General features: G+C 41.3%; 2 long non-coding RNA genes and 1 other non-coding gene across 6 annotated transcripts; 1 reads left to right on the top strand and 2 right to left on the bottom strand.

Moving 5' to 3' along the window:
• Window positions 1-32,958: 32,958 nt before the first annotated feature.
• LOC118913922 (uncharacterized) lies at window positions 32,959-92,182 on the top strand. The gene is made up of 3 exons (XR_005025411.2): window positions 32,959-33,231; window positions 54,557-54,723; window positions 91,074-92,182. It is a non-coding gene; the product is annotated as an uncharacterized LOC118913922 (long non-coding RNA).
• LOC130682897 (uncharacterized) lies at window positions 51,324-119,908 on the bottom strand. Of its 4 annotated transcripts, XR_008996330.1 has the most exons (7): window positions 119,461-119,908; window positions 94,185-94,284; window positions 72,022-72,112; window positions 61,392-61,576; window positions 60,187-60,405; window positions 53,776-53,957; window positions 51,324-53,743 (listed from the first exon to the last, which is right to left on the bottom strand). It is a non-coding gene; the product is annotated as an uncharacterized LOC130682897 (long non-coding RNA). The 4 variants fall into 4 exon arrangements; XR_008996332.1 differs by lacking the exons at window positions 72,022-72,112; window positions 94,185-94,284; window positions 119,461-119,908 and adding an exon at window positions 66,823-71,843; XR_008996331.1 differs by lacking the exons at window positions 72,022-72,112; window positions 94,185-94,284; window positions 119,461-119,908 and adding an exon at window positions 64,318-64,737.
• A 22,023-nt stretch (window positions 119,909-141,931) lies between these two features.
• On the bottom strand, window positions 141,932-142,037 carry LOC118913924 (U6 spliceosomal RNA). The gene has a single exon (XR_008996828.1). It is a non-coding gene; the product is annotated as a U6 spliceosomal RNA (small nuclear RNA).
• Window positions 142,038-144,179: the final 2,142 nt, after the last annotated feature.

Below are 144,179 nucleotides of genomic sequence, written 5' to 3'. Positions count from 1 at the left end.
GTAGGGATTATTCTGAATTCTATAGCCAACCAAAATACCATTTACGCATGTGTAAGGAGAAACAAATACTTGTCAGAAACGCAGTGACTCAGGAAATGGATATATCACATACCATGTTTGAAAAATTTGCCTGCAGATATTCAAATAGGAAACAGGACCCAAGAAAGAGTGATGTTGGGTTGAATTAGCACTGAGACCAGAAGTGATGAGCATTTTGAAGGAATTCCATGTAGAATAGCAGAACAGCAGGAAATCTGATCTCCAAGAGTTGGGGAGGGAGAGTGTTTTAGAAGGTTTTCAGGCGGCTGATGCGAACAGGCTCAGGGGGTGGCTGTCGGGACAACAACCCTGTGTTTAAGAACTGACGGCAGCAGACCATGCATTGCAACCTGGTCTGATGCACTTGAATGTGAGGAATGTGGCAACAGTGACGTCCATGTGTTTGACTCAGGGAAGACGATGGGCTGTGTGCCCAAGTCTTTGCCCTGCTCGAATCCCGCCCTTTGCCCTTTCTGCACTTACTCACTGAGCCTCATGAGCCGCGAGGAGTCACAAGTGCATGGCTTTATGGATAAACAGAACTGGGCTTCCAACACAATATTACATTTATGCCATATAGCTATAGCAGGGAATAATAACATCCCTGTGAAGAGTACTACATTTTTAAGTCTTTAAAAAAAACTCCTTCAAAACAAAAAAATTATATGTCCCACTTGCTAATACAATTCCAACACATAATTGCATCATCATAAATATAAGCAATGTTACACCAAGGGTTTTTTTCTATGTGAAATAATTCACATATTATTTATAATTTACTCTAGATAAGGCTCTTTTGTGTAAAATTTAAATGCCTCATTTTTAGCTAAGGAACATAAGAAACCAGAAAATGGATTAGTAAGTCATTTAGTGTTGGGGGGAGGGGGACAAGAAAATCCATCTCATTATTGCTCATATTTGTACTCATTTTCTCAGCTGCTTTTAATCAAGAGCAGTTCCAGGAGGAAACTGGGAACACCCCCATCCCCTAAATTTAAGAGCATCAGCAGGACCTGACTCACACCTTCCAGGGGACACAACTAGAGGGATTCGTCCACCCAGCAGGCTAGAGCCAGGCTGAGTCTATCCAGGCAAAAAGCCAAACAGTAACAATACTGAAATAATTATTTTACCTTTAGAATATATTTTTTTAAAATCTTGGGGTGAACTAAGAAACTGACACATAGCAACCGGTTACTATGCCAAGCACTAGCTGTGCTCAGGCATCTCCTGTGCATCAGCAATAAGGGAAAAGGCAAGACTTGAAGGCGTTCCACTTCTTCCACACTACAACATGTCTCAGTTTACTATAAAAATTCATACTGACAAGTAACACAATATTTTAATAAAAGAACACACAACACTTTTAGACCTTTATGCTAATGCTTTTCTTTGTTTTTTTTGGGTAACTTTTCTAAAAGTGCTAAGGACTCTAAGCCTCCTGAACCTCAAATATTTTCTTCTTCAGTTCTCATATCAAATTGAATAAAATTAAAAGAGCTCACTATTTAAAACAAAATTATTCTCATCATTAAAAAATAATACAGTTTTTTCAGTAAGTACAATTACCTCTTTAGCAAAATTTTAGGTTTCATTTTGAATATATTAAGCATTTAGTGCAATGCTTCTTTAATATGCCACAAGAGAATTTTTAATTGTGATGATCAAGAGATTGAAGCCATTGCTTTATCCCTTTAGCTTTTTTCAAAGTGCATCCATAACTATGAAGCCCACAGGTGGACCACCATCTTGGGAAAGAGAAGAAAAACTGGGTTGTAGGAGAAATTTCCCTGCATGGTCTTGTCCCTAATAAATCTTACTGTTACCATCTAAATGCAAGTTCGGGTGTCATATTGAGGGGTGTTCCACAGCCTCAGCCATAATAATATCAGAACTGGTTGGAGAGGCACTGTTTATAGAGCAGGCATGCAGTTAAATGTAAAACTCATCTGAAATCAAAGGAATTCTTCATTAAGACAAAAACAGAAAAAAAAAATCACTCAAAAATAATGTCCCATTCTAGAACAGCAGGGTGTCGCTGTGATTCTAAGAGAGGCTTTTTAGGGTAATATAATGTGGAGTTCCTCAAATGCATCCAGACAGCAGCTAACTGTATAATTAATCTTTGTTCATTGTACATGTGTGATATCATCAAATTTGGGGATAATATGAAACTATAGAACTGCAAGTCTTGTCACATTAAATTGATGAGAAAAATTATTGCTTAAAGAGACCTATGACATATTAATAAATGAGTAAGTCTGTAAGGAATAGTAACAAGCCTGTCTGAATGAGATGATCAATCTCCAATGAATTTCTAAATTACTCATGCCTCCAGGACCCAGAAACACAAGCTACTGGATTGTAGTCATGTCAGTTTATAGCTACAAGGCTTTACAAAAAATAAAAGGCAATGCTTAATTAAATGTGTTTACAGATAAATTCCAGGTGTGGTTAATTTTGTGCCGGTGTAATGCAAGGGCACCGCAAAATGGCATTGGCTCAATCCCAAACCATAAGAAAGCCCCAAGGGTGCCCCCAAAGAGTGTACTTTAAGAACAAATGCAGCTAGTATTTATTTAATATCTTATTGGACATATAAAGGAAGGGCAAATGTGCAGGGATGCTTTGTAATTTAGGTTAGAAACTATTTTCTCAGGCACTTTGTGGATCCTTCAAACTCCAATCACACTGAACATATTTAGAGCAAACACTAGATGCTGGGCTTGGCTCCACATACCTTAGATTCATTAAATCACAGATGATAAAGCTCAAGCCCTTGGACCAAATCACATATGTGGTAAATACTTCTTGGACCACAGGTTTGAACCCAAGCAGGGCCCTGGCTCTCACTCAGTTTTGCAGGCATAACCATGCTAATGTTTCCAGCCTCCCACAGTTCCTAAGAAAACCAGCTCTGTTGAACCACAAGCAGTTTGAATAAGCAGAAGATAGGCAATGACAACTTCAGCACCTTATCTAAGAATGTGAGAGGTGACTTTGCACCTGCATGTTTTAAATAGTTCACCGTATCATTTGGGTTGCCCCTGCTGAAAAATGTAAGACTAGCTTCACATATATGAACAAGATTCACGAGAAAACATCTGTTCTTCTCAACTTCTGTTACCTAAGGATGGTGATGTTAGGAGTAAATGCTATTGAAAATAAGCAGATGAGGGAAGTTGACAGCTGTGTCAGGCGGTATCTCTAGAAAATTCTACTGACGCCTGCGAATCCATTCTTACTGGGAAAGCAACGCTGCTTTACCTTTCATAGTTGTTCTGGTTTTGGTGACCATTTAGGTGTTGTAAGTTACCTTGATGGTGTTTTGTAAATGTGTTTGCTGAGGCACAATGGTGGCAATCTGGCTCCCATCCTCTAGGACAAAGGTTTGAATTCCCTGGGAGGGAGTGGGCCGCATCACCGTGTGTCACAGACGAATGCTCCCAGAGGTAAACCCAACCTGAAAATCAGACTGTTGGTCTCAGACTTCAAAAACCTCATGACAAAGATAACGTTCAAAGACAGAAATGTCAACTCAGATTTTCATTCATGTGGATTTGTTTAAGGGACCAAAAAAGATGCCAGAAAGATTCCCTCCCTCCCTTCCTTCCTTCTGAGTTGGCACTATTTGGAGAAAGGTTTCATATGCTTCTTCTAAAATGTGCAACAGACTGGAGGCCCTCCAGTTTACAACCACCTTATCTTACAATAGATGCAGTAGATGGGTAAGGCTCTTAATCTCCAGGCAGGGCTCCCATTTCCGTTTCATTGATGTTTTATGTCATGCCACTGTTTGAAGGAGCAAGGACAGGATCCCTTTGCTTAAATAAAAGTTTCTGCTTTTGTGCTTCAAACAGTTGACCTAGATTCTTCTAATATCAAATCCAGGCTTAAGCATGGTAGTACCAAATTGATATAAATGAGCATGAAGTTGACAATATCATTAAAAATATTAGTGTAATTTTTTTAAGAAGTATCTAACTTTGAGTATTACTTAAAATTATTTGCTTCTGTTTTATTTCCCTTGGAGACCTATTGTACATTATTTTGTCATATCTAATCACTCCTGTTTTATTTACATTTTAATTTAGTTAATAACAGTCAAAATTGAAGCAATTAAAATTATTTAAAGTCATTAATTAGTTTTATTATTTTAAAAAACTGCCAATATTTTTCTCCAGGAAATATCAGGGGAAAGAATTGGTGAAGGAGTTGAATACAGTGGTATAGAGTTTGTATGTTTGAAAAGAGCAAAAGGAAAGAATTTGCTCATGCTTCAAAAATAATTAAAATAGGAAAAATGTCTAGCACTAATCATTTTCAACCTGGGTAGAAGTGCCTACCTCCTTTGCTCAATAAATATTTATGAAATGCTATCCATCGTATTATTTTGAGTTACTTTCCCAGTTTAACTCTCCCCTCCTCCATCCCACATTGTCTCCTCACCTTAAGTGTTTTCTTCCTAGACCAGCTGTATAACTTCAGAGCATCATCAAGGTCCCACAGCCAAGAGCAAGTAAGAATAAATTACCTAGATGGGCTATGGAGACTGATAAGGATAAAATTCAGTTATTTAGGTCCCAACGCATTCCTTCAGAAACATGTTCTTTCAGTACTTTACTACCTGTACCAATGCTCTCTTCTTATGAAAAAGTCTACTTTTCTAAGTATTCCTGTTGTCTACATAATTTCAACACTTACTTTCCCTTGTGCTGAGAATTTATGGGATAACATCTCCCTATATTGTGACACCAGGGTTCTCTGCACCTTAGTTGTAAGAGGATTTCTGAACAAGGTAGTGAGGGACCTACCTAATCAAGACTAAATTTCTTAGGTTCAAGAAGTTAATTAGCCAGAAACCAATGTCCACTGTCCTTTACAACCAAAGCAGGTAAATATGCACTTACTTGTGCATCTGTTTATTTTCTGTCTTTCCTTATTAGAACATAAAGTCCACGAGAGCAAAAACTTTGTTATTTCATTCACTAACATACATAGAACAGTACCTGGCACATAGTAGCTGCTAATAAACTGCTGGATGGATGGAGGGATGAATGGAAGGATGGATAGAAGATGAATGGATGATGGGTAGGGTGTGTAGATGAATGGGTGGATAGGAAGGTGGATGGAGAGATGGTTGGACGGGTGGGTAGGAGGGTAGATGGATGAATGGCATAGCCTATTTCATTCTCTTTGGACCTCAATTTGATGGATTCAATTGACTGTCTTTGAAGACTTTATTTTGATGGGAGAGTCACTTAATAGCGAAAATAGATGTGATTCTTCTAAAACTAAACTCTGCTTAATTTAAGAATGATATATCTATATATTGATCCTAAAATGAAACAGCTTTTGTTTTAATTTTTGATGTGACAAAAATAAGCTATGACCTAAATAACACCACTGATAGCCTTTCAAGCTGAGGTAGCCCAACATGATTGTCATTTTCTCTTCATATCATTTAAAATTAATATTCAGCCTTATGGTCTATTATAGGCCTATATAGGTCTTGAGCTGTACTCTTATGCCTTAATTTTACTTTCCAAACATCTTCCTGGAAATCATCCTAATTCATCAGAGATCTTTATAATTCTTACTTAAAAATCATTGCCTAATCAAGTTAGTATTTGCCTCTACTTTGTAACATAATTGCAAATACTCTTATAAGATGTCTTTGGACAACTGGACCCTGAAAATAAATGCATCTACAGTCTTTCAAAAGACTCTGACTTTTGCATTTGGATTATGATGGAAGTTTAGTTAAATGATGATTTATTACTCTACATTTTCTATTCTTTACTCTAAATTATTACTCTAAATTATTTATTACTCTAAAGTATCATGTGTTGAAAAAGTAAGAGAGAAAGTTACAGAGAGAGTGAAAAAACAAGTCTTAGATGTTAAACTCAAATTGGATCTTTGATTAAAATCATGGCTGCTTTATCTGATTTTCTCAGAAAGGTATATTAAAATTTTTCATTATATTTGTTTCTTTTTTTCACCTTGTCACTTTCATTCTTTTCATTTTTGCTTGATGTGTATATTTATACGTATATACTTTCAAGAGCTATACATCTACCTTGTAAATTATGCCTTTGATCAATAAATAATTACTCTCTCTTAACTAATTATTTCCATAATTTTAAATATTTTTATTGGAACAATACATGTAACTGTTTATTAGAGTCCTCCAGAGAAATGATCCAATAGGAGATATATATATAAAACAAGGAATGGCTGACACAATTATTGAGGCTGGCAGCAAGCCCAGACTTGCAGGTTGGGCAGTAGGCTAGAGATCTAGAGCTGATATCCCAGTCTGAAAGCAATCTTCTGGAGAATTCTCCCTTACTCAGGGAAGGGTCAGGCTTTTGGTCTATCCAGGCCTTCAACTGATTGAATGAGGCCCACCAACATTATAGAGGGCAATCTGCTTTACTCTCCATATTGAACTGTTAATTCCATCCAGAAACACCCAGAATAATATTTGGTCAAATATCTGGGCACCCCATGGACCTATCAAGGTACACAAAAAATTAACCATTACTGTTGTTTTTAGCTATTCTAAGAACTTCTGTCCTTCAAGAAACTGTTTTAATTTTTTACATTATGATTAGTGGTTTATTGATGAGACATATGTTAATGGTTTATTAATAGTTTATCAGTTTATTTCTGTCATCTTATGAATATTATATTTTATTCATTTTATCTTCTCTTTTTATGTTTTCTTTCCTTGCCTCCATTTGGATTCTTCAGATTCCTTTACTTGCCATCTATCTTCTTTACAGTTTTAGCACAATCAGTTCCCTTTGTGGTTGTCTACCATAAGTTTTTATATCTATTTTTTTTAAGTATCTTTTGTATTTACCCTTATATATCATCATGCAAACTTGTCTAAAAACATGGTTAAAGTTAGATAATATATGCATCATAATCCTGAGTTGTAAAAAAATATTTAGACCGCTTTCATATCAATCATTACAATTTCATTTTACATGTTATTTTATTCAGATATTTTAATTCCATTTCTTTATAAGGACATCCAATTATATTCATTGCTGTTATTATTGAATTTCATAGTTAGTGTTTATTCAGAATTATTCACGTATTTACTAAATTATTTGCTCTCTTTTGCTTCTTAGTGATATATCAGTCTCAATATATTCATCACACCTTTTGTCTATAGATATTTTTGTTTCTTTGAATCTCTGTGCTATATTTTAGCTGGGGATCAGTAAATTTCTTCCATAAAGGACCAAATAGTAAATATTTTAAGAGTTTTGGCCACATGGGTCTCTGCCATTATAGAGTAAAAACAATAGACAATGCATAAATGAATGAAAGTTCATGTCCCAATAAACTTTATTTATAAAAACCACAGGTGATGGGCTGAATGTGGCTTATGAGCCTGTGGGTTTTAGTTCCTCAAATTGTTCTAGATTAATTTCTTAATTTTCTTCCAATTTACTATTTCTGTTTAACCATGTCCTTTTGACGTTTTGATGGTTTTACATTTGAGAGGTCATCCCATAAATATTGTTTTGCATGACAGAATTTTTCATATCCAATACCATTAAATGAAAATAATATGAAATACTGAGGTCTCTTCCATTAAATGGTATGGTGTATACATGATATTTATGTCACACCCATGGTAACATCTCCATGAACAGTTGCCATGTTAATGAAAATACTGATGTTTCCTTCTGGTTTAAAATGAGGGATTAGATAGATTCCATAATTTAGTGTTTTTTATAAAACACCTTTTGTCCTTGGAATTTTGAGGAATATCGGGAAATCTAACATGTTTTTATTTGTACCTTCTTTTTTTTTCTGGTACATTCTAACAGTGAAATGACATTTTATTGTTGTTCAAAGCCAAATGAGGGCTCACGCTGATGATAATACATTTAAAACCTCAGAGCATAATTGGGGGGTGAGTCTCTTTAAAAAGAAATAAAATCAATAATCTTAGACATTATTGAAAACACCAGGAGTTATGAAATTGAACACTGTTGAGAATAAGATAAATGTTAGTATGATTTAAACCAGCTTCAGTTCAACCAACTTTTTTTCTTTATGTTGTGGTTCCAACACATGTTTTCTTGGTAATTGAATCCTTACTCTCAACTTTCTAGGGCCAAGAATAGATCTTGATTGCCCAAAGTGTCTCCTCTAAAAACATCATATATGTCTGTCAACCTTACTAGAGCATATGTGTACCCTTACTTTCATCTTGGACAACTTTGCCCAATTCCTGCATAATTTCTTACAGTAATAATCCCATTTGCTGAAAACCCACCTTAAAAAGTGGAACTTGGTAATGACATAAACCACCCAGTTATTAGGGTGCCTCTAGTGGCAGTGTTTTGTAATTTAAAGGAATGCTCTCTTTGCTTTAGAGTTGTTTTCTGTAGCTTAGTCAAATTATTAATGATTAAGAAAAGGTTTGGCCTTCACAGGAAATGTTTTCTACAGACACACTCAGGCAGAAAGCTCAGAACCAATCAGCAGATCATGATAATATGTGTTCATTCATTTATTAATTTAGTCCTTTAAAAATATTTATTGAGCTTCTACTATGTACCAGGTACCATTCTAGGCACTGAGAATAGATCCCTCAACAAATCAGGTTTTCTTGCTCTCATGGAATTTTGGATTTTTTCTTTTTGTTTTGCATTGATTCTACAATAATTACATATCCTGAGCAAGTAGTTACCACATGGATTTTTTCCTGAGTACCTCATTTTTTTTCAGGAAATAAAGAAGAAAATGGGACAGAGTAAAGTGAGCATTTTTATTCATTTCAACCACAGACTAAGTATATTTTCTTATATGTATATTTGATCAGTTGATATTTGATCCAGGCATGAATGCATAAAATGTTCTTAATACTCTCTGAAAGTTGAATTAAAACAAAGATATAATTGCATAAGAAAAGGCAGTCTCAGTGCTTTTAGAAGAAATGAATATCTGCTCTACAAAGGTTCATTTGTAAGAACAGAACCAAGTTATTATTTTCTAGGGGAAAGAAAATCTTTTCTGAGGACAACTGATAAAATTTTATTCCTTTTGGATTTTCCAATCTTGTCCAGTTCCTTTTGAAATCCACTTTAAACTTAGAACCGAATTTTCAGTTTCACAGATAAGTAATACCTAGTAAATGTATTTGCATCAGAGTACATGTTTTTGCTAGCTTTGACAAAAAAAAAAGGAAATCTGTATTTGAACCAGATAAAACACTTCCCTTTTATTTAGGTTTCAATGTGATATGCTTCATAGGTGAAGCTGTGGGCCCACTGCCACCAGGGTTTGAATTACTCTCATCATTAGTCATGGTGGATGTACACCTGTCCCTCCTCGTCACCTGATTCCAAGAAGATGTAGAATGTTTCTGGCAAAAAGTGTCTTTGATTAAGAAACAAAACAGCTTGCTGCATGAGTAAACTATCAAAAATCATCTTGTTGGGGCCTTTGCTAAGAGTTCTTTAACTCAGTTAATCAGCCAGAGTTCGTTTTAGTTGTGCGTTTAGAAATATAAACTGAATTTTTGACAAATGAAGAAAGAGGGTTTGTGATCAAATACGCCCTGGTCACTCCACTGGGTGAGGTGGGACCAGCCTGGGTGTGAATGTGATGTTGTCACCAGTCTCCACCAAGCCTGCACTCCTGGGTCTTAAATGCATGTTTTTCACTACTGCTCAACATTTTCCACCCTTTGCCTACAGCTTTTGGCTTTGTAACTTTCTCACTCAGGGAGTGTATGTTTACTTGCTGCTTCAATTATTTTCAATTGAGCAAAATCTCTAATCCTGACCAACCATCCACACCTGAGTTTTGATATTTTACTGCCAATTTTGTATTTCTGTGAGACTCTGCCACTTTCATGTCTCTACATCAAAATCCTGCACAGCATTTTTCTCAACTAAATTAGAGACCCCTTTCGCTTTCTTTTTGGCACAAACATTATCATAGTTGCCCACTGGGTGCTTTCCCTCCTTCCCTGCTTCTCTCCCTTCCTTCTTTACCTTCTTTCTCTCAATTGTTCTGTTAACCTGTCACAGTCTGTGTTAATCCTCTATCATTTTAACTTGGCCACTGGATTCCTACATCTCTCCCAATAACCAGAACGTGGAATCCTTAATTTCAGAGACTTATTTCTGTTTGTTTTCAGGACCTACCACTGTGCAAGAATAAAGTAACTACTCAATAATTGTTTTCTGAAGGGACTAATGAATAGATAAAGAAGGAAATAAATGCAATCACCCAAATTTGTTCACTCTTCCTTCACAGTATGATTTTTCTTCATTTCTTGGCCTTCTCTGCTCACATCTCTCTAAAACAACTCCTGTTTGGATCACTACAAGTAACATCGTTATGTCTCCTTCCTACCCAAATGAGTGCTTTGCTGTCTATTGAGAAAAATCCTATTCTGCGTTTTATTTTATAACCAATGACAGCTATTGTATCTGGAGACATCAGCATTAGGGGTGCAAGAGTTATTTGTTATATTAAAACTGAAGCTTCTAAGCAAGCAGTATTTCACCTGAATGTTCATTGCTAGTGTGCTTTAATTAAGACATTCCATGGGGCCAAGTGGAGGAAGGGAGAAACCAGTGTCATACATTGCTTCTGATTTAATCACTGAAGAATACTTAAATCCATCGCATTTTGAAAAAATTCTCCCAGGAAAGCACACAGCTTGTCTGAGCCTCTCTCCTCTTCATGAAGTCTAGAAAGCTGCCCTCATGAAAGACAGATGGAATTAGAGTTGGCTGTTAATGCTTCCAACAAACACATATGGAAGCTTCTGTCCTGCGTTGGATCACAGCAAAGCCGTAGGAGGAGGAAGGCCCAAGAACCCAGGCTCACGCAGCTCCGGTAGGCGTCTGTCAAGTATGAATTGAAAACACATTAAAGATAATCATACACAGTAATTGAGGCATGCTTGACACTTAAAATGATCTGTTTATCTTTAAAGATCTTTTCAAATATTAACTAATTCATTCTTGCAATATTGGCGCTATGATTAAACGTCAGTGGCCTCTGTATTATGTTTCAGTAAAGAATGGATCAATATAAGAAGTAATACTCTCGCAGAGAGGGAGGAAAAAAAGAGGTTTTGAGAAGAATTTAAAAAGGAAAGTCTAAGTCAAGGTGGACTTGAAGGCTTAGAGATATTAACTCATTGCCTCCAGCCCCTTTGGGGGTTATCAAGATTGAACAAACAAAACTGGTTTCCTTTCATATCTGATAAAATTCAGCCTCAATCTCTGCTCAAGATGAAAGCAATAAAGCTCCTTTCAGAAGCAGCCAAGTAGACAAGGGCCTTGAACAGAACTAAAGCTATTGGAGGCCCCTCATACCAAAGGACAAATGACTTCTGTCCCACAGAAGCCAGCTACTCTGCAGCGGGACCCTGACCGGGCCAGACCTGGATGGAGAATGTGCAGGAAGGCCAGATGACCTGAGGACCAAGCACCCCCAGTCCTTCTCTGTTCCTTTTTTTAAAGGCAGAAACCATATGTATATTTTTTCTTTCAGTGTCATTGAGATGTGATGACATGCATCACTGTGTAAGTTTAAGGTGTACTGCATGATGACTTGAATTACATTTATTGTGAAATGATCACCACAATAAGCTTAGTTAGCATTATCATCTCCTGTAGATACAAACCAAGAAAAGAAAAAATGTAATTTTCCGTGTGATGAGGAATTTTAGGATTGCTTTAAATCTTAACTCTTATACTGATCGTGTATGTGGGGGCTTTGAAGAAAGCGAGGCAGGGCCCCTCCCATTCTCACCTTCCGTCTGAGGTTGGGCGGTGCTGGCGCTCACTCTGAACCTGATGGGCCTCAGATCAAGGCCAGCTCCAACTCCAGACCTTGGCCTTTGATTTACAAATGTATTCAGCATGAACCCACAGATACCATCAGTGCAAGGCCTCAACCTCACAAACAAAACCATCAGACTTAAACAGAATTCTTAAAAATCCAAAGCTTAACAAGGAAGCGATCATTTCTCTTGACGCAGAGGACACTAAATAAATCACCTGATATTGGTAACAAAGCTCCCATCCATCACAGTCACACAGACTCACAGGTCAAGGGTCAGAAAATAATGACCCAGGAAAGTTGTAATGATAGAGCACAGTTGAAAGGGACCCATCTCTGATGGCCAAGGTTCTTCCAAGGCAGTGAGATGGGTTTGACCTAGAAAAGCTAATAGAAAAATGTCATGCTGGCTACATCAAGGAGAGTAGCTTTTTTAATTGCCTGCAAGGTAAACCACGGTTCTGTGAATGAAGACTACTCCTGATGGTGGGAACTGTATAAGGGTGAGGATTGCAGCAGTTTGTGTATCAGAAAGACATGCTTTTAAGCATTAATTTCTCTTTAAGACATTTAAAAAAGTGTTTGGGTAAAGATTCAATCTTGCAATCGTGCATTTATGTTGGTTTGCTGGATAATATTGCAAATTGCCTTCCTTGCCTTATGATTGTCTCCCTGTGTTAACCATGAAGAGCAGTGCAGGATTCAGGCATTCCCACACTCACAACACGAGAGTAAAATTCTAGGAAATAATAAGTGAATCTTAATGCAGTTTCTAATTCTAAAATTTGACCAAATCATGCATTACAATTTTTTTCAATCTTTGCTATCACTCCTGTTTAGAAGATGGTTATTTTGGTTGTGAAACGTCATGTATGAAACAGCATGAAAACTTGTCTTATGCCTACTTGGTTCTTTTTGGGAGAATCAAATACTAAATCACAGAAAGATTCACTTAGGGAGAGAGGGAGGTGAATGGGAATTTCCTTTGCAGATGCTGACCATTTTGTCAACATGAAAGAAAACAGAATGCATATTTAAAGATCAGGCAAAACTGTAAACTTAAGGGTGGCTCTAATGCTTTTTCTTCCTTCTTCCATTTCCAATGCCAGCCAGTCATCAATCAGCTGGGAAGGAGTGTTTGGAGCAGCTGGACTTCCCGCTCCCACACCCCCCTTCCAGGATGGTTTTTCCTGTTTTTGTGGATGCACAGAAGTAGGCTGGAGAAGAGTCATGGGTACAACGTTTCCTTTGATTTTGAGGGTTGGGTGCCCTAGTTTTAGAAGATTTTCATGACATTTTCTAGTGGAACTGACCATTCAATTGACTCTGACTCTCGGGGTGTGTTCTTGACTGTCTTGGAGCAAGTCAGCTAACCCATGTATTTGCATATCTAAAATGGGATGCACTAAAAAATGTATGTTAATGAGTAACATCATTAGCATGCAATTTTACATTCTAATTGATGCTATTTAGAGGCCTACCAGTAGCAAAGGACAGGCACAGTTTACATCTTATTCAAGAAAAGAACGTTGGATTATTAATTCTGATCATCACAGCTGCCTGTAACTTTTAGGGGTAGTGTTAGAATAACCATGCTTAACAAGATTAGTAGTTAAGGACTTGCAGTTAGATCTCTTTTGTATCCAGTGAACCAATATTAAATATTTCAACATTTTTATTAATAAATCCACTATTATAATAATACCTTAAAATAATGCTACTTCACATCTATATAAAGTCTCTATTTTGGTGAGTCATTGTGATTAGATCAGTAATTGAAATAAGATGGTTGCTCCCATCAGAAAGAGATTGTACCTCAGAATAAATCAACTGCCCCTAAGTCCTGCTAGAGCATGTTGGATCCACTTTGCTCTCTGGCCCTACTCTGCAAGTGATGAAGATATGTGTGAACATGGGAAATTCTGTTGAATAATTTAATTGCATGTAATCAGAAACAATTAAGAAGAAAGCACGAGGACAGGGAAGTGACCAGGGTGAGCATGTGATGTGGATACGCTCAAGGTGAAAGCTACAATTGTAGGTGGGCAGGTCAGTGCTGTCTCTTCACTCGGGCGACTTACGTGAAACCTACTAATAGAGCCTCAGAGCAGAGAACCTGGCTAGGACACAGGCTCACAGCTCCAATGGCAAGTTTACTCGAGCCCATCATATCGATGTCTGACCTCACTTTGGAGAACTATGAGCAAGAGAACCTGTTGATTGTGGAAATATTTCTCGTCCCCCAGAGGCTGAGAAGACGAAGGAGCTGGAAGCAGGTCAGCAAGCACAGTCTGGGATGGGTCAGAAGCCTGCCCTCCTGCATGGGGCTCCCAGTGCCTCTCAGGCTGATCCTGAGACTGTTTCACATCCCTCAAAATAGCTCTGCAGTTTGTCTCTGCTTCTAATAGAGACTGAGTGGGTGACTCTCAAGAGAGTCTAAAAATAGGATCTTCCATTTGGGAGAGAATAAAAAAGAAGGCAGCCCAGGTATTCAGTTTATTTGCAAAACAAAGCCTGCTCACTATCTCAGACAAAGCTCTGCAGTATTTAGGAAGAATAGCCCGGAGTGGGTAAGATGTGCTTAAAATGCAGTGACAGCTAAGGTTTCTCGGAAAAGGGGAAATGGAACCACTCTCAGGACTGGCAGAAGGTCCATTTCTTCTTGAGGCTGTGGACCAACTGCAGATTCCTGAATGACACTCAGAGCAACATTCAAAAAATTAAAAACTCGGAAAGAATTGGTATGCTCCCTGCCCCCTGGGAGTCATGGACAGGGCGGGAAAACTTTCCTAAGTATTCCTAACATAAATTATCTGAAAGGCACTCAGAGCTACAGCTACTCTTGCACGACTATGTTAAAAAATTCCCCAGAGTTTCTTATTATTTCGCTTTTTTCCCCTGTGTCTACCCCATGTTGGTGTAAATGAATCAGTAAATCAATTTGCAACTTTGCGCATCTGTTCATTATGCCTAATCACAGAATTAGAATATATGAACTTGGCCAGACTCTTATATTTTAAAATGTTCTACAAGAAACAGAGAGAGGAGACAGGGAGGGAGAGAGAGAGAGAGAGGAAGGCTCTATTTACAATGATGATGATGGCACTGTCAATTGAATCAGAAATTTCAGGTCATATGCAAACCCTGAATAGAAGTCCATGTTGAAATGCGATTATGTTAAAGTAGTTACAATGGAGGACAGTAGGAGAGTATTCCTCAGAATGGACCCTCAGTTGGAGACAGGATTTTTACAGAAGTAATCAAGTTGAAATGAGGTCATTAGGATGGGCTCTGCTCCAATACTGTTACGGGTTGTGGGTTCTCCTCCCCATAACAAAGAACTGCAAGGCAGAGACACAGTAGCAAAGCAGAGTGAAAATTTTATATGAATACACTCCAAGGGGAGCGTGCCAGAGCCAAGGCAGACAAGGCCTCCATCCCTTAGGCAGGAGACCTATATATTGCATTCTGGCTGGGAGGTGCCTCTTTGATTGACAATGTGGGTTTATTTGATTGCCAGTTCCATCTATATAGCCATCCCTCTCAGCGCCCGTGTCCTTACCATGGTGAGGCGTGTTTTGGGCAATTCTTAGTTTTGTTTGGTTGCATACACTTTGGGATCAGGTTGGCCTGGTCCCAGTAGGCAAAGAAGTTATCTCCGTGCAAAGTCCTTGTTGTCTTCATGTGGGACTCCCTACAGAGTCTGGGCAGTTTTTTTTTTTCCTGCAACCTTACCTTCCCCTTCCCCAGCTGCTCACATCCATCTTTCTACCTAACAATACGATTGGTGCTCTCGAGTCAGTTGGCTTCTCAGGTGGCTCCTGCCAACTTGTTGGATAGATGGTTGACACAACTGGCAGGTGGACTGACTTGATGAGGAGAGATATGCAGAGCCTTTCACCATGGCCTAGCCCCATGATCTGTGTGGGCAGCACCTGGGGGCCAGGCTTCCCCCATCACTGGCACGCACTGGAAGGCACCACCCACCACTCCTTACACATAGGTGCAAACACTTGCACTCAAGCCTGCCTTCACACCACGTAGATAAAGCCAAAGTACTCCCCTTCTTTTCAATGCAGTAAGACCAAAAGTGGAAGCAAAATAAAGCAGAGAAGAAAAGTAGTTTGTATACCCCACTACACAAGAGTTGTACAATTCCGGGGTAGAACAGGGTCTCACCCAGTATTTTTCTCTCTCAGCCACACAGCATGAGTGGGGAGGCTTATTTCTAGACATGCCCCGAATGGAGGGTGCTTTGGAAAGGCTGTTCCACACTCCATGGTCCCAGTGACACACTCCCCATTGGCTCTGAGTCCTGGGATATTCTGTGGCTTCCTACCTCCATCAAGGGTTCAGACCTGTCCTTAATAGGTATAAGCCACTATTTCTGAGTCACTTCCTGATACTCATCTGTGAATATTTGCATGCCAAATACTTGTCTCAAAATCTTGGACCAAATTGTTTTGTGTTAGGTATTCTCTCTTCTCACCTCTCCCTGATTTTAATGATTTGCAGATGAACTGTCTGTGGCTAGCAGCTGACACATGGCACACGTCTTCCTCAGGAGTAAATGGACCAAGCAGGAATTCTGCACAGCAAGGCATTTCTAGTGCTCACCCTTTCATGTCCCTGCCCAAATGTCAGAACGACATTCCTGAAGAGGACAGGGATGGGGCTCAGTGGGTTCTGTTGTGCTGAAGGGTCATCTGCGGTGCTTGGAGGGAGTATCTAACTTCCCAAATTCTTGAGTGCCTTGTTTAAAACTTTCCTGAGTGCTTTTTAAAAAATGCATGTTTAGTCAAAATGCAGTCTTCACATTCCTTAGCTTGTTTAACAGATACCCAAATAATCTGTTGGCTTTCCTGGAATTTCATCCTTATACACTGGCAAATGTGAGAGAGTTATTTATTTACACATATTACTAGAAGATTGGACTATGCAATTATTGTGACCAGTCTTATGGAATCCCCTCAAATACACTGAAATTAGTAAGTGACATGGAAGACTATTACATTTGCATGTTTCAGAGTGTAAGTCACCTTTCGGCTTTTTAATATTGATATCAATATCAAATGGGATAGATAGATATAGACATATACATACATACATATATATATATATATATATGTGTGTGTGTGTATGTGTTTAAAGACATTGTCAAATAGTGTTTCAAGAGATACAGAAAATTTCCTTTGCTACTAAACAAAGGAGAGCATTTCAGTGACAGCCAAATAACCCTCAGGCTGTCCTAGATTAAGCTGATTCCCAAATATGCAAACGTTGTTCAGATTATCATGGTACACATCAAACATACATTGAGCATCACTGTATGCCAGGCCTTCTGAAGATTAAAAAGTGAATAAAATAGCCATTGCCTTTATGAAGTTCAGAAATATAGAAAATATGTAGCATTATATAATGACTATTTTATGAATGTTATCAAATGAATTTAAAACAGGTTACACAGTCAGAGACAATTGGAAATTTTTCAGGAACATTCCTACTTAATGTATAAAGAAAGTTATGTGCTAAGGTTGGTACCGAGGGAAACAAGGGTGTACAAGTTTATCAAGGCTTCATGAATTTTACCTATTAAATAGCTATGCTAATATTATGCTTTATTTAGTACCTTTCCTAAACATACAAAATTTAACTTATAATTGTAAGTGAATATTTACCATATGATCATTGCTGTAAAAGAAATATTTGCAAAATATTAAAAGCAGAAAAAAGATGAATAATTTTGCTTGCAGATGGAGAGAAAGACTTTTCAGACAAGGTGGCTTTTGGGCATCTTGAAGAATAAGGAGACTATAATATGTAAAGTTTAGGGGACCATAGAAGGGCACATAGAGGAAGAACAGTGGGCAGGCAGAGAATTGTAAATATTATGTGACACAATCAAAGAAAGGTGAGCATTTTCACATGGGTGCTGACAATGGAGGCAGGTTTCCATCCTTCTGCCTCTGGCAGTTAAGTGTTTCTCTTTTAGGTTCTACTTACCTACCTGCCTGCCCGCCTATCTACTTACCTACCCATCTAGCTCTCTCTCATTTCCTTATCTAGTAAAAAGAGTCTGATCATACATGAAGGGTTAGTGGTTCAGGGCATGTCGATAGCACATTCAGTGAAGTTCACTGAGCTTTGTTGGGCCTGACTGGGCTGGGCATTGTGAACACAAATAAGCACTCAATATCCAGGGATCTTTTAGAGAAAGAGAGCATGGCTTGCTGATACATACGGGCTTCACTCATTCATGAAAAGTAAAAAAGAAGGAATCAAGTACTTTTAGGTGCTCCCTGCCTCTTCTATTTCCACTTAAAATATTGGAATGAGATCAAACAGATTGACTACAATGTCCTTGGATATAAGAATAAAAGTAAAAAAGTTACAAATAAAGTTAAAAAACTTCAACATTTGATAAGATATTGGCAGATGGTGTCAGTCACTAATTAGACGCTGTGTCATATCTACCTTATTACTCAACACCCCACGTATAAGGCAGAGCCACAATCCTGAAATTCCAGAGGTTGGGCCAGTCCCGTCTGACTGATAAATGAAATGGTGCTCTACCGACAGCCTGGCCCCAGGGGCAGGCACACATACACTTGCTGTCTGCAGTAGTCAGAGTCTTGCTTTTCACTCTGATAATTTGTAGTTCCGTTTTTGTTGTCTCTTTTTTCTTTTGGTATCATTTTTTTTGATAAATCTAGTAATTTTTTATTGAAGAATGGGCATTTTGTATGAAAAGAAATTATAGAGGCTCTGGAGGACTTTATCTTTCTCTGGAGGGGAGGCATCCTATTTTCTGGAAGACAGCAGAATAGGGGCCAGCATCTCAATGCAATGATGGGCTTCTCTAACCTGAGGCCAGTTTCAGTTTTGATATGATGCCTACACCCCATTCTAGGTAGTATCCATGGGGTTCCCATTGACAGTCTAGGCACGTTAAGGCCACGGAGCCTTCATGGATCTGAGCACCACCAGAATGCCAAAATGTCCGTTCAACTTCCAAAATCTTTCAGTGCAGATCCTTAGCCTCTACACAGTGCAAATACTAGCAAATCCTTTGAGAAAATACTGGAGTAGAATTCTGCATGGTTCTTCACATTCTGACAACCTCAGCAGGCCCAAACTCTGGTTTTATTTTTGTCGTTTGTTTGCTTGCTCCCAACTCATCTGTGAAGTCCCAAAGCTCTGCTTTTGGATTGCTTCTTGGTTTTGCTGGGCTTCTTAGACTCCAGGCATGAGCCACATAAAAGCCAGCAAATATCTTAGAGAAATAGAAGCACACAGATGACAGACCCATCTCCATAAGCATTCGGGTTCTGTCTCTCTCCCTCTTGGTTTGTCAAGTCCTAGCTGCTTTGGAAATTTCTAATGCCTTCAGATTTTATTTATTTATAAATTTACTTTTGTATGATTTACTTACTGACTTGGGAATTTGTCCAGCTTTTCCAGCTTGCTGCTGAGATCTTGTTCCAGCTCCTCTACCTTAGCCACAAGTGGGGTTCACCTTTGGCTAGAATTGAGCAGAGCCATGGGAGGCTGCCCACGGAGGCCAGGCATAGAAGATGAGGTGCACTCCAGGCCCACCTTTCCCTCAATTCCTTTAGATGCGTGCGAACAAAGCATCATGAACTGTTTCCTAAAAGCCTCTCCAAAGTTGTATAATCTCCTAAGGACTCAGTTTGCCAGTGATCTGGTAGCTGTGCTGGAATATTAAATCATAAATAATATGAAGTAAATATTTTGCAGCATTCCTAAAGATGAGTGACTTCAGAATCAGCTCAGCTGTTTGCGGTCTCGAGCAATGTATGTGGCAACTTTAGTTACCTGTGTGCTGGTGCACCGTGCCCAAAGCATGGTAAGCAGTTGGCGCCTCACCCTGTTCTGACATTTCCCTCAACGTAAGGGTGTGGCCACGCACAAAATAGGTCTCACCAAATCACGTCTTTCATGGGATTTTAAATGGTTGAATTTAATTGAGAGATGAGATTTGCTCCTTTTGAACTATAATTCAGTGAAGGTGGATTGGAGACTTGACTTTCTTAATGCTGGTTCAAGTTTATGTAGGTTTGGTTTATGTAGGAGACAGGTCCCCATGGGGTGTGGAGTCGGGTGAGTGGAGGGCAGGAGGGGTGAGCACATGCAACTTTCACCAAAACGATCTATGCCAAAGCACAAGCTATGTGTGAGCTGCATCCTTCCCTGAGCTGGCCGAGTTTCTCCATTTTAACTTTGTACATAGGAACTGTGTCTGGTCTCCGACATTGCCTGCAGCCTTCCTGCAGCACACTGGTGTGCACTGCACCCGGTCACTGCTACAGGGCCGTGTCGCCTCATGGTTGCCTGAGCCTCACCCTCTCTTTAGAACATCCGAGTTTCCTCTAGCCATGTGAGGGTGCCACAGCTATTCCATGAGGAGGGCAGGTCTGGGCGGACACACTGCTCCTTCTCCTGTATTCGAGGCAGCAGCACCTTAAGATATGAATGTATTTAAAGCTTATAAAATGCAGCCATGCACTGAAGAGTGATCCAGAATCCTGCCTGACAGGAGGAATCTGTAATTGGCTGTCCCTTCTCCGCCAGGCAAGCTCCCACCATGCAGGTAAATGAATGTAACTGCACTCAACAGTATCCATTCAGAAGCTTTCCCCAGTTTTCTGCAATTTGTACCTTTTCACAGCTGGCATTTACTTTAAAAGATAATAATCAGTTGTACTATTTTAAGCATATGGTATCTGTACTTCTTGTTTCTTTAAAATGAGTTTCACAGTGTTTTCAATTCTGAATTTTTTAGAGGATGCATGGGTTAACAAGCATTTTGAATCATTTATACTCCCTAACCCAGCCCTGTCTCATGGTGTATTCTAATAGTACCCTGGCTTAATAATAAATGAACTTTGTTAATCTAATCCTGGGTAATTCAGGAAACAGAATGTCCTCCTCTTAATGTCTTTTTCTGGTAATGATGGAGATTTATACTGATAAAATTGCTTCCACAGAAGATGAAGTTTGGAGGGCTGTTTTCAGTCTTGGAAGGGGCCAAGGGAGCGTGTGAGGTTCCTCCGGGGGTGGATGAAGCAGGGATGCTGTTGGCCAAACAGGAAAAAGGACCAGCCTGTGTCCGTTCACGTGGAGGCTGCTCCACAGGGGGAACCCAAGGGAAACAGGCAGGGTCTGGAGAGCTGGCATAGGAGATGGGTGGGGAGCTTGGGCTGCTGTGCCCTTTCATTCAGCTGCTCATTAACATATACTCACTGAATTCCTGTCAGGTGTCACATAATTTCCTGGCAGTGGGGATGAAGCAATGCATGACAGCTGAAATCCTTGCCATTCTGGAGTTTACATTTTGGTAAACACAGTCAGAAAGGATGCAGATGAATGGAAGGTATAGTTCATCGGGAGACAGAGGTTCCTGTGAGAGGAAAATGTGGATGGAGGATAGAGGCTGCTAGGCAGAGAAGCTGGCGTTGGATAAGGGGACAGAGAAGGACTCCAAGAGAAAGTAAGTATGGAGCAAAGTCTTAAAAAGTGACTGCAAGAAGAAAGCATCCCAGATGGAAAGAGGGGAGGGCAAAGCCAGAGGGTGGGGCGCAGACACTGGGGCAGGCTCAGGTGAAGCATGGTCCTGCAGTCTGGACAACCTCTGGGAGGCGCCCTCTGTGTTTGGGTAGAAAACCGCACATCTACAGATGTCACTTAGACAGCTGGGGATCATGGCTCACCTGGGGCCCTCAGGAGGCTGTGCACTACGATCCTGGCAAGACTGTGACCCTGTGGCTTATACCAGCGTGGTAACAGCAGGGATGGTGAGAAGGCCAGGGGGTGGATATACTGATGATTGGCTTATGAGTGGGTGGGGGTTCATGGGGGAAGGTGAGTGTACCTTCAGCACAGGCACCAGGCAACTAGGGGTTGGAGCAGGGACTGATGGAGGACCTTGGGGGCCGCTGGTGGCTGGACCTCAAGTTGAAGCCAGGCTCCAGAGCACTGCGGCTGGACTCTGCCACCAGACACCATGTGCCTGTCCCTTTCTCGCAGTGATGAGGGTATCCAGAGGAAGGCTGCTGGGCTGCGGAAGCAGAACCCTCCCCTGGCAGCTCCCAGGGAGCCGCTAAGGAGGAAAGTCTCCCTTCCACACTTCCAGGCCCAGGCACCTCTTACATAAGACAAAGCAGCCCGAGGAATGTCAGGTGCCACAGAGCCGACGGCGGGAGGAAGACCCAGAGGCTGCAGGCCTGCATGACCAGCACGGGAAGAAGGAGCAGCCGGCCTGCCCGGGAGGTGGGGTGCCCAGGATATCTGGCCGCTGTTCCTGCCCTGAGGCCTCCTGGCAACAGGGTTTCTCCTACCCCAGGCAGGAGAGAGGTCAGATGGCCCTTTCCACCGCTGCCTTCCTTCAGGTGATTTTAGCCCAAGGAAACCCTGCTGCTGCTTGGTACCCCACCACTGGGGCAGGACCAGACCTGGGGACCATGCTTGCCTTGTGGCTTTGCAGGTCACAGAGATCAGTACCTTGTGGGGACTTGCCATTGGGATGCTCCAAGGGTAGGGCTCCTTTCCCACGGGTGCCAGGGCCGCCCTCCAGAAGGCACAGACCGCACAGGCCCAGTGGCTGGCTGCTCTGGGCACCGGAATTTGGAGGGGGAACCCAGACACTCTGCATTGTGGAACACAGTGTCTGGTTTGTGGTGTGGACCTGGACTGGGGGTGAAACTCTAGCCCTGCAGATTTATCCCTTTGCAGGTCTCAAAGACTGGTTTGGGGAAGCTTCCTATGAGAATGAAAACTGCTTTGGGAGGAGGAACTCACTAAACACAGCTCAGCTAGCCCTCCATCTGGGACTGACTTCCAGCCTCCTTTGAGGTGTCCTTGGAATTGGGAAAAGGCCGCACACCTGCAGAAGGACAGGTAACACAGGTAACAGAGAAATGGGCAGCTGATGGGCAGCAGTGGGCCCAGGGAAGTGCTTGATTACTTTGTTTGGACGACCTGCTTCCTGGCTGCAGGAGGGGAAAGACCCCAGCACAGCTGGACGCTCAGCCCTGCCTGGTTTGCCTGTCTCCAAAGTTGACCCAAGGAACTCTCTTTAAAATGGAATCTGTTCCCTCTTAGAATCTAGGAGTAAGAGTCCTTTGTAACAGAACTGGAAGGAGCAAAGATAGGAAAGGCAAAAGGAAACCAATCAGCTATTGTACTTCTGCAGCTGGGCTTACAGCAGCTCTGCACTGGAAGCAAAATACCTGTTAGGGAATATGAGGCACCCTTCATCTGTGTTCCACAATATGCCCCTGGCTACCTATTAACATCTGGGCCAATTAAACCTTTGATTTTATTCTCAAATCCTCATGCAAAATAGAGTTTCTGATTATCTTGTAGTTTACCTCCCCTAATTCCTCAGCATGAGCCTTTGCTTTTCATTGAAATTCTTTGAGAAGTTGTGTTTTTTTCTAAATAGGTCAGACTATTTGGTTTCAATTTTTTTGTTGATGAACTTCAGATTTTCATTTTCACCTACCAGCTACTGTGGCCAGGTTCTAGCAGTACACAGCTCATCCCAGAGCAGCAGAAGGCCTGCCAGTCCCCTGCAGAGGGCCCAGTGTCCCTTTGTGGAGAAGTCCTGGGACAGACGTGTGCTTTCGCCTCTCAGAGGGTCAGTGCTTGCTCCCCCGATTCTGCCCTTGCAGAAATGCCTCGCACCTCAAGCGTTACTTTTTAAATAGACACTCAGAGAAGATGAAAGAGAAACTGATATCCCTGTATTTCTTAATGACTTGTACCTATCTAGGGTGGGAGCAGGCACACTGGCCCAAGCACTTCACAGCAGACACAACTCTAGCCTCAGTTTCCCCATCTGAGAGTATAAGTATGGAAGAAGTCAGTGTTTCCACATGAACTTGTGCTGCAGCTCCTCTTTGTGGCCTCTGTGTGTGGAAGCCACTCTGTCCCATAGATAAGTGGAGACTGAGGGTTCAGGGGCTGCAGCTTGAGAACCTCAGGCCTGGGTGATATTCTCCACCCCAGCCCAGCCTCTGGGTCCAGTAAGTGCCTCCACATCTCCAGAGAAGCACCTTCTCCCCTGGAGACTGGCCTCCCAGCTTGTTTGCTGGGTCACATTTTGGAGCCCCTGTATTCTCCTCTGTGAAATGGGTGCCCTGCAAAGCAGCTGGGAGAACTAGTGTAGTAAAATGTGCACACCTCTTAGTGCCTGGGCTGCGGGGACCCAGACGTGCACAGGGCGCACCTTTATTTTTGCAACCCGATTTGTCAAGGGACATTATATTGTGTAAGACTGACTTTAAGAAACCCTTCAGGCAAATTGTTTTGGTCACCAATGGACTTAAATCAGAGGGAGTTTTTCTCATCATGGTTTTGCATTTTTTAGAGCCTTTTATGCAACAAATGTAATCTTAAAATATTATTTTTAAGTATAACTATTTTGGAAATTTCTTACTGGAAGCAGTTTTCTACTTCAAGTCAAAGGATTAAAGAAAAAAAAAGGTCAGTCCGCAGCAGCAGCACACACTGTATGTGCTCCCTAGAAATATGTCTTTAAGAAAGCAGGAAGTCTCAGCTAAGGGCAGAATTTAAATTTGAAGCATCCATTCAGCAGCTATCTTTATAAGGAGGTAAGATTGAATTGTGTCCAAACTGAGCATCAGATTTCCAGGGAAAGCGGATGAAAAATTAGAAAGTGTGCAGAAAACAGCAGAAAGGGCCGTTAAAAGGTTATAGCCTTTTAAAATTGACAGGACTTTATGGCCCGATAACAGACCCCTGAGCTGGAGGTCTTAATTCAGGCATGAAGATGGGGAAGAGGCGGCAGCAGGCTTGCAGAAAAAATGGGTCAGGGCCAAGGGGCACCAGAGCCTATTTGGAGTTCCCCAACATGTAGTTTAGGTAAAAGATTAGAAGTCAGAAAAGAAATGTATGTATATATATCTCAGCAGAGCAGTTAGGGCCATTCTGGGAGCTCCTTGGAGAGCAAGTCCCTCATGCAGCAGTATTATCAAAGACTCACATTCTGGCGACCTTTCAGACTTTCAAGTATCACAAAGGCAGCCTGAGAGCTCAGGCTTAGTCTGTTTAAGTTTAGTGAGACTCCCTCCACCCTTGACACGTGGTCATCTGCTCTATCTGATCAAATTCCTCATCCCCCACTCTTAATGCCTGACCACTCTGGCCTGCCCTCAGCAAGAATCCCCTTGAGCTGGCTTAGCACGGTCCCCTACCCTTGGTGTCTTCTTTTGGTAATTTCCCTGCACTGACGCCTCCTTCCACCTGTGGGCACTAAACATCCCAGTGTCCTTGCTGCATTTCCTGCATTGCATAGCCTGAGTACTTGGCATTTTGCTGTGGCAGCCTGAGCTGACTAACATCCCACAGCCTGTAGCCCAAACCTCAATGAATATGTAGTTTGGTGAGAATTAAACCTTTGGGCTTTTGTTGTTTGTTAATTTGCTTTTATTGCAGCATGGCGATTTTAGGCTTTGGACTGTAAAACAGACTGTAGACCAGAATACTTATTCCTTCATCAAAAACCATGAACTCATCTAACTGCAGTTACATACTACAAACATCTGTGGCTCTCTTGAGGCATGCTACATCTTATCTTGACCAAAAATTTAAAAAAATATATGACTTTCGGGAGTGTTTTTAAGACTTTCTATTTAGAGTGACATTCATCATTTAATCAATCTCTTTCTGTCAGTTTGAGGCAAATGTATTTCATGCTTTTTACAACCATCTCACATGATACAGTTAATAAAACATTCAGACCTTTATTTCATCGGATCATTACATGACCTTTTTAGGTTTGTATTACTGCTTCTGAACCTCCCCAGCTGTCATTGCGATCACTCTCAGTGCAGTTAAGCTTCCCTGGAGTGCTCCACCACCACGGCCCTGGAGCGGCAGTTCCTGCTCCCAGAATATGCCCGGTCTCCTCAACTATCTCCTTTCACCATCCAGGACTTGCAGCAGCTAGGAATTGACAATCCATGTAAAAGGGTTCAGTATATGCCACTCCAAAATACGCAGAATTGGCACCTTGATTATTTTGCATTGAAGGCATTTGCAGGTACAGGAAAGGCTTCCTGCCCTCCCTCTTTCTATCTAAAAGCTGGTCATCAAGTTTCACACGAGGAAGTGCCCTCCTTGCACCAGGAAGAGCAGGACATTGTTGTCCATGCCAATGTGGACCAGTACACACACATCTGTTAAAAGCACCCTGGTCTCTCTTTGGTCCCCACCCCATACACCTCCTAGTCCCTGTCCCTCAGTGTACTGTCCCAGCCCAAGACCACACTGATAAGGAAAAGTCAGGTTTACAATCCATATATCTGATTGTCTTGGGCTTGGGTAATACATTTAGTTCCTTTGTCTTTAAAATAAGGAGCTGTATTAAGCCATCTCTATAGTTCCCCCTGGCTCAAAAGGTGTATTATTGCATGATCTATGACCAAAATTTTAAAGCAGTATGTACCAAAGCTTGTTGGAAAAATTATTTCCAAGAGATGTTAATACAATTTGAAAAACAGGGTTGCTTGGTCAAATAACTTAGAGAAACAATGAATACTTTTCCTTCCCTTTAAAAGATTCATGATACAATTTAACATCTGAAGAACTCTGAGAAATCTTGCCATAAGGAAAATGGTTAAACTTTGCTTTATCCAGTATTTCCTAAATAATTTATAATATAACTTTTTAAAAGTGATGCTTATTTATTCTTTTGCATGTTCCATAGAATGTATTTTCCAATACTGGTGTCAAACATTCTTTTGCTTCATAATATGAAATAAACGAGTTAAAGAAATAAGGTTAAGAGATCCAAAAATATAGGTATTTGACCAGTCTTCATATTTCCTCTACTTGAACACAGTAATCAAGTTCTAATGGGGACATGGTTCAGGCTTTAGTGGTCCATGTTAGAGTGTTCTTTCAGACCAGATTCCACAGTCTTGGTGGCTGCTGACAAAGAGATATAATGAGGTTAACTCTAGGATTATTCACTGCTCCAGGTTCAAATATGCTACCTGAACTGTCAAACTGAGCCACAGTTAATGATACACTTCCTATCATTTTCACTTTCCGCATCGCCTTTTCATATCTTTTGTGCGTTAGATTGTCCCTTCAAATGGATTACAAGTTTCTTCCATGACTTTAGCTCCCCTGCAATGTTCACTTGTGGACTGTCCCCATGAATACAATCTCAACCACTGGGTAACTTAATGCAACCATTTACACTAAAGGTACAGAAGTGCATGGTTGAGGAAACAAATCATCAACTCTCCTAATCTGGAGGACCAGCGACATTATTTTCCTGTATGTTATGCTTCAAAAGACAGAGGCAGAGACTTCTCTGTCTTTCCTGTGACTGATACTAAGGATGGGAAGTGGTGTGAGTGAGGTTGAGTGAACCAGCACATGAAAGGGAACCTCTCTGGAATCCCCAAGATTCCCTTGATTTGGGGAGTAAACTTCATTGTACAGATGAAGAGGGATCATCAGAGAGACTTGGGCATAGAACCCTGAAACATCACACCCTGTTTTTGCTGGGGGTCTAAACTAAATTTTAGCATGAACAAATATACTGATATATAAGCATCATGCTTTAGAGGACATCTAAAATATCATCGGAGATACGTATTGTCTTCCTGTTTCCTTCATTTCGAATTAGATCCCTCAGACTTTTATGTATTTGAGCATGTGTGTGACATTGTGTGTAAGATCTTAATTAGAATTGTGGGGTGTTTGCTTTACTCTGATCATTGGACAGACATGGGAGAATGAACAATACATAATATATAATAAGTGTATATAAATCTATCTATGTAACATATCTACTTATCTGTCTGCCTATCATCTATCTATCTATCTATCTATCTATATCTATCTATCTATCTATCTATCTACCTACCTACCTTGCCTAAGTATCATCTATTTCCACCTATCCTTTCTTTCTTTCTCTCTTTCTGTTATTTCAGAAAAATCTTTAAAAGGCCAGAGTGCCTCCCCCATGATCTCCATTTTCATGTATTAAGGTTTGTACTGTTTTGTTTTGCCTTTTCCTGTTTTGTAATTTTGGGAATGACATATGGTCGAAGTATAATGACCCCAAAGAAAGTTGTTATGGCCAGGAGTCTGATTATTCTTCCATTCTACTTAAACTCGATCATCTCTATAAGTTAAAAGAAAAAAAAAGGATTCAGAATTATTTCAGTTCAATTTCAATAGTAAGATCATTTTACATAGCAAATATCACTAGCATTTTATTATATCACTGAATATATTAGTACTGATATGTTAATAAGTGTATCTATATATTAATAAGTATATTAATAGTAATACATTAATACTATAATAATATAAAGAATAAAAATAAATAATATTCATATGTATTTATAGTAATATAAATATATTATTTTATATTATTTATATCACCAGCATTTTATTTATTAATTACAGCACTATATGTTTCATACTGATTTAAGATAAAAATATGTATTGCACAGGTATCAAATCTTATTTTTAAAAGTGGGTGGTGATATTTGAACAATGGAAAATAAGGTTTCGAGAGAGAGAACTGTAGAAAGTATAAAGAATGTATGCCATAATGGCGTAATGTTAGAGCCAAAAATCTGACTAGAAATTTCTAATGAAGGCAGATAAGAAATACAATTAGTTAAATAAGTCAGCGATTACATGAGGGAAAAGATACTACTTACTTAGGAGAGACACATCTATTTCTAGTTCATTCAGAACTGTTTCCCATTTGGTCTCCCTGAAGAGGATAGGGTGCAATATGGAGAGCATCATTCAAAAGAGCACCATCCCCAGAAACACAGCAGAGATTTCCGTCGGCCCTCCAGCTCGGCTAGGGCACAGTGCCAAAGCACAATTTTAGAGGAAAAGCCTTGCTGGGGTGTCAGAGTTGCATCAGGCTGCAGGGTACTGCCCACGATGCAGATCCTTGACTGATGTGGAGCATCCTGATTTCAGGAGGGACTACATGCCCCTCAGCCATCTTCCACTTATTTCTTTCAATGAGTCTTTCTTAGAAGAACCTTTTAGTAAGTAATGTGCATCAGTCAGTTATAGGTTAGAGTCCATGAAAATACCTGGACTGAAGCTCTTCTGTCTTTCTGGCTTAATGTAGAATCAAGGTTTTAATGGGATTTATAAACTTTTAGGAAAGCAGAGGCACCAGACACAAGTATGTCACTATGTGCATAGCTAAATGCCCAGCTTGCAGCAGAGGACAAAGAGAAGGGGGTCCTACGCTCTGGGCAGTAGCATGAGATTCTTCTTTCTTGCTAATTAATAGACCTGCAAGGATGCAGTTCTATTACAGCAAAGCAGTAGTAATGTTCCTAAGGGGTGTGACTAAGAGTCAGCGTCAGTTTTACAAAACAAATAGAAAGTGACAATGAAGACCACAAGAGCCACCACAGACACGAGTTTTAAGAGTTCCTGTCTCCCACGGTCAAAGTAACTGAAAGTATAAACTCTTATATAAAGCTGCTAACTTGCCTTTTGTTAAATGTTGGGGAACATGGCCCAAGAGTCATAAAGATACTTAGAATAATTAATCTAGTGCCTTTCTTGGTGAAAATGGTTAAGATTTCAGAGGCTAAGCCCCTCCTTGTCTCTGTAAATACAACCATCAGGTCTACATATATGAATGTCTGAAGCTCTTTTTCTGGTCCATGCAAAGGAGAGACCAGGAAAAGTTCTCCTCACCCCAAAGGAACATCAAGTCACCTATTCCTGTTAATATTAGGAAACATTCACAGAAGGGGAAGGGATTAAGTGCTGGTCTTTGGCCCCCTGGAAGTCGCTATGAGGTCGATCCGTGAGCATCCCTATGGGTACCAGCTAATGATTGCCATGTGGTTCAGCAGCAGGCCTATCTGCACATAAGGAACAGTCACTGGGGTAGTAACACCTAAATTCCTGAAAAGTCTGATTTCAATGGCCATTATTTTATATCTGCAGCTTCATCTCCAAATTCTCTTACATTTGTACTCTGATAACCTGAAAGCATTTTTAGTTCCCAGAATTCAGTGAGTTGCTTCCCTCATCCGTGCAACACACGTGCCATCCCCTCCCACGTGGAGCAGCCGCCCTTTCTTTGCTCAACTCACAAACTCACCTTCCACGCTTCAAGCCACATTCAGACACTGCCTGTTACGGGATTATCCTTCCCACCCCCTCTGCACCCTCTAAAGAAGTATCAATTCTGTGTTCTAAGGAAAAATTGTAAAAGACCTGTTTAATATTCCTAACAAGAAAAATCAATAGCTTTCTTGTGGCAAGGAGCTTTTCCATTCAGATTGAGAGCCTCTCTGATTATAATTACACCAGAATGTATCATTTCAGTTAGAGTCACATTTAAATCAAAGCATGCTTTCTCCATGCAGTACAAACCAATCCTAAATTAGGACCAAAACCTCATCATATTATATCAAGATAATGTAAAGTTCTCAAGGTTTAAATGTGGCAATTTTAAGTATAAGGAACAATGCAAATTAAAGAAAGGCTTGTTTATCCTGTCTTTTGGTAATCTGCTACTCTTTTTGGTGCCATCATTTTTTGCATAGTCAGACAGACTGGTAATATTCAACAATTTATTGTATAATTCAATCTCTTCATGTTTCAACTGTATTCATCCTGAAGGTTCATTTCCTTGAGTGTCCTCCAGCTGGAATTCAGAATTTTAAATGAAAGTTTAGCAAAGTGACTCAAGAGGTACTGAAGAAAAAAGTGTCACTTTTTTTTTTTCTTTTCACTGAAAGGAGGACTATTCTTCAAATTCAGAGGGTACAGTCACTCAGGCATTGGTTGTTAATGCTGGTTTGGCACTAAGTCTTTTGCATGTTGTCTATCACACATGGACTTTGATTGATGGGGTACACAATCCCTAAGATGATGTGTATTGAACGTGTCCCTTAAAGGACTGGAACACTGACCTCTGGCAAGTGAAAACCAGCTTTATATTCCACTCAGGATGTCTCCACTGTCGGCATTATAGATAAAGCATCATTTTCATAAGAGCAAAAGTAAAACTAGACACATTCTGTATTTAATATTCTATCACTTCTACTGCCTTCACAGTATTTGTATATAAGCATATCCTGAGTTTTTATTAAAACAAATAATTATTTGAGGCCAGATATACCCAGTGACCAATGATTATTTTGAAAATATGCCTGTGAGCATTTCTGCACAGCAAAAATCATTCCATCAATGGTGATGTCTCCTTTGGAAATAAATGGCTGTAAGCTGACTCATTCAGTTCTGGGGAAATTAGGTGTCTGGAAAAAAAATCTGTCATGATTAGTATGCACTTAGTTCACCACAAAAGATAATAGGCAGAAATATAAAATAGGCCCCCAGTTTTAGTAAATTCCGGGATGACAGGTCTATTACACCAATGCAGTCAGACTCACAGTCCTAATATAGAGTAACAGGAAGGGAAACTTCCTCAGAAGCACAAGGAAATACTTCCATTTTTGGTTAACCCTTTTCAAGTTACTGGAGGAGGACTGTGTTCCTGTTTTGGATCATTTGACTTAAAGAGAATGAGAAATATTTGGGAAAGTATCAGAGGAGAACTATGATCATGAGTAAAAGTTTAAAAATAGTGCAGTGCTAGGCATATAGGCAGAGTTAAATCCCCTAAACTGTTAAAGCCACAAGTGAAATTAGAAATAATCTTATCCCAGTTTTTTTCTATTTCATGGCTGAAGGAATTACAGCCAGAAAAATCCAGTTGCTTATTTACTGCCATACAACTAGCTGAATTCAGAAATGGAAGGAATGCATTGTCTTACACTAGTGCTGTGCTTTTCATACAGTGACAAGGATCCATCTGCAAATGCTAATAGGTGTGGAAACAGACTGGAGGGAAACAATACCTAGTTACCAAATGCCTTTTAAGTGCAAGGAACTTCATAATGAGGCTAACAAAAAGTCAGTAATTGTGACTAATAGAAGTCATTATACACAGCTGGTCTGACCAATTTCCAGAAGGAAAAATTTTTAGGAAACCACCATATGGCTTTGTTTTGTGCTCATTTACTTAACCCAGGTTGACTGGATTTGTTCTATGAAAACACAGAAGTATAGGGGTGGGCCTTTTGAAGGTGGGTATAAACTCCAGTGCGGCTCATGGAGTAAAGCATCTTTCTGTCATCGCATGAGGCAGTTACAGTGCATCCACACCCTGCATGAGACGAACACCACTGTGCAAAGATTCGCTCTTGAAAAGCCTTGGCTACCAACTCATTCGGTCAGCAGCTGGCTCTGACTGCCAGGAAACCCAGATGTGCACCCCCTGCTACCACCACTGTTGGGCTGCTGTGTAGGATGCTGTGACAGGGAGGCTCAAGGAAGGCACAGGATGGCTAGCAGGTGCCTGGGTGATGCAGGAGGACATCCAAACAGGTCCCACAGAGAGCAGCAGCTCCCAGACTGGACCCGCACCACGCCTGACCTGGTCATCTGTGCAGGCTGGTGTCCCCGCCATGTGCCCTTAGGGCTGGGTGTGCCCTTACATGCATGCCTTGGTCTGCTCCGGGGGCTCTAATAGGCACCACTGACAGCGGACTGCAAACCATAGTCCCTGAGCTCTCTTGGCTCTGGAGTCTGGAGCCCAGCGTCCAGGTGCCAGCAAATCCTGTCGGGTGAGAGCCCATCTCCTGGTTCACAGACGTGTCTCCTCACAGTGTCCTTACCCAGAGGCAGAGGTGGGGAGCTCCAGCAATGTCTCTTACAAGGCCACTGATCCCATCATGCAGGCCCCATCCTATGAGTAGGTCACCTCCATCACCCTGGAATTTGCTGGGGGCACATTCAGTCTATAGCAAAGTAACTGAGTATATTCCTCAGAATCCGGTTTAATTTGCCATGAATATGCCTTCTGGGGACAGTTTTACTCCTGGCCACTCAATACCCTACACTTTTTATCTCTGCTCTCGGTTCAGGGCAGAGTGCTGCCTTGCGGTGGGGACATGAGACTGCCCGGCCTCACCCTTCCGCCGCTCAGCAGGGACACGAGGCAGGAAGCAGAGAGTCTCTCTCATCGGCTGGCTGTTGCCTATGGTCCGCAGGATCGGCTCCGTGTCCGGGCAGCCTGGGGCCGGCCAGCTCTCAGACCGGCGGCGGAGCAGGCATGCTTCTGCATGACGGTGCCACCATACTAGAAGCTGTTACCACTCCATGTATGCTCTGTGGTGAGACAGCAACATACGAGCTGTTAGTGAGGATTCTCGGCCTAGTTATTAGCTGTAACATTGGAGTACAGAATGCAGGCCTTCCTTTGGGGATTGGGTACAGACAGAACTGGTAAATATGGATGGGGCATGGGGTGTGAGATGGGCTCAGGGCACTGGGTGCCGCAGAACTGAAGGTGTGAATGAAAAAGGGGCGACTTTCATCCCACTGAGAACGACTCTTTCTGGAAACCTCTGTGCTCCAGTCTGCATGAGCTCTCACTCTCAGCATCCTCCAAATGTGCTTGGTATTCATCACCCTTGTCTCATATAGATGGGGTCAGTGAAGGCGTGTCTGGAGAAGCACCTATTGAGCAAATCCTGAATAATAAGAAAAAAGGTAGACACATGAAAATATGGAGTAATATCAGCCAATTCAGAGAAAACAATGCCAAGGTACAGAGGTGGGAGTGAGCTTGATAGCCTCTGAAAATATGAAAGCACAAGAACAAACGAAAGCAGAGAGGCAGGTGGAGCCTGGTCCGGTAGGGGGCTGTGGGCCCAGAAAGGAACTTGGGTTTTATTCTCAGCGTCTGTGAAACCATGAGGGAATTTTAAATCAGAATGGAATAATCTGGTTCATGTTCTAAAAGAACTCTGGTGGCTTGTGCAGAGCATTGCGAGAGGGAAGCAGGGAGGCAAAACAGGAGGGACTGCTACCATCCTGACAAAAGAGTGGGGGGTATACTCAAATACATATGGATATATGCATATATATAGTATATGTGCTATATATGCACTATATAATATATTTTGAGGGGCATATTCTAATATCCATGACTATATATGTATAGTACATGTACTATATATGTACTATATAATAATATACATGGGGTTATATATTCAAATATATATAAATATATATAAACACCCATATAGTATATGTGCTATATATGCACTATATAATATACATTGAGGATTATTCAAATACATATGAATGTATACACACATAGTATGGACTATAATGCACTATAAGATAATATAAATTGGGAAATATATTCAAATACATATGAATAGATAAACGTATAGTCTATGAACCATAATGCACTGTATAATAATATTCATTGGGGGATATATTCAAATACATATTTTAGATGAGGGAAAAGAATTGCTGACGTGAGGATGAGAATGCGGAGAATGAAGAAGAGAGAACTCATGGATTAGCGCAGGGTTTGAGGCTGAGGAGCTGGGTGAGTGGTTGTAATTTTCGCTCTCCTCTCTCTCTCTCTCTCTGGTGTACAGTTCTGTTTTATTTTGGAGGCTCTGCCAGTGCCCATGCTGTGAAGTTATCCAGATCTTTCCTACCTCCCCACTTAGCCCAGCAGATGTGGTCCACCTGTACCTGCCAGGGGCCCACATGGTGGTTCATGTACATGCTAATAGCCAGGCATCTGCATGGCCCACAGGACACCTGCCTTGGATGGAATGTGCCCCTGAAGTTCATGCTGAATCTTCACCCCCAGGTGATGGTGTCAGGAGGTGGGGCCTCTGGGGGTGATGAGCTCATGAGGGTGGGTTAGTGGCATCCTAAAGGAGACCCCAGAGGCCTAAGCCCCTGTCATGGTGTCTCTTCCAGTAGCTTTCTGAGACTAGGAAAACAGTCAGATTATCTTTTCTACTGACTTATCAGAATTCTGGTCCCATGGACACTGTACCCACCTTCTCCCCAGGGCCCAGGGGTGGCAGTGTGGAGGGCAGTGTGGGCACTGTGCCAGCATAGAGGGGTGGCATGGTTTGGGCAGAAGGGAGGCAGAATGGATCTGATACCTCAAAATTGCCTCCCCTGATTGACACAGAAAGGGGAAGGGAGGTGTTCAGGCAGCTGGTCTTGTTAGAACTCCTCCTCTCAGGAACACATGCAATACAATGGCTGGCACCCTGGTGAGAAACTTCAAATCCTAAAAGCTGAGCTCTAGAGCTTTTGCTCTGGCTGTGGGCACCTTACACCTTTCATCACAAGCTGGGGAAGGGACAGGAGTGGGTGTGGAAGGGCCTTTCCCAGCAACCCTGAAAGACTGCACCCTCACCGTTTCCCTCCTGATAAGCCACCTTGTTGCATTCTCTTCTTGGTGTTTTCATGAAACGCTGCTTTCTCTCAGTCACGAAATTGGCAAATGAAGAACTGCTACCCTTTTCTGCCCCATAATCCACTTTTAAGACTGCTTATCACGGCTGCCATCAGTTCTCCTAATGGAACAGCCATCAGGGGGACCCACTGTGTCTGAGCTCTGCAGCAAATGGGCCTGTTTGGCAGCCCTCCTGCTTTGGTACGTAAATTTCCACATGTATAAATTACGGCACTCCTGCTGGTTCACTTGAGGAAGGTTATTGTGTTTCACATGCTGTTAAAAACCCAGGGTGTCAAAATCATGCTTTATGCTATCACCCCAGGCAAATATATCATTGTCAGAAGGCTTACTCCAATAAAACCTCTTTATGGGTGATAGATTTTATTTGTGAGTTTATGACAAATATCTGAAACATCAGGTATTCGTGTTGTAATCACCCTTTATGGGATTTAGTTTTCTCCCATGCTCAGAAGGAACACGCACACCTCTGCCCAGGGTTTGGAGAGGCTGAGACTTAGATGCTAATTCCCTGGTAGCCTTAGGCGAGTTGCTCAATTTCTTTGCATTGCATCTTTATAAAAACTACGTTGCATGAATGTGATGGTAATTAATTGGGCATTAATGCTAATATTCTTTGAAGATTTGAAAGTGCTCTGTGTGGCCATCATTTCAGCAGGCTTATGGGTTTGGGTCGTTTTTATTGATTTTCAAGGATTATTTTATTATTTTTATTAATCCATTAAAATTAACCCCTAAATGTAAATGTTCCTATTGCACTCTACAGTTTTGAAGAGTAGTGGAAATTGATGTGAAAGCATGCCAGCATTCTCTGTAGTAGGATTTGCTATATTTCTTTTTCTATAATGTTAGAGGGTGAGAAGTCGGTCCTGCACAGAGAGGCTTAGCACATGTTCTACAAATGGTGTGCTCCAAGGAACACTGATTGACAGGTGTGACTGGGTGGTCATGATGCTCGTGCACAGTCTGTTGAGGAACAGGTCCGTTTCCATAGGGATGCTTGGAGGACTAGCCAGTCAACTCTTACATTACGGTGCAGTCTCTGAGGAGGGGGTGTTCTGGCATGGCCATCCTGTGCTGGGGTGTCAGACAGCAAGCAATGCAGTGGCCATGCTCTTCCCTCACTGCTCCGGAAGTGCAGGCCTGTGCACAGACAACCAGACACGGTCATGCGTGCCAGGGGTTTCTCTAAAGCAGACTCTAGTTAATGAGGAAAGCAGGTCTCCCTGGTGGCCCATGGCATGGAGCAAGCCAGGCTTGTGTACAGGACAGAACGCTCTCTAGAAAACGTCACAATGGTTCTGGAATTTAGTTCTGCCTCCACACCTGCTACATAATCTTGAGTACATTTTATAAATTATCTCACCATGTGTCCTTACCGGTGAATGAAGAAAACAATGTCTCTTCCGGCTCTAAAATGAGAATGAAGCACACATTTCAAATTATGTCTTATTAAGTAGAGGCAGGTAGAAAGTTAATTTTTTAAAGGTTGAAGCATGTAATTTGAGAAAGGGTATTTAAAAGGCATAGACACTATAGGTAAGTTAATCATTAAATTAGATGTAGCTTAAAATACAGAATCTCAGGAAAATAACCTCATGCTTTTATTCATTGTAATGGCCTGTTTGCTCAGCACGTTTACTCCATCGGCTAACAAGCTTCTTGATTTCATTCCACTAAAAGCATGCTTCCACCTAGTCAATTATGCCCTCCATTCTGAACCATTCATTTCTGAATTTGATATTAAAGGTGTATCTTTAGTCCAAATGTGACAACACAAGAAGCAATAATGACAAATAACCACTCTTACATTTCACACACATTCAAAGGCAAACCTCATTTGGTTGAACTCATGCCAACAGTAAAACTCAGGTGGATTTTCAGTTTATTTTGGAAACTGCAGCCATTTGTAAAACCTGTCATCATTGGTAAAATTAAAGGTGCTGCATATTCAGACAGCAGGTAAAAAAGGTATCTAGTGATGGGCTCAGCAATGGGATACAATATGTGCAAAAAATGAAAATTCACCTCAGCTATTTAGTTTCCCTAACACCTTGGCCACACATTAGGAATCAAATTAACATTTTTAAAGCCCAATAACATTTTCATTATATTTTGCCTCTACCTTTTCCCTTGCTGGTGTTACAGCAAATGCAACTTTGTTACTCATTTTGTAAGTTTTTACTCTGCATATGGATTTTACTAAGTGAAATGTACATGTTGGCACTATTAGTCAATTAATTTCGTAAGACCTATTATTTACACTCAACATGTAAAACAGATTCAAAATGTGATGTAGCTTACAAAGAGCTCTACAATGCATTTTAGGGAATGAAAGTAAGCATATATGGTTACTGGTAAGTGGACAGCAATACATATACTACCAACTTAGGTATGCAGATAAACAAGGTACTCGAGTGTGAAGACCACCGCTGAATGGAAACAAATACAATAAAACCGAAAGTGGGGTAAGGTACGGCTGAAGCGAGAAAGTCGGGTCTCAACTCGCCGTGAGGTTCGGACTGATGCGGTGACCTGAGCGAAGCCTGAGGCCGGAGACGGTGCTCCCTGTGCTACAATCCTGTTACTGAGCCAGGGTCCTAGCTCGGTGGAAAAGAAGAGAATTCACAGTGAGGAAAGAAATCATGGGCAAGGGCAGAGAACCCAAGAGCGTGTGCCCCGCCTTGCTCATCACCATGATGTTCACAGGACGCTTTGGGACTTCAGGCGTTTTCGAATCCAAGCCCAGGAAACTGATTCTGTGGACTCTAATGCTAACCTTTGTCCCTTAGCCAGCCCAGCCCCTTCCCTCTGAGCCCGTGCCCTTTGCTTTGTCCCAGGAGCTCTCCTTCTGCCCTCCTGCCCATCATCAATTCTTGCCTGCGCCCCGTTTCCCACTGAAACATCAGCCCAAGTGTCAGCAAGTACCGCATCCCCTTGGTGGTCTTCACGGGGTTCTGCAGTCCACGCACACCTTCCCGTCATGTGCTCACGGCATGGTCTGCCGGCGTCAGCGTCACCTGGGAGCTTGTTAGATGTCTGGCATCTAGGGCCCAGCCCCAGACATACTGAGTTAGAATCTGCATTCCAACAAGATCCCCCAAGTAACTACGTTTACCTTCAAGTTTGGGAGGCCCTGGACTCCTCCCCACAACATTGATGATTATTAGCAGTTAGCAAGGCGAGGAGGACTAGGCCGTCTCACCAGGGCATGCTCAGAGCCTGTGGCTGAATCAAAGGTGTCTCTCTGGTGCTCAGACCGCATGCTCCATGAAGGAGGGAGCCGTGTTTGCCCTCATTGTCTCCGTAGTGCCAGGCATAGCGCCTCCTGAGCAGGCTGTTCAATGGATGAGCGAATGATTTGGGTGAGATTAAATCCCTTCATTTCTGAAGCAGTGGAGAACAGACGCGGTGAGCGTGACAACACCGGGAAAGCAGCCGCTGCCTCAAGCCCAGCAGAGACAGACAGACAGCCACAGGGGCACCCAGAAGTCCTCGGGATTGTCAGGAAAGGAAGCATCGGGAGTCATAGGCCCTTGACTGTTTCCCAGAGAAATGAACCCAAGTTTGAGATGGATTATGCCACAGTGAAACCTTGAGACTTCAGTCATGCAACTAATATAAAGGAAAACTAACCTCATGTGAACAAGACCAAGGAAGACTTTTAAAAATCATGACAAAGTATATGCACTTGAAAGACAATTAAAATTCGAGTATAAATATGCCTCATACTGGCCTTACATGTGTCTGCTTCTCTCCTGAGTCATTCTCCAGGCAACCATTTTCATTTCATCCAGTACTCCTGGGAACTGTTCCCTGTCCATGATAGAAATTTTTCTCCTTCCTGCTTGAGGAACTGGGGGCTATCCTCAATGCCTTGGACCATCCAAACAGTTAGAAGTAAAGTGTATTGGATCAAGTAATTCTCAGTGGTGTTTTGAGAAGACAGTATAAATAGAGAATACAGAAGAATCAATAAGGATGAAATCCCTTAACAGAAAACAGTGTTTGCATTCACAGGGCTTATTAATGAATGCTCAATTTCAGAGGCACAGTAAGACAAAGAAAAAGGCACAAAGCCTGATTGAAAGAAAACTTTCTAGACCATTAAGATACCTGAGGTAAGGAAATAAGGAAGTCTACCTTCCTGGGCTGTAGGTTTTCAAAATCATTGTTTTACCAAAACTTTTCAATAATTTTTTAAACACTTTCAAAAAGGTCAATTCTTGCTAACCCAAATAACATTGGAAATGCCGTCTGGAATTTAGAAATATTACTGATGAAGCAAAATCCTTTCTTTTACATCCTGGGGACGTTAAATGTGAAAAATCTAGTATAATCTGTTTTAAAGTGGAAATTAGACCAGGTTTGCTAAACAAATTCACATCTGCTTGGTGATATTTCACTGTCTAAACGGCTAACAGTTGCTTTGCTTCTGAACTCTGTGAGACCATCTTGCACACTACTCTGTTTTTATCTTTCGTCTGGTCCCTTCAGGACCATAATAGCTCTTGAGGGCATGGCCAGATCACATCTGCTGATGTGTGTTTGGTTAAATGGATTCCTGATCTTCCAAAAAAGCAAATACCGAAAACATGCTGTTGTAACCAGACCTCTGCGGTTTCCCCTGAGTTTTCATCTCTCATCTCACGCTGTGTCTCTAACACTAAAAGATGCACATGGTGCCAGAGAGCAGGGGTGTGGTGGAGCCACGAGAGCCGCATGGGGCCACCACAGAAAGATCTTCAAAGTTTATTTTCTCAGCTTTCTAGAGTTAGAGAGTCCAATGGTGTCATCATGAAAGAGGAAATTCAATTCCCTCCATAAAATTTTTTAAAAATTCTAAAAGAACTAAAATGCAAGGTCTGTATTTATAGGAAATGTTGACAGCAAAACTCATTGGGCAGGTGCGCAGTTGGGGAGCATCTGCACTGGGAAAGATCATTGGAGGGAAAAATGTTAAAGAGATGGGTCATAAACAAAGGCCCTTTTGTTTGGTGAGATTTTCAGATGCTGGAAGCTAAGGCAATTTCAGATTTTTTTTCTTTGCTCCAATGGACATGAGAAATTTCAGGAGAAAACCTAACACAATTTAATCCTGTTTTTCTCCAGAATCCCACATTCTATCAGTTTGCACTTGAAGCCACTCTCTCTCTCCTGGGGAGTCCCCTGAAAGGGAGCTTTAGTGGGATATGGTTGTACACACTTGAATACATGTTAGACCCAGTAGGACAGCGGTGGGTCTGTCTTTCATCCCAGGGAGAAAGGGGACAACCCAAGAGCTTTGGTGGGGAAGTATGACTTCTCTTCAGGAGTACTGGATTGAAAAATAAAGAGCTATTAGGGCAGGTAAATAAATGAGTTGTCTTAGAAATTACACTGTAAAGCATTTGGTCTCACCAGCATTTTGTCTTTAAAAACACTATAAGTTTTTGCCAGATAATGCAGTCCACATGCAACATACACCTTTCTCTGCTATGCTGATGTCAAATGCCCCGCTTCATTTTTTTTGAGAGGTCAGCATGAGTATCAACTGTGGCTGTGGCTTGAAGTATGGGTGTGAAAGTTCTAACCTGTTCATGAAGTACCAAGATACTCAGTTTATGCATGCAAAGAAGCAACACAGGGTATCCACTTGGTTCCTGAACATGGACGTCTGCAAATAGACTGCCAAGGTCTTTAAGAGGCCAAGTGTTGCCTCAGAAAGAACAGGGGATTTAGAATCAAAAACCACTTGTGTTGTTCCAGGGCCGACTCCACTGGGAAACCAAAGTCGTGATCTCTGTGAAGGTAGAGCTGTATTGCCACTCCTCACCTGCAATAGTGCTTCTGTTCCAGCCTCTGCCTTTGCCTACAGGCTCTGCTTTGCCCCAAGCACTAGGTGGAGCTCTTTATATAGCAACCCAGGCAATAATGGCTTATTGATGATGGGTGTGTAAGCATTTGCCTACATAGTAGGCCAATTGCATCACCAAGTAGATTAAAGTCAGGGGAGGATCCTGGCCATGGAATTTCTATTTTCCCTACAGTGGATAACCTCATTCAGTCAAAAGATATTTACTGTAGTACATATAGCATATACTCAGATACCATAGAGAAAAAATAGTTTTATTTGCAAAACTCCAAGCTCCAAAGCCAGTTCTGCTCTATGGTTTAATATTATACGTGAAATTAATATGGGTTAATACTGACACAAACTTCCAGTGGAATCTTATGTGGAAGTTCTTACTTCCAAAGTATAATCAGGAATTTACAGCCATTCTGCAATTCCCTAACCATTTCGTTTGGAAAAACATATAACCTGGTGTGACTGGGCAATGGGACGGTGGTAACAGTAGCAGCATCTTGGATGTGGCATCACTTCTAATTTACCAGTTTACTTGGATAGTTGAGTATTTCCTACTTACATATTTCTGCATACAGAAACGATATGGCACAATTCATCTTTTAGTGAGTAGTAGAAAGCAAGAACAAGAAAGGAGCTAAAATAAATATATTAATATATTATCTTACTAGTTTATTATGTTATATTATTAATTACATAAATATATTATTAATGTCTTAACCACATAAGAAAACAACAAATCATCTGTATATATGCATAGGACTGAAGACCATCATTGCAAAAAAAATTTCAGTATTATAAGTTGCTCTGTTTTTAATAAAAAGTGTAAAGTAAAATATTTGAATCATTAATATGTTATCAAAGTAGAATAGGAACATAAAGTTGGATTTGAGTGGTTAAGTAAAATCTCAGGAACAAGATACAAATGACTCAAATTGTTAAAATTCTCTGAATGAAATGATTATAGAAATGTCCATAGTGATTTAGTGATTCATAGTGATTCAGCAGTATTTTCATTAACCAATAACTTGGAAAAGCTATTTGGCTTGACAAAAGCTTTTTATATCCCATTTAAGAAAAGATTTATTTAACATGTACAGAAGGTAACATCATAACTTTTACAATTTCAGGAACATTCAAAACCAAAGTTGGAAGAAAAAAATGGAAAGAACTAATTTATTTTGGTGGCATCAATTAAGAAAAAATTAGTTACAAGTTAATCCAAAAAGGCATTTTGTAGTTAGTGAATTTTTTGCATGTTATTAGAATTAGAGTGATCTCGCTGATCCCTGACATGGTCCCGGTTTGGGGCCCTATTTGGGCCCCACGATCTGGAGTTGTTTCTCAGACAAACAGGAAAGGGAGGAGAGTGGAACTGAAAATCCCATCTGGTTTTAATTCAACATCCCCAAAAAACTCTGATGCACCAACTCCAAAAAAATACAAGCCAGATTAAAATGGAGCTAATTTGAAGGACTGGCCTTGAAAGGTAAGCACTGCTTTCTCATCATTCTAGACATCCTGTTGTGTGCAGCTAGTGTGGCAATGGATCTGGGGACTGTTTTTAAATTGAACACTGCAGTTCTTCTGAGAAATATTTCATTCACAATAACCTGTTAACTTTGTATCTAACCTGGAATGCAGTGCCTCCTCACTCGGAGTCCCACAAGGACTTTCCACCCCATTAAGTGTACTAGGCACCTCTCACCCCTGGGGGTGAGCCACCCTCACTGGGGCCCCTGCCTGGTCCTGTCTTCACGGTGAGGTGGTTCCATTCCAGGCCCTAAGGGGTGCCTACGTCTCTCTGTATGCTCAGGCTCTGAGCTGCCGTTGGACATGTCTTGTTTCCGAATTTTCTGGGGGTTCGGGGGAAATAAGAGTAACTCAGAAAATTTAGTTGCTGCTGCTCTGCTCCCATCCCTTGGACATTTGGGTTTTCATAGCACCTGCTGAGCACTGGGAGAAGAAAGCGTGGTGTTTCATGCAACAGCCTGAGAGCTCCTTGGCATAATGGAATCAGTGTGGGTCCCCAGCAGATCGATGGGATTCTAAAGGACATGTGTCCCAGCATCCACGACATCTATATATCTATGTGTAATATAAGTTTTATATATATATACTCTCTAGTGAATCCTCAGGGATTTGTATCAAAACAGAGAAAACAGTCAAGGCTTAAGGTAAGCAAGCAGGATTTTGGAAAAACCAAAAATTTGAATTTCATTAGCACAAGGGGACTGAATTTCTTAGATGCTAGTATCTGAAGTGGCAAGGTGAAGGGAGTTGAGTGATATTATAGACCTCCATCCAGTTTGTCAATGAATTGAAGAGTAATTGTGCTTTCAGTTATCACTGGAAAATGAATATTTAGGCTATGTTTTTGAAGAGCATAAATGCATATAAAGGGCAAAGGCAGCCATGAACAGAACCTGACACAGACTGGCCCTCTGGTGTCAAGGCCATTTGGTGTCACTGCCTACATGGTGGTATTGGGGAAGCTCAGTTCTAATGTGGGCCATCACTGATAGGTTCCAAATGCCACCTTCTAGGGCCAGGGGTACCAGAACTACATCCATGAAGACCCTGACAGAGCAGGACATGATTAAAAAGGTCTAGCTAGACTTCCCAACACTTCTTAAGTTTAATGTAACTTAAGATAATATTCTAGTATTTTTCTGATTGTAAGAAAAAGATGTTTATTATAAAAAAAATGTAAGAAGAAAGAAAATAGCATAAAGAGGAAAATAAAAGTTACCCATAATTTTTTTACCATAACTACCACTCATATTTAGATATAATTCCTCCAATTTTTGTGTCTATTTCTAAAAACATATATACACACACACACACACACACACACACACATATATATATATATACACACACACACAGATATATTTTAAAGAAAACTCTATACTGTCTCACATTTTGGTTTTCTACTTTATTTTTATTTTTATTTTATAGTGTATCATAAATTTTCCACATTGTTTTCTTTTAAAACAATGGTTATAATATATCATTATTATTATACTGTAAATTCTGTAATAAAATCACTGTTTCTAAATGTTTACAGTATTTCATTTTTGTCAGTATAAACTGTTTTACAATGAATATCCTTTTAAGTATAAGTATAGGTGTATAGACAGACGATAGATAGATGGTAGATTGATGGCAGGTAGATATGGGTGTAGAGAGAGATACAAATGTAGATGATACGGACATATCTGTAGTACATGTCGAAAGAGAAGTTGACAGAAATAAGCCAGGAGGAAGGCACAGCAAGTTTGATATGATTTGAATGGCATGCCATGTGCAATGAGGATTCAATTATAAATGATGGGAGGCACAAGAAAAATAGCTTAAGGATAAAGGAGATTAGCAGTTAAAGAAAAAATAATTCATTGCCTGACTGCTCTGACAGTACTCTTAAGTTATTTAAGCCCATTTGTGGCCCAGGTGGCAATGTTAACACAGGACAGCTCTGTATGAATGCTTTTTGACAGTGAAATGAAATACCAGTGATCATGTTTTAGAAATTAAGCCAGGGATTAGAAGTTGTTTACACATGCCTAAGAAAATCAGTAAGAATGTAAAATGTCAGTACACCAGGTTCTTTATCCTTCTCACTTAGTGTACATCAAATTGGTACCATTTTTGAAATTTATAAAATATAATTTAAACACAGTCCAAATTCCTTCAAGAATTGGACACCAATTCCTCAATGTCTAAACTCCTATTCACATGGTCAAATGATGGTAAGTGTCACTTTATGTTATCTTGTTTTTAAATTTTTCAGAATGAAATTAGTTTTTTGCTTTACCTTCTGAATTATTTTTAAATTAGCACAAAGCAACGAATAGCTTTGAATCAAGACTGACTCTATTTCCACTTCCAATTTTGTATTGTAGGGTGCATTATGTACTGTTAGCACAAAACATGAGTAAACTATAGAATTTCATTTCTGTATGATACAAAAATGTTTCTATAACACAAATAATGTCATGCCAAACAGCATCCTTACACAAGAATGCCAAAACTGGCAATGTGTTATGAAGATTTCTGGCATTCACGTCTTTGTGAGAGATATTGCTGAATACTGTATTTTATTGTTGTTCTTTCTAAAATTTAAATAACATATAGTCTTATTTCCAAAACAAACCTCGTATTTTTTTTTTCCTTAGTAAAGTAGTACTCAGCTTTTAAGGAATTGGACTTTAGTTAAAGTCATCAAATTATTATTATTTCAATATACACTTAAAGAATCTAAGAAAAACCATTCCTTCTACTTCAAGAAAGGTAAGACATAGAGATTTTCTTTCTTTTTTAAAAATCTGTACATATTTGAAAGCAATTCATAGACTGAGTGGTTTTTTTGGAAAGTACTTTTAGGATTGTGTAAGAAAATGTTCTATCTGTCATCATAGCAGTCATGGCACTTGGCAGCAAATGTCTCAGCTGTCCTCATCAAATGGACTGCTCCTCCATGTAGATCACCCGCGGTATGCTGCGTTACCGCAGAGTGAGAATAGAATTCCTCTTGAGGGTCTGACTGTATGAAGTCTTGTATCCATCCTAAAATATTAAACGGTGAGTGATAAGACAGCATTAAAAACAAGGCTTCAGAAAGTGTCTTCAAAGAAAAGTACAGTTGTAGCTGCAACAGCTTTTTAACAAATTCCCTTATTTCAAGCCCAGCTCTGCTTACCGTCTCAGGACAACTGTTTTCACAGTAGACCTGGAGACACTTGGTTTTAAACGTCAACATTTGGGATGATTTACCATAGATATGGGGCAAATTCTTCCTAAAAAACAAAATAACACACCCAATAGACACAAGCATAAACACATGATTAATATGCAATAATTCTGAAGATTTTTTTTTTAAAGAGACTAATTTTGCTGGGCCAAAGAATGCTGAAATGTGCTTCTAGCCACTTGGCATTGTGCATGCTTTCAGTCCAACCTGGATCAGGCCCTGACCTTACAGGAGCATTTTCCATTGCCTGCTTGGCTCCAGCCCACAGTTGGGTGACTCGGGTGCTGGCTACATGGCTCAGGAGGAGATGACTTAGCACAGTGGGCTCAGCTGGTTCCACTGTCACTCTGGTGCCACACACATACATACATGTATATGCACACACATATATACACGCACACACACCTGCACACATACATGCATGCACACACACTTATATATGCAAACACACATCACATATCACACATGCACACATACATATACACTGTGTGTGTACATACACATGCACACATGCACACACACAGATCTTTTTATCCCACTTCTGACCTCTAAGGACACATTTATTTATTTATTTTTTCCACACAGTTTGGCTTCATCAAAAATATTTTTAACAGAAATTCATGATGCACCTTCTTTTTGTATTTTTTTTAGAAATATCCATTCCCGCTGACTAATCAGGTACTTCTTCAGAAACAAATGAGTTAGCCACACTGCACCTCCTCTTGCCGGTCACTCTTGGACTTCTTCATCTGCGCACTGAACAACTGAAAGCCAGCCTGTTCCCTCTCCCTTGGGAAGGAGAAGTCTGGTCCACCAGCAGGTGTGGGCTTGCAACTTTTGAAAACAAAGGGGAAGGAGAGCTGTGGTGATGACTGCCAGCTGGGTCTCCAAATGTGGGGAGCTGCAGCACCCCGCTGGCTGCACAGTGGGTTCATGCTCCTCCACTTTGAGACTTCTGCCTTTGAGTGTCCAGAAAAGCAGTTGGGACACTGCCCTGAGACTGGCTCTCCCTGTTTCCTCCAGTGTTACTGGTTCATGTCCCCTCAATCCATCAGTGAACTAGAGTCCATGGGAACATTATTTCTAATGACTGAGTCAGAAGCAAGCACAGAAAAACTGATCAGGGCCCCCTGGCATGCTGTCATTCACTCTTCTCAAGAACTGGGGCCCTCGTCTCCCTGTCTGCCCTTCCATAGGTAGCAAGTAGCCCCGCAAGCTCACACTGAGATCTGGGCAGTGATCATGTCTCCTCTCTGCTTTTGGATGGCCTGAGAAGCTTCAGGGCAGTGGTTCTCAAACTTGATGGTGTATTGGGACCCCACTGTGCAAAGTCACACCCAGAACAAGGACAGAACAAATGCATCATTATCTCACTCTCAGCATGTGCTGGGGTCCTGCACACTGGGTTTGAATTCCTGCTCTGCCACTTCCAGGCACAGTGACTGCTGTCATGATGTGATTATTCTCCATTAGAATGGTTCTTACTGGAAAAGGGGTCTATTAACCTCACGAGATAAGTAAGAAGCTTTAAAAAAATCCAAAATGAAATAAAACTCAAAATGAGAATGGGTGGGGGACATACTTAAAAATGACAGTGTATATAAACAATTTCTGCTAAGTCTAATCTAACTGTAGGACACCACAGACTTGGGAGAATACTAGGAGAAAGGTGTCAGTGCAGAAAACATGAGGCCTGTCATAAGAGTTAAATGAACAAACAGACTTTATTTTTCATTTCTGTAAGTTTGTGGCAAGATCGCTCTAGAAAAGGTGTGGAGGGTGCATGTGACAGAATAAAAATAAAATTAAATAAAAACACCTCATTTTCTAGGTTTTCAATCTTCTCCATCAAAGGGAACAGACTCTGAATTGGGAAAGGTAGTTAAACTGTGTGCACATCCTATGTGTAAAAGAGGGTAGTACCCTCATGAGTGACAGCTGCCTGAAGGACCTCCAGATGTGGCAGGACCCCGCTGAGGACTCAGCGTGAACTCGAGGTGAGCCACAGACTGGCCGTCCTCCCGACTTCCAAGGAGAAATTATGATGTTGATCCCTGGTAAAAGTTTACGGCGATTTATTAGGCACATAAAACAATTTATTGAAGTTTATAAGAAAAACCAACAGGTTTTGCTAAAAATACATGTGAAGCCATGATTATTTTCTGACAGCAATGCCAGAAACACAAGAGTAATCTCCCCAAAATCTTGTTTTTAGATTTCACTTGGGTGCTTAGCCCAGAGCCAGTGAGTGTGGGGCATGGATCCCGGTCCCACTCCATTGCGTGGATCCTTAGTGGTGGACTCAGGATGTGGGGCCTCTCCTTCCCCATTCTGAAAACCACCAAATAATGGCAGGATTAGTGGGAGAAGGGCAGGAGGGGCTCTGTCACAGTGTCGTAAATGTGCACAATCTGAGGCTGAGCCCGTGGGATGCTGCCTCATGTCAAAGTGCTCTGATCTGGGACGCGGGACAGGTGGCCTTCACCTGGGATGATGATGGCCAGACAGTCATTGTTGAGCCATGTCCAGAGGAAAGCACTTCAAGAAGGAGGGGATGGCCACTTTAGGAGGCTGGTGAAAGGAAGGTGCCCAGTGGATGTGGCCATATGGTAGTCATGGTTAAATTTGGCAAGAACCATTTCAGGGGTGCAGCAGGGAAGATGCCACTTATCCTGAGATGAGGAGTGAAGGGGGACTTTCTAGGCAGTGATGGTGGAAGGAATGCACACTAGATTTTCTCCCATTTCAAGCAAAGTAAACAATTGCAAAGGGATCTTATTAGATACAAACCCTCAAATGAAAGCATGATGTGAAGGCCAAAACTGCAGCATGCTTTCTGGAGCGGCAGAGTGAAGGGATGGGGTGACCACCCTCCCAAGAAAACAGAGTCTAATTCTGGCTATAGAAAAACTATTTATTTGTTAAACTGTGACCAGACCACAAAGAATCAGTAAGCATCTGAGAAGGACCTCTAGCATGAAAATAATAAGGACCCAAACAAAAACAAATCACAAAAACAAAATCAATAAAAAAGGAAAGTCACTTGAGAGAAGAACATTTCCCAGAGTAAACAAACAAATCCTTACTGTCCTCAGAGACTGAAGAAAACATACCTTCATGAACTGAGAATTTGCAAAATGCATATGAGATGATCAGAGACCCAGACAGAGCATTTAGAAATTAAAAACGTGTTGTAAAATAATTAATCAAGAGACTGTTCAGAAAGTATGTTGCAGAAATCCACCAAAAAGGGCAGCTGAACTGAAGAAAGGAGCAGAAAGAGGAAGAGAATAAAAAAGGCAAAGAAAAAGCTGGAGGGGCAGTTTGGGATGTCCAAGCCATTGTTCTTAGAATATTAGACAAAGGAGAAAGAGAAGATGCAGAGCAAGAAAATATCAAAAGAATACTTTAATAATATTTCTGAGAACAGAGGATTTCTAGGCCAAAAGGACCCACTGAAAACCCGCAATAGGACATGAAAACAGACTTAACCAAAGAATTCTGCTATGAAATCTCAGCAAAGAGAGGAGGCATCAAACCTCCAGAGAAAAAATAATAAAAATAGGTCATATATAGAAGATCAAAGTAGAATGACTTTGGGCTTCTTAACAGTAACTCTGAAAGCTACAACACAATGGATGGATGCCTTCACAACTCTAAAAACAGAACAAAACAAACAACATCTCTAAAATAGAGTCTGTACTCAACTATTAAAAGTCTCAAACGATCTATCGGGCATTTGCCTTCAGGTGGTGCCTAGGGAGTCTGCTCAATCAGAAGAGCGTGCGAGCCGGGAAGGCCGCAGCGATGGAAAAGAAGGAGGATGCAACGGCTGTGTGGGAGGCAGAGGACAGTCGCAGGGGGGCCAGGAAAGGAGGCCCTGGAGGCTGTGGTGGGGACAGAGGCAGCCGGGCCAGGCTGTGCAGGACCACGAGGGAGGACAGTCTGCTGGTGGGTAAGGCTGCATTCAGGCAAACAGGTCACTGGAGCAATGGCTCCTTGAGGAATGAGAGGGTGTAAGACCTGAGGACACAGAGGAGGCTGTCTTTGCCAGGGGAGGACTCTTGCTTGCGTTGGATGCCCGGAAACTCCACAGGGATGGAGATGCACTTCAGTTTGGAGATCTTGTGAAGGGGGGACTAGCGAGGAGGTGACAGTATCATTTCTTTTCTACTCATGTCATTTAATTCTTGAGGTGTCCTGAGAGGTGACAACTGTCACTGACCTCATTTATAAAAGAGGACACTGAGGCTCATAGGTGTTAATGACTTTCCTAAAGTCACGGAACCAATAAGAGGAAGAGCAGGAAATGAAAACCAGGGCTAACTGTTCCCAAGAGCCCCGCCCTGAACTCTACAGCAAGGCCTGTCCTGGACAGAGTGCATGCCACACACACATGTGACTCAATCGGGTTGTGCCGTCCTCTCTACCGTCCAAGCCAGGATGAGCATGAAAAGAAGCCAGGACTTCTATTTTTGGTGGAATATGATTTCTAACAGATGTCCAGATCCTTAAGGCCCCTTGAAATCACATTCCTTGTCTGCACAATTAATTCTGTCAGAGTTGCCACTAACACCATCCTTTGGTCAAAATTGGCACTGGAACATGATGGAACCCAGTGCAGACATCACCGTATATTTGCCATTTCTGCACAACGTACCCATGTGGCACTCACCTTGTTGGAAATAATGGCATAACCTCTAAGATGTTTGGCTTATTTTACTGACGACGCAGGTAGTGGGAAAAAATTGTAAATGTTTCAACTTCTGAAACAGGAAAAGGCTTTGGCAATTATAAAGGTGTTTTCAGAGAGGGCAGCGCAGTTTCCACTCTCCCAAGATACGGCTATGGAAGGAATACTCAGAAGTGACTTTCTGCAGCCTGGGATGGATGATGTGGGTCAGAGACTGAGGCTGGGAGAGCCTGCAGGTGCAGGGTCTCTGTGTGCAGGGCAAACAGATGCCATTTGCTCAGCTTTGGAGTAAGGTAAGAGCAGAAGCATGCTCCTGAGAATCTGGTTTGACTTAATGTGCACATTTGAAGACAGAAGCATATTCTTTCACCAGTAATAGTAACAAAAGAGTGAACTAAATAAAGGTCCACAGGAATCATTTAAATGGACAGAACTGGATCTGGATCATGAGTGTCTACTGGGCACAGTGGAAGGGGAGGTAGAGGGCTTTCCATCTGGGTACTGCTTTGCCTCAGTTTCTCAGTTTCTACTCTGGATGGAAACACATTTTCACCACTGACTTGAGTGACTTTTGCAATTTGTGAAATGCATTATTTTAAATTGTTTTGCAAATATAAAATTATTTCCCATGAGGGCCCTAATTCTACCTCATCCCATATCACACCTATTTGACATACATGCACTTGGACTTTGTAACTCACCCACTTAACCCAGAGACTGGCTGGGTCATTGTCACACCTTATCACTCTTCTAGTTTCAGGAGAAAAAAACAAAACAGTGTTTTCATTGAAACCTGGTCTTTATTTTAGAGCAAGTCTGGATCCTTCTCTTGCAGATTAGCAAAACCTGAAACACTAAAATTCAGTTTCTGGTCAGGGTCCAGGCATTTCCTTGCCAAGGACATTTGGCTCACCTGCCCCCATTAGGCCGTTTGTCACTTTGCTGAGATTCCTGCCATTTTTTTCTCAGCACACCCATAAACCTTGACATTGCTCCCTGTAAATAGCCAGAAATTATATGCATTCAGAGGCATGCAAAGAAAGCCAGACCTGCCCGCTCTGCAGCCTCTCTGTCGTTAACCAAATGGGAGGGTTTTTTAAACCAAGCCAAACAGGAAAATCACAGGCCTAGCACAAAAACAAACAGAACAAACAATACAAAAGAAAGCCTTTTTTTATGGACTTGTTCTGCTTTCACTTCCTATAATAAACTTAAAACCTTCTTTGGGCAGACTCTGCTAGTGCTTGTGGCAAATTATAATCAAACTATTCTCGCTTTTGCTGGACTTCCCTCAAAGTCCAAGGGGACTCAAAGACATTCTGTGATCAAAACCCATGTGAGTGCCAGCAGCACTCTGGGATGGTCCATGTGGGTGAGCATCCCCCATGCAATGCCCCTGGGCCCGGCCACAGCACTGGGGCTCACATCTGCCTACCTCACAAGTGCCACCCGTCCATCTGCTTACCAAGCTCTGTAGCTAACATGAATGGAACATTCCAGATACTGTGGTGTTACACATGTCCCTTCACTTGATCTCCACTTTCCTCATCTCTATGTACATGGGAAACTCCTGCAGTTGACATAATGTCCACTATCCCAAGGCTACCAGCCTGCAGCAAACAGGGAGGAGTCCAGAGCTCTTGGAGACCTGACACTTTTCAGGAGGCCACCCCTTACTCTTGTGTTTGCCCTGATGGCTAAGGATTTCAGTAGGGAGGGCGAAGTGCTCCAAATGAAGAGCATGTGTGAAGCTCCAAGATTCGGACCTGATTCTTTGTAATTTTGCTCTTTAATGAAATATTGCCCTGCCTCAGTTTGGTACATAGGAAGCAAAAGTTGTGAGACTGTTTGCTGTTTCTTGATGGGAGACATTATTCTGTGCTATCAATACTCAATGCTATCACTGTGTAGAGACTTAACATGATTATGGCCCACCTCTGGCCCCTTGTCTGTACAACACAAGCCAGATGAGGGCCTTGCCCCTCACTGATACTGGAGAACCATGTCCTGTGAATGCTCCCACACCACAGTCTGCAGCCCCCGTGTGCTAAAACTCGGTGGCACGGTGGGAAAAGAAAGTCATAGCAAAATGCAGAGCTACACTTATTGGTGTCAGTCTACCTATAATCCATGCCATTTCTTCCTGGCACATCAGCCAGAAATGGTGACCTGTCCCCACCTAGAGGCAAAGAGATATCCAGAAGCGTGTGAATGTTCTGGAGGCAGTAAGCAGGCCTTCACTAATCACTTACTGTGCACCAGGCATTCCAATGGCTTGCAAATACTAGGTCATTTATTTGTTGGGTCAACCTCTAAGGGGTTCTTCTAGAATCTTAAATGCATATAGGATACATGGTTGAAATTTATTTCACATAACTGGAACAGAAGAACTACAGAGAGCAAGGTTAGTCTTAGGTAGTTAAAAAGCTCAAATGGGTCAACACTGCAAGCACAAACACGAGCAGTGGCTGAGACTTGGGACAGGAAGGGGGCACAGCTGTTCTGTGCTGTACACGAGGATGAGCACTCTGAGCCTGATGCTGGCGCCTGACTCCTCTTGCTTGTGTGTGTGACCTGGAGAGTGCTGGCCAGCTCCTGCAGATCACTTCCTAATTCCTATGGGTTCTAGGTCAGGAGAAAATTAATTATTAGACTTTACTACATAGAAGTGTTTTGCTTTTGGTCCTTTTGCATTTGAATCTATGCTAAAGACTGTTATGAGACAATTACCGCACACAGAGCTCAGCCACAGGCTTCACCATCTTGTTGGTCAGAGTGTTTAGTTTCAGGCAACAGAAATAAACATTTAGCTTAAAGTGGAAGTTTGTCACAGGACATGGGACATCTCAGAACTGCTGAGCAGGAATGAAGAGAAGCTTGAAGAAGGTGCTGGTTCTCATTCCTGCTTCGCCACACGGCTACTTCTTTATCTTTGTGTCTCTGTCTCTGTTTCTTTCCCCTGTCCTGTTTTGCTGCTTTGTATAACAGGATCTGGCTATCTTCTGGTTCTTGTTTGCCTCTCACAGTTTTAACCTTCCAGAGAGACAGATGGAATTTTCTTAGTTTCAGCTCCAAATCCCAAAAGTGGGATGTGATAGCTCAGGTCGGGTGAGGCGTCTGTCCCTGACACCATCAGCCTGGCCAGGCCTAGGGGACTACCCTTGATCTTTCCCCTGCAGTGGGGAAAGGCCTTTCCATGAGGCAGTGCTGGGCATTGGGCCAGCGCTTCAGAAGCCCACATGTGCCCAGGGAAGATGCGCTTCAGAAGCCCACACGTGCCCAGGGAAGACAGCCTGTGGACGGCTCGTGGCTGCTGGGACTAGTTCAGTAGACAGTCAGTCAGCTTCTTTGCTGTATGCCTCTGAGTCTTTGATGAGAGAGCTCCAGTGATGCCTCTCAGAGTAGCCCAGACATGTGTGACCTGTATGCAGCAAATAAAGCAAGGATCTTCAGAGATAACACGAGAAGCCCTCCCTTAGGTAACAGTGCCCTGAGTGGCTAGTGCCCACATGCGCTCTGCTCTACAATTGCAAAGCATCCCATCACTAACTATTAAAATTCTGCTCTTTCTCAAGGCCAAAGTGGAAGGTCATTTCTTCCTGAGGGCTTGCCCTCTGCGTCTCCCTGTCTCCATCCTTCTCGTTGGTTCCACCCACCCACACACCCACACAGACTTGTGCTTTGAGAATTTGATTAACCCAATGAGCAATCAGATAGATGCTACCGCTATTGGTTCTTAAGGAATAAAAGTGGCGTTGGAATCCAAAGGATGTGACTCTAAACTATGGCCTCTCACTGTTTGATTTTATGAAAACTGATTAGGATGCCCACACCTGAGATTCCCATCTGTAAATTGTTGCAAGATAACTCCTTCTCCTTTTGGTGAGTCAGGTGATATGCCCCGGGGTGCGACCTCAGCACAGTGGCAGTGCACACGGGGTTTGCAGATGTAGCCCACCTCCTTATTCCCCGATGTCCTTCCTCCCCATCTTACAGTTGTGCTTGTAATCGTGATTTCAGCCTCACGACGAAGTGATTGAAGCCATTGGAATTTCCTGGAATTGCTTCTGGAAGGCACGCTGAGTGGAGACAATGCAATCACAGCATTTGGAGAACAGCAGTACCAGCTGCCATCAGGGGCAAAAGGAGATTGAATCCCTTACTTAAAAACTGATTCTACAACAACAGTGAGTAATCATACCTAATTCTTACTAGATGCCCAAAATATACATTTCCCTCAGAGCAATTTTTTGCCCCAAAACAAATTCTTTGCAGGTGACAGTGGTGACTTCCTCTTGGGTTAGACCTCGGGTCTGGGCCGGCCTGGCTGAGCTGCACCAGGCTCCCAGTCTTCCAGACAAGCCCTGGAGGGGCAGCAGTTCCATGCCGGAGCTGAACTTGCTCCCTCGCTGTTCGCTCTCCAGGACTCCAGGGTCCCAACTGTTTCCTTTAACCACTGACAGCTGTGCAAGCAATGACCCCTGAATGTAAGTGATGACCCCAGAGCCTTTGATTCTGTGAATCTGGAAAACCCAGAAGCAGTCCTGCTGCCTGACCATTCTGCCAGTTCCCTCCGCAAATGGTCATTCATAGCTCCAGGCCTGTGCTGCATCCTCATGGGCACATAGATGCTACCCTCTGACCTGTTGCTGGGCCTGCCTGACCCCACCTCAGGCCTGTTTCTCCCTTTTAGAGCAGGAGTTGATTGTCTTTGCCATCAGGGAGCAGCTGTTTCCACCCCCAGCTCTAACCCCTGCCTAGTTTGAGGATGGAATCTACATTCTTTGAAACACAATTCAGCCTGGCTCTCCTTACCCATCAGAGCTGCTCCTTTTAAGAAACAAATCTTCTTTTGAATGATTTGAATGATAACATGGGCATAGCCTTCACACCAGTTCGAATAGGTGGAGAAGGATATTCGACAACGCTTTCATCTAGGACCTTGTGGTTCAGCAGAGAAGATGCAAGACGCTGAGGGCTAATCAGATACAGAAGAATTCTTCCAGAGAACTTCCAGGTGGATGGGTTGATAGTTCCTAGGAATCCAGGAAGAGCTGTTAGGGTTCGGTGCTCATGCACTGATTGCCAGGGCTCTTACGTCAAAGGGAACCCACCACGCGCGAAACTCCTCCCCATATCTTTGTTGTTAGTTGTTCAGGGGTAGGGCAGTGGAGGAGGATAAGAAACATTCAGGCGGAGAGATAGTCCTTTGATCTGGCTGCCCTGGGAGCCTCTGAGAATAATCCCTGAGACGAGGAAAATAGCTTCTCTGGGTGTTGCCTCCCTGTGCCAGTTGATAGGATTCCAGGCTGTCAGTCCAGGCTCCCGAATTAGAAGCAACTTTCTTATAGGAGTGGCACATTTCAAAATGTGCTGTATTTCTCTTGAGCAATCATTTCACTGCTTTCTCCCTCATTCGGTGCATTTTCTGCTGATACAGATTAGAGAGTTCATAAAAATGCATCCTGGTCCCATCTACACTGTAAGATTAACTGCTAATATATGACATTAACTTGCAGGATTTTATGGAGATTAGCATGTATAATTATATTTGATGGTATATGATAATTACCTGTTTGGTTGCATTTTAATGTGTGATGACTTGGGAACATTCATCAATCCGTATATGGCTCAAAGATGATATAAAATTGCAACTCATTTGAATTGTTTGTAAAGTATTCAAACTGACATCTTTAGGCCTAAAAGAGACTGATTAATTTTATGGAGGTCATATTAATTAATACAGTGATTGGAACACCAATTGAAAATATTTTTTAGAAAATGGGACATTCTGATCAGTATTTTCCAAAGGGGCTTATTAACTGTGAATGTAATATTTCTACATTTCTGACTTAACATGCAAAAATTCAACTTGGATTTGATTCCTTTAGAAGGCCAGGGTACAGGCAGTTCCATGGAAACAGTTTTGGAATCCAGTAGGTAAATGTTTCCTAGAGCTTGTCTCTGCCATGGGAGCAGAGAAGGAGAAGCTTCACTAGCTCTTCTTGTACTATCCCCCACCCGCCAGCATGAACTCTTTCGGGCCTTTCAGAAGCTGCTTGTCTCTCCCCTGGAGAGAGTAACTGATTCAGGTATAGGCACACGATTCCTCATGTCACGTGATGACAAGCTCTATTTCCCACTCTACTCATGCACACTGTTTATTGATATTAAAACTGACCTTAAGCTTTTTTTTTTACATCCCATACTCCTCTGTTTTTGCTGTCTCCCCAAATGACTCACCTCAAATGATTCACCTCATGCAAATCCTAAATGATAATACACAGGTGACATACAACTTAACCTAAAGTGCAAGTCGCCTTCAGCTTGGAGGCATCACCTTTCAAATTTTTCTCATGTTGGCCATGTAAACTGGGCAAAACCAAACCCAGTAATCCATTACACATGGAATCCTATGTCTGGGAAGTGCCACACCCCATCACTTCATCCATCCTATTCTAACAGGGGGAGGAAGCATACAGAGTCAAGAGATCCTCATGAGGACCCATGCTAAGTGCCGAAGGAAGTGTGGGCTTCACACAGGTTGAACCCGTCTATGCCCCAACTCAGGAGAAATAGCCACATGGACACTGGGGTGGGCAAGTAGGCATGGACAGGGGATACCAGCCTTGTGAGAGAGAATCTGACTGGATAGACACACCTCATCCTTCATGATTTCTCTTGAATTCTGGTAGCTTTATATGTAGTTCATATAAGCTGATGGGAAAGTTGATGGAAGCTGATTTAAAAGCTCTAAAAAGGTTTTTTTGTAAGGCTAACTGCTATTATGAGGTTGGTCGATAAAGCTGATTTCAGTGTCTTTACAAAAGCTTTACATTCTTTTTCCAAAATATAAGTTGGGCCACAAACGAATCATTTTCCATTTGTACATTCACTGCTTTTCTGAAATGAAGTGAAGGAGAATAATATGATGGCAACTGTTGAAAAGCGTTCATGCTCAGTTTTCTAATTATTTCCACAATTAATCTTTCCTGCTGCAATTTTAGGATACCAATAAAATTATTAAATTTAAGACTAACTTCAGCTCACCAAAGTGCTTAATTAGGAGGGAATGTAGATAGCTAACTTTCTAGTTAACCCTCCTGGGAATTAAGAAAGTTGATTATTTATAGCCATTGACCAAATTCATGAACCTGGAGTATGGGTGGCAATCCTCCAAAGGGAGGTGCAAGTCAGAGACCGATGGGATGTTCCTGATTTTTGTAGAGCTCTTAAAAAAACATGTGACTCCCCCCATGAAATGGAATGAAAAGGAAGATGTGTCTCAAATTGCAGCCAGGATCATTTAACCTTAGAAATGTGTTCAGCAGATACAGTATAGGCCCAGTATTTACTGAATTAACTGATGCTTCTAGCCAAGGACTGGAGAGAAACTACAAATAAAGCAGGCTCTGATGACATCTTCCTCCCTCTCTCTTTCTCTCCACACAGAGAAAAGGCCCCCTGAGGACACAGTGACAAACAGCCCTGCCGGCACTTTGATCTTGGACTTCCAGCCGCCATGCCATCTGCATTCGTAATCCCCACACGCTGTGGCAGCTGAGCACACCCACACAGGGCCTGCACTGCACAGAGGCATTTATTGGGTGTCACCATTCTTCCCCATCTTAGAACATCCCCCCTGAGGCTGAGGTAGATATTCTAGTGTCTACAGAGAAATATAAGACACACAAGTTTAAGTGGAGAGGTGGGTCCCAGTAATTCCAACCCCTGGGTGCACCTTAGTTATGGAACCTGTGCTGTCAACTCCACTGTCTGGGGGAGGGGGGCGAAAGCCCTGGATGGCTGGAGGGTCTCACATGCCTTTTGCAGGGCACAGGATTTGAAGTTGCTCTGCACTGGTCTGTTCCCACTTTCTGTGTGTGCTTAGCTCATAGGGAGCTGCTGGGAAGAGGTACAGAATCGTGGTTATTGTAGGCATCTTTGGGTGGAGAAATGGCTGACTGGGTCCCCCCACTTTTTATTACATACTTTAGTGTTTCTACACCTATGCTTTTTGTTACATTTTAAAATGTTTACATTGACACGAAAATGAATCACACTGATGCAATTGCAGGCATCAATCGCACTGTAGGCAGGCCATGTACAAAGTAAGATAGAGCAAATCACCCAAGCTGTTGGTTCCTGGAAAACACTCCCTTTTCCTCGCTTTGCACCCATGGGCCACATGCACTGTTCAGTCCCTCCTGGGCCTTTCCCGGGCTTTCCCTCTCTGATCTGCTGGTGGTGGTGCAGCTTCTCATCCTCAGAACATGATCTCATTCCTGCTGGGGGAATTCACTTATGGCTTATCTCCACTATTTCATTTAAGTCCCGCCCACTTCTAAGTGTGCTGATGATCTATATGAATGCTTTAGAAACGCGTCACCTCACTGCCCTCAATCACTCCTGGCTCCTCACAAGCTCCTGGCCTTCCCAACAGATAATTTTAAGCCATGTTTCAGACTTTCTCCATAGAATGTCTCCTTGCCACATTTTAGTGAACGATTTATCTCCTTTTCCTCAGATAATAACCATGTAATCCACCCCTCTTCATTATCTGTTTCTTGGGAAAAGTCCTAGCAGCAGTGGGCCAGCACCCGAGAAACCCTAAAACAATCCCAAAGTGGTTGTTCTCAGTTAATTCACCCTTCCTGCTGTTGCTGGGGGGACAGAAGTGCAAATTAATCGCAATCAAGCAAAGCCTGAACAGATCAGTGTATTCGGAAAATATGTTATTGCCATTTAAAGAAAGTTTCCAATAATAAAATGTTAAAATAACAAAACCAAAATCAACCTAAATAGAAAATAAGCTTTTAAAAATTCCCCCTTTGCTACAGAGAAATTTCATTAAAATGTTTTTATTCCTGGGCTGCCATGGGTGTGCCCATCTTCCCAGCCTGGTGACCCACCCCAGAGGTCTGCTTCAAACAGATGTTTCTGAGAGGCAGGAAAGGTGAATGCCACTTTCCGTGCCAACATTAGACCTTAGCGTGCATTGTAAAAGCCCTCTGGGGAGCAGGGATGGCTGAGCAGGCTCCTGGGAGGTGGTGGAATGGTCAAGCAGCCAGAGAGCTCTCCCCGGGAAATGTCCTCCCACCAGGCAGCCCGAGTCTATATGGTCCCTTTCCTTCTCCCTCTGGGGATGTGCTCAGCATGGACGCCAACTGCTCTTGACCCTCAGGGACTCCACATGCATTCACTAGTAATGAGTTTTTCTACCTATAATTTACTTAGTTCGTGGAGCCTTCTTTCAAACATTGGGCAACTAGAGTTTCTCTCTTTAGACAGGTTCACAGAAGGAGAGGATGGGGCTGGGCTCTGAGGATGGGGACACAGTGATTCCTCCCCAACTACGCCAGGTTCCACAGGCCAGCCAACAGGAAACAACACAGGTCTCCCCAAATATTTATTTTTTAATGAAATTATAACTATTAAAGCACTTAGTTTATGCTACTGAAATGTAATCATTCTAAAGAGAATGTCTCTGTACATGTTTTAATTAGTTTCTTTTGTTTTCTTTAAGTACATCTTAAAAGTGGGCAGTCTGACGTGATGCCATGTGGATGAGACGACGCTCCCGGAGCAGGGGCCCAGGTGTCAGTTCCCCTCAGGTGCGGCCCAGTACTTCTCTGGTTACGGTTACTCACCTGTTAGATGTGGGCCTGGAGGAGAAGCGTGAAATAGACTGAGAACACACTCTCGGAATACCTGGGGGCCTTGGTTCTCACCTGGTGGTGCGGAAACCTAGAAAAGCAGTCAGATCAGCAGACCATGAGCTCACAGGGTCACACCCAGGCTACTTCCACCAGAGACATTGAGTTGAAAGGTCTACCTCATTTATAGGCATAAGAGATACACTTGTCATCCTGAAATCAAAAACGCAAAATTTTAAAGAATCAAACCAAAATGCAAGTACAGGCACTTAAGCATGTCTGGTTTAAGGACAACATTCATAGAAAATTTAACATAAGCAGAATCACCTAGTGTGTCTGAGAAATATTTGAAGGAGATGATGAGGCTATTTTATCCTAAAATTGGTAGGCTGACAGGGTTTTGCGTTCATGCTTTGAACAATGAGGATACATTTTTCACCGAATGGAGCCAAGCTGATGAAACATTTAAAGCCTGAGTTGGAAACAGCGTTAGAGCCAACATAGCAGCGTGGGCAGCCAGGGCACAGACCCCAGGGGCCACTGTGCCTCAAGGAAAGGGAGCCAGAGCCCTGGCACAGCCCACACTGGGCCCAGACCACCACCAGGGCTTCAGCCTTCATGGAGAAAGAATTTAGTTTAGAACACATTCGTTGTTGTTGTTTTATCTAAATGGTTTCACCTAATACTTTTTAACTGTGTGTGTAGAGTGAAAATGCAAAAGTATAAAATTGGTGGTGTTTTTCAAAATACTACAGAAGATATTAAACTGGTGTTTTAATATCTTGGAAAATATATGAAAACAAAAAAGCTATTTCCACTGAGGACAAAGGGTAATAATTTTAAATAGGACTCATAAGGCATTCATGGGAGACCATCAGGGGAGACACTCAGGGGAGGAATCTGGGGGTCACAAGGCCTAAACCCTCCTTCCTGCCCCTCCATCACCAGCACGACCTCCCCAGGCTTCTCTCCCATGTCCAATGGCAGTCGCATGGGTGGCCTCCCCCACAGGCTGGGCATAACCTGGGTGGCATCAGCACTGTAGTCCTCAGTGGTCAGGAACATAGGCAGTGAGTCCTGGGAAGTGCTAAGACTGCAGAGATAGGAGACCCCTGGGTGGAGGTCATCTTGGGCTCTGCCTGACTTGCTCTGGCCTCCTCCCAAGGGTGAGGAAGTAGCTGACTGGAGCAGAGCCCCACCTGGTCTGAATGTCAGAGACATGAAGGCAGGTGACTAGGAAGCAGGCCTCAGGCAGGTGTCTCAGGAGGTGGCTGAGAGGTGCTGGCTTTGGCACTAGTGGCCCACAGAGGGATGGATCACTTTGCCTTGAGTCTCCAGTTTTAGGACAGCTAGCATTTGGGGTGCTACACCAACCAGATATGAGCTGCAGTGAACAAATGAAACAAAATACCACACATCTATGAGGTCTGCACAGCCCTAGGAAGGAAAGACAGCCACGGCAAAGAGCACACCCTTTTAGAGAAATGGAGCCACAGCTGAGAGCTCCAGTCGAAAAAAGCCAAGTGCTGCATAAGAAAGTTCTCTGAAGCTAAACTCTAAAGTAGTTTCTACAGGAGTTGGAAAAGAAGATGGTTATCATTGAAGACAAAATTAGAAGTCTGGAAAACCTAGTATAAGAAATATCTCCAAGCACAGAGCAAAATTACACAGTTGGAAATTATGGGAAGAAGATGAGACCAGAAAAGAAAGCCCAAGAGAAGACTATGAACCTAATAGGAATTCTAGATGGAAAAGAAGAACTTAATGAACTTGTGAAAAATTTCCCAGATATACCTCAGATAAAGAAAATAATGAATTTTAAGAAATAAAGATGCAAACAGAAATAAATAGGAGACACTGAACCATCTTAAGTCTATAGATGGAAGGGACTCTTCCTTTAGAAGACACTGGAACAATATACTGAGACAATATATGAGAAAGGTCAACCAGCTTTCCAAACAAAAGATGTGGATATGCAGTCATTTGGAAAATATATCAGCCTTACAGTCCATCTGAAAGAACTCTTGAAGAGGTACCGACATCAAATAGCAAATACATTCTAATAGCTCAGGGTGAGCTGTAAACAGGCCCTCCACAAATGGAAACAAAAGGGAAAGTTAGAGGACAATCAGGAGAATGTTAACTTTAAATTAAAAACAACAGAAATGAAGAAGAGGGACATTCTATTATTCATATGTACCAAACTAAGTAATAAAGCAAAAACTAAATGTTAATATTGTGACTTTAGTGGGGGATATTTTAATCAGCTCCTTTGCGATCTGGAAAGATTTAAAAGACAGAAAAAGTATGCCAACCTCAAAATTTAAGAGTTGAAATGATGATAAAAAATATTCCATTAAAGAATTAAATAATAAATTGAATAAATGTTGTCTAATTGGTATATACCAAATTTTACATTCTTTGAAAAGATAATTGTTTTTATTGACATGTTCACAGATCATTTACAAAATCAATCACTTTCTTTGCCCAAAATAATGCCTAAATATATTTTTAGAAAATAAAACCTTAATTGAGTTGATTCTGTGAACGTGAACTAAGAATATTAGAAATAATAATATAAAGTGGTCAAAAATTAGAACCTTTTGGGAACTAAGCAGTATATTACTAGACAGATAACTCTTAGATCACAGAGAAAAATCAGAAGGAAAATTACAACTGTGTGAAAAGTAAAGAAGAAGAACATTCTCCACAGCTAAACCTGGGGACAAAGTGAAGGCAGTCCCAGAAGAGGAAAAAAAAATGGCATGAAATATCATTATTTACAAGAAAAGTAAAAGAATAAAGGGGGTTTGTGCTCATCCTAAGAATTTAGAAAACAATTTAAAAAGCAAATAGGAAATGGAAATCCATATCAAGTGCAAAAATCAACAAAAAATTAACAAGGCAGCAGAAATTTAAAAGTTCAAATCTAATTTAAGTCAATTTAATTATATTAAAGCCTCATAAGCTTGTTGAAAGAAAAAAGAGAGAAGGCAAAAATACACCAAATTAGGAGGGAGAAACAAGACGTAACAGTAGACATGGAAGTAATTAAAGCAGTCATAAAAATATATGTATGTGAAACTTTCTGACAAGACATTTGAAAATTTAGAGGAAATGGATGATTTCCCAGCAAAATATACATTGCCAAAAATCACCCAAGAAGAAAGGAAGGGGAAGCTTAAATACATCAGTTACCATAAGAGAGTTTAGAAAAAGACACTTAAAGATCTACCATTGAAAAAGACACCGAGAACAGATGGCTTCCCAGCTGAGGTTTATGTAACTTGAATTTTATATAACCTTAAAGAAAGAGGGCTTTTCAAAGTTAAATTATTCCAGACCTTAGAAAAAGATGAAAGACCTCCCCAATTCACTTTACAAAGGCAATATAACTCTTTTAAAAAGCCGATAAAGATAGAACAATAAAGGATAACTGCAGCTAGATCAGATTTATGAATACAGACGAGAACGTATTAAAATATTAGAAATTATATTCTTTGTTTTCAATATTTATGGAATGATTTTTTGTTGAATAAATAACATGTTCCCTGACAACAAACAAAATAAATAGATAATATATACCTAACACATTAGATGATAAGTGAAATGGTGAAAGATTAAATAGAGAATGTATGAAGAGGTTTGTTGGGAGGAATTGGCCATTTATGGTAACCTAATGCCCTGCTCTCAGAGGAGTTTTGCTGTAAGGATAGATAAAAACGAGGCAATAATGGTGCACGAACCGAGGATAAAGAGAGGTTTTTATTTTTTTAATGATTGGAAAAATAACAGCATGTTTCTCTAGTGGTTGGGAAGTTTAAACACAAGAAAGAGGGGAACTTTATTGGAGTGATGCCCCTGAACAGGCAGGAGGAAAGGCACCTTGGCAAAGAGTGACAGGAGAGAAGGCAGAGACTCATGCAGGTCATCAGTGTGTGTGTGTGTGTGTGTGTGTGTGTGTTGGGGTGAGGGGGCAGTGGTCTGTGGATGACCTCTTCATATTAGTTCCCAATCCTCAGAGATACAGAAAGTAATGTCATCAACCAGGGATGAGGATGAGGGAGAAAAGTCTTATGTGAGGAGGAGAGTAAAAGGACACTGGTGGACAGACTTAAGAGTTACCCCAGGTGGGTTTTTTTCTCTTCAGGCACATTCCGTTGGTAGGCATGGGCATGGTATAGGCACAAAGATGAACCACTGTTTGAACATGTAAGCTCCATTACACAAACATAAAAAAGAAAACTAATAAAAGATGTTAAAAAGATGTTTGATAAAATTCTTCTTAAGCCATTCCTCTATAAAACTTTAAGCTATAAAAGGAGTTGATGTGAACTGCCTTAATCAAATAATGACAATTTCTACAAAACACCTGGAATTATTATTCTAAATGGTAAAATACAAAATTTATTTTAATTAAAATTAGATATTAGACATGAATTCCCTAATATTATCATTATAATTTAATATTGTCATCAAAGATCTAGTCATTATAAATAAAGAGTTTAATAAGCAATGCAAATTTCAAAAGATAAAGGAATCTCCTTTTTTATGACATGATTTTATAACCAGAAATCCTGGAAGAGTCTTTATAAATGCGAGTTACCAGAATAATTTGGTAAGGTGAATGGATATGAGATAAATATATAAAATCCATTAGGGTTTTTTTCTAGTTTAATAGATATGGGGAAGATGAGAAAAAACTCTCAGAATAATGAGAAAATCCTGAGATACTAGGTATAAATTACTAAGAAGCAAACAGATCCCATATTAAGAGAAACAGAATATCTTATTGAGAAATATACTATATGAAAACATGGGAAGACGTATAATATTCTGGAATGAGATGTCTTTAATATATAAAATGTAAATTTTTTCCAGTGTAATGCATAATGTTAATTATTATATCAAATTCCATTTTAATTATATGACCATAAAATTCATATGAGAAATAAATGTCAAAAAACAGTCAAGAATAGTTTGAATATGAAGAGTAGGAAGGGAGCAATCTGACCTACTAGACATCAGGGAAAAAACAATGGTAGAGTCATTAAAATAAAAACTGTATGTCATTAACGTAAAGATATTCAAATAGATAAATGGAAAATATGAGAGGCTAATATAAGGATAATATTTCTATTTAGTAAGAAAGGATAGAAGACTTTAATAAATGGAGCTGGCAAAAAACTGCATATCTGGAGAAAGATAAAGTGTGTACACTGTTTCGATTCTTATAAATATAAGTTCCAAGTGATGAAACACTTGAATTAAAATAATAGCATGGCTTTGGAAGAAAAGGAGAATCAAATGCAGGTGGTCCTCAAAATAGCTCTCCACTTTCAGCAATTTGTTAGGGCTAAATAGGAGCAAGGAGCATGGAATAAAAGCCCCATCCCCTCCTCACCCTCTCAGCTCAAGGTGATTCTGAAGGAAGTCAAAGCTGGTGGTGAGGAGGGTGACCACCACCTCAGCAACCAAACACAGCTCAACTCCTGACAAGATTAAACTCAGCCTCCCGTCCTGACAGCCTAGCGGGAGAGGTGTGCCTGTGTCGGGGCATCAGTCTTACTCCTCCACGCTTCCCAACTAGCATTTGATGAAAAGTAACGAGGGATAGAAGCAAGGAGAAAAGACACATGTCATTTTCAAGAGACAAAATCATTAACAGAACCAGCCCCAGAAATGGCCAAAAGTTGTCACTATTAGACAGGTGTTTAAGCAACAGTGATAAATGTCAAAAGCTCTAGTGGAAAAAGTGGATAGTGCACACTAAGAGATAGGGAACTCCAGCAGATGGATGGAAATTTTGAATCGAACAGAATCCCAAGGCCTAAACAAACAAATCTCAAGATAACACAGGTGAAGAATGCATTTAACACTCATCAGCTGACTCAACACAGCCAAGGGAAGGATGATGAACTTGAAGCAATAGGACAGTAGAGAGCAACCAAAGGGAACAGAATGGCGAGAGAATGCTCAGGGAAGACCATGTAATAGCCGTTCCTCCATCGTCCTCTTCCTCCATGAGCCTCTCTGTTCCTTCCATTTCAATAAAAGTCTCAGGAAACATTCAGGCCCGTTTCCATTCACTTTCCATCAATACCTGATTATAACAACAGAAAACGAGGGCTGCTGAGCATGAGCAGGAACCAGATGAAGCATCACCTTCAACCAAAAACAGCTAGAAGACACTGCATACATGTCCAACCTACACACATCTGCCAAGACAAACAGCAAATCATGCAATTTTCTGGCTCCCACATGAAAAAGCATGGGGGAATTCACATAAATAGAATATTAGACATATCACCTATATTCTTACCACACGTAGTTTCTGCTTTGCCGAAGTTCTTCACCAGCAGTCAAACCTACTTCAATATTGTCCTCAGATAGTTTAAGCCTCTGTTTTAATTACTATAATAATGACGTTATAATAAATATCTTAAGACAATATATTTATATATGTGAAAAGAACCTGAAACAATGCTCAGAACAAAATAAGCACCTAGTAAATGGAAGTTCTGTTTGCTCTGGCTATGACTGAAGTTGTTTTTCTTATGCATCGTATTCTCAAATAACTGAGAGTGACTACACATCACAAACTGTATGCAAATTATAAAATCTCTTTACCTGGAGAGCAAGATACATATCCACCTGTCTGAAATGGTTCAGGTGAGCCCTCCCAGCAGCAGGGAGACAGAACAAATCATCTCCACATGATTCTCAGGCCTCTGGTCCTTGGATTTTTCCCACTAGGCATGTGTAACCTCCTCAAAGCTTCCTCTGTATTCATTCCTATGAGAAAAGATGGAAAATCCAAATACATTGTGTGTAAGTAAATCGTGATGATATTTACAGCTAAAATTGGAGGAAGTACACCCTGGTCCACTTAATTATAGCAGTGATATTCTCCTATTAAACTTCTGTGAGGACAGAACAAATAAAACATTTTAATCACCTCAGCAGTTAAGAAAAGTTAACCAGCTAAACCTGAATGTAAGACATGTGAAATTAGAGCTCTGATCTGATTTTCTCTTGTTCTCTGTCCTTGTTGTACATTAAATATATAATATTGTGTTTAAAAATGATTTGGGGCAAATGGCACTGTGTTAATAGTTGGACATATCTGAACCAGTCATGTAAATATGAGTGTAATAATTAATTTCAACTGTAGAATAGCAGATTAATGATTAATCACTTGTGCAAACTTAAACCTGCATGTAATTTGTCAATGTTTATGTCAGGATGCTCTAGAATAGCTTTAATCCACACACCTGCATTAAAATTATTTAATGATATTTCAAATGATATTAATCAAATATGATTAATAAAGAAGGGGATAGAATTTTGGCTCATATAGCACTTTTTATACTTGAGATAGCTCCAAGTGCTGGGCAAATTAATGACTAAAGTGTGCAGTGACTGGTAAACATTATAAGGCCCATTGTAGCTCACAGCCAACCTGAGATACCAGCACACCTTTCACTGCTGCAATGCAGTCTTTAATGTAAGCATTTATATTAGCCATGGGAGGGGCAAAAGGCAGTCTTACACCACCTCACTAAGACACGAGCTGTGACCATGCAGAAGTACTCACACTGGCACACTAGCAGCCCCGGAATCTTCACTCCATCCCACGGAGGGTTGGAATGTGCAGACTGTTCTTGTTCACGGATGGAGGTTGCCAAGTTCTGTTTTGCTAACATCCAGCTCAGTTGGTTGCTCAGGGTATTGCCATTTATTTAGAAAAACATTCTAGAGTCCAAACCGTTGGACATAAATAATTTCAGTGAGTTTTAGTGTAGTGCAACTCATATGCTGGAAAGGGCACAAATCAAAGAAATGTGCCCACTTGAAGTGCTCAGAGTGAAGAATTTTCACTAGAGCAAATGTGTCGGAGTCACCACCACCCAGATCAGGATGTGAAATACTACGACCACTCCTGGGTCCTTCCCATGCCCATCACTGCCTCACCAAGGCATCCACTCACCTGTTTTTAACACTTGAGATGAGTTTTTGCATTTAAAATTGTTAGGAAGCTATCCCGTTCTTTTTTATAGTATACCGCAAAGTATTTTTTCATTCTGCTCTTTAGATGCGTTGGTGCTCCACCCTCGTAGTTGCTGTGAATTCTGGCACAATAAAGATTCTTGTAGATATCTTTTGGTGAACATTTGTCCTCATTTTGGCTGGCGATGTTCCTAGCAGTAGAATTGCTGGGTGACACTGCATGTGTATGCTCCATTTTAGCACATGGCACACGTGGATGCTTCCACCAACAGTGGCTGAGAGTTCAGGCTGCCGCCATCTCCCCCACTGCCTGCCAATGTTAGCCTCATTTAGTAATTCTGGCTGGTTTATGCATCCTGGGATCTAATTTGAGTTTAGGCTGTATTTCCCTGGGGGTGACATGCTGGGTACTTTTTCATGTGTATATTGACTGGACAGCTCTTTTATGAAGTGGCTGTTCAATTCTTTAGGGTACATTTCTATGGGATTGTCTTTTTTTATTGATTTATAGAACTTCTTTATATATTCTGGACATAAGTCCTTGGTTCCATATGTATTGCAAATATCTTCTCCCAGTCTGGCTTGCTCATTCTCTCTGTTAATGATATCTTTTGATGAAATTCCTAATTATAATAAAGGCCAATTTATAAGCTTTTCCTTTATGCTCAATGCTTTTGGTCTTCTTTTTAAGAACTCTTTACCCACTCCAAGTTCATGAAGATATCCCTGTATTCTCTTTTAGAATTTTATTGTTTTCCATTCACATTTAGATCTATGACCTACCTGGAATTAATTTTTATGAATGATATGAGATAGGGTCAAATAGGTTTCATATCAGGGAAACAATAATGAATAAACCACAGTGCCTGACTTCAAAGATCTTGCTTTCTAATGAGGGAAGTGGAAAATCCAACAATTAATTACAGTATAGTAGATATTTCTGAGTTACACTGTAATGAGAAAGGGAAATGGTTATTTTAAAAAGTGTGCTTCAAGTGTCCATTAATAGGCTTAAGGAAGATATCTTAATTGGTCCATCTGGTAATGAGAGACAGGGTTTCCTGACATAGGTAATTTAGATATCTTTGGAGAAACAAGAGCTATTTTGCTCTGCATAATAATTGACAACATCATCCTGTCTTCCTCTAGGGGGGTTAAATACAGGGAATGGGACCTCCTGAAACAGTAGAAGGAGGTGTCCTGGCAGCCAGGGCTCCTGAGAGAGGGGCAGCCACAGGGTGGAAGGGGCAATGGCCACTGAGAACCCACTGACAACAGAATGGCCTGGGGATTTAGAGCCTTGATGTTTCCTCTTCTCTCTTCAGTGGTTCCTTTTCTGGGCTGTGATGTAATCTCCTTCAGTTCTTAAGGCATCAAGTAGATGTTTTTCCATTCAAAAGGCTGGGAGCTGTCTGTCCGGGTTCTCTTGAACCTTCGTGAAGGCTTTCCTCCCCTGTGCTCTTTTCCCATCAGTCCCCGGAAGCCCGGCATTCCACATCGCCTCACCATTGCCATATTTTTTCCCAGGTTACCACCCTCTAGCTTATCATAAAACTTGCTTCTCAGCTATGTTTATAGCTAATTATAAGCTCCGTGAGGGCAGAGAGTTTTGTCTTTTTTTGTTACTAATTTTTTTTTTCACATGTATCCAGACTGAGGGCCAGACCAGTAGGTCTTCAGTAATATTTGTTGAATGAATGTGTGATTTCAGGGTAGATGACCTGGGGCACACAGAGTGGTCCAAATTGTGCCATAATGGAGACTATTCTGTTGTCCACATGATTTAAGAAGTACCAGCAGTCTTATTGGAGGGAAGTATTAATGTTAGAAGCCACATATATATTACTATATGAAACCATATTTGTATACATGCACAAACATGCACAAACATGGATAATTTTTATTCAACTTAAAAAATTCCCAAGTTTAAAAGTATCTCTACTGCTTGGATACAGTGGTTTAACAAAACCTGGATTGATTCCACCTGATGGTTGAATAAAGATTTTACTTTTTGGAGTGTGTGGAACCCTAAAGAATCCTAGTTTAATTGGGATATACTCTACTTGCAAATGCTATATACCTTACTTGACAAAGTAACAATCATTGTTTTCCAACAAATCCACTGGACCCAGATTAAATCTTATACAATATTCTGAAACCTTTCTAGACTGTGTAAAACATTTAATCTATTGAATAGCTTTGTGAGAAAACTTCTTTGCAGTCATCATGTAGTTTTTGACTTCAGCAGTGGTTTCTTTCTCTTGGTCTTCCAGTACTTTAGCCTTTGTGTTTTCATGATGATTTCATTGTGAGGGTTTACAATGCCTTTTTTGTCCCATTAATTATTAAACTCTTGATGGGGGCATATAGACCACTCGTCTTTGTATCCCTCCATTCCTAGAGCTTTGGATAGATGCTCAGTAAATGCATCTGCCCTTATTGATTAGTTGGAAACACCGAACTCGCTTTTAACCACTTGGGCTCCAAATTTAGCACATTGTGTAACTAACAGTTAGCTAAGGCTGGACCAGAGACAAGTTGTGATCCCTTTGGTTAATCACTTCTGATTGATTTCCAAAGTCATTTCCTGGGAAGTCTCCCTTAAAGAGTTGGTATAATTATGTTCTTACACCATCATCAGTTGGCGCCATCCAGGAGCCAATAAGGTGACACACTGATAAGGTGACATAGCAGAAGCTCAAGCCAGAGAAGAAGACCCAAATAGTGATCATGCCTAACAGGATAGAGCCCTCACTGGAAGAGGATGGCAGAGGAGGTGACTATTAAGGTTGATAAGAAAGACCCTGGAAACTTAAATGAAGTAAACTAGGTGGCAACTTTTTCCTTTCACTTTTGAACATAAAATGGGCTACTGTGCCGAAGAAAGTACTAGATAATCGGTATTGCTATAAAGGAGATGTGAAAACCACTCACTGTTGCAGGTGAGTGTGTACATGTCTGCATGATTCTCTGTGTGTGTGTTGCTGTGTTTGTGTGTATGTCTCTGTGTGTCTGTGTGTTTTTATGTGTCTGCATATGTGTGGAGTGTCTGTGTGTGTCTGGATATCTGACGTGTCTGGGTGTGTGTTCATCTCAGTCCAGGTCATTTTGTTTTGTTAATTAAGATGCAAGACTCCTTCACTTTTCCTTTTGCAATGTCTGCAAATTTTAACTGAATTCAACTTTATTGTCAAAAGTAAAATTGTTCTAATATATGATATTTGGTATTAGCTATTCTCATTATTGGATTTAAAATCCCACTGACAGGACTAACATAAGATGAGTTTTTTTTTGAGGAACCTAAAAGGACAGAACTGAGATGTAAAATATGCTGGTTTGTGCAGATTATATGCTAAAATAAGAAGCTAGGGTTTGGGTTGCTTGAATCAAAGGGAAATGACTCATATCAATGATAGTATGTAATAGACATCCTAAATATAGCTTTCCTTTTAATGTAAGACCTAATATTGATATAGTTATGTGAAACTTTATTTTACTAAACTGTGATTTTCTCATTCCCTTTTCCTATCTGTCAATTATCCCATCTTTCACTAAGTATCTGTTAAGACATATTTAGTATATAAAATAAAGTATTATAAAATCTGAGTTGAACTCATAGGCCATAGGAAATGTTGAATAATCAACAAAGTGAGAACAAAGGGTCTCAAGTCTATTGAATTTAAAGACAAAACACAAAGAACTTGGGGATACTATTATGAACATATACCCTTTGATCCTTTTGGAAAGCATATACATATTTACAACAAAAGCTGTTTCAGAAATAGACTTATTTTTTATACTCTGCATCTCTTTACTTACTGTTTTGTGCTGAAAAATCATCAAGCTCACTTAATACTGCATCACAATAGATCTCAGTGTAGAGAACATAACCAAATAGTTTTACTAGATACTGAGAAAATAAAAAAAATGAAAGAGTCCATGTATATATACATAGAGCATTTTAAAACTCATTATCGATTTACACTAAATGTCTATTCATTATGCCTGACATTTATCCACAGGTTGCTTCACAAGAGTGTACCTGAGAAACACAGATTAAGAAAATAACAGACCACGTGTATCAGGTAGCTGTGTTGGTCTGTGAGATACTTTAGTTAACTCAAGGATAACAGCAGGAAAATACAGACAGTCCCGACTCATGGTCCAACTTATAACTTTTTGGTGCAAGAGCAATTCACATTTAGTGGAAACCGTAATTGGAATTTTGCATCTGGCTTTTTCCCTAGGTTGGCCCTACACAGAAGGATGTGTTCTGTGATGCTGGTTGGAAGTTGTGAGCAGCCCAGAGCTACTTAGGTAATTCAGCAAAGGGACACAGATTGGGATATAATCATCTGTCTCCCAGGATAATTCTCTTCACTGTTTAAATTGCTTCACAGAGCTCTTCTGAAACAGTACATAAAATCAGGGGAGGCGTGTGAAATAAAAATATTTCTGGGAATCAAAGGAAGGAAAATATGCCATGCCTTTAGGTGGATTTCAGTGAGGAAAGTTGCCCGGCCCCGTACCCCATATGCCATGGGCCTTCTCTAGGCAACCTCCTTAGAGAAGAACTCTTCTCCTCACCTTCTCACTGATAATGTGTAGAAAACTAACTTTAACATTGACAACCATGGGTCTGTCAATGTGGGAATATTTGTGGGTTGTGTTTAGGAAGATTTTCAATAAATTCTGTAAAGTTTTAGATTGCCAATTAGTAGATGTGCCATTTCCCTGATTTTGAGAGAATCCTTGTGGAACTGAATAGCAATGGATTGCAGCAGAGTGTTAAAAAATGCTGACATCGTATGATTGCATTTGGCTGAATTCGTAGTTTGTATGATGGCAAATCATTATCCTGGTAGTGACATTCCCTCATCTCTGCCTCCTAAAGTAACCTAGTTCAGAGAGTGACCTTCCTTCATTTTTGCTGCACTCTTTCAGTTAGCAACAAATCACAGGTCCTGTCCACTCAAAGGGAGGGGACTCAGCCAGGGTCACCTGACAGCTTGTTACTCAATGTCTAAGAACACTGTATACATTACAAGTGGTTTTGAGCCCCACACTGCAGGTCTGCAATTGAATTTTGCCTTTAGATCATTTAATGTTGACCTCAGAGTGCCAAAATAAATGTTGTAAATGTTCCATTCAGATTCCACAATATTTACTTTCTGAATCATAATACAACTAGTTCTTTATTGGGTTATTATTGTTGCAGTATAATCCACAAGTTTGACAGTGCTCCCACTTAAACTTCTTTCCTTTGTGAGGAAAACTGTCCAAAAAATAACAGTGAACATAGGAAATTGACCAAACTGGTGGCAACACATTGGGTTACTGATTTGTTTCCTCCTATTAAGATGCATGTAAAGAATTTTACTTCCATAGGGGATGCCTTCAGGGAAGGCTTCTCCATCAGTGGAAACAAGCTTGCTATGGTGACATCATTCCAGTGACATGTGGCTGTTGGATTTACCCTTTGAGCAGAACTTTGTGATCCACACTTGAGTTCTTCTAGGCAGTGGTGTGTCCCTTGGGGGAAGAAGGCTGCAGGTTGGGGATGGGGAAGGCATCAGAATCAAAAAGTGTTGTGCAGTGTGGAGTTCAAACAAAAAGTTAACAGAACAATGAGAGTTCACTACACACCTGTTAAAAAGACCAAAGTCCAATAATCTGGGGACCCCTAGATACTTGGTGAGGGCTTTGTGGGAGGCTGGGACCCTGTATCAGCACATGTGAATAGGATCCAGTAAAGCTCATTATAAAATCACGACTAATATGATATATTAGGAAAAGTGGCATCTCATAATTGTTAAGATTTACATTTATTTGGTAATTGGATTTGTGACTTTTCTTTTTTCCAAACTGCTTCCTAATTATGGCTTGCATTTTGTGTGGCTTTCTGAGTAAAGTATCACATATTAAAAAAAAAAAAAAAGACCAAAGTCCAGAGCACTGACAACGGCAAATGCTGGTGAGGATGTGGAGTAATGAACAGGCACTCTTCATTACTAGTGGGAATGCAAAATGGGGAAGCCACTTTGGAACAGTTTGCCAGTAACTTACGCATGAAACACATTCTTACCACATACTGCAGCAATCACACTCCTTGGTATCTACCTAAAGAAGCTGAAAGTATATGTGCACACAGAAACCTTCATGTGGATGTTTCCAGCAGCTTTATTCATAAATGCTTAACTGGGAAAAACCCATCACCCACCAAAAAAACAATGTTTTTTTGGTAGCTGATGGATAAACTGTGGTCCATCCAGACAAAGGAATAGTATTCAGCACTAAAATGAAATGAGCTATCAAGCCATGAAAAGACATGGAGGAACCCCAAATGCATATCACTAAGTGAAAGATATTAGTGCTTAATATCTTAAAAGGCCACATACTGCATGATTTCAACTTTTTGACACTCTGGGAAAAAGCATAACTATGGAGACAGTAAACAGATCTGTGGCTCCGATCAGGGGGAGGATCGGTGAGTAGGGGAGCACAGAGGATCTGGGGAAAGTTAAACTGTCTGTGTGACAGAGCAATGCTGGACACAAGTCCTTAGACATTTGTTCAAACCCACAGAATGTGCACCACCATGAAGGACCCTAATGTCTGCTGTGGGCTCTGAGGGATGGTGGGGTGTCTGTGTAGGTTCATCCAACAAATGTCCTATCTAGCGGGGACGTGGATAGTGGGGGAGGCTGTGCATGTGTGGGGATCAGGGGTAAGTGGGAAATCTGTGTACCTTCCTTTCAATTTTGTTATAAGCCTGAAACTGCTCTAAAGTTAAGTCCTTTAATTAAAAAAAAAAAGATAAGTAGATGTTTTTCACAAGAACTTCAGTGTGTCAAAGACATGCTCATAGCTCTCTATAATGATGAAAACTTCTTGAACAAAACATGACACACCTATTAATACTGAGATTTTCTGTACAGTAACCACTTATGAACTGTGGAATAGAGAATTTACTCCCTAAGGAAAGCCCTTCAGGGAGCGGGTGGAAGGAACTCCCCCAAATGCCTGGCACTTTGGTGATGCTGGTTGTTTCTTCCCAGACAGAGATAGTAAGTCTTCACTGGGCATCCAAGTCTGCTGACTGCTGGAACCTGTTCACAGTGCTGCGGTGTAAGACTTCACAGGGACCTGGTGATAAGGGAGCATCTGACTACCTTAGTTCTTCTCTAGGACCGTTCAGGTTATTGGCACAATGCTGTTTTTACAGGTGTGGGACTGAGTGAGTCTGAACCAGCAAGCTGTTGTTCCTCCTCTAAAACCAATGGCTTCTTATTTGCATAATGGCCTCCTCATGTTCCCTTTGCAGAGGAGTTAATTATATTAGAATACTGCAATACAGGGCTTATCTATTGGGTTAGTAATCCTCTGATAGGAACCATGGATCTCCCCTCTGAAGTCCTCTCTAAGGACTGTGGTCTGAAATTTGTGGAATTGAGTACATGGGGTATTTGCGTGCATAGAATTTAGAATACAAAACACCACAGCATACCATAACACAATTTTAAAAGTCGTTGCTTTGATTTGACTTAGAGCAGGATAATCTGCATTAGGAAAAAACTAGCTTGTCAAGAAGCTCCAAATAACAATGGGCTTAGCAAAAAGTAGTTTATCCCTCTCTCATTATTCAGAACCAGAAGGGAATGAATGGCCCAGGGCTGTGATGGCCCCTCTGCCTCTCCACATCCAGACCCTTCCAACTCTCTGTTCTACCATCCCCAGGATGTGGGCTAAACCTTCACAGTTCAGAACCGTGGTCTCTGAATTCTAGACAGCAGGAAGGGAGCGGAAAGCTGCAGGGGTGAGGAGGGTGGGGGTGGATTTCACTCCAGTTGTCTCCCACCTTAATTAAGCCTGCCTTTGGGGTCTGGGGGAGCATTATGCTTCCACACAGCACATTGCCACAGACACACAGGTGGGACAGAGCCCACTTGTGGCTCATGGGCCAGGGCAAAGCCTAGCTGGGGCCCCACATGGCTAAATTCCGACGGTGGGCAGGCTGTGCCCCCACCTTGGCTCAAAGTCCTTCTTTAGGACCATTCAGGTTGTTGGCACAATGTCATTTTTATAGCTTGTGTGACCGAGGTCCCCTTTTCCTTGCTGGCTGTCAGCTGGTGGCTGCTCTGGGCTCTGCAGGCCCCCATGCTGCTCACCACGTGCCCCGCTCCATCTTCAAAGCCAGCCACGGAGACTTTCCCTTGTGGCCTTTCTCCTGCTTCAAACATTTATTAAGAGGAGACCAGTTTCTCTTAAGGTTCACTAGATTAGGTCAGGTTCATCCAGAATAATCCCCCTCTTAAAATTAAAGGTGCCAGTTAGCCTAATGTGATCCTGGGAGTGATAGTCCACCATTCCACAATCCCGGGGTTCCCTGGGCCTGCACACTTGCAGGGAGAGGTGCTGGGTGGGCATCTCAGAGGTGTGCCTACCACAGTAGTCCAGGAAACATGGTCTTTATTCTGGGTGACTTAAATGCAATACCCAGATTTTTTGAAAAACCACAGCCTCTACTCAGGCGAGGGCCCCGTGCCTGGCCTTGCCCCTCGGTAGTGCTTAGAAGCCACCGCCGTCTCTGCGGCACTCCGTGAAAGATCTAACTCAGTGCAAGAAGAGGCCAGGAAACATGGTCTTCCACTAATTGCTGAGTTGTCTTTTCCAGAACCAGTGAGGTTTAGATGACTATTTGACTAGACCACAATTTTGCAGGAGTTACAGTTTGAAAGATTCTGCTCCTTGGTTACTACCTCTGAAATGTGTCACTCTCTCCATTCTCTTATGCTGTATTTTAACCAAGAGTGGCATTCTTATGTTCCATGCCAGTGGCACCCTACTGAGGAAATATAAAGGTTTAGTACACATTAGATGATAAATAGCTCGATTCTGCCTGAGAGACTAGAGCCAGATTTCCCAAAGACAATAGCATTTTCTGAAGATAGCCACACAGTATCTCCTCTTTCTTTTGTGACTTCAACTTCCCTCCGTTGGGGTGAAGCCTATTTCTCCTCCCTTAAATCTGGATGGACCTTAGTAACTGAGTGATAGAGTAGAGTCTGGGGCAGAAAAGGCCATACCCCTCTGCCTAGGTTTCTCGGGACCCTCACCTTGATCACTATGTGGGATGTCCCACTGTACTGTGGCTGCCATGTTGTGAGGAAGCCCAGGCCAGCTCCTGTGGGACCACACGGACAGGACCTGAGGCTGCACAAAAAGAGATGCCCACCTACCCGCCCTTCCCTCCCCTGCCCCACCTTCCCCCACCTGCCCTGCCTGTCCTCCACTGCTCCCAGCTGCCCTGCCTGCCCCACATAACCCACCTCCCCCACCTGCCTCCATCTGCTCCCACCTGTCCCCAACTGTCCCACCTGCCCCTACCTGCCCTCAGCTCCATACAGGTCCAGGACCAGCTACATCATGATTGGAAACACATAAGAGTATATGCCAGACACACCCTTCCAAACTGAGGTGAGCCGTCTTTTGGGGGATTTGTTAACCAGGAAGAGCTCACTGGAACATTCTTCTGGTCAGACCTGCAAATTGATTTCTCTAGAAATAATATAAGAAACACGCATGTTTACTCCAAGCATTTTGCAAAACAAATATAGTGAGAGACATGCTGGGGATGTGAATGTGGTTTGCAGACTCTCATTGTTCTAAAGAAGACACAAATAATTTAACTGTCATAACATTCACATTTAACAGTATCAACTCGAAATGTGAGGTGACATTACTGCTATGATGTTATGTAAACATTATAAATGAATATGTATTTGTGAAATGTTTAGGTGATACTGAAGTGTGACTTAAGTGTAAAGAATTGTGAAAAGTGGGTTAATGATCATCTAAATTTTAATATGTAATAAATATAATTTTGATAAATAGATGCTTTCAGGAATTTTTGAGACATATTTATATTCACGTGTTATTTCTTCTAGTTTATTATTTCTCCAGGAGTTTTGGAGTCATAAATAATTCACATTTATTTGCAGAGTAGGTCACTAGCCTCTTATCCCTTGATAAATTTCTCTTTTAAGATTTTTTAATGAGGTGGAATTTTTGCTATTAATAGCTCCTGAGTGGTAACCAGGAAAAATGGAGTTTTCCTGAGTGCTGATACTTTATATTGACATGAGTGTTAACATGAATGAGCCAAAGCTTCTTGTGTTGTGTAGATAGGCTTTGTCAGGGAACTTGAATGAGCTCGGGATCCCATTCTCCAACTGCTATGTCAAAGTGTCCTCTTCCCACACTGACTAGGTTTTTGTCTAAAACAACTTGTTAAGAAGATGAAAAATATTGTTCTTAAAGTCTAGTTGTGGGACTCTTTGTCTGAAATGACCTCAAACATATGATTTAAAAATGTAATCCCTTCTCAAAGATCGCATGTGCAAAGTCTCTTCATGTGTTTTAAAACAGGGTGCTCCAAGCCCTGACCCCTCCCCCAGGACTGGAGTATCAGCAGGGTTCTGCCGGCACTTCTTTTACATGGTCTCCACATTAACGCAAATATTTACTTCCTGTTTGATTCAGAGCCAGGAAGTTACCAGAAATCAAGCTCAGCAGCAACACTAAATGCAAATGGAAAGAACAGAGACAGGAGGGAGGGGACAAAAGAGAGAGCAAGGGAGGGCTTGGCTCAAGGATGCGCAGGGCGGGGGAGAAGTGGGGGGCGGTGGGGCACGTTGGGGCAGCGCTGGAGGCTGGCTTCGTGCCTTCTGCCCCTTCATCCTGTGGCTTCCGAAACTCCGCCAGGGTATGTGAAAATACATGGTACAGTAGTTATGCCCATCCTTGCAAATTTATTCTCAGTTATTTTTATTCCTATTTCAACATAGGAAAAACCACTCCTTTAGACTAATAGAGTACCTAGGGAAATAAAGATTGATTAAATAAAATTTCTGAAATTGAGTATATTTAAACATAATTTTGTTATTTTCAACATATGAGAAAACTCAGTATCATTTTTCAGTAAAAACTCTGTAAATTATTATACATATAATTATATAATATATAAATATACACATACATAAATAATTATAATATCTTTTAATTATTAATAAACATAAATGGTGCCTTTAAAGTATAAGAAAGCAGGAACCAGAAAATTTTCTTACAGAGTTAAGCACTTTGTATTTCTGTTACTTGAGTAATCGGGGTAAAGAGAATCAGCATTTACTGGACACTTTTCTCTAGGACTTTGCATATATCATCTCAGTTGTTTTTAACAATAGACAAAATGTAAATACGAGACTCAGAAAAGATAAGCAATCTGCACAGGCATCACACAGCATGTTGGTGGGGGAGCTGAAGTGAGATTCTGATCTGATGGCCCCAGAGCCATTCCCCCCCGCCCCTCCCCACTAGAATTAGCTCACCTGCTCAGTCAATAAGAGCTTGTTCCAATGTGTTTGTGTTTTCAGGCCTGCACTACACTAAAAATAAAATCAAATAACTAAGCATATCTTTATGTTTGATGCTGGTTGAATCCTTAAGTAAAATCATGGAATATATTACTCAGCTTTTTCTGTTTTTATTAGAGAATCTGTCAAAATGAATATGAGCAAGAGGGCATGAACACCAGAGAGATCCCATTTCTTTACAATTCAATTATTTAATAGTCAAAACTCCTCATTTACCCACTGCCAAGAACCTTTCAAGTTACGTTCAGAAATATGCCATTAGAGAATAGCACCAGCTTGTTTTCTTGGCTACTGGAAAGAAAGAGAGAAAGAAGAACAGAAATCAGGGCACATATATCCATCCTTCCTTCCTTCCTTCCTCCTTCCTTCCTTCCTTCCTTCCTTCCTTCCTTCCTTCCTTCTTTCCTTCCTTCCCTTCCTCCCTCCCTCCCTCCCAGAACAGAAAACCATGAGCAGAAACTACATCAGAAATTGACATTAACTATTGCTTTGAAACAAAAACAGAATCCAAGAAATTTTTTGAATTTTTAATCCCTGTTAATTGTAGTATGTTCTTATTTCACAGAGCACTGTCTTCTCAAATCTTTCTTAGGATACTACTAATTGGAGATTACTTTAAGTTTCTTTTGCTCCCTTAATTTTTTATGTTGTTTCCTCTATTGGTAACAATATTTATTCCTCCTGGCAACTTTGGGAAAAGCACTACTGGTGTTTTTCTAGTGTTGACCCTCGGTTTTCTGCTAATGTTTATGAATGAAGAACCGATTAATTTTAGAAGGCTGCTCAGAATTCCTTCCACAACCATGGTCATCTGTGTCTATGCCAATCCTCCCCTTGAATAGACAGGTTGACAGTACTCTCTGCTCACCCAAGTAGGCTTTGGTGATTGGAAAGTTCCAGCATAGGATGCACATGTGAGAAGCATGCAGGAAATCCAGGCCCTTCTCTCCATCCTCCAGAGAATGAAGGAAGCTTAACTCGGCATCAGCACTAAGTGGAGACCTTGACCCTTCCCATGTTCAATGGATGTGCATCCATTTAGCCTTGAGAGAAGCACCCTCCAGGAAGGCTCTGTGTGTGTGTGTGCATGTGCCTATCTGTAAGGGTGTGCACAGTACTTCTGTTGATGGTCTTCCTGTTAATTTTGGTGACTCCTTCCCCACTTACCCCTTTTCCCACTTACTTTCCACACTTTCATGCAACAAGGTAAGGATTTCTCCAGGATTTCCCAGAAGGGAGTGGCTTTTCCCTCCCCTAACAGGATTTATGCACCTTCCAGGCTAGGGTTAGCTCTCATTTATTTATATATGATCCTAAATATTTTCCATGCTCTATATATTTATCGCTATTTCTAATTAGCTGTTCTAATCCGAAGGCTTTCCCTCTGAGGACTTTTAGGAACATACTTCTTTGTATATCTTTACTGATACTTTAGTGAGATTCTAGGAAGGAGGGAAATCATGGCATGTGCTCCAGCTGCTAAATTGAACTTAAAGGCACAACCTTGTCTCAAAGCATTCTGCACTTACTATCTCCCACTCCTCTTAGTGAGAGCATAATATTCTGTTCAGTACCTGCTCCATCATTTATTTACCTAGTTTCTGATTATGTATATTTATCATCTTAGTTTTTATGCTTAGAAAACATGATACAATGAATATTACCTCTTCATGTAGCTTTTGCCTTCATTTAAATTTTTTCCTTTGTTTCAATTTCCAGAAATAAGATTGCTGAGCCAAAGGAGATATGTATGTTTATGATTTAAATGGTTTACAAAAGAGTCGTGCCAATTTACAATGATACCACCAGCAAATGAGAATACTAGTTTAGTGCACTTTTTCAATTTGGTCACTAAAAATATTTCAAAATATTTGCTTTACTGTGACTTTAAATTTTTTATTCTTAATTAGTTTTTTAAGTTTCTAATTGTTACTTTTGCCTGGCTCATTAGTAAAACAAATGGTTTAAACAAAGTAATCACTCTGATTTCTTTTTTAATGAAAGCATAGACTTGAGATTCTTTTGATTTTACTGTGCTAACTTTTAGCTAATAAGTTAAATGGAATTAATTCCCACATTTTGCTCAATAATTTCACCTTTCTCTACTTCTCAAATAAATAGTAGAAAAAGCCACTCAGAGCACTTTACTATCCACCTTCAGTGCTCCATTTCTACTAGAAATATATTACTTTTTAACTTAGTAACAAGTTTTCCTCTTGTCTATATTTACTGATACTTGGAGCACAATACAACAGACACAAAAGACTAATAAACCAATTGGCTTTAAAAAGCAACCAATTCCTTTAAAAAATAAATTTTATGGTACCTGCCAACTATTGTCTGAGACCAACAAATAATTTGGTTAAATAAAGGTCTTCTTCTGGCATTATGTGCAAATAATATATACAACTTCCAAGACAACCCTGTCAGGTAAATACCAATGTCTGTTACCTAGATTTTACTTCACAGGAGGTGAGAAGCAGCAAACTAGAAAAGCCAATTGAGATTACCGTAATTATGTAAGGAAAACTTTTGGAATGAAAAGTGATGGTCTTTTGCCAGTCAAAGTGGGACCAAATAGAGAAAAATATTTCAATATTTTTGCACAGATGCCAAGCAAAACAAAGCCCTGGCTTTTAAATGATGACCTATTGGGTCATCAAAAATGTTTAAAATTTCTAAATAATTTAGAAAATTTTATTTTAAACATATTTTTGAAAATTAGAGTGATTCTATGATGCATCTTGAAAGTATAAAGTGGTTAACAGGATTAAAGTACTTGTATAGAATATACCTTTATTCAACATGGTTATATATAAATGAAAGAGTCTTCAGAAGAAGTAATTGTGTTTGAAAATTTCATACTATGAAGTTAAAACTTTGGAAGTCTCTGACTCTCTGCCATAAGACAAACCCTTTGGGATTTAGTGTTGACTGGAATTCTACCCAGATTATCTGATGTTGTTTAAGCCCTCAGTCTGTGTTCTTTTCTAGTAGTCTGAGCTGACTGAGACAGAAATGGAGAGATATATATTGACTCTAAGATTTTACAGAGGATATGAGTTAGGCTTTTATGCCCCTGCCTTGACTGTGTGCTATTGCATTTTATTTTCCTAAACTAGATCATGATTCAATTAACTGGAAAATACCCACCACATGATTGCAGCTTCTGTAGAGGAATGATATATGAAGGTGATTCAGTATGCACTCTGTCCAAGAAATACACATTTTTGGTTAACATCTTTGCAATTTGCTTTTCTGCAAACATGCTAGTCAGTGCTTTCCCAGGTCATCACCACTAATACAAAGACCATTTTCATTACATATGAATAAAAAAAATATGCAAGTGAGCATTATGTTCCCTCCCTGCATGAATTGTAAATCTTGTTGTTGTAACCACATTGAAACAGAATTCCTACATGCTAATAAAGCCAGGAACAAGGACAAAATTAGATCTAATTCCAGTGCACTCACCCATAACCTAAATCTGATGGAAGTTAGGAAAAATTCTATGCTGAAGTCCCAGGGTAGTAGAAATTCTTGTACAATTGAAGGAGAAAACAGATCCTACAGCTCCTGATAAGCTACAGTTAGGTTCCATGCTGGGGTCCAGGATGCACTATTAGGTGCTAACACGACACTCCCAGCACTGGTGGTTCTGGCAGGTGCTGCGCCTTCCCTCCCTGGGCCAAATGGCCTCACTGGGGACAGTAACAGATGTGCTTCCCACCCCACTGATTTTCTAGAATAAGAGTACGAAAGGAAGGGAAAGAGCTCTTGATTATGTTTGAATAGAAACATACCTGCATCCTGCACTAGTAGTGTCAGAGACCAACAAAGAATTGGTTAAACAAAGACTTTTCTGCTGAGCATTATGTGCAAATATTATACATGCCCTCCAAGTCAATTTTATAAGACAGTACTGTTATTCCCATATCTCAGATGAGGAAAATGAGAGCCAGAGAATTTAATTGATTTATTCAAGGTAACACACCTGGTAAATGAGAGAGTGGATTTAAGCCATGTTCTAGTATTTCAAAGCCAGCGTTCTTAACTGTTCAGCAATATTGCTTTCCTAATATCTTTGAACATGTGTATGTTAGCCAGTCAAGTTAACTCTTGTAAACAGCTCAGTAATTGATTAAAAATGAATCAAAATTGGTCAGGAATGAGTATCCTTTAAATTCTTCAACAAGAGAGTTGTTATGGGACAGACTTATATACTGAGCATGCTTTTCTAACAGTGCTAATGAAGGCTTGCTCAATTTAACACTGCTCAGGGGCAATATGCTATCATGGTGGTTTTTTTATTCTTACCGAACAGATATTGTACATTTAAGATTTGCAAGACAATCTGCAATTATTCTTCTGGCATGACCCTGCCAGGACATGGGGAGTCTACCAGAGCCAGAGCGCTGTGTTGAGGGGCACACAACAGTCCTTAGCCAAGCCATTCCCAACCCTGAGGACATACTGATTGGTGAAGGTAAATGGTGGATCTCACAGTTCCCAGTTGTGCCCCAAATGAGTGAAATTGTTATCACAAACCAGCTACAGATTGCAGTCTCATAAAATAATCAACATGATAATGTGTCAGCCACGAGACTGAATCATATCCGTGTTCACATAGCTCAAAGTCCTAACAATTTTTAATCCTAACTGGCAAAGAGAATTTTCAAGGTATCATTCAGTGCTACCTTTTGGAGTTTATGTGGTTTTTTTTTTTTGAGTTTATGAACGTGCATTTTATTGTTTATTTTCTCAACAGTAAAGTCTTGAATCACCCACTATCTGAAAATTTTCAAATTAAAAGGGCCTGAAAGGAAATTTTCATAATAGGTCAACTCTGTTCTTTTAACAATTAAATGAATAAAATATATTTTAAAGAGTTTATATTTTGGTGGGTCAACCCTTTAGGAGAGAATATATAACTTGATTATGACCAAATTCTCCACCATCCTTGTCAATCTACCTAAAGTCAGTCCCCACCTTCTGGGCCCACCTATACCTCCATGTCTGCACAGAGCCTTTCCTGTGGCAGCAAATCCATAATGACCTCTCTTTTCTCCAAGATCCAAATGTGCTTCATCACATTAATCATGTTTTGGATACCATTGTGATGTTTTCAAAGCTCAACTTTAAGCTTTGTTTAAAATATAGCATTGCATTACTGATGTATTCATTACATCAGGAATTTTGCATAATAAATGTACATTAACCGATAAAATTCATGAACAGTTTTTAGTCGCAAATTTTAATTGTCGGATAGTTAATGTTTCCAATTCCAACATGGGGAATGCAGGATTGTGTTGCCATATTGGTTCATACTCAGATAGAGGTCTGGAGATGGCTGAAATGTGGACTTGCTTGCACCCTTATATGGATATTTAAGAAATTATACTGAATAATCCAGAAAATCAATTTTGTTTTTAGATTTATTCTAATACTGGTTCCCTTATTACATTCTTTTTCTGGACTCTGTTGGAGGGGTAAGGAAAAAGGAAACCATCTCCATACATACACCAATGCATCAGATATAGGATAAGAAGGAGTCTCATCTTACAACAGTTTATCACTTTCCATTTTGTTGACTGATGTCTCACCTCACCATGACTGAATGTCATGGGTAAGTTCACATGCCAGTCAGAGGAGCTGAGGTGATCCTTCCTGTGGTCTGTTGAATAGGCTGGCCTCAACTTCGAACATGTATCACACTCACTAGTCACTCTGTGCTAATATTCTTAAGCTCCATTTGCCTTCCTTGGGTAAATAGTTTGAAGACTATTATGTCTTGTCCTCCTAACTTAAAAGTAAGGTATTTCTAGTACTTGCAAAGTCAGGTAATTGATTACAAAGGGAATTCAGAGGTTAGAACTGTAATTTCCTCTAAAGGAAACACCCATGTTTGGAATTTTTAGTAGCTGTCTCTCTGTTATTAACAACCCTACTTACATTTGACAGACAAGTAATAATGTGGCCATCTATCTCCAAGACAGCAGAGCTGAATATATTTCTAACTTCATAAATGAACTTTAAAAGCCCTACAGACAAATTTCATTAAAGAATGGAAATTCGGTAAATGGAGTCTTTGGATTTTATTGATGAATAAATCTTTACTTTCCTACAACTGCTAATAAGAATCTTGAAGACTAAATAAGTAAAATAAATATTTCCTGTACATTAGATGCAGTATTCTTAGAGTAAGGTGGTGCAGAATGCTTTTAGGATGGCTGCACATACACATTCTTGCAGCAGGGCCAAAGCATCCTATAATACCCTGTAGGAAGAGTATCAATCTTGGGAGAGTTCTGATCTTCCACAAATGTAACCCAGGCGGGACCCTCCACTTTCCGTCCTGCCCTGCTTGCTTATGTATAAGGATGTCCAAGGCCAGAAGAGTATTTTAGAAGCTCACCTTGAATAAATCAAGTTCAATGTTGTTACCTTTGCTGTTTTAGTAAGTAGGGATAAGCATAGTGGTTGATCATTAAAAACAGTTCTTTCTTCATATAATGCAGAAGTTACCTTTTCTTTTAGAAGAAATTACTTTTCTCCTAAGAAACAGTTTTGGCCATATTTTTCTATAAGTCAAGAACTTCTAAGCATTCTGGAATATTTACATGGACAGTCTCAAACTTTTCTGTCAGTTCATCTCCTGGGGTGGCTCCACATTTAAGAGAAGCTTTGAATTTTGGTTAAAAAGTGTGGTCTTATGAAGATGTTGTTTAGCTTAGTGGTATCTTAAAAATTTATTGGTTTGTGCCATGTATCAACTACCCAGTGTTCAAAACTGTTGGTGTGTACGATGAGGAGGCAAGAAAGAGGCAGAAAACTTTGGTTTCTAAGAATATTCTGGTGTTGAAAACGACTTGGGAAAAACCGCCTTGTATGACAGAGAGATCTATGGCCGGCACCTGGCCTGCCCAGTGTGGGTGAACCGCGGGCACCAAGTCAGGCTCTGGCTGCCCAGACACTCTTTTCAAGACACTTAAGGCTATCTGAACGCAGAACAGTTCCTGACAAAGCGTTTGCTGATAGGCATTCTGATATTGGGATGAGATTATGCATCAAAAAGGTGAACAATCACCCTCAACTTCTGTAAAATCTTTCACCCCTTCATCCTTCAGGGCGCACTGTGGGCAAAGCTCCCGAGACTCTGGGCTTCGAGACACGATGATGAGAAGACCTGGGCCTGCTGGGAAGCTGTCTGAATGGAACGCACAGCACTAGGAAATCAGTACAACAATGTTTTCCTCTTCAACATCTACATAAATCAACCAAAATAGAAACATTCATTTCTGAAATAATTTGGGCATTACTCTGTTTTGCCAATAAGCAATGAACATCCACCACTCTATAAGCACTGTGACATTGTCGATATAATGCCACAAAAGATATGGACACTGGCCACCCTGAGAAATCATGGGGAGAAAAGGTAAATCACAGGAAAAATCTGAGGAATGATATAACTGAATTAACTAGCGATAAATCTATTCTGTTAAGCAATAAGCTGAAGAGGAGAGTTAACTGTGAGGGAAGGATTTGGGCAACCAGCTAAACTGAGCAAAATGTTAGCCCAAGTCCCCTAGAGGCATGGTGGCTAGGTGAGAAATTAGAATTACAGTAAAGGATGGAAGTAAAAATTATACCCCAGCCAATATGCTAATCAACAGATAGTTCTGAGCACCAGCTGTGTCTGGAAATGTACTAAGTACAGGTCTGGCATTGTAAGGTGAGCAAGTCAACATTGGGTCTCTGGCGGTTAATACCTGCCTCTGCGGTAAGTGCCGTGGACGCCTCTTTACAGATTGAGACAGTGATCCTCAGAGAGCGTAAGCAACTCGTTCAGGATGCCTCAGAAGGGCCCGGTGATCTGGGAGGTAAACCCAGGCTTGTGTGTCTGAGACGTTCTGAAGCCCTGTTGTTTCCTCCTGCTCTTCTGACTTTATATCGGATCCAAGGAGAAATAAACTATAAAATGAAACACGTCACCAGGTCAAAAGGTAGAAGGACTGAGGAAACGTTGAGAAACAGACTGCAGAGCAGGCCGGAGCAAGCCTGTCCCCGTGACGGCAGCGGTCCTGTCTGAGCGTGGGAAATCCACTGCTGGATGGGGCCGGCTGTGCGGAACCAGGAAAGTCATGGTGACTCAGAGACTTAGAAGCGTCTGGCTGGGTCCCCAGGGCTAGGAATCTATTACAAAAACACATCAGGAGAGGTGACTGTTGTCTGGAAGGGTTTCTTAGCTGTGAAAGGTGTGGAGAATTAGGGTAGGAAATGAGCAGAGAGGTGAATTCAAAGCAAGGGGATCAATTGATCCAAGGATTGGTATGAACAATATGTGACCAAACCAGTGAAAGACACAGCCAATGTATCCCTGCTGGTGGAGGATGGAGCAGTTCCAAGACCCTATCTACAAATATCCTCCCATAAGAAGATACCATAGAAACAACATGTATTCTTAAATTTTTTATTCAGCTGGGAAACCCTTGTTAACATTCTGGGTCTTTGATTTTTTTTTATTCCTTGTAATGTCTTGGAGTGATATTTGAAAACTACTTCAAATAGAAGCCCTATGCTATTTATTTAAAATCCATCCCCAAAATTCTTTTAAAATTAATTACAGAAAATTACCAGCCTTTGTATCTTTGCTGGCTGACACATCATATAAATCATCTAGTGTGTCACTTCTGATAAAGCCCATGTAATCATATTACATGGCAGGAACTGACAGTCATAAATAGACGTGATAACCTAATTTGGGAAAGGCAGACAAATGTAATTTCTTTGAGACTTTAGTTCAAAAACACTGGTGAAATTTTACAAAGGATTGGCATATTGATGTGATTTTAAAGAATATTTATAACATTTTCTTCTTCTAAACCTGAAAGTTATTTCAGTTACATGCTTTAGATATAAGTTCATAAAAATGAGTAATATAAATTATTTATAGCAAACTTTAAAAAGAAAGAGAAATCTGATTATGTGACTCAATTGATTTTTACATGGTTACTTAGTAATTAGTCTTTTTGAGGTACAGTTATAAGCAGGGGTCTCTTCCCTTGGCAGAGAATGAAAGCTCACCGGTGACTTTATATTGAGAAAAGAAGAAGCATTTTACTGGAGAGAAAGAAGATATACTCAAAGATATACTACCTTGGTATGGCTGCCAAACATTGAGCTTCATTAACAATATGAATACTACAAAAACAAGAAACTCTGTTTCTTGGGCCACATAGAACATTGAAAGGAGAACTTGGCATTCTGAAGGTGGGCTGAGATGGGGAATGCTCATTTTTAATGCTGGTGGTAGTTGGCCCCTACAAGGCACATGCTAGATCCTGTAAGAGTGATAAAGATGGGGGCCTAGGATAAGCGTGGGCCAGCCAAGCTCTGATTATTGTCCTGAGCTGGGAAGATCACTCCAGGTTTCTAGCTGCCATCTCAGAGCCCTGGAATGAACTCAGGTGTTAATGTGTGTGGATAAGGGCCTCTTATCCTTCACTTGCTATATTCAACCAACCCAACAGAAGAAAAGAGTGGCCATGCCTGCCATATTTCCCCTACTTGCTTGCAGTCCCATATGCTTTATCTTTGTGCATGAGAGTAGTGAGTCCTCACCCACAATGCAAGGCTTGTGCATTCTACAGGCTAATTTATCCGGATATGCACTCAAGAATGCATTGAATATGTGAAAACTCTAATCTAATGTTGTGGTAGAAAGAATGTTGTAATCCATGTTTCTAGAAGTGTGACACCTTTTGTGCGTGTGTGTGAATCTGGGAACAAATGACTTCATCTATTTTCCTTTTCACACAAGTTAAAAAAATAAAAAAACAACAAAGCACACAGCTCAGTACCTCAGAAGAGTATGTCAAAAGGGGATGAGGTGAGGAAGCAAGCAGCATATCTGTACCCATAAAACCTCCTGCAAAAAATGAGGGATGCTGAGTGATGGTAATGTTCTAAAAAAGAATATTGTCAAGTTTTCTAATGATAGTTTACTTAATCCAAATAAGCCCTTCTCCCAATACGTACAAGTAATGAAGTTAGTTATCTCTAAAATGTATCTCAAGATAGTTTCTCTCAAGTCTGAAGTAGGAAGATTTAGCTTTGAAATATTTAATAAAATTTATCAATTAAAAAAATTATAAAATTGGCAACCTAATGAGTCACATTCATTTACCTGATGAAATATTCAGTTAATGAAAAGGGGATGGCCATCATGGAGACTTGGGAGCAAAACTATTATTGTACAACTGTGCCAGACAGTAAGATAAATCTGGAAGATCTGAATTTTCCTGGAACTAAAAAGGGCATTTTTGAAACAACAATATTTTATGTCTATTCATGACCTAGAAGAAGTATCTCTCAAGAACACCCCTATGCTGCCATCATTTAACATTACTTTAGAATTGTAGTAAGTGCAATAGGATAAGAAAAATTAAATTTGAATATAAGAAGGCTGATAATAGAAATACTCTTTGATGCCCGTCTTTCAAACTTATCCTGTATAAGACATTCGACCCACTGATGCCTCAGCTGAGCCTGACCCTGACCCCTACAGTTTACTGATTAGGTGTATTGGGCATCGCTCTCAAGACTAAACCCCCACAGCCTGGCTAGTCACATCTAATTTATTTGTCTAGGTTCAAAAAATGATTGGGCTAATCACATTCACTTCCCAGGAAAATACACATGCTTTGTTCACTAAAAGTGGAGAGAGATAAAGAAGCAAGAGAAATGAAAAGGAACAGAGTTGTGAAGAGAGGAAAAGTGGGAATGCCCCTCAGAGAAAGCAGCCCTAGTTCCTGATGCTTTCCACTGTCTGTGGAGATAGATGTCTCTGTTTTTTCTTCTTAGATTCCTCTCAGATTTTTTTTATTGTAGTCTTTTAATAGATGATAGTCAGTCTCTGTTTCTTGAAAGAAACAGCTCTGAAAATCCAGGGTACATAAAAATATTTAAAGTCTTAAGCAATTACTGCTGGCACATGGCATGACCAACACATTGCTTACATTTCCTCATTTGGCTCCCCAGTAGTCTGGGATGTAGGTATTATCAGCACCAGTTCAGGGGATAAGATCCACATTAAACCACACATGAATTGCTCATGGTCATGTAATGATGAATAATGAAGAGAGGATTTGGATACAGGCCCTGATCTGGGAGTCCATGTTTTTAACTGCCTGCCGGGCTGCCCCTTCACTGCTGATGATGTGACAATCTATCTACAGAACTGAAGAGATTAAAAAAGAAACCTATTAAAGTGACTGTAGTTCCTTGACTCTAAAATGCAATAAATTTAAATATTTCAAATGACTTTAATAATAGCAATTTACAGAAAAAATAAAACAGCGAAATAATTTTATACTTTTTTTCTAGGATGCAATGACAAAATATTTATGAATAAAACTATATCTTGCCTTCCTCCTCAAGGTATAATCAGTAGCTGACTTTAAGTGATCTTCATTTCATAGCCTAGAGGTCCTTCTGAATGATGCTTGGCTACCAGCACTTATGCGTGTCTTCACGGACACTCACCATTCTAAGAACCTGCACTTATGATTTTTATGGATTGATGATATAAATTTCAAGGATTGAGAAGATTGGAATTTGATCAAAATTGTAGCTTATTTATTTTTTTATTAGCTGACTTATATAAGGGTAAAACTCAATGAATTTTTTCCTAGAAGACATGTGGAAACTTCAAATAAATGTATTTTTTAATACCTACTGATAATCTCTCATGATGCATGAATCTATTAAATCAATGGCCTCTCTGAATTTAAAAATTGTATGATTTATTGGAAACATTTAAATATTTAGTACTACACTAAATTGATGTGTAGCAGCATTGTGTGTACATGCAATAAGTGTTTGTTTCGGTCATTTCTCAGACAACTGGCAATTTTGGAGCCAAATTTAATGTAAATTTTAACTGCTACCAAAGCAAATAGCTCATGTGATGGTCAAAGGAACTGATGTCTTCTGTGTCCAGATAAAAGCATCTAACCCTAGTGACAGCTCTGTCAGGATGTAATGCCTCCCATGACAGCTGGAGACAGCATATTGTTCTTGACATTGAGTAAAAACCAGATCTTGATTTCATAGACATTAAAAGGTGAAGAAAACATCCATTTAAAAATGATAGAAATGGTGATGACAGTGATGGCCATTTGCAAAATCATTATAGAAAAATCTGTATTTTCTCCATATGTTAACAATAAAAAAATAACTGTATGGAAGCTAGGAAATGTATTGGAAAAGATTATCTGTTATTCTCATTATACTATTATAATAATAGCCTCCTGATCATAAACTTATCAATCAATAAATAAACTTGTAATAAACTTCTCAAACCTTTTTCTGGAGCAATAAGAAGGGGAACATGCTCGGCCATCCTTGCATTCCACCAGGAATCATGCTAGCCACTCCACACACGCCATCTCATTTAATCCCCAAAGAAACCATGTAGGAAACTTATGAGAAAAATGCAAAGCTGAGGCCCAGAGAGAAGTTAACAGGTTGTGAAAGAGCTCATGAAAAGGCAAAGTCGTTGCACTAGGTCATGAACAGCAAATCTATGTCTCTTTTATTCTAAAGTCCCAACAACTTCTCCATAATTATGTTGTTTCAAAAAAATGTATTTTATGGCAGAGAAAGTGGCCAGAACACTTTTTTTTTTCACCAAAAGTTAACAAAGGGCTCTAATATTTGCAGGAAATGTTTGTTTTTTCATTTGGTTGAACATTTTAGCCATGATCAGAAAAAAAATCAAGTACATGAAATTTGATTACAGTGTTTTTCAAATACTTCTCTGAAACATATTTGAACCATTAGAACTTCCTGAGACCACTGGCCAGAACTGAAAGCCTCTGAGGTACACTTACATCTTCCTGTTCTCAAATAAGGGAGGGCTCCAGTGACAGCTTTGAAAGCGCTTTGAACTGGCTCATCCCTCTTCAATCCCCATGGCCAAATGTAACCAAGGCACCATAACAACACTCGGTGGCATGCATCCAGTGAAGTAAAGATAACGTACAAACATCAAACTGATAAGGTGATGACAAAAACGTCCTGTTAACTAAATAAAACCAGAGACCGTCTAGGGACTGCCTTCGCTTCTTGGGTTTGAATGAGAAACAACCATAAAACCTTAATGTTGGGGCTATTGGTTTTCTCCATTTTATCCCTCAGTGGCACTCTATTCTCAAAAAGTGGATTATTAAATTACATATTTACTGAAGTGGATTTGAAAGAAAAACACTTTTGAACTCATAATGTAATAAGCAGGGTACACATTAACTATAGGGTGTGTGGGAGAAGCAGATGCTTTCACCATTTAGTCACCTGCTAGTGAGGCACTGCAGACCTCATCCAGGTTGAATTGTTGACAAAACGCCTCTTCCTACCCCTGATTCGTTGCCACATTTGGCAATGTTAGAGCTATTATAAGTCTGGAACTTCCTGTAGAACTTGGAATGACCATGACCAGAACACCAGCATAACCTTTAACAATAAATCAAACTAGGGAGTTACCGTTTCCACCATCCGCCCACACTGCCCTGACAGGCACTAGGGAGAGAGAACACGGCTACCTCCCCTCCTCCTTGGCCTTGGTCTCAGGACTCCACTGGGACTGCTTTTTGTGGCCACAGCCTTGAGAGCAAAGCCCTTGGAAATCAGTGCAAGTGTCAGGCTCACCAGTGATCTGCTGAATGAACAGTGAGCTGAGGAGAATGACATTGACAGAGGCTCCCCTGAGATACTCTGCTCAGCAAAGGTGGCACAAGGATATGCCTGAACTTGAGGCTGTCACCATTGATGCTGGGTTGTGTCTGCACCATACCAGCATGTCCGGGTCACTGGGTTATTTCACCATCAAAAGCACAGCGCCCCTCCAGTGGTGGGCTATAATCCAGTCAGCAGGGGATGACGCCATAGGCTATAAATGCCATCCTCATGCCACTGTTGAAATCCTCCAAGAAAAATAACAGGGGCTGCTTCTGTTTTATGCTGACACCACCTTCAGATGATCATTTCATGTTACTCATCAGTTTTATTGCTTATACACATGACTGAGCATGCCTCCCAGAATCAAAACAGGAGTCATCTAGTCATTCCACAAATGCATTAAAGCACCTACTGTATGCCAAGCAGTACCCTAGACACTTGGGGTAGATCATAAACAGGGTAGACAAAGATCCTTCACAGTCAATTTTCTTTATGAGAATAAGAGAGACAGATAATAATCAGAAGCATAATAAACAAGTAAATTATGTAATATGTCTGAGGTGGTTAAGTGTTCAGGCAAAAAGAAAACTTAGAGCAGAAAAAAGAGATTTGGAAATATGAGAGCTTGGTGAAGCAGGGAGGTTGGGGCAGGCCTCAGGTTTGTAGAACCATAAATCAAAATATAAAAGCATAACCTGCAGGCAAGCCATCAAGGTTTAAATTCCATGCAATACAAAATTAAAATCTGGCTCTCTCCACCCCACACCCACCCCCAACCTTTGCACTGCCGCCCCCAGGCCCTAATTTCATTACCGTTGCATATACAGGCAGAGAAGGCAGATTCTGTCCATCCCAACTGGCCTCCATTCTGTCTTCACAGCATTCTTACAAGACAACTTGAGGTTCATTTTATCTGAAGAGAATACGAATTCAGACCATTCACAACAGAGATAGGAGCTGCCCTTCAAGGGAACATCAGGCAACAGTAGGAAGGATTCCACATGAAAGTCAGACATGTGAAGAGTCTGAGGTTTCTGATAAGACTGAATTTTCAACTGAGTCTCCAAGTAAAGAGATCTCTTTGTATTTTGGAAATAAAATGAAATCAAATCATTGTTTCTTTCATAGTGAAAAATCTTGCACAAATTGATTACAAATTCATTTATATAACACATACACATATATATTTAAAAGTGAAGAAACCAAAAGTGCATGAAGAATGAGAAATCTGAGATAATTTGTGTGGAATGGATAGCAAGAGAATAATTATAGGGCTTAGTCCATTCCAGCTGTTATAAAGAAATTCCACAGATTGGGTGGCTTATAAACAACAGAAATGTATTTCTCACAGTTCTGGAGGTTGAATATCTTGTTTATTGACCTGAACTGATATTTTACTTTGTGAGAGGTAGGCATATTTTTCAATGCAGCCTACTTATTTAAACATGAAGTTTCTATGAAACTGAAGTTTGCCTATATTTCGTAACTTTATGTGAACTGTCTTCACCTACCTATGTAGTGATTACTTATATTAAACTTTTTTAGGCTGCCTCTGAGGAAGACAAGATCTGCAAATCCAGCCTACATATTAATTACACAATGTGAGTTTACAATTCACTGAGTGCGTTATTATTCATGTGAAGGCCTCAAGACCCTGCTTCATTAGCATTTGTATACAGACATGAAGCCCATGGGGGAGGCAGAACTAATTACAGTAACAGCCAGCCATGCCCCAGAGTCTCACACATCTGCCCTTTTCCCCTGACTCCAGGATGTCTTCACCATTCTGTTTCTGCTGTTAAAGATGTTGTTTATCTATCATTAGGCTCCATGACTTTTATTTAATGCACGTTGTAGCTTATTCAGCTTAGAAATCTTCTGAAATGTCCATTCACCACCTTGAAAATCAACTTCAACTTTTTCACATGTTACGACAGGCCAAGCCACTTAGCGCCTCTCTGCACTAACTTACCGGGTTTCTCTCCAGTTTCAGAAATGTAACTTCATATGTCAGGCCTCTGGGCTTTGCAAATGTTTTCCCCCTGCCCAGAAGATTCCTATTCCTCCTTAAAGGCTAGTGAAGTGCTTTCTCTCACTCCTCAAGACAGTTTAAATTTGGTCCTTGACTTTTCCCAAAGCCCGTTTGAAATCAGGTTCTTCAGACCTGAACCTTGCTTATAGATTGATTGCACTTGTATATATTATAACTATTTCTCAAAGGTGCGTTTTCTTTCCTTGAATGTGAGCTTATTGAAAGCAGGAACCACATTTTATCTGTGTTTTATCTCAGCCTCTGACGCTATGCTCGTTACATCACAGATAATCCATAAACATTTATGGACTGCCTCTGTTACAGCAGGCAGCTTCCCGCGTTTTCCCCAATGCCAGTCCTCTTTCTTCCGTAGTAATGGGATTTTAATGCAACAAAAGACTCCCGGTCTAGAGACAAAATGTGCGTCCTCCCTTGAGTGGAACTGCCTACGTGGAGAGGTCTGGGCCCTCTACATGGAGAGGTCTGTGAAATATGAGGTCCATGAAATGCTGAGGCAAACCCTTGGCCTGAAGTTCTGCTCCTGCCCTTCGTGCACCTGGAACCCCACATGGCAATGACTCCGACTAGACAGGATGTGCGGGGGCACCAAGACACAAAGAGCAGGCGCCTCTGTGGGTGCAGGAGCAGAAGCCCATTCTCAGACCACCATCTCTCAGCACAGCAGTGCAATGGAGAAGGAGACTTCGTTAGAAGGCACTGCTCTAAGTTTTCTGTTCCTATAGGTGGGGAGCCTCCTTCTCGCTGCGCAGAGGAGCGGGCTCCACAATACTTAGCAAGTTTTAGTGAACTTCTTTTTGCAAGTTTCCAGTGACGTTCCCTACCTCACAAGGTAGCCTCTGCCACTGTAGGAAACTCCAAAAATCAGAAAGTCATGATTCCTTATAATTTTCACCAGTTGATTCAGTTGTATAGTCTGAAGTTGCAGAGATGATGTGGCAAAGCCACACTTTTGTTACATGAAGAACACTGTCATTTTGCTGATAGTCTGCCCTTTACCAGACAGCATAACCACAGTCCTCTGAGCTGTTTCTTCTATGACAAGTTGCCCAGATCATTTTTATATTGTACCAGGCTTTTTCAAGATTTGCAGTTTGTTAAGATCTATTTTACTTATTTATTTGTTTGTTTATTTTGTTATCATTAATCTATAATTACATGAAAAACATTATGTTTACTAGACTCCCCCCTTCACCAACTCCCCCCCACACACCCCATTACAGTCACTGTCCATCAGCGTAGTAAGATGCTGTAGAATCACTACTTGTCTTCTCTGTGTTGCACAGCCCTCCCCATGCCCCTCCTACATGCTAATTATACATGCTAATCATAATACCCCCTTTGTTTTCCCCACCCTTATCCTTCCCTTCCCACCCATCCTCCCCAGTCCCTTTCCCTTTGGTAACTGTTAGTCCATTCTTGGGTTCTGTGATTCTGCTGCTGTTTTGCTACTTCAGTTTTTTTCTTTGTTCTTATACTCCACATATGAGTGAAATCATTTGGTACTTGTCTTTCTCCTCCTGAGCGTAATACCCTCTAGCTCCATCCTATTTTTAAAGGCTGCTTTCTGGAACTGATATAAATATGGCCTCAGCTAGGCACAGGAACTGAGAGTCCCATGCACATATATGACATTTTGTATTCTTTCATTCATTCAGGAAGGATTTATGGAGCGCTTATCAAATGCTTGGTATTCCTTCTGGTGCTGGAGACGAGCAAGACAACTCCTGCCTTCCAAAAGCTCATGGGCCACACAGAGAGTGATTTTCCTTCAAATATTAGGAGGAAATCATACAATCAGATCTGAATTATCAGACAGATCTAATAATTCTGCCTCTGGTCTAGCAGAGCACTGTGGGTTCTTCAAGTGGGAAGCTTTCTCTGCCGTTGGGTATCAACAAAACTCAGATTTTGAGGCCTACATTTTTCCCAAACATATTCTTCCACTGTAAGAGCATTTGATTTTTTTAAAGATTAAAAGATGGCAGCTTAGTTGTGTTTTTTTTAAAAACCTTCTTCCCAAGTATATGGCCACTAAAAGTCCACGTTTCTCTATGTTTGAGGGAATGCAAAGTCATTTATGAGTAAACATATCTCTCTTTTCTGATGAAATTTCTATTCTTTCAAGGTACATGTGTGCCTGTTTGTTTGGGTATTGTGCATACAAATATGCACATAAAGTTATCCAAGAATTTTAGGAAGCAGACTTCTTAAAGGCTCTGGGCATCCTTTGGCTGCTGCGTTCTTAACATGTGCCATGAGCAACAGGGTGTGAGGTAAGCCGGGAGATGGAGAGTTATGCTATCCCAGTCTTGATACATGTTTCATAAAATTGTTCCTGTTTTTCTAGTCAGAATAAATTTTGATAATAGAAGGATTACAGGAGATGATGTTCTGCTTTCTAATCGTATGTGTGTCTATGTGTGGGTATCCTCTCCAGTTATCCTCCAGTCAGTTGGTGAGAAACAGAACCTCTGCTAACTAGCAACGGTGCTGAGGACCTTGCCAGGTTGCTCTGGTGGATGAGGGCTGGAGCTGACGCTTGACTAGGGTCATCACCGGTAAAAAGTCCATCAAACTGAACAGTTCCCACTCAACAGTGGGCTATGTTCTAGCCTTTATTCAGTTTCTTTTTATTTTGTTAAACTGGAAAGTTTATTTATGTGGACTGTATGTGGAAGTTATGTGGACTGTAGCACATTTTAATGGCATATATAACATGCTTCCTATAGGACATACTCCTGGGACACAGTGACAAGAGTAACACCAGGTGAGCCCCCTGTGGCGGTACAGGAAGAACCCTCTGAGAGCCTGGTGGCCCACAGGAACTGGACTCCCTAGACCAAGCCTATTAAGACCAGGTTCCTACCAGCCTTGTGCCTCCAAATGCTGCACTGAAGGGTGCTTAACACCACGCAGATGCCAAGACGCCTCCAGTTCAGACTGATGCAGTCAGGTCCCACAAATGGTGATGCACTGTCATCTCAGGAGCCTGTGAGGGGAATCGCCGGGGAAAGTAGGCAATGGAAGAGTAGGCAGGGGGAGGGCCTTCTTGCCTCTTTGATTTTAATTGACTGGAACACCTGGTGAATTGTTTATTCTGCAAGAAAAATGCTTGAAATTCAGGTTGCTGGGATGAGGGCAAGTAAATTTGCACGAGAAGACTAAAAACTGCTTGAGACAAAAAGACTGAGCCCCAAATCCTTTCAGGACTAAGAGCCATGGAATCTGCAGCAGGGCGCAGAGCAGCCCACAAAGGCCAATGTCAAGGAAAAGTGTCTCAAATAGGGTCCCAGTGGGGTGGGGGACACAGGCCCAATGAGTGCGTCCTCCACTGAGTCTGGCAGTCAAGGGAGGCCATGCTGGGCCCCTGGGATGGGTGCCAGGGCCTCTTCTGGAACACTCTCCCTCCAAGCAGCCTGTAGAGCACTGGGAAGCCTAGGGCTTTCTGGCAGGAAGGCACCCCTGCCAAGCAGCAGCACAGTGCCCAGGACATCTGTGCCCAGGTCAGTGGCTGACCCTGAGCAGAGACCTCATTGCAGCAGGATTGGGGATTCTGGCACCTTGCAGTGATGCCCAGATTTAGCTGGTGTGTCCCCAGCAGCTTCAGGCTCCTCAGCTGTGGGACACCGTCTGCACTGCGGCATGCTGCTGAGAAGCATCCATGTCTCGTGGGGTGGGGGTGCCCTCTGACCTGTGTCTGTGCCCCCCCGCCCCCTGTTCCCTCTGATCAGCACAGGAGGCACCTTCAGGTGGACCTTGGAGGGGCAGGAGCAGCCCCTGGTCGGTGGAAAGAGCTGAGGAGCCCTTCCCAGAGCTATGCCCAGGCACCCATGTGTGTGCATACCATGCTGATTTCCAATCAACACCAACACGAATTATTGAGGCCCTTTTCATCTTTCTGAAAAGTATTTAACCAATCATTGAACTAACAAGCAAAAGTGGTCTGATAAGTAAAAACCCATCAAACCCAAATCTAGGAATTGACTGCTCTTCCCACTGACTGGCCTGTTGTCACCATAGTTACAGTTGAAGAGACAGATCCAGCATGGATCCAAATATGCTTGGCTTGACTTAAGTGAAATGTTACATATATGTAAAAATTCTTAAACATTAACCATATTAACCCCTTGGCCTTCATCACAGGTTCAGAGTGATTTGTCTGCACTTCTGACTGAGCCTCAGTTAACAGTATTCATTAACAATTTTTCTGCACCCTGAATGTACAAGTACAGAGGCTTGTAGAATTCCTAAATGCACCAAAGACCTCCTATTTTATTCATCTATGAAATGAGGGACTCTATTTCAGTAGGAAAAGTGAATTCCACTGTTGTGTTTCATAAGTGGAATATCATGCAATCTTTAAAAAATTATTTTCATTATTAAATTGTTGAAAAACCTGTAAATTTGCATCATGATTTTTCACTAAGCATGGTTTTTTCTCCAGCCATGCCTATTTTGTTTACAAGCAGTAGACACAAACCCAGACTTGTTCAGAAGGTTGAGGTGGGCATTCCAAGACCAGGACCCATCATCCACGAGTGTCCAAAGCTGGAAGGCCTCCTCCACACACTCTTCGGGGCTGCGGGATCCCTCCACATGGCTTCTCTCCACTGCCTGCTCCACCCTCCTCTGCCAACCTTTTTACTTACTCTCTTTATAATTCTTCATTTTAAATGCAAATAGCATTCCCAGAAAAGCTTACTTATCTTTATTAACCTGTCCCTTTCCCCATTGGATATTTAAAATGTTTCAGATTTCTTAAAGAAAGATTTGTTTTATTCTCCTCTCACATGTGTGTATGACATATACATTATATATCGTGTACATATATATGAGGGAGATTATATATAAGATATCTCTACACCTATGTGTATGATCTCTCAGTATCTTTAGCTACACATTTTTCTATATGATAGATATGGAATAGATATATAGATAGATTTATCTGTAGATATACATATATATATAGATCTCAATATAGATACATCGCTCTACATATCTGTATCTTTATCTATTACAATCTTTATGTACTATTATATAGAAATCTATATCTGACATACATGGGTACATATTTTTGTTTTTATTTATGTCTACATCATAAATAAATCTAAAGAAGGAAGTGGCATTATTAAGGGTCTTGAATATAGGAGAAAGAGGAAGGGCCCAGGGTTCTCTAGGGAATAAAAGTAAATTATTTCAGTATATCAAGTTCATGCATTATAGAGCATAAAATTCAAAACCACAAGTAAGACTTCACCGTGCCATCATCTCAATTAAGACTGGGCTTGCTGCCGGGACCTGCAGCTGGAGGCCCAGTGTCACTGCCTGCCAGCCTCAGATACATGGCCGAGGAGGCAAAGCACAGGAAATGCAAGAGCAGAACTTTGGCTTGAGACAGGGCAGGGGCCAAGTCCTGCAAGTCCTATAGCTCCACCTGTCCCTGCATAAGGATGAGGAATTATTTAATTCCTCTGAAACTCAGTTTCAGGGCTTGAAAAATTAAAAGAAGGAGTAAAAAGCTAAAAATCAGTAATAACATTTCTATTCATCCCAAATGTTTAAGTTTAACCAGATATTGCCCTTAAAATATCATCTTTCCTATCTTAATTTTTGTATGTCTTATTTTTAAAGCAAGAATACATGAAAAGTGTTTAGCATAACAGTCATACAGAAAATGCTTAAGAAGTGGTAATTATGGTGATTTGTTATTATAATTGTAATTAAGAATAAGTATAAAGAGGTTTCACAGCTTTAGTGATTCTGGTACAACATAAACAATCATCAGATAATGATAAGCTCCTTCATCAGCAAAATACATCACAGCAGCTAAGTCACCACCTCACAGGCTCTGCTTAGGCCATTCATTGTCATGCCTTTTCATTATATTTAACCTGAATGCTGCATCCTTTAAGTTACAAATATATCTATATTCACCGGTGAATTTATGTCATGGATAAGACTGATAAATAAAACTTGGAGTGATAGATTACCTTTGTGGGACTATTGTACCCTTGCAAACCTAATTTCATACATGAGATTTCTGGTCAACCTGCAGTTTGGGTGTTCAGCACAGGAATATATAAATACCTTTTCTGCTCTAGGTAGTGGAAGAAACTGCATTCCTTCTCAAGACACATACAAATCTTGTACTCCTTTCAAGGACATCTGGCCAATAAGACAAATTTTAATTAACATAATTTATTCTTTAAGTTGATGGATTTTTCTGTCCTTTCTCTTTGTCATGACATAGTACTAATAAAATAATTAAATAAAAACAAAAAGAAATGATTGACTTTGATGAATATAAGCCCTAAATTCACCAACTTATCCAAATCTTTATTTCTTATTTCATTATTCAACAAGTGAGCTAAGTGGCTGGCAAATTAACTAGGGGACGTAAACCAACAAATACGAAAGTTAAAGAAACTTAAGAGTACATTTTGTATTTTGTGTTTAGTAAAAAAAAGTTTTCAAGAAACCAAACCTTTAGTGATGATACAGTTACAAAACTGTCACCATGAGAGCAATTGGTGAAACTTGGTTGCCTTAGGAGAATTTTCCTTTGTTACCATGAAATCTTGTTCTTGCCAATAGACATTGCAAAATGTCAGCCTGGCTCACGTTTACAAATGCTCTTGAAATGATCAACGCAGTATCCAGGGAAAAGCAGAGAAAAAGACGATCATTGCACATCGCTATGCTGGCAGCAGTCATGCACGGGGAAATCTGTTTAGCTAAGCCAGTTACTGTTGCTTGCTGCTAATGATGCCAAAACACGTCAGCTGTCAGTGCACGGAGCAAGCCGTTCCCTCAGCATCAGCGCCGGCGGGCTGGAGCGCAGCTAACTCAACCCACATCCAAGAAACATCCAGATACAACGTTCAGCCCTTAGAACTCGTGCTGGTAGGGAGAAGAGGCCCCTTCAGGTTGCCAGGAAAGAGCACTTCCCAAAAGCATCCTACCCCCGTTTCCACTCTTGTTCAAAGCTACGGTGCTTATCTCTTGGCCCACTGCCTAGAGAATGCTGTGAGTTCCCATAAAGATATATGAACACGGGATACCAGAATTCCCTGTTCTGAAGGCATCTGCTATTTGTCCGCAGCCAGTCTATATTACTTTCTCATCTGGATGGCAATGACAAATGACGTTGGCAGCCTCTAAAACCTAGATCCCAGAGTCAGTGACGAAATCAGAACCGTGTGGGATTCCATTGGTGCTCAGCGCAGCGTCCCCACTTTGTGCTAGCTCACCCTCAAAGCTCAGATTCCCTTAAGTCCGACGCACATGCCCACTTCCGGCCATCACCAACATTGAAATTAACAAGCATTTCTCCTAAATAGTAATGTAATAGTGTCCACGTGACTGTTGCTGCCTCACGTCCTTTGCCTTGCCTGTAAGAGCTGCAAATTCCATCTCACAGCAGCTACTAAATGTGCTCAGGGGCCAGGGAAAGGCGCAGAGGCAAGAGAGGCATCCTCGGCTCTCTTCTTAGCCAGGCCTCAGATCCACCCATGGGAAAGCTGATTCCAAAAGGTCCCCTTTTCGTTCTCTTCCATGCAGAGAGTGGTAAATATGGATGTTACAAAGGTGGGAAGTGCATTTTAAACTTGGCACAATTATTATTCTTAGCCTTAGCCCCTGTGACCCAGCTTCCAGGTGGGAAAACTGTTAGGGTGAGGTCCAGAGAATGAGATAAAGCTAAATGACAAAGCAAAAAACAAGACTGTACCTCTCAATACAAATTGCACACATCAAAATACGCCTGCTGTCCACCTCTGGGCACTGAGATTGGGAGTAGATTTTGTTTTGTTCTGTAAACTTTACCATGTTTTCCAAATTTTCTGTAATGCATAGGCACTTGGAAACTCTTATTTTGAAAAAATATATATTTTAAATTAAAACTCTGTAAAGAGATTCCATGTAAACTGAAACTCTAGTGGAAACATAAAATCTGAAATGAAAATTATGATTATTGATCCATAACAATTCACTTTAACCTATTTTTGAGGAACAGTATGACATCTATTAAAAAGTGGATAATGAAATTTCTAATTCATAACCAAATATTTCAAAGTAACCAAATATTTCTCTTAAAATAGCTTTTTAGTCTTAATTTTTTGTATAATCTATTCCTAAAACATTTCTGATTCATTTTTCATTGTGCTAAGTGAAATGACATGTTGTTAATCATGATGAAAATGCAAACAATGTAGATTTTAAAAAGAAATTGCATCATACCACTTCCTTAACACAAACACGAGAATGCAGAGAACCAGACAGGTGCACGATTTGGCAATACCAGGACCCTGTTCACTCCCTAGCTCCTGGGGGAAGCCACGCCTCTCTCCCGCTCCAAATTTCCTGGCCTCTTATGGTGTAGCAGATCCTGAAGGCTTTGGGAGGGAACGGCACTAGGCCTGTCGTTAGCATGAAGGATGGGCATGCCGCCCACACAGACAGGCCACACACCCACAAAACACAGACACTCTCACCACACACATTTCAAAAATTCATTATTCAGACTATACATACACTTGGAAAATTGAAAAATATAAACTTTCCAGACATGTATCTTAACTGGAGGGAAAATATGCCCTTAAAGTTACTGGGAGCATAGAAACATCCCTCAAAAGATGGGTCCTCTCCACAGAAGGTTGGGTAGAGTCCGCTGGGACCCATTCTGAAGTTTAAGCTCTGCCTGTCTTCTGTCCACATGGATATTAAATGCACACGTGCCTCCTCATTGTTTGTCTGATATGGTGGGGAAAGTAAGGATTAGGAACCTGGGCAACGATGATGTTCAAGCTTGATTCCATCCAACAGAGCTGTGAGCTCTTGAACGTGTCACCTCTCTAACCTTAGATTTCTGTAAAATTAGGGCAATATTATGTATCTTACTGCTTTATTATAAAAATCATACATAAGATATAGCCTGTTATGAGCTGACCTTTGTCCTCCCAAAATTCTTATACTGAAGCCTTAAACCCCCAAACTGCAGAATGTGACTATAGTGGAGACAGGATCTTTGGAAAGGTGACTAATGTAACATGAGGTCATGGGGTGAGCCCTGACCCCAACTGATTGAGGTCCTTATAAGAAGAGGGCATCTGGACATAGGCATGTATGGATGGATGACCACATGAGGACACAGGAGGAAAGGGCGTCTCCGCACCAAAGACAGAGGGCTCAGGAGACCAGCCTGACCACACCTTGGATCCCAGACTCCAGGAGCGGGAGAAATAAATGTCTATGGTTTAAGCCACCTGAGCTGCGGTACTTTGTTATGGCAGCCTGTGCGAACTAACACAGAGCCTTAAACAGAGTAAGTGCTCAACAAATGGCAGGATTTATTACTACTTAATAATTATTGGTATATAGGGCTTTGGCTCTGAAATACATGTTCAATGAGCAGAAATAAGAGATCCCAACTCACATCATAAGTTATTTTATTCATTTCCTGTTTATTCCATTGTTGAAAGGGTGTCACATTCAAAAGTTTCCTGTTTTTGCAGAAATTTTATTATTATTATCTACAGAGGTAATTTTCTCCAGCTTTATTTTTCTGTTTTAGGGGGAAGGAAATAAAACTGAACTAGGAAGACAAATATCAATCACAAGTTAAATGAGAATCTGAGCCAACATATAAACAAATCAGCTCTATCGTGAAAGCACAACTCAGCATGTGAGCTATTGTGGTCTAAACTCAGAGCCCTAACCAGCTAGTCTGAGACCTTAGCAAATCATTTCACCACAGTAGGCTTTGGCTTCCCCATCTGTAAATTACCAAATTAGGTTCAGTCTCTGAAACCCCTTCAATCTCTGATCCCATAACTCAGTATTTAAGACCTTACTTAAAATAGCAAAATATAAAAATATCAGCCAATATTTTTGATATTCTGGTGATGACAATACCAAGTGATCCTAGGTTGTAGCCATTGTCTGGAAAGGAAATTCAGAGACTGGATGGAGAGTTATGCACAGGAGAGTGAGTACCAACAATGAGAAACATCTTCCTATTTAATCTATGGTGCTCAAGTTCTGTTATCAGTGTTTTAAGACGTCTTTCAAGGTTTCCGATATGACTTCACTCACCATCAGTTTTTTTACACAAAAAGGTGTCTTCTCATTTAGTTCCTGACCAATGAACTTTTCCTACACTTATATGTAAATACCTGTAATACACATGGAAATTGTACGTTTAAACAGATACATGTGTATAAATACATGTATGTAGAGATCTATTCACACATGATATACAGTATATTAAGATTGGTATGTCATAGACATCATAGCTATCATGATGAAATTAATTACATGTAAAAAAATATATATATGCATATAAACAATATATAAAAATATATAACAAATACACAAATGAATAAATCTGGGCTAAAATCCAGGCTCCTTGACTTAACATATACATGCCATTAAACATTGCTGATGCTTATTCTCATCTGTAAAAAGATAATTAATACCACTTAACTCAAATATTTTTGTGAAAAATAATTGTTTGTATATGTATACTGATGTTTTTCTTAATTTACCTATAAGATCTATTTAATACTAGAAATAGGAATGCATTCTTTTCCAATGCTTGTTCTATGAAATTATCTCACAGCCAATTATCTCACAGGTATTTTCTCTTTCTGTATCTTTCTGTCTCTTTTTCCACCATTATCTTCATCCTTCCTCTGCCTCCCTTTGGTGATAGAGTTGTTTTATACCCTGCATTGTCCAATACAGTAACCACTAGACACATATGGCTATTTAAATATGAATTTAAATAAAATAAAACTTTTTAATTCATTTTCTCAGTCACATTGGTCTCACTTCTAGCTTTCCATGGACACTTGTGCCTTGTGGCTATCATATTGTAAAGTGCAGATATGGAGAATTTCATTCCTCCAGGAAGTTCTGTTGGACACCAGATAGACAGTTCCAGCCTATTCTAACTTTTGGGTAGGAATAGACTTCTAGGTTGAATCTGAAAAAAGGATTTTTTTTTCTTGAACTGTGTAGAAACAGCTGAATTACTCCCTGAACTATAAGGCTTGTTTCTTAGGTTCTGGCTGGGTGTTACTGCTCAGAAGTTGTGACTAGATATCTGTCTGGGTTATTCCACAATCATGTCAGATTCAGTGTAAGTCAACTTTGAGGTGCCTATACCAAAATGCTCACTACAAGCCGGAGCTCGGTAAGTGGGAGCACAGAAGCTGGGATGGGAAAGTGATGTCATGGCCCCATTGAGGAGCCCCGAGCTGGTCAAGGACATGTGACATTCGTTTCTGAACAGCAGAATCTAATCAGAGCCCTGACTCTGAAGTGTGTCCAGAGGAAAATGAGGTGAGGAGGGACAGGGACCTGTTACCAAGAACAGCTAACAGCAGTCTCAGTGTTTGATCTAGGAAAGAGAAGATTTAGAGGGACGTGCTGAGTCCTCAAACAGCAGCAGGTAGCCATGACAACCATGGGCCACAAAGCAGCCCTGGGAGGAATTGTACAAAAAATGGATTTTCTGGCTAATAAAGGGAAGGTCTTTCTGTCATGGATAGAGTGAGCTGAAAGGAAATTAAATTCCTAAGGAAGACTTCCACTGCTTCTGAAGAACTCTCAGTTGGGATGGGCAGTCAATTGTTAGGAATATTACAGAAGGTATTTGAGCCTCAGACTTATCTGTATAAAGATGAAGAAGCCTATCACTTCCAGGTCTGTGGTTCCAAGGGTCTATGTCTTTGGAAAGATACTGACCATGTCTAAGTAAAAAACCTATTCACATCCCTGAACCTTCATGTTTTTTCCAGTGCAGCTCAAAACCTAAAAACATAGATATCTTCCTGACACACAAAATGGCTAGGCAGCTAGCCTTTTCCCAAGAACATGGAGGTCACTCAGGAAACAACTGTTGGCAAAGGGCCAGAGTACTGGTGGGAGGAGTATCTTCCTAAGGCATCCTAAATTAAGAAAAGGGGAGGGGGAGGAAAGGAAAGCATAACACCCTTACTCCTCACCCAGAAGAAACAGAAGGGAAATAAGCTAAAACCAGAGCGCTTTCTATGATGGAAAATGGAACACCCAGTCAAAAAATGTACTGGCTTAAACACTAGTTATTTTTCAGGTCCTCAGAATCAAGGTCAAGTGCCTTGACACGCCTCTTGATGATGGCTCTGATGCCTGGTTCCCTTCATCGCTCCATGGCCTCCTTCTGGGTCCCTTTCTGCACCCAAACACTGGTTGATTGATGGCCCCAGTTTCTGGAATGTGCCCTGACCTGCCAGGAACTCTCGCCTCACCTGCTTGGCACCTGAAACAGCCCTGACCTTCAGATTGGGCTAAAGCTTTTCTTACTGAAGAAAGATTCTATGATTGCCCCACCTTCTGCAGACTGGGCTTGGTGGCCCTGACAAACCCTGACAGCTTGGGGTACCCTCCAGATGAGACTTTGCCAGGCAGCAGCTTGTGCCTCGTGGCCCCAAACCACATGTGCCCAGGGACACTGCCGTGTCACTAACCCAGCAGCCTGGGGCACAGCTATGCACTGGGACCCTGCTGAGCAAAGGATTTCTTATGAACTACTTACACACACAACCACCCCGATGAGTCACAGGGATGTTATTTTCAAAGAAAGGAGCAAGACCAAATAAACAGTGTATGAATCTGTTTATGTGAACTCCAAATGCCGGCAAGATGCAGGTGGTGGAAGATGGGACTCAGGGGCATCTAGGAGGCAATGGAGGGGCATGTGAGGAAGCGTAGGAAATGAATTGTTTTATCCTGTCTGGGCTCTGGAAATGTGCATGTATGCATTCATCAAAACTCATCTAACCAGACGTGTAAGAGAAAAAAATAAAGAATAGGTACTGATTTTTACTGTGCTTGTATCTCTCCATGCATATACTCCCATCCATGTGCATCTGCTTTCAGTGGAATCTTCTAGAAGCTTCTGGAGCTCTGACTGTCACATGGCAATGGCATGCCTAACTGTCCATGTTGGTTGTGACTCCGTCTGAATATAGGCTATCATTCTCCTTCATTTACCATGTGAAATGTTATCATTTCTCCTTCACTTCCCATGAAATGGTTAGCACACTTTTTGCTAATTTTAAAACAACAGCAGCAAGAGCCATAAATCCTAAGGCTCAGGAAGCTCCTAAGCATCACTAACCCCCGAGGTTTGTCCCCTACTGTTTGGGAGCAGGACAGAGGAGACCAAGTATTGAATTTACCAAATTTTACAACATATTGAGCCCAGAGGCACACTTAGTTCCAAGTTAATAGCTTTTTCCTTCCCGTTTTGGTTTCCATGATGTGGCAGAGGTGTGGGAGACAAGCTGGAGAGAAGGGCTGTCCCCACAGTGTCACTGAAGGCATAACTTCCTCTCACCTCGGCTTAGGCAAGGCCGTCTGATCACGTGAATGTACAGCCAGATGGACTGTAGGTGCCAAACCTGATGTTGCCACTTAGAAGCCAGGGGGGTTCAGGAAGGCTGTGTTACATCATTGCCCACATTCCTCATGGGCAGGAGCATTTGTGGTGGATGATCAATTAGGATGGACATGTGACCAGTGCATTATAGGTACTGAAGAAATGCTAGTTTACTCTCATATGTCTTTTATCCTTGCTGTCAACCAGACATTCAATAGAATAAGAAATCTGAACAGATATATAAACACATCATAGCAAAAAGCCATAAGAAGGGTTTTGCTTTAGAACAGTTCCTACAAATTAGCTAATATTTTTTTTTTTGAGAGGACATCTCTCATATTTATTGATCAGATGGTTGTTAACAACAATAAAATTCTGTATAGGGGACTCAATGCATAATCATTAACCCCAAGCCTAATTCTCAACAGTCTCCAATCTTCTAAAAATTAGCTAATATTTTTGCAGTACCTACAATATGCCAGTTAATGTTCAAAACACTTTACATATATTAATTCATGTAAGCCTCATAGAAATTCTATAAGGTAGGCACGCTTATATTCTTCCCTTTTGCACTTAAAGAAACTGGGAAGCCCAGGGAGGTAAAGTAATTTGCCTGAGGTCACATAGCCAGTAGGGGTAGAGCTGGGATTCAAATTAAGGCAGGCAAATGCCATGCTCCTCAACACGATTTAATGCTGCCCTGAGAATGTCTACTTCTCAAGTTGTTTTTACCTTTAAAAAAAAATTGTGGCTATATCAGACTTGCTTCTGGTGCTTTATAAATTGTGATTCACTTAAGGGAAATACTTACTTCCCTTTTAAGGCATTTGTAATTCTTTCTGTCCTTGATGAAGTTCTACTGTTTATAGATATTGTTAGTGGTTCCATAAAGGGGTTGAGTCTGACTTTCTATGGGACAAAAAGAATCTCTCTCAGGTACATATTTTTACATGATCTTTGTGATGGAAACAGAGCATATCTGGGGACCGCAGAAATACAATGGTTACTGAAGAGGTCATCAAGAAAGAGTTAGAGATAAAACAAAAGGGTTTGGGGAAAGCAAATTAAATTGTCTGTCAGCAATGGAATAGGACTGAGCTGCCCATTGCCATCTGCTGAGTCAAGCCCGTACTCCTAGGGTGAAGGTGAGGAAGGCCTGGCTGCACAGTGTGAGTCCCTGGAGTTGAGTGAGGAGGCAGGCTGAAGGGCTAGAGCCAGAACCTTGCAGGGGATGCAGAGAAGCCAGAAATAGATCCAGTCCACCCCCAGAGACTGTCCCTGGGATCGAGGAACACTGCCTTCTGAGTAATATTCTTCATGCAAGCTAAAAGCCTTCTTCTTCAAGAGTTGTTTCCATCACATCTATCATTCCCACAGACACCTCGTGCTTTGCTGAGTGCAGGGGCAGCATAAAGGAGGCTTCCATGGGCTGTAGATGGGGGGCGTTGGCATGTGGCCTAAGGGGCAAATAAAGAAATCCATAAGCATATTTGGCCACAGCTACCTCCTCTTCTTTCCTAGGAAACATTCATATTGTGCATCTTAGGATGGATTTATAGCACATACATGTGTACACAGGCATGTGTAACCACACCAAGCTATGTGGTACATATATACGTGCACGTGTAGCAGATGCAAGGGTGCACAACCAGATGCCCACTTCCAAGCCTCAGTTTACTAAGACTTTGGAAGGGACAGTGGTCACTCTGTCCCATTCTGAGAATTACCCACAGCTGCAGAGAGCCCATTTGCCCAAGACCTCGACTGAAAAGGACTCAGCCAGGCATCCCAGCCTGAGCTCCAGGGATGCGCTAGTACTTTGCTTTCACCACACTCTGGCTCCACTTTCCCCTCTGCCTAGGCTCCTTTTCTGTCCTGAACCCACAAGCCTTTCTGGGTGGAGGGGAAATGCAGGCACACCTCTGTCTCCATCTCTCAAGGTCTGTTTTCCAGGGAACCCAGTGCAAAACCAAATGTAAACATGCCTTATGTCCCCCTCTGGGGAGACAAGGACAGGACATGTCCACTGTGACGTGAGGTCCACATACTCTCCCACCTCTATCCATGTCATAGTTGCTTAGCCATCTCTCCAAGACTAAGAGAACTTCATAAGAAAGCTCAGACTCCAGAACCCCACCTGGCCCTGATGAGAAATTGTTAATGGTTCCATAAAGAGTTTGAGTCTGACCTTCTATGGGACAAAAAGAATCTCTCTCAGGTACTTATTTTTACATGGTCTTTGTGATGGAAACAAAGTGTATCTGGGGACCGCAGAAATTGTCCTTGCTAAAATATGGGAAGTTTGTGGTAAATTATTGCTAAATAACTATAAAAACACAAGAAGATACATTTTCTTTGAGGGAAAATTAAACAAGTTTTGCTAATATTTATATTATTTGATATATCAATATACCTTCACAAAAACATGTTCTGTATTATTATCTGCAGTCTATTTTAGATGGAAATGATGAAAGTAATCAAACAACTTAATTCTTATTCCATATTTTTTTAAACCAGAAGAGCTCTCTAAATTGGGGGTGGGTATGAATTCAGTAAGTGGATAATATGTCAGTCAGAAAACAGGACAGAGGCAACAGAGTCAGGGGTCCAGTCCTGACTGAGTGGCTGGGGGATGTGAATAGCTGGGGGCTCTCTCTGAGTGGGGAATGGGTGGTGTACCTGCTAGGGTGGATATACTCCTCTGGCTTTAGAAACTGGGGCAGTTTGCCTTGTTATGTCCAGTCCTTTGTAGCCACACACATTTGTGCTCCACTCCAGATGGTTTGGACCCTGTGTTCTGATTGCTTTGACTCTGGGTTGGTCAGGGTAGAGACTGTATTGCTGGGGAAGAACCCTTTCAAATATGAACAGCCATAAACTTGATGACAACGTTTCAAAATACAACATGTAAAAGTGAACCCCAACAGTGGTGTCCCTACAACCAGGTTTCTGGTTCTAGTTCTACAAAAAATTGTGGATTTATACTGCAGAATTTTAAATGTCATGAGCAGACTGCCATGTGTTACATCATGCGCCAGAGGTATGAGGAAAGGCCAGTCAAGAGCTTTTAGAGGTCAGATGTCATGACGCTAATGCATGGGAAGTGTTCCCTTTTCATCACTCCATGTACTTTGAAGAGTAGGGGGTCACAGTACGAATGAGAGGCTGACATCCACCAGGGCACAGAAAACAAAGTGATTCAAAGGAGCTGAAAGTCCCCTGGCCCTACAGGGAAGGTGCACGTGCATGCACAGAAAACATGGTAAGACTCTCTAGAGGAAATGTGAGAAAAGTGGGAGCCACTGGGGTTTCTCCACAGGATGCGTGTACTGTTGGGCTTCTACCCAGACTTTCCGAATTCCCGGCGCTGGTAGCTGAGCCCACCACTGCACGGCTTTCCATGCAGAGAGCCCTGTACACACATGTGGGTGCTCTGGGTGGCCCTTCCAATCTGATGCAAGCTTTTGAGAGATGACAGGGCAGAGGGACATCTGATCATCTGACTCACCATCAGTCAGTAAAGCAGAGAGAGAGAGATGGAAATGCCGTACGGGGGGTTCAACATCCTTGCCATTCATACTGGGACCAGAGGTTGGGAGGCAGTCACATGACCATAACCCAGCTTCCAGGGCTGCTTAGACGGTTCCCTTCTTTCTCTAGAGTTGGGCTGAGACAGGCACTTGGTGGGGGCAGTCTTGTTTGCTCTGATTAGCCTGTTAATGTTAAGGGCTTCATTAACTTGGCCTCCAGAAGCTGTGAAGGATCATCAGACAGAGCCCAGTGGCGCAGATGTAAAGGGCCTGGGCTCTCTGTAAAGCTCCCACAAGCCCTTAGTGTCCCCAGTGAGGATACAGAGGCGCTTTATGGGAGGACCGGCGCCGGGCCCATGTGGTTATTTGCCTACAACTTACACTGCCTGTGTCCAAATCCATTTTACATCAAGAGTGGGTGAATTGAGAGAAAAAAAGTCCTCAAATCAACTCAAATAACTGGGAAACGGGATGTGTTCTCCAAGGAGACTTTTCTTTCTGGGTAGGTTTTCCTATTCTGAAATGTCAGGACACCTACAGAATACTTGGTTTCCACTTAACAGTGTTTGGTTCATCCGTATTTATGGCATTAAATTGCCTCACTCTTTAAATATGTATTCTTTCACAAGTTTCTATTCACAAATCTTCTTTAATAAAAAACATTAAGATAGGTCTCCAAGGAATAAATGAGACATTTTTAGTCATTGGAGAGAAAAACTCAATGGACATTTTCCCACATTCACTACTTAGGACCTTGGGTGAAGTCCAGGGTTTGAAATCTTGCAAGTTAAAAGGGAAAATTCTTTATGAAATTGTTTTTGGAAAATGTATATAAACTCTCAAATTTTAAGTCCTGGCTGTATGCTCACTTTGTCCAATGATATGGGCACAATTCAGAATTCTTATTCAAATATTTGCATTTGGAATCCCTACCTCCACCTTTAAAAAGTGATTGCAGGCAGCTGTCAATGGAAGTTAAAGATGGCAAAGGATTAAAACAAGAGCCAAGAAAGGAAGAGATGAGACAGTTGTTATACTAAAAATAATAAAAATGGCGAGAGTGGTTAAGGAATGTGACCATGTGACAGAGAAACAAGAAGTTCATGAAGGGAGGAGAGAATAATCTGGAAAAGCTGCCAAAGGGGCAGATTTCTGGGCATCTTGCAGGGCATGGAGAGACGGTGTGCCAGGGAAGGTAGGAGATGACATGGTGGTGGGACAGGACCTGGGCTTTCCCAAGTGGGACAGGGAGCCACAGAAGATGGGGAGGTAGGCCTGGTGACACGCCGTCAGTTGGCTTGGGAGCTCAAGGGCTTGATCTGGTTTTCACTGGGTGATTCCAGCTAAGATGGTAGAGACATCTGGAGGGGTAAAGCCAGAAGGCAGGTGGGAGGCAGGTGCTAACTGGTGCTGCCTTGGCCCAGCCTGGCAGCAGAGTCGGTGGAGAGATGGAAATGGGTGCTGGGGATGTTTTAACAGCTGGAGTGCTAGGAGGGAGAGAAGGTGGGTGTGAGGAGGAAGGAGGAGAAGGAAGGAGAAGGAAGGAGGGAGAAGGAAGATGTTTGGGAAGTGGGGCTTTATCTTCAGACACGGTATGTTTGAGATGCTGGCAGGTAACCAACAGCATTGCCGAGCAGGGAGGTGTGCCATCTGGGTAGGAGATAAGCATTTAGAGGCTTTGATGAGAGGGGGGAAACACTTAAGCACAGGGCTGGAGGGGCACAAGACAGAAAGAACTAGTAGAGGACAAGGTATGAGGGGTGCAAGGGGTGAGGACGGGGCCAGGAGGCAACCCAGGAGCATGAACTTCCCAGCTGGTGCTGAAGGGCCCATCTTCAGAAATGTCCGGGGCTGCTGGCCGTCAGTGGGATGCCAGGGGAGACCAGACCCTGGGTCAGCTTCAGGACCTGAGCAGAGGGTCAGGAAGCCTGCTTTGGGAGGTTCCCACAGCAGGACGCTGCCTACAGTAAGAACAGTAGGTGGAACCATGAACAAAATCAGACACGTGGCCCATAAAGGAAAACGGAGAAGTTTTAAAACCTGAGCAAGTCTAACTAATATGTTATGAAGAACGGGAAGCTTCTTGTCTCAGAATAAAGGAAGGAGTGTGAGGAGGAAGATGTTAAATGGTGTCTGCCTATGCTGGGCGACACACCCCCAATCTGGCAATTAGTGTGACTCTTGGTGTATTAGAAGATGGAGCAAAATCACAGTGAGGAGGGAAGATACAGGAAGTAGCGAGGCAGAAACCAGCAGCTCAGCCTCTTTCAAGAAATGTGATATCAAAGGGAAAGGGAGATTCGGAAGTGCCTGGCATAGACCTCACAAAATGATTATATATTATAGGATGCATATTTTTTTTATATTTTAACAGCTCTGAAAGCAGAATTCATCTACAACTGATGGCATTTTTTAATGTTAATTGGCAGCATCTTTTTATCCTGTGAAGCACATACTGTGATGTTGCATTTTGTGATTGATGCTGCCTTAGAGTTCATAGAATATGGGTGTATACTGAGTAACTGAGCCCAGAAGAGGTAACAAGGTACAGCTCGAGAGGAGGGAGTAAAATCATTTGTACGACTGTCACTCTGTAAATATTTGCTGAGCCAGCAAGGTGAGAACACGATAGAAGTAGTGAGGGTGGGTTTTTAACTGCAATCCTTTGTCCAGGACTGAAGGACAGAGGCAGGCAAGTAGGGGCATGAAGACCAGGAGGACACAGGGTGACCAGAAGACATGGACAACCACTGATGGGTGAGGACGAGGGGCAACCGGGCACGTTAGTGCAAAGGGCAATTCCTGAGGGCCACTCCTGGTGCTGGCCAAGTCCAGGGTGTGTCAGCTGAGAGTTTCAGGTGTGAGACAAAGGGCAAGGTTGAGAATGTGGAGGAAATCCATAAACCTTGAATGTGGGGTGACAGGAGAGTTGACTGGCATGCACACCATGGCATGAAGCACTGGGATACCAGGGCTTAAAGTTCGCAAGGATCGTGGGGTTTGACTGCAATGGAGGGAGTGGTGGCATTAAGAGTGGAGGAGGGAACTGAGCCCTGGGAGAGGAGTTTGAGCAAGAGACAAAACACAGTCTGTGAGCGAGGGCCTGCTGCGTGTCTTGTGGGCTGGGCAGGACGGTAGCCTGCCTAGTCCCCCTGCAAATCTGCTTCGAGAGTTCGCTGAGTGTGGATATCAGAGAGCAAAGCGCGCTATGCTATTTCAGCTGAAACTGTCCTTCTAGTCCACCGAAGCCAGCCTAACTCAGGCTTGCATCTCATGTCTATCCCCACGTGTCCCACCCACATTCGAATGTTTCACCTAAGGGTCACAATAAGGCTCTGGTGCTTGTTTTCTGCTTACAGTGTTTTCTCTGTTTCACTTTTTGTAAAATAAGCAGTGTTCATTTGTTAGTGAAGCTAAGAGTATATGTGACAACTTGTCCCTGAAGCTCATGGTACCCAGAGCACTAATTTCACGGCACATAGGGACACATTCCGGGACGCTGGCGTTTTCTCAGACACCAGCCTGTTCACGGCTTTGCCCACTTTGCCATGTATGCATGCAGGGCGGGAGCAGAGTTGTCTCCTGATGTGTTCTCAGGGAGGCTGGGAGCTGAGCCTACAGAGACAGCCAGAGCATGAGCAGGCACCAAGACTAACGTAGTCCCAACTGGACAGAGAATATGACCCAGGTCACCGGCTGTCATAGAAGAGAAGTTGGGCAGGAAGGGAACAGGGTAGAGGGTGCCTTTGGGCAGGTGAGAAGGTGAGCCAGTGATGAAGGACAATGTATGTCCACACAGAACATGTTTAAAATGGTGATTTCACACAACGTGAGTTGCCTGAATCACTGTGTCACTGCAGGGAAGAAAAGCTAGCACATGCATTACAAGATAAAACACAAAAAACAAAATATGAAATATATATTGTTTATCCTTCACCAAGGGTCCCTCCACGAGAGGTTTCCTTGGCACAAACAGGTTCCCTTCAAGTGTCATCAACCCTGATCACGGTACTTGGTAGCTTTGAAGCAGGACGGCGTCGGGTGGTTCACAGCCAGCATCTATCTGCCAGTGGAGACAGATACTACACATCTGAGAAAACCACTTTCTTGTGCCCCTCAGACTTCTGTTCCATTAAAAGGAATATCTAAGACTGTTGAACTTGTCTTCTTAAATAATCTAATTCAAAAATATATGAGGTATTTTAAACTTTAAGGGAAAAGGGCGCACTATTTATTTCCTGACCCAGAGTAAAGATTGCTCCAGGAGACAATGACAGTGTGATAAAAGAATCTGCAGTCTGCAGGCTGTCCTCCAATTCCAGCCACATCCCTGGAGGACAAAGGAAATGGATAAAACAGCTGATGGGCAAGAAGAGGCAGGAGACCCCAGCTGCTGGTGTGCTTTATCACATGATGGTGGCTAGAGCGTCCCAGAACAGGAACAAACATCCCGTGGTTCTTGGCCAACCTTTGTTCTGCGATCAGATGATAACCCTTTCAAGTAAACTGTCTCTATTTAAAAATTCTTTGCTTTTCATTAGGTTTTTTTTTAAGTCAACTGTTCATACACAGTGGGCTGTTCAGACACACAGTGGGCTGTCTGCCCATTGGAAAGAGCTGGTTTACTTGCTTGGTGCCTGTCCTCCAGTGGCCTAAAAATGCCCAGAAGAGAGAACCATGTCCGTTTTGTTACCATAGCAAACTTACACACTTATAATTGTATGTACTAATATTAAAGGCCCATTGGAAAGAGCTGGTTTAATACTCAGAATAAAGTCAAACTTCTATCTTCCAAGAATCCATAGTCATCAGCCAGAGAAGGAAGGCCCCAAATCGTGCTCTGAACAGGGGATCCCAAGTGTTGGGGGATACCTGGGTGTTCCCCCACTGCCTCCTGGTGAGTGGAGGGGACAGCTCAGACCTTCCTATCCTGGGCCGCCTGTCCCCTACCATAGTGTGCTGTTGACCCCTTTCCCTCCAGGCTCCCTTTCCCTTCGGGATCGCTTAGAGTTTTCACTCCAGCACCATTAGCTCTCAAGTTTAATTCCCCTGGGATGGGGGGGTGACTCCCTCCCAATTTGGGGCTCCCTCCAGGCCTCCCTCACCCCCTCCTGGAAGATAAGCAGGATGCCTCAACTCAGCAAATCCAGGTAGAGGCAAGCCTGCAGGCTAGGGGGATACTCCCTGCAGGAATTTTGAAAACGGGCCAAGCCCTTCCGGTCACACAGTGGGCTGTCTGCCCAGGCTTTCATGCTCTTCATTTGGAAAGTCATGATCTTAGGCACCCAGCTGATGATCCTTTGTCCCATGTTCTCTGGGAGAGTACTGGGCCATCAAGGTGTCAGTCAGCGAATCTATTATCAAGTCCAAGCTTATGCCAATAAACAGAGAGGCAAAGTGCTGGGGTCAGGAAAGGGACTTTATTTGGAAAGTCAGCAGACCGAGAAGGTAGCAGACTAATGTCCCAAAGCTCTATTTCCCCTCAGTGTTGGTGGAAAGCTTCTTTCATGCTGGGAATGGGGAACAGGAGGGGAGGGGTCTCTGAAGACTGCAGACATATGGGCACCAGCAAGGGTCCGAGGAGAGCTAAGAAACTCTGCATCCTTCATTAGTTGACTCTCACTGACCTAGGTCTTGTCACGATGTTCCAGAAGTCTTTGACAAGGCAATCATTATCTTCATATATGTTTCCTTATCTCTCCTGGGGAGGCACACTTTGGGTAAAGGGCCATTTGCAGAAATCTCAAACCTTAAGCAAAACTCTGTTTGATGATCAACAAGCCTGTGTGCAGAGCTGCAGGCTGAGTAGAAGCCCTTTTTTTCTTTTCATTTTGGCCAAAGTTTAACGCAGCAAAGGAGACAAACACAGTGTGGAAGCAAAGGTGCCACTTTGCCCCTCAGATACAATTAGACCCTCTGTGTGTGAAGGTGGGTGGAGTGTCTCTGTGTGAGTATGTGTGAACACACCTCCTCTGTAAAATATTTTTACCACGTTGCACCCAGCACATTCCTGCACAAGATGAACTTCTTCCCTCCAAACAGATTCATTCTCACTCATCATTTAAGCACCTATTTAGATGTCATGTCCTAGAAGCATGGATGCAAACATTCACATCAAAGCTGGGCTTGCTGCTGAGCTATCTCATGGCACCTGCCTTTGCCTTCACAAAGTTGGATACACTTTACAGTCTATGTACATTTGGGGTTTTACTTGCTTAGTGCCTGTCCTCCAGTGGCCTAAAAATGCCCTGAAGAGAGAACCATGTCCGTTTTGTTACCATAATATATCGAACCCCTAGGGCAGCACTGAACACTGAGAAGTCATGTGACCTGTGTTTGTTGGATTGAACACCTGAGTGAGTGTGTAAATAAAGATGATCCTGTAGCCTAGAGAATCTTGTGGTGATAGTCACTGTTACAACTTTCAACACCCCTTTCTAGTTTGGGGTTCAGTTTCTATTAATAACTCTAAATGATATTTCCTGAATCACACTGGAAACAGCAGATTTTATTCTGTATTAGGGACATTTCTGAACTGAAGCAATCAGTTCTTCCTACTCCAAACTAACTTCTTTTTTGTACATGACACTTTTCTAGATATATGCAGGGCCATATGTAGTATTCCATGAAGTTTTGGCTAAGAATATCCTCCATTTCTAGTCAGTTTAATGTTCCCTGCAACACTGGATGTTGAGAACCACATTTAACATTAGACTCAGAGTAAATCGTAAATAGCATTGTCTCGCAACTTTGTGCCAGCTTGTGCTGCATCCTCTGCCTGCAGCAGAACGAGTAATGTGGCCTTTCCAAACCCCTCCTATTTTCTCTATGGGGGCCCCTCATCCCCAGAGCACTCAGGCTGTCCCTGCTGCTGTTCAGCCTCATAGCACAAGCAATGCAGACTTGTGGAGGCAGGAAAGACCAGACAGAAGCATAGAAATGACAAAAAAGAAATATAGGACAATATGAGCTGAATGCTGGCTGGCTTCTGGAGACTAACACAAAATCTTGAAGGAATGCTAGCATTTACGATGGGGAGGAAGACAGAAATAAAAAATGTTCCTTCCTCCTCTTCTTACTCACCACTCCCAAATGGCCATGTTCTGTTCACGTCAGGTGACACGCAGCTTTGGTGGGAAGCAGCTCAGAACCCAGGCTGCCGGAGAGGGCTGGCTTTGGAGCTCACTGAAATCAGGCAAGCAGGCTGAGTGCTGGCATGAGCCAGCAGAACACAGGCTTCTCCTGGGAGAGTTCTGCTTTGGGCTTGATTGTTGGGGACGTTGCCTTGTCCTCCATGCACACTGCAGTTGACTTTGCTCTTAAGCTGCGGTTCTCAAACTTGACTGCCTGCTGGAACCCCCTGGAGAGCTTTGGAAATCCCAGCACGAAAAATCCAAGAGGCACCCTAGACTAGTTGGATCTGAGTCAGTTGGGACCCCCCCCTGCTGAGTAGATGTTACAGCTCTGTGGATTCTAATGTATAGAAAAGGGTTGAGTCAGATGCAGGAAGGAGGAGGCAGTGCTCTATTTAGACTAAGAATCACCTTCTGTGCTATTTTTAAGAGGTTTTATCTAGGGAAAACAAAACATACATTCATTTTCATTCTTCCTCTTGAGTAAAGTTTGCCTTATTCAGGTAGAGGTAATATCGACTGTTTTACTCTTCACGGAAATGTTCTGCTTTCTTGCTCATTTTTACAGCACTTCTATTCCTACAGCTATAATTTTATATGATGCCTTGATGGCATTTGCAGAGCAAAACCATTATATGTAGTTTCTAATGCCAAAAGGTGTAGAAAGTTTTGTAAAACTATGGGGGGGGAGAGAGCAATAGCTTTATTTTAAGATCATAACATTTTTATTTGATTTTTTTCCCCTCCTTTATACTGGCTGCTGTTACTTTAAAAGTCTTCTGGCATTTAGCTGGCAATAAACAGGGCAAAACAAACTGTTCCTTCTTTTAGATTGTGCAATTTTTATTGCTCTGTTTTAGAGAGACCAAATATGACTTTTCGAAAAATGCGTGTTTAAACCATGCTCTCTGTCTGTAAAGCAGAGCCATTAGCTGACAAACCTCAAGGGTGAAGTGGTGGTTTTCTGGGTGCCTCGCGTTTTTCAAAGATAGTTAGAAACATCTGATGTTAAGTGGCATTGATGACACTAGCTTCTGAGCCAGACAGTTGCCGGAACTGAATCAAAGCCAGCTGAGCCCATTTTGAACCTACTTGTGGCAGAGATATTTAAAGCAGATCAGAAGCCTGCAAGCCCACAACGATCATGCTGGAAGTGAAGCAATCAGTGTGGGATTCTCCATTTTCTCAGTATTTGGGGAGCTAGAGAGCAGAGTCAACATTCCACACTCCATTGTCTCAGGCATTTTTGATCCCACGGGCAGTGCTGTCTAAGGGGATGGTGAGTTTCGCTGTAGCTAATTCTGTCACTCTTTTCTAAAGATGTTCACACAGACTTCAAACTTCAGAGGAATGAGTACAAAGCAGGGAGTTGCACTCCAACATATTCCTCAAGTGGGGGCAAAAAACTGGATTTCATAGCAGTAAATACATTGAAAGACAAAATTTGAAGAATTTGGAAGATTCTTAGCCTTCTCAGAACATTTTTTTTTTTGGCAGTATGTTTTGTCTCCAAGGCAAATAGATCAATGATCTCCACTATCAAATAGCTTTTGTTTGTTGATTTTTCACATTTCTTCACTGCTGTCCTTTATTTCTCATGGTCACAGATCCCTGAAACGAAAGGCCATTATTCTCTATCCAGGACTTCTCACAATAGCTTCCAGATACCATCCCCAGCCTTTCCGCCAGAGCTTCGTGTCTCTTGCCCAAGATCAAACCATGAAACTGGAATTCCTCCCCTCTCATAGTACTTTATCATGTTGACAATGTCCTCCAGAACACTGTAATAATAATGACATTTAATTTTCATGGCATATTTCCTGTATACTAGCTACTTTGCTAAGTCCATTATCTATGCTGTTCATTTAACACACCATTAGGAAGCATTTATTAGGTTATTGTACAGTTTTACCATTAAGATTCATAGCTTAAGCAACAGCCAAATAACACATAGCTGTCCCCTTGGGATCACATACCCTGTACTTCAGTCAATACATTCCCATTTCTGACCTGTTTGAATCTATCTCACCGTCTCATTTGTGCTTTCCTATTTTTACCATTTGTGTAACTCTTTTTGTGCTTTTCCTCTTTAATTCTTTAAAATTTATTGAGGATTTTTCTTTACTCTAATTTAAATTTCTGCCATGTTTAAGTTACAGCCCCAATTTCTATTATTTTAGTGTTAGCTAATGGTTTTCATAAAGAGATTGGAATGTAATCAGTATTTTTACCCTCTTCCATATGACACAAAGGCCTAGGAACAGGAACTGTCTAATATTTCATCCAGTATTGCAAGTCTAACTTTTCACATCTTCCTTCATATAGTTTCTACTGTGGCAAAAGCTCATAGTTTTTGTCTCTATTTTACACTTGTTCTTGAAGAACAGCTTTAGTGAGGATACAATTAGGCTGACTGGTGGGTTTTTCACTGCAAATAGGATATAATTTCAGCTGTTTTGATTTCTGCTGTTGTAGCTGAGATGTGACTCTGTGTCTTCCTGTCTGTCTTTGAGGAAAGCCTGTCTTCTGCTAAGGGCTCAGTAACTTCTGTGTGAAGTGTGATGTTGAGTGGCGCAGAAGTGGACTTTTTACCCCCATCCTGCCTGACACTGGACATTTGGACTTGAGGACTGATGTCTTTCAACACACTGGAAAATCCTCACATGTTAACTCATCAGAGTGTCTCTTCTCATCTAGAAGCTAAGCCGATGAATTTTAGAGATGAATTTTAGAATTCACCTCATCACACCCCTTGAAATTCTTTGCTCTGTTCCATTTTTTTCTATTACAGTATTTGTATTATTGTAACATTTATTTTCCAATTCATGAATTGCCTCTTCAGCTGCATAACTCACAATTAAAATTGAGTCTTTCAATTTCAGTTCTTCTTCCTCATGTCTAAAAATCGTATTTTTTTCTCCCAGATTTGCTTGTCTGTTTTTTTAAGTCCTTATTATTTGCTTACATTTTTTTAGTCACCTTCTTGATGTAACTATAATGACAAAATATTTATTGAAAGATGCACACATAACTTCATAATTAGACTGGACTAGATGGAGAGTTGAGAAATTCCCTCATGGTGAGTCAGCAGGGCTTGTCCTTGGGTCTTCCAGCTGTAGCTTACAGGGTCCTCCATCCTTGTTGGCTTGTGATGTAGAGCTATGAACTCATATTCTTTGAAATTTTCCTCTGTGGAGATTACTTGAGGCTTATGCAGAAGTTGTATTTCTCTAAATATAAGTTATGTTTGCTTCTGTCACACAGATTACTTTAAAACTAATGATTGTTTTGAAGGTTTTCCAGCCCAAAATTTTGACTGGAAGTTGATTCAGATAGTTTCAAAGTGATGTGAGGGCCAACTTGTGGTTATATGAGGGCATTTTGTTTGGTTTCCCTACACTTGGGGCCAGATTTCTCCTTCCTTTCTATGAAATTTGGTTATTTCTCCTCCACTCTCAGGTTAGCAGTGTGACCCATTAGGTGGTGTGGTCTCCCGTTGGACCCTTCTTCAGCAGGACTTGGGCTTTACCCTCTGCCTTAGTCTGTTCCGCTGCCTCAACCATAGGCCCTGGGTCTTTGTGGCTCTTGGGCTGGAGACCAGGGTCAAGGCACTGGCAGATCCCCTGTCTGGTGAAGTCACTTCCTGGTTCACAGATGCATCTCCTCGCTGGTCCTCACTTGGGGAAAGAAGGGGGATCTGGGCTCTTCTTTCTAAGGACACTGATTCCAGCATGGGGGCTCCACCTCACAACCTCATCACCTCCCAGAGGTCCAGCCTCCTGACACCATCACCTGGGGTCAGGTATCAACATATGAATTTTGGGGAACATATACATTTTGTGCATAGCATCTCATCTTCCCAGACTCTACTTGGCCATTTTGATTTCTTCAAGGATAAGGCCAACTTTGGTGTTCAACCTATATCTGACTTTCAACTTTAACTGTGGGAAGTGGAGCTGGGCTCATTAATTACTTTTTGACAGCTCAGTAAAGCATGTGTCTCTGTGTGTCTATCTGTGTGTTTGTGTGTGTGTACATACATACATTTCTGGTGTAGCTCTGTGTGTTTTGAGCTAGAAGATTGTTTAGGATTTCTCATCTACTTCCAGATAAAGAAGTCAAAGCTCACGATTTCACTACTGTGTGCACCTGACTCTTGGCTGCTGATTGTATTAAACTCAAATCTTGCAATTTAGTGTGAAACAAATGTCAATTTGGAGCTTTTTCCCAGAGGACACACTGAAGTTTACAAATGGCCAATCTCTGGGTAAGTCTCTTTCAGCCTTCTTTGGGGTCTGGTAATTTTATGACCCATCTGAGGAGGAAGAGGGGCATCTGGTGATACCCACAGTGACCTCCTCCATCAGTGGTCTCTTACTCTTTCCTGGCCCCCTGTTCAAGCTCCACAGCCTGGCACCATCATATGTGTGACCCTTCCAGCTTTCCATGCTTCCTTCCTCCCTGAACAACTGCCTCACATTGCTCATGCATTAGCTCTGTGTCTGTGTCATTCAGTGCTTTTTATGTGACAAGGTTCACCCTTACGATTTGGCAGGGGGTGGACATAGCTTTAAATCCAGGCTCTGTCTTTCACTAACTGCATGAGAGTAAACAAGCCTCCTGCATTTCCAGTCTGATTGTAAGTGACCTCTGGACCTCTGATTCCCAGGAAAAAAGAGATGATATGTTGTGTGTATCTGTGTGTATGCATGTGTGCATATATATATATTATGTCTTTCGAGAGTGGTAGAAAGCACATGAATGGCAGGAAATTTTGTTATCTCTTGCATCTGCTAATGTTTTCTATGTCTTTGGAGATGCTGTAAATACCTGGTTCCCATAGAAAACATTCTGATGGAGAGTTGCTGTGTGTAGTTAGCCAACACTTTCCACCTATGCATGAGAGTGTGATCCAGGAAACCATGAAATCTTCTTCACAGCAGAGGAGCTCTGCCATGCTTGGTACAGTGCCATGTCCCCACTCCCAGGCCTCCTTTCCAATGTATTCATGGGCAGATTTGGAAAGAACCATTTTGTGAATATGTTTCCAATATGGCAGAAAAATGTAGAAATCAGCTAGTCATTCCCTATAATGAAAGACTTCAGTTTGAAGATATTTTTAATAGGCAGACAATCAGCTGTAAAATATACTTGACTATAAATGAGAAAGAAAAACAACAAGCAACCACACGGCAGCCTCTTGCTTTATTTTGCATTTGTTTATTTTCAACACTTTATGAATAAAGAGGTTAAATACTGCCCAGTACTACTGGAGGTCAGAGTAATGTTTCTCTTCTTTTTAAATATATATAAAATGTATGTCCATATGTCTATACATACATATACAGACATGATGACTGTGGACACTCCATTTATGGTTAAGTAAGATTGCCAGAGAGGAAACCCTGGCTGCATGGGTCATTCATTTAACGAACTTAGAAAATCGCTCCAGTCTGGCAGACCTCATTTATGCAGATGAAAGAACAGGGATCACTGTAAAACCCACCCAGAAGGTTTTGTGAGAATTCAACTGAAAATGGCCCAAAGACTTTCTGTGGAGCCTGGCGTGTAGGGACTGCAACCACATGAGTGGTAGTGAAAAATGAAAGTCATGAAAGTCATCTTCTTTGGCAAAAATACTAAGTCAATAAAGGAATACATAAGCAAGGGAAACCACCAGTAATTTCATGAACAGAAACAGTTTCTCTCTCAGGATACCATGGGCTTCTCCCCTTCCCCTCTCACCCATTTTGCTGGCCTTCCTGTTTGCATGTGTAGTTTTGCTGGTAGAAATGAGACACTCTCCTAAGATGTATTACCTCCTTTTATCAAGCAACATGTGCTGTGGATGCCAGTATGTCAGGAAAATGCAAGTGTAGAGTGGGGATTGCTTTTATTGATGAAACTAGATTTATCTGACCAGTCTCCCACTGGTGAACCTTAATGACTTTAATTCCCCCTTTCTCCTTTTCTGGAATGACTATCCTTGCTTTTCAATTCTGTGGACTTTCTGTGGACATTCCTGTATAGATGAGTAAACATGAACTGAAGGCCAGCTTTGTGCCAGGACACCCTGCAGACAGCAGAATTGTTTAAAATATGAGTGAAACAAATGCTTTCTCTCAAGAAGCTCGGGCCCTGTAAAGAGGTGGCAGACATGTAAACAATACTTGCAAGTCAGCATTAGTACACAGCTGTAACAAGAGAGCTCAACAGAGTGGCTCAGATTGGAGGCCCTGAAGAATAACTATGTTCCAGCTATCAGCTGTGTGACCCTGGGAAAGTTGCTTCAATTCTCTGTGCATCTCCTCTTCTATAAAACTGAGATTGTAATAGAACCCGCCTTGTGCTGGTCTGATCTGAGGATGAAATTAGTGTGATACACATAAGCGAGCAGAACAGAGTCTGGAACATAGTAAGTACTCAAGAAGTGTGAGCTGTTATTACATGCATGCATACACATCTCCATAACTCCATCTCCTTATCTGTGATGTGAGGATGTAATGTTGGCCCACCTCAAAGGGAATGCAGCAGCTAAGACCGGGCCATGGTAAAGATGGTTCAAAGGCTTAATGTTCCTTCAATAACAAAGTTCCCTACTAAGTATCTCCACCCCATGAAAGAATATGTGTGTGAGTTTCTGAATTGCATAGCAAGTGCCATGTCCCATAACTTTTGACAGTGATTCAGTTTGTGCACTTACAAATACTCATCGGCAGTAAGGCCAAAGTCACTCTTTATAATGAGCTGCATGCTGCTGCTTTTCTAGTCACACATTTCATTCAACAGAAGCAAGTGACAAATAAAAATCCAGCTCACACAAGACTGAACAAATCCCTTTCAACTCTCCAGAGATATGGACTACCCCACGAACACACGTGCCTCTGCCAGGTGGCCGGATGAGCCACACACATCCAGCAAGTAAGGATTAGAACCATAATCATGGATTTTTTTCCCCATCACAAAGTAAGGCAAAAACAAAGCCCTCCCAACCACACTGAGGATTAGTATGAAAGGAGCAGGGAAACTAAATTTGCTGACATGACTGACCGTGTTCATCGTTTGCTGTTCTCATTAGCCCGCTCAGCTGATTCTGTGACAGAAGTCTGAGCTGGTGCATAAAACCTAACTAAACCGACAAACAGCGAGCCGAGATGTCCCAATGAGAGCCCACAGCCCCTCTTTCCTCACTCAGACTTCCTCTTCTAGGCTTTTTGCCCATTTCTGCTGTTCTGAGCCACTCAGGGAAGCCCACTTACACATACCTTGAAAGTTTTCAAACCTGAACATGTGGCTGGTTCATTTCTAAAGCCACACAAATGCTTTTCAGTGAAATTGCATAAAATAGTAGACAATAGTGGAGGCAAAACGAACATAGAATTCCTACTAGACCCCATCAAAGATGCCTTGGCCAGAAGGCAGCCCCATTCTGTGAAAACAGGAGTTTAGTTCATTTTACTCTGTTGGTAACACCTCAAATGTTACTAAACACTAGAAAATAAAGGAAGACTATCTAAGGATCTCTTCAGAGTTAAATGCCGTTGTTCTAATAATTAGATTTTGGCCTGTAAATATAAGAAAACAGCTGTCCCCATGACTTACCAACAGCTATCTAACGAGTAATGTGATGGGAAAACCTTGCCTCAGCCCAGCTGGTCGCTCTCCCCCAGCCTCTGTTCCCTGCCAGTGTGGGGCGGCGCCCTGTCACTGAGTATCTCCCGCAGGCCTAAACAAGGTGAGGAAACAGACATGGGTCTTTCCTTCACTTTTTTGGTCTCTAAGTTGTTGAATCTGAACTGTTCCGGGTTACTGAGAATATGAGACAAAGACTGAATAAGGATCATCTTTAAGTGCCAAACCCAGTGCCTAAGTAAGGAATACCTTCCTCTTGTTCTGTTTTTGGCAGTTTGTTTTTTCATTTCTATCAGTGATACTGAGGAAATACCATGGTGTTTGTCTTCCCAGAGTTCACCATTCAGTTGGGTAGTAGGATGAGCATTCATGAAACAGCTGGAGCATCACCTGAGTGTGTGATATTGGCTTTTGGGCTTGAGAACCTGGGGAGGGACACCCCCACCCCCAGCGTAGCTTCTGGGGTGGATGTCTGAGTGGGCCGGGACCCCCTGCAGAGGAGAGGAGACAGAACAATGTACTGCCAGGTGCGGCCACTGGGCCGATGTCAGGCAAGCCTAGGGATGAATGGCGTCCTGGGGGCGTCTGGCTGAGAACAAGAGGCTTGCTCTCCACAGCATCAGGGCCCGCACCTGGAGGACCCAGAGGAGCCAGGAGCGGGGTTGATGCGTGGTTGTACGGAGCTACTGACCATGTTTGAGTGAGGAGAAGGCGAGCATCACCTGTGGGGAAGGCTGACTGGCTGTAGTGCAGAATGGGGGGGAATGGGGAAAGTGAGGGTTGGACCGTTCACTGGGGAGGCTGCTGCAAGGACTTCAGGGTGACAGTTGCAAACGCCACTAAAAAGACACACTTGAAAACACTTTGAGGAAAATAATAGGATTTGGTGATTTGCATATGGTAAAGATATGTTTTTTTTGCTTGGAACATGTGGTTCTCCATGTTTTCCACAGAACCAATGAATGACAATATTTGAACCAGCTTTGGCCACTGCACTTGAAGATGACAGGAAACAGAGGCTTTTGTAGGAAACTGTCCACAGGCTTCCTAAAGGGTTTACACAGCTTCTTTAAGGAAACCTCATTACCCATGCACCTGCCACTCAGTTTCTAATAAAATTGCCTTCCACATCATCCCATGTGAGCTGAAACAACAAAACTACAAAACCACATATATGACCACATCTGCTCTGGACTCCTGCTCCCAGACTTGCCCTCCTTGGTACCACTCAGAATGCCACAGGATCCAAGCTAATGGTAGAGTTCCCAGAAATGCCAAGTTTGCTTCCAATGGCTGAATCCTGGGAACATTCAGGTAACTCTCATAAACCAAAGCTAGAATATTATTCTAGGGCCTTGTAAGGAATGAAGAGACAATTAATAGACTTCTGATACTGAGTGTACACTGCCCACAGCCCCACCTCCCTTAATTAGATGGAGGACTCTATAAGGTAGAAACCAGAAAAGGAAAAAGGTAGAGACTAGAAAAGAAAAAAAAGGAAAGTGGTTTTGCACATAATTCCGGTTCTATGCTATTCTTGCTTGGTAAATGTAAACACAGAGGCTTCTAATCTGGCAGCTTTCCCTATAAATTCTCAATTTGACAAACTCTTACATAAGTGTTTGGAGGAACAAGTCCAAATATCTTGGTGAAATTCTACACAATTTATTTCTTAAAAAACAAAAAGCAAGACATACTCTAAAGTGTAATATGAAAATCTATAGAAAGGATGTTTAGATTAAACTCTCATCTTCTTTTGAGCTAGTTTACTTGGATATTGTAGAATGAAATATTAAACAGAAAGGCTTAAATGTCAGTGGAAAAAAAATGGTCCTTTTCTAATTCAAAATGCCTATGAACTACTTTGAAACACTATTTCAAATCTGTCATGTGAGTTCAAGTTTAGAATAATTGCTGCTTTTCTAAAAGGGCAGGGTTGAAAAACAAATGTTTGCTGCTTGTAAGAAAATGATGGTATTTAGACTTTAGTCACCAATCTGAAACCATAAACACTATACAATGTTCTGGGACTTTCCTGAGAAGACTAAGTGTGGCCACCTGACACCCATCCTGAGGGCTCCCTGGTCATCCTTGCACCTGTTCCCTGTCTACCTCTCCTCTCTGTGTCCCCAGCACACCACCCATTCTGACCTTCGACCTGACAAATGGCACAGCTTCTCCTGGCCCCCCTGGGTGCCCTGGTTCTCTCACATCCTGAGGAGGGACTCCTGGGAGGTCAGCTTAAATAGAACCCACTTCACATGAGGGAGGAGAAAACTGGAATCACAGAAAATGGTTTCTCTACTTGTTCAGGGGACCTGGAGGTCATTTCTGTGCTTAGAGTGACTGCTCACCCCCACCTGCCAAAACAGCCCCCCAACCATGGGGCCAGATTGGCAAAGATGGGCCTCTCACCCTGGAAGGCTGAGCACTGCCTGCCCGCATTGGTCTGGGTCCTACTGGTCGCTGAATTGAAAGTCGACATGGCTGCTGAAGTGCTGACATTTGTTAGAACACCATCATTCGGGGAGTTCCAAAGGAGAAAAGGAAACCGGGTTTCCAGAGGAAGTGGAGACTCAGCTATTCCATCTGATGGTCAGAGCAGGCGACTACAGAGGTCAGGGTCCTCGGGCTGTTCAGAGGCTCGGCGTGTGTCGATGCTCGTGGGAGCCAAGACCTCGTCTCCGGCTTGCATCTCTCAATACCTGGTCTGCTTGTTCACCCAAATAATTGAGATGAGTGGAAAGAGGATAAGAATGTTTTCTGTCCATGGCTGTAGATTTTTTTCTATTTCAAAATAAAATATTAAAGACAAGTCACTATGGTTCTTTTTGTAAAAAGGGTCTTCATTTCATTGAGACCACACTTTTAAAATTTGAGGACCTCAGAATCTCATATAAGAGAACCAGGTGGGATATATTTCCCATATGTCCATCGTGGGAATGTGATAGACAGATTTCACCCAAGGTGATGAGCTCCACTGGGGATGTGATATTTTCTCATCATCTCCATAGACTCCTGAACTTCTCCATGAGTAAAGAACACTGTGTGCAGCACACCAGTTCCTGCCCACTTCGCATCCATGATGATGTGTTTGCTAAACTCCATACCCCGTTACAGTGGAGGGACAGGGGACTGTGCTTCTCTCTCCAAGACTCCTGGTGTTATAGGCTGAATTCCTGTGTTGAAGTCCTGCCCCCAGCACCCAGAATGTCACTGTATTTGGAAATAGTGCCTTCAAAGAGATAATTTAGTTAGACTGAGGTCATTGGGGTGGGCCCTAATCCCATCTTGACTGCAGTCCTGAAATCAGGACACAGACCCACATAAAGGGATGACCATGTGAGGACCCAGGGAGAAGATGGCGTCTACACCCCAGGAGGGAGGCTTAGGAGGATCCAGCCCTGCCCACACCTGGATCTCAGATTCCCAGCCTCCAGACTGTGAGAAGTAAATGTCTGCTGTTTCAGTCACCCAGCCTGCGGTATTGGTTACACAGCCTCGGGTTGACTAACATACCTGGTGTGGCTTGTGCCCACCTAGAATAGACCTCACGTATCCTGCCAATGTAAGGGTTTCCTACTCTGGGTCTGGTAAGTGGCAGGTGTGTTACAGAAATCTGGCAGAGGTACAGGCATCTGAACTCAGAGAGTCATTGAAGTCCAATTTCCTCCACCTTCCTGCCAGAGATGCCGTGAGGAACAGCAGCCAGACATGAAGGAGAGAGCAGGGGGCAGACACCTGCACAAGCTCCTCCTCAGAAAGAAGGTCCCGGTTGTGAATACTGTGATGTGGAAAAATTAGGATCAGACTGGTTGACCAGAATTCAGAGACTGAAATGAAAAAACAGAACTTGATTTATGGAATAACATAGAAAGTTCCATCTTTTTTCCAAACAGACAAAGCCTTGGGAGCTGATATGCTAGGTTTTCATCTTATAAATAGAATTTATTGTCATATCCTCACCCTGGGACAGGTTTTACTTCGAGATCAAATGTCCCCTTTACAATCAATCTTGCATGATCATAATCAGAAAAGGAATATTTTAGCTTTTGTCTCTTTCCACTGCTCACCAGAGAAATTGATTGTTTTTTCTATTAGTGTTTTCTGAACTTTCCATATTTCCTCATTTTCTTTAGAACCAAAGGCTCAACAGTTTGAAGTCAAGATGGGAAAAGCATTGTTTCTGGTGAATCCCAGAAATTTTACATTCACTGATATATTCTTGAGCAGTGTGCTTCTATGAGCTTAAGTATCTCAAGTATTTATTTACAAAATAACATGACCTCATTAGCTGACACTATTTGTTGTGCATGTCCAGAAAATGCTGACAAGTTGCAGCAGCTTTTTGTATTTCCCACTGATGAATGAAAGCGACACAAATAGAATTTCTTGGCCATTGGTGGTGTGTCCCAACATATGCGATCACTTCCTTCTATTGCAGAAAAGGAAGTGCCAATACACATTGCTCCAGAAAGATAAGCTGTGCAGAGGCTCTGTGGGGGGAGGAGAGGGGAGATGAGGGGTGGGAAAAGTGGTGACCAGAGTCGGCCCAGGCAGCAGGACTGGAATGGGTCATACTAGGTGCCTCTTGTCTGACAGATGTCGACAGGATGACGCCCACCAACAATCAGCAGCTACCAGAGGTGCTGCTTCTGTTGTGTACAAGGCTGTTTGTCATCTCAGGGCTGCTTTTTCCTTTACTGATTATTTCAACAACTCTTTATTGAGAATCTAAGGGGAGGTCAGGCTCTGTCCTAGACTTGTGAATCGCAGCAGTGAGCCAAACAGACGAAGTCTATGTCTAAGCCACCCAGTGTGTGGCATTTGTTATGGAGGCCTGAGACTGTAACTCATGGTGTCCTTAATCTAAAGCCCTAGGACCTCTGGGGATAAGAGCATTGATGATTTTGGCCTGATTACACCTCTTTTTCTACTTTTGAGGCCATCATCCCTAAACTGCATGATTTTGACAACCTTTCAGTTTTAGCTGGGGACACTATGAAACAGAGGTAGATTGACTGTAAAGCTGTAAAGATGGGCATTTGGGGAATTCAGCTAAAGGAAAACTGACAAGTACTTCTAATTTGGATTTTCTGAGATGTGACCATGTGGTTCTTTGTCAAATCTAGTAAGATATTGTCAACCAGGTCAACAGAGGAACACTTGCAGGGTGACGTCAAATACCCTGGTGTTCCTGACAGCAAGGTGGTGACTGTGCGAGACCCGCTCATTTCCTTGATCTCACTGGAAAAACCAGCTCCTCCATAGGATCTGAAATTGTTGACCTCATTGGTACTTTGCAAGTTATGTGTTTTCTTTTCAGGGTCATCTAGATTTAAACACATATACATTTCATTTTTCTTCAGGTAGTATAGATGAAACATTCATAGCCGGTTCAAGCCTTGAAAATTGGGTTTCATGATGAATTAGGACATTAAGACATATGTTTAAAGACTCAGAAGAGAACCTCAAACACAAATGAGATCCAATACATGTATTTAAAAGACTGATAAAGCCTGTATATGCCATTGTAACTGCAATTTGATAGGATGTTTTGGAACTTTCATGAAACAATAAATTACAAGATCCTTATTTATACACATATGATAGGTATGTTTCAGTCACTTTCAAATGTATTTGTTAAATAGAACACGTATGAAATGCAGGCAAAAATAATGGAATATGAAACCAAACAGAAATACACATATTGAAAATGAAATACTTATTCTGATATTGAGCAGAAAATGTCATAAATATTCCTGGAGATGACACCAAAAGCAGTAATTCATTAAGAGCAAGAAATAAATTTCAAACTGAAGTAATAAAAATGCTTTTGAACTTTCTGATAATACCAATAGTGAAGAGAATATCATCAGAACTTATTGTAAAAAGTTTTAAAATTCTTTCCAGTTTGACACAAAATACTGCCATTGATTAAATAAACACACAGTAAGCCACTAGAAAAGGGACATTTTTGAAAAACTGGTTAATGAGGTCAATCAATTCAATTAATCATGAGTGAAATAAAACTGAAAAATATCTTTAAATGCCCTGAAATTCCACAGTTCATGTAGGAAAGTAACCGTTGAGATCTTCACAGATTTTACAACATTCACATGAATTAACACACCATTACCAATAACGAGTTGAAAAGCTGTAATATATTTTTGTAACTATTCATTTTAAAACATTCTATTAATCATTCTAGAGGAATAATTAACTTTTTCTATTTGTTCTATAAAAATGTGATTAACAAATCTTTACACCTGAGTTGGGTTGTACTACCTAAGTTCTTTAAATGGTTCAGGGTTATATTAAGCAGCTAATTAAAATAAAATTGTGTTGCTTTTCTGAATTCTGTAATATTTGTCATATTTGAATGCTTTTAGTTTTTTATTTTTAAAAAGGGTCTCCAAAAATATATGTTTCAAGCCCTACAAGATGGGATACATTGTGCTAGTAACATGTATGGGCAGCTAACTTTCAAGAGTCTTGCTTTCAAGATTAAAGGAAAATGGAATTGTTTTCATCTCTTTTTTTTTACTTACTCTTTTATGGCTCTCAAAAGATTTAATTATGGTCCTCCCAAATAGATTACATTATGTTAACCCTATTTTTGTTTAAAAGAACAAGTTAATAAGGACAGAATTATTAAAGTACATATCCCTTTGAATAAAATAAACAATAATGACTTACTCATTTCAAAGGTAAGATGTGATTCAAGAACAAAGATCTGCTAAGATGAAAGAAAAAGTATTTCCCCAGTGGTTACTGTTGGGGGCGCAGTGGCACACTCCATGAGAAATGGTGAATTTTATATTCTGGAAGGCCTTCCCACCCCCTGCAGAGGTAAGCCTCATCTTCAGAATCATCCTAACCCAAGAGGTTGTAATGCCATCCCAGTCCAACCCCATGGGGACACAAACAGTAGACAGTCCCAACACAGGCCATCAGCAGACTTCACGTGTAGGGGAGTGGGAAGTCTCTGATTCATGTATTTAGATAAAATGCTTTTTATGGCTCTTTCAATGAAATTTAACTAAATGGTTAATTCCCAAGGCAGGGTCTATAACTCAGTAATTGAAGGACTTACATACCGTGAGTGTAACGAGAATCTCTGCTTTGATCCCGGCCAACAAATTGACTTGCACTTAGATAACAGATACAACAAAATGTCTTAAAAGTGAATATTATACATGGTTAACACCATGGCTGGAACTTATTGACAAGAACACTAATGTATGCTTCTCTATAAAGATATTTTTTGTAAAGTACAAATCATTCTCTTCTGTGGGTTTAACTGACTGCATGCAGAGACAGTTGACACCTTACTAAATGCCTTTATCAAATGGATGCATTTTAGAAAACTATCACAGGAAGCTGACACCTGAGAGGCAGAAGAGGGGAAGGAGGGAAAATATGGAGGGTGGGGGGTAGAGGCTCTGCAATATCACAGAGGAGGGGGAGACAAATGGAAGGGCCAGGAAGTCTCATAAGCAAATAACACTGCAAGGAACAGTACAGAGGACATGGTGGTGGGTAACTTACCTTCTTTGTTAACTATATGGCTTCTGATCATGTGTTCTTAAAGAGAACACAGTGATTTGACAGACGATGGATTATGTTTTTTTAATGACAGATCACTGATACTTTTCATATAATTCAGAAAAAATTTGAAATACTTCAGTGAAATTCTATGACATTCTAAGTTTTCAAAGGGCCTCCATCAACTAAAACAACTACTCTAGTTGCAGATTTAATGCTACACTGATCTCATTCTGTCAGTTTAGTAATAATTACCCAGGGATACATAAATTAATAGACAAAATATTTCCATCTATTTCATTAGATATGAATTTGTAATTAAATTTTATTTTTATTTGCTGAATATGAAAGTGTATTTGTAATTTTGATCACTTACATAAATATTAATTGTAATTAGAACTGTAGAAAAATGTAAGATTTATCAAAATGTAAATATTTTATTTTTAATTTATGTATTTTTTTCACAGAAGGAATTATGAAACTATCAATACAAATGTTCAAGGAAATATATTACATTATAATAAAATTCTATGGAGGAATAAAATTGGAATACAGTTCAAAGAGAAAAGAGAATGATGTTCAGTTTCTTAGATTGCTTCTTTGTGTGTATTTTCTGATAGATGGGGGTCAGTACCACATCACTTTGTTAATAAAAGTCCACACTTAAACAAGCAATTTCACAGTTTCATTTTTATCTGTCCATATTAAAATAGGCTGATGTAAATCACTTACAACTATTTAAACTTATGAGGAAAATTTTATATGTCTGTTTAATAATGATTCATAGGTCGTAGTTTTTAGTTTGCAAACTAACAGGAGGAAGAGTAAAGCACATTTGAGGATCACTTGTCTAAAGCATCGTGAAACCTCCTTTCCGAAGCAAAATTATCTGAAAATTGACATTTTACTCTCAAATCGCTTTCAGGGTTTATCTCAAAATAGTGATTCATGAGAAACATTTCATGTTTCTATGATGGAGTGGTATTTTGTTGAATTAACTAACAATTTCATCATCATTTCCAGTGATTTTCTTTCTTGAAGCATGTCTCCGCTGAAGTTTATTTTGTTTAGATTTTTTAAATCCACAAGTAAATGTTTAGTTTTTTTTTTTAAATAATCTGGTTTATACACGTTTCAACAGAAACATGCAGCATTTTAACAGAAATGCACATATGCACAAACACTTAAAGATTTTAACTTTTAGTACATTAGAAATTGATTAAGAGTCCTTACTATCTTAAATAATTAGTTTCATTGGACAAACAAAATAAAAATTCACAGTAGATAGTTGAAAATTATAATATATCTAGATGTAACCGTTTGAATGCATATGGATGGGAGCAAAATACAGCTTTAACTGATATGTTCTGGTCTGAACAGATGTTTCCAAAACCACATGGAGGATGTGAATCTCTGAAAATAACTCACCGACTCCAGGGGCAGCATTAGAATTACTGGTAACAAACTGCTATTCACTAAAACCAGTAAAAGTGTAAAGACAGGAATTTGGGATTGTTTATAAGGGGCACCGGCCCTAACTCACCCTTTAGGATATTGACTTGTGCATGGCAGGTGCCCAGTAATATGCATAAATGCAGCTATAGTCACAATCAAGTTAAGAAAAAGTTCCCAAATCCTGGAAGTGTGTATGTGCTTGTGAGGGTGTTGACAGTTTTAAAATAAAGATGCTTAACACGTGAGGGTCTCCCTGTTAGTAACATCCTGTCGCTTCTCTGGCTGAAATCTAAGAACACCGACTCCTCTGTTAGAGGCATCCCACTCTGGTCTTGCCCAGGAATTGCTAAGCACTCCTGCCATTGGTCAAGTGGCTTTTAAGGTGCTGTTTTCTCAAAACACTGTGGCGGTTCATTGAAGACATGCTCCAAGTTCAGGAGGGTCTGAATGGAAGACCAGGCAGGGGGGCGGGAGGCCAAACCCAACACTCTGGTTCTTCCAGTGGAGGGAGTCAGGGACCGCCGCCCCACGGTGAGCCCCAGGGAGCCCGGGACCACTGCCCCACAGTGAGCCCGAGGGAGCACGGGACCGCCATCCCACAGTGTGCCAGTTTGGCACCCTGATCACTCAGAGCTGAAGGCCTGTGAGAGACCGCAGTCACAAGGAAAGGCTTTATCCCGACTCTCCTGGTCGCCTCAGCATGGAGCTTCGAAGGGCCTCAGGTGTCAGGGCCCTGCCCCAGGGGTCACCATGCAGGAAGCCTGCCTGCTGTCCCAGGAGAGGCCTAGAAATGGGCCCCACACCAGACAGATGGTCACAAGCTGTCGCCCGCCTGTCTGTCCTTCTGAGGCCCAGCTGCCTTCCTTAAAACCAGCTACTGTCCCCTGAGAGGCCCCCTCCACCTCCCCACTAGGATGATGTGTAAGCCTGAATCTAAGCCACCCAGAGTCACTCATTTTCCTGGGCCTTTCCCTTGTGGTTGTGAGGTGTACATACATTTGTCTGTGTTTCTTTGATAATTTGTGTTTTACTACAGCGGTCTCAGCCAGGATCCCCGAAGGGTAGAGGGAAATTATTTCCCTCCCCAACTACACACGGCTAGGGACAGAGCTGGCTTGGTCCTCAGAATTGGGACCAGCCCTGGGGCCACTTATCTTGCTTGGGAGGCTTCACCACTTTCCACTTTCCACCAAACCCTAAAAGCAACACTCTTCTTTCCAGATTTCTCCTTCATCCATCTGATGTCCAGCTCTGTAAATCTGGCAAATGGCACCTGGCCGGAAGCTCCCCTTCCCGCCAGGGCTGCCCAGCTGTGTGGAGCTTCCTGCCAGAGCACAGGACATGCTGTGTGCTGAGCACGGGGTCCTCGGGCAGGATCCTGTCCCAGCCCCATCACAGCCCCCCTCTGTGGCCTGGGAGGTTGTCTGGCTCTCCCAGGGACTGTCATCTCCCTGGTAAAATCAGGGGTGGATTTCTAAGTCCTTGTCAAACTTAAAATTTTGATTCTCAGAAGAGTTTTGCTTTGTCTTGTTTGTTCTTTCAAAACAAGTTATCTGGATGTTTGACTACACCAACATCTAAGTTGGAAGGAGCCCAGCAGGGGCAACAAGAATGGCTGGTTCTTGGCATTGACAGCCCTCCACGAGCATCTAGCACAGGACCTGGTTTTGGGGTGCTGGTCCCACAGCATGCATGACAATGCCTGAGAGGCAGAGACAGGCTGTCTACCTTAGAATACTCTATTTCAAGACAAACAGGATAATTTTACTTATAAAAATTCTACTTATAATTCTACTCATAAAAATGTGTTGATTTGCCCACCTCCATCCCTATAGGCTCTATTGCATAATGTGAAATACATTACGAAGTATAGACAGTGTTCAAACAACATTTGATTCTTGAGAAGCTCTGCCTTTTTGTCCATAATCCAACCACTCAGTGCTCCAGAATGTACATTTTGGGCCCTGACTCATCTGCTGCCCCACTGGCCACCTGTCCCCACTACCTCCTTGTGATTTCAACAGTTCATGGACGTGACACATTTTTAAGCAATGAATAAACATGGTTTCCCAACTGTGTAGCTCATGCTCCTGAAAGTTTAGGAATATGATTCCATAATACTAAGCATCCCATTCACACCAGGAATCAGCAGGAACCTCCCCACAGATTCGTGCCTGATTAAAACCACCAGTTTCCCGGCAAAGAGTTGCATGCAGCACAATTTTAGAAATTTACCTGAAGTCCCCAAGGGAAAAATGTGGCTGTGTTTTGACCTAAAATGGTAGTAATTCCCAGCACACTAGTCATCTCTCCAACTTGATTCCCTGGCCTCCTGAAAAATCCTCTTTTGGCTGCACTGTGTAGCCATCTGGATGCAGGAGGCCAAGTTTAGAGCACGTAAAGCCCCAAGTACAAAAGTGACTGGTGTGAAACAGTAATTTTACCCTGAATATATAGGGAAATCACAAGAAGTAGGTATTTCTCTTTATGTAGAAGGTAGAAGAAGCTAAAGAAATTATATATTAACATCCCACGTGTTAAAACAGGGGCACTCTAGTTGATGCAGTGTGAAAACAATGAGACAAAATGAAATCCCAAAGTAAAGACTCACCCTTGGAAATACATACCTGAATCTCTCTTAAATTTTTCTGAAGAAATTAACCATTGACCCAGGAATATCTGACTTTATTACAAAACTCGAGATCAGCATAAATGGCGTCCTTTTTAAAATAACTAAGAACAATTTACTTTTGGTGATTTCAAAATTCTTGTTTCTCTTTATTTATCACAGAATGCTGTCCCAAGGGCTGACTAGGATTAAATCAGAGTGTTTTCCCTCAAATTAGGAAGTACATGTTATTCATTTCCAGTGAGCACCTAAAATCAAATGGTTTAACTACAGAGCCTATTGCTTATTTTTTGTTTACTGCTTTGATCTACTGGCAGCTATCATGATTTAGGCATAGAAACATATTATAAAAAGGTAAATAACTGAAATAAATAACTCTACAGCTCATTTCTTGGAATTAAAGTTGGACATGGGATCTCCTTGTACCTGATCCCATTTGCTTAAATAGGGGGAGGCGAATATTTTGTAACTGGAACATATAAAGAATAACTTTATCTTTACGGCTTTGAATAATACACTGCTTCTTAGCAGAGTAAAGTCAATTTAATTTAAATTTATGAAAAAAATTAATTCAAAGTTTAAAATTTTCCTTTCAAGAAGAAATCTGTATTGCACCACTGCATTTACAGAATGAAGGAATAAACAAAATCTAATGAGGTTTCCAATGTATTGAATATGACTTAAACAAGGTATTTTGTTGTATAGCTAAGTGTTTGTGGTGCAAATCAGGGTACAGACTCGAGGATACTTTAAATAAATAACTGGTTATCTACAACCTGAAGGCCTGCAAAATTAAGTTTGGACTTTCCCATAAATAAGCAGCAGGCTTTCCCACAAGAATCTGAATGTAGGTCTGTTCTGTGGCCATAAATGCCATAGTCCTGGTGCACTGGATGCAGATTTCACCATCAAGCTTCTTGTCTTTCTCACTGACACCAGGCACCAACAAGCAACTGTGCTGATTCCCACTGTCAGACCAGCAGATAAGGCTTAGGCACAAGATGCTGGCCCTGGCTGCTGTGGATCAGTCTCAGTAAGTTAATGAGAAATGTTCTCAGTTCCTATGGCTCCTTTCACAGTTATTACTAATGTACAGCTTCTAAAATGGTATGTATATTTTTAGTCTCCAGTAACAACATAATTAAAGGTTTTCAACCCATAATTTTCTATCTTGATGCATACAGATACTGTACAATATGAGTTACTCGGTGCACAAGTGTCCAGCGAATAGCCAGCAAGCAACCGATTAGGCTTCAGACCCTGTGGAAAAAATGAAAGTAAATAAAACCTACCCCATGCTTATTTAGTCCAGTAGTGTTTGAAAGCACTGTTATATGCATTACATCATCCCATTATCGTCAGAACTTGTCAAAAGTTTGGCCAAGGTCATGCAGCCAGTAAGCTGCAAAGCACTTTGGATAGGATGACTTCTCCTGAAACCGCTGCTGCTGAATGTATCCACTGTGATGGGTAATAGAAGAGATTATATTTTTTTAGGAGGCAAGGATGAGACCTGGCATTGGCTGGGGGAATTTCTCTGTGCAGCAATAATGCAGGATGAAGAGGTTCCCTTTCCACCATACAAGCTGTCAACAGCAAGCCGGCCACTCCCAGCATCACCACCTCTTTGATGCAACACACTTGAGTGAAAACAGCTTTACTGATGGATGCCATCAGTCAGCAAACTTTAGAAAACAAGTTCAAGTCCATCAATGAGACATGCATGCCCTTTAGGATGGAGGGATGCAGAAAGCTGGTGTTTTGCACCTAAGAGACTTGTGATTTGGCAGGACTTTATTTCCATAAAAGCCCACATTTCCTCCAAATGGATGGGCCAGACCACCATGTTGACTGTTCATGCATATGTGTAGTTTCTTCCCATAATGAAGGATGCCATGCCAGCAGCAGGGAGGAGAGAGCCCAAAGGGCTGGATTGGTCTCCCCAAGCCAACCACCAGGAGCCTGGGATGCTCCCTTACACAGCCTGGGACTGAAGGATGTCACAGGAGGGCTTCTCCCATGCCAGGTCCTGGAAGAAGAGGACAGGGGTCCGGGAACTGTGGCTGTCCTCCAGCGGTAACCCTGTGGGTACACAAGTGGCTCTGCTTACACTGTTATTCACTAGCAGGCATGAGCATCTGGTCCAGAACTGGGAGGAGACTTGGGATCCACATCCTGATTCCACACGGGCACCTTCCTGCCTAGAGATGGGCAGAAGCCACATTCAGCTTCTGACAGATGGTGGTCCCTAGGGGCTGAGCCGCTGCCAAGGCATCCCTCATACAAGGTATGAGATGCCCCCAAAGTCCAAAGTTTGAAGATGCAAAGAGCAGTACTGACAGAGAAGCTTCTGGAAACCAGCAGTGATATATAAACAACGGAAAGACAATCCTGAGGATGGTCATTTTCTCCTCTTCCTTTAAAGCCCCTCCAGTGCTTTGGGTGGCCCTACTCACTGCCACCTTGTTTACCTGGTGATGACAGCATAGCCACTTTCCTTTGTAATCTGCAGACCTGACTGTGGAGGGCATGGCCGCAGGGGACGTGAGCCCTCTGTATGAATGCAGACCAAACGGAGTCTTTCCAGCCCCAGCAGCTGCCCTGGGCTCTGCATGGTATTGACCTCCACCCTGTTTCAGTAATGATACATGGGGGCTAGGGGGTGAGGGAGAGGAGCCTTCATCATCCAGGTATAGCAGCATCAATAAGAAGTAATGGGACTGGACGCTCAGCCACCCCGTTTTCCCTAGAAGCCCTTATTTGGCACCCATGAGCCCAAAGCAGCTCCAGGGGACATGGCTATGTAGACCTCCCTTCGGTAACTCGGTATCCTATAATTCCTGATGCTATTAGTTAAAAAGAAATTACAGGTACAAAGATAAAAAGCATGTTCAATTTTTATTTTCTCCTCAAAAGTATGTCATAACTCAACTCAAATTTACTTACTCTTTGGGTATCTTTGCAATGCATAGATAGATAATGATAATATATATAGTATATAAGCATTTAATAATTATAATTACAATTAATTATAAATATGTCTGATATTATATTAATATAGCTGATTACAGATATAATTATGTAATATATGCATTACATTATATAATAGTTATATTATATATTATTGCATATTATTATATAGTGTATATGTTATGCTAAATGATTTATGTATTATATATATATATATATATATTTTTTTAGGAGTCATGCAAATCTTCTCTATATCGTTCCAATTTTAGTATATGTACTGCCAAAGCAAGCACTATGTATTATATATATATATATATATATATATATATGTATATATGTATATATACATTATTTTTAATTTTTATTAAGGTATGATTGATATACACTCTTATAAAGGTTTCACATGAAAAAACAATGTGGTTACTACATTTACCCATATTATCAAGTCCCCACCGGTACCCCAATGCAGTAATTGTCCATCAGTGCAGCAAGATGCCATAGATCCACTATGTGCCTTCTCTGTGCTACACTGTTCTCCCCGTGATCCCCCACACCATGTGTACTAAACATAACACCCCTCAATCCCCTTCTCCCTCCCTCCCAACCCGCCTTCCCACACCCCTCCTCTTTGGTAACCACTAGTTCATTCTTGGAGTCTCTGAGTCTGCTGCCATTTTGTTCCTTCAGTTTTGCTTCATTGTTATACTCCACAAATGAGGGAAATCATTTGGCATTTGTCTTTCTCCGCCTGGCTTATTTCACTGAGCATAATGTCCTCCAGCTCCATCCATGTTGTTGCAAATGGGAGGATTTGTTTCTTTCTTATGGATGAGTAGTATTCCATTGTATATATGTACCACATCTTCTTTAGCCATTCATCTACTGATGGACACTTAGGTTGCTTCGATATCTTGGTTATTGTAAAAAGTGCTTCAATAAACATAGGGGTGCATATGTCTTTTTGAATCTGAGAAGATGTATTCTTTGGGTAACTTCCAAGGAGTGGGATTCTGGGGTCAAATGGTATTTCTATTTTTAGATTTTTGAGGAGCCTCCATATTGTTTTCCACAATGGTTGAACTAGCTTACATTCCCACCAGCAGTGTAGGAGGGTTCCCCTTTCTCCACATCCTCACCAGCATTTGTTGTTCTTAGTCTTTTCGATGCTGGCCATCCTTACTGGTGTGAGGTGATATCTCATTGTGGTTTTAATTTGCATTTCCCTGATGATTACTGATGTGGAGCATCTTTTCATGTGTCTGTTGGCCATCTGAATTTTTTCTTTGGAGAACTGTCTCTTCATATCCTCTGCCCATTTGTTAATTGGGTTATTTGCTTTTTGGGTGTTGAGGCTTCTGAGTTCTTTATTTTGGATGTTAACCCCTTGTCAGATATGTCATTTACAAATATATTCTCCCATACTGTAGGATGCATTTTTGTTTTGTTGATGATGTCCTTTGCCATACAAAACTTTTTAGTTTGATGTAGTTCCATGAGCTCATTTTTGCTTCTGTTTCCCTTTCTCGAGGAGATGGGTTCAGGAAGAAGTTGCTCATGCTTATATTCAGGAGATGTTTGCCTATGTTGTCTTCTAAGAGTTTTATGGTTTCATGACTTACATTCAAATCTTTAATCCATTTTGAGTTTACTTTTGTGTATGGAGTTAGACAATAATCCAGTTTCATTCTCTTGCATGTAGCTGTCCAGTTTTGCCAACACCAGCTGTTGAAGAGGCTGTCATTTCCCCATTGTGTGTCCATGGCTCCTTTATCATATATTAATTGACCATATATGGTTGGGTTTATATCAGGGCTCTCTAGTCTGTTCCATTGGTCTATGGGTCTGTTCTTGTGCCAGTACCAAATTGTCTTGATTACTATGGCTTTGTAGTAGAGCTTGAAGTTGGGGAACGTAATTCCCCCTGCTTTATTCTTCCTTCTCAGGATTGCTTTGGCTATTCGAAATCTTTTGTGGTTCCATATGAATTTTAGAATGATTTTCCCTAGTTCGTTGAAGAACGCTGTTGGTATTTTGATAGGAATTGCATTGAATCTATAGATTGCTTTAGGCAGGATGGCCATTTTGACAATATTAATTCTTCCTATCCATGAGCACGGGATGTTTCCATTTATTAGTATCTTCTTTAATTTCTCTCATGAGTGTCTTGTAGTTTTCAGAGTATAGGTCTTTCACTCCCTTGGTTAGGTTTATTCCTAGATATTTTATTCTTTTTGATTCAATTGTGAATGAAATTGTTTTCCTGATTTCTTGCTCTGTTAGTTCATTGTTAGTATATGGGAATGCCACAGATTTCTGTGTATTAATTTTGTATCCTGCTACTTTGCTGAATTCAGATATTGTATCTAGTAGTTTTGGAGTGGATTCTTTAGGGGTTTTTATGTACAATGTCATGTCATCTGCAAACAGGGGTAGTT

The sequence above is a fragment of the Manis pentadactyla genome, chromosome 3, assembly GCF_030020395.1.
Source record: "Manis pentadactyla isolate mManPen7 chromosome 3, mManPen7.hap1, whole genome shotgun sequence".
In the NCBI taxonomy this organism is placed as follows: Eukaryota; Metazoa; Chordata; class Mammalia; order Pholidota; family Manidae; genus Manis; species Manis pentadactyla.
The sequence above is the reverse complement of the archived record's forward strand: the minus strand, read 5'-3'. Positions and strand labels throughout refer to the sequence as shown.